Source organism: Platalea leucorodia (genome assembly GCF_965183815.1).
Source record: "Platalea leucorodia genome assembly, chromosome: 3".
NCBI classification, from domain to species: Eukaryota; Metazoa; Chordata; class Aves; order Pelecaniformes; family Threskiornithidae; genus Platalea; species Platalea leucorodia.
Window position 1 is genome coordinate 87,143,648 of NC_138825.1, and position 144,179 is coordinate 87,287,826.

At 43.7% G+C, this 144,179-nt stretch overlaps 3 protein-coding genes across 5 annotated transcripts; all 3 read left to right on the forward strand.

Annotated features, from left to right (window-relative positions):
* The first annotated feature begins 6,645 nt into the window (after positions 1-6,645).
* Positions 6,646-37,385, forward strand: UBE2J1 (ubiquitin conjugating enzyme E2 J1). 2 transcript variants are annotated; one of them, XM_082306152.1, is made up of 8 exons: positions 6,646-6,835; positions 18,271-18,344; positions 19,929-20,060; positions 20,698-20,782; positions 22,228-22,333; positions 24,655-24,784; positions 28,444-28,575; positions 35,540-37,384. In XM_082306152.1, exons 1-8 carry the CDS (start codon positions 6,805-6,807, stop codon positions 35,807-35,809), a joined length of 960 nt encoding a protein of 319 aa, XP_082162278.1. In that variant the 5' UTR covers positions 6,646-6,804; the 3' UTR covers positions 35,810-37,384. The 2 variants fall into 2 exon arrangements, with proteins under 2 accessions (XP_082162278.1, XP_082162279.1); XM_082306153.1 differs by lacking the exon at positions 6,646-6,835 and adding an exon at positions 16,143-16,319 and having other exon boundaries at positions 35,540-37,385.
* Positions 37,386-38,590: 1,205 nt separating this feature from the next.
* Positions 38,591-76,057, forward strand: LOC309587432 (gamma-aminobutyric acid receptor subunit rho-2-like; the record flags this gene model as incomplete). The annotated part of the gene is given in 10 exon segments (XM_082305585.1): positions 38,591-38,631; positions 38,633-38,767; positions 48,139-48,245; positions 59,155-59,222; positions 62,718-62,941; positions 66,970-67,052; positions 68,644-68,784; positions 69,029-69,181; positions 71,073-71,269; positions 75,749-76,057. Coding segments are annotated over 10 exon segments (1,458 nt in total).
* Positions 76,058-104,782: 28,725 nt separating this feature from the next.
* LOC309588004 (gamma-aminobutyric acid receptor subunit rho-1) lies at positions 104,783-138,163 on the forward strand (the record flags this gene model as incomplete). 2 transcript variants are annotated; one of them, XM_082306704.1, is made up of 10 exons in its annotated part: positions 104,783-104,904; positions 118,995-119,048; positions 120,812-120,918; positions 122,302-122,369; positions 126,087-126,310; positions 132,567-132,649; positions 133,869-134,009; positions 134,479-134,631; positions 136,847-137,043; positions 137,876-138,163. In XM_082306704.1, 10 exons carry the CDS (start codon positions 104,783-104,785, stop codon positions 138,161-138,163), a joined length of 1,437 nt encoding a protein of 478 aa, XP_082162830.1. The 2 variants fall into 2 exon arrangements, with proteins under 2 accessions (XP_082162830.1, XP_082162831.1); XM_082306705.1 differs by lacking the exon at positions 118,995-119,048.
* Between the last annotated feature and the right edge of the window lie 6,016 nt (positions 138,164-144,179).

A 144,179-nucleotide genomic window follows, 5' to 3' on the forward strand; every position in this document is an offset into this window, starting at 1 on the left:
GAAGTTCACTCCCTTCTTCTCTCCCCTCTTTATATTGCTACCATTAATAGTCCCCATAAAATCCAAGCTATAAATCTCTGATTTGAATAGTTACGACAACACCAGACTGCACAATTGTTTTCAGCTTTTGTTATACCTCTTTCAGAATAACAAAATTCCTCTGCAGCCTGCATCCCCTGCTAATCTGCACCCTTCAGGAGTCACTTTGCTAGACATCTTCCACCACCTGCAAAAAAACCCTGCAAGCAGATACACACAATTTAAAAGTGTAAAGTAATAATTCAGTGATTAATACAGGTGGCTATGACTAGCAAGCTACTAGACTAAGCATTAACATGCTCACTTCCCCCTGCAAGACACCAGGTGACTCTTCACTGGCCAATGTCACCAAACTGCCGTTTTCTGACTCTCCGCTTTTCCCTTCCAGCATTTTATACCTTTTCACATCAGTGTTTTTCTTCTGGACCTCATCTCAACCACCCTACCTCCATCTCTGGTTCTGCCTTTTCTTGCCTGGCTCTGCTGTGCAGCCCTTTCCCTGAGCATGCTGAACCAGGGCTACGGGGCTGGGCCCTACCAGGGCTGGGCTGTGGAGCCCAAGCAGCTGAAACTGCAGAGGGAGGTGACTTGCTAGCAGGCGGTGGAGATTGGGTTAATACAGTCGGCTGGAGCCCAGAGACCAATGCTGTTTACCAGAGGGTAGACGTGTTCGGTCAGCAGAGCCACCCTCTGGGCTCTCTTGACTGTTGTGATTAGGGGTTTAGTCCAGTTGCCCACATGGGTCCCTCATGTCATTGGAGCTGCTCTAGGCACTCTACCTGGCCTTCAGCTACTGCTTCATTCAGAATGGCACCAGTATCCCATATTATCCTTCCTCAGCACAGGAAGGATGTGGACCTGTTGGAGCGGGTCCAGAGGAGGGCCACAAAAATGATGAGAGGGCTGGAACACCTCTGCTGTGAGGAAAGGCTGAGAGAGCTGGGGTTGTTCAGCCTGGAGAAGAGAAGGCTACGGGGAGACCTTATTGCAGGCTTTCAATACTTAAAGGGGGCCTACAGGAAAGATGGGTACAGACTTTTTAGCAGGGCCAATAGCAATAGGACAAGGGGTAATGGTTTTAAACTAAAAGAGGGTAGTTGTAGATGTCCCTGCCAATTGCAAGGGGGGTGGACTAGATGACCTTTAAAGGTCCCTTCCATCCCAAAGCATTCTATGATTCTACCTTTCTGCTCCATATGGATGTCTGGCATACCTTAGGATACCTCGTATGGCATCAGATGCTTACGTGTGCGCAATTGAATCAAGCCCTAGATTTCCACTAACCATCTGAGAAACTCCTGGGTGTCCCAGATATCTACAGGGGGCTGGTGGAGGCGACTGATAACTCAATATATCTTGGTTAATGACACAGTGAGCTTTAATCATCCTTACGCTGGTTGTACAACACTTCTTAGGAGCTTTGAATTAAGAGCTCATAAATCCTTTATTCCCATTGCTGAGTCAGTAGGAGCTGTATGCAAGCAGTTGTGCGCAAGCAGGTACATGCAAGTTCACATTAGAGTCGTGAATAACATTTTTGGAATGGCTGGGGTGGAAAGACTGCTTGATGGCAGTCCAACAGATGTAATCCTGACTGCTTTCCCTCTGGCTGCTGTGTAATTATGAAGACAGATGCTCCCTTCCCAGAAGGAAGCTTATGGAAGTTAAAGTGAAGGGGCATGGGGAGCAACTCACATAAGGAAAAAGTGACAAAAAGAAAATCTGGGGCCTGAAGCCCTGAAGAGGGAGGATCATGAAAAACTGGCTGCATGAGTCAAAGGCTATGCCTGTCATTTTCTCCCTAAATAGTGGCACAGGAGCAAAATAATTTTTAATCGGAGTAGTTCACAACTGCTCTCCAACTATCTAGCTCTCTCTGCAATTTGCACGGTAAAGAATATGCACCAGAGAAAACTTCTGCCATTATCTGTAGTTACTAAAGATAGAGTAACTAGATCAGGGAAGTCCAGAGTCACGAACAGCTGTCACTGGGACAGCAGCTTCAGCTTTGACTTGGGCCTTTGCACATTTCTTCTGAACCAGGAAACCATCTGAACTATTACAACGATGATGCCGGAGGGGTGTGAGTCAAGTGACTGGTGTGACTCTTCCCATTCTTCAAGGGGGAAAAAAAAAAGGTGAAAAATATGTACCTTTATTTTGACTTCACGTAGTGTGGACTACGGCAAGATGTTCCACAAACTCTGCACTGATGGTCCAGATCAGGCACTCGCTCGCTTGGGCAATTACAGCAATCTGGTAGCTCCTTCCTTCATTCTCTTTCTTCCTCTTTACTTCCATTTCTGAAATAACGCTAATTAAAAGTCAGCTAGCAAAGCCATTTTGTGAGATGGTTGCTTTAGAACTAAGCTTGCCGAAAAGAGAGTAATCGCTTTCCTGAGAAGCACCATGCATCTGTGCAATTGCTACAGGGCATTGGTTACACAATGCTGCGCTTGTTTTTATCAGTGAGGAGGAGGTGCACTTGTTGAATCCAGATTTACCAGGTCTGAATTCACATAAAGGATTTTAAAAGCTGAGACTGTATTAGTCACCAATGAGCACAATAATGCTTTCTCTTCCAACTGAGTCATATCTGTTCCCACTGATAATATAGACAGATTAATATTAGATTCCTTAATTCCATTAGAGTTTAATTCTGCAGCCAACTGTCTGCATTGAAAGGCTAGCATTATAAATGAAGCAAACCGCTCTACATTTTGTGAATTGGTGAAAGCAGGGTGTGAATGCTTTGTACAAAGAACTATTGTATTTTCATAAGCTTTTATGAGCTCAGACCTCCTCTAGAATAAGTGATTTTTAGCTGAGTTTATGAGACAGCCTACAAAGCATACAAACGCCACTCTGAACTGATGTCAGGTAATCGCTTAACGTATAGTATACACCATCGAAATGTACCTTACCTCACACAATTCTGTGACCTGCACAGAGAAATAAATAATAGTTCAGTGTCACAATACCTAGATTAATTCCCTGAGATCTGCAAGCATATACACTGATGCATCAGACCCAAGTGCAAAAACGGAACCGCTGTGTCAGACAGGTGTCCTGCCTCCACGAGAAAGGAGAGGTTTCGGGAGTAACTCCCTCTTCTGGGGCTCCTGCTGGAGGCCTCTTGGCGTCCGTCCCCCCAACTCCGCCTGCTGAACTCTGCGATTCCCATTCCCGCCTGCTGAGCTCCCCTCTTGGCCCTTTAGCGTCAGTTCAACGTGAGTCTTACCGGTTAAAAATAAGAGGCTCTATCAACTGAAATGTTTGTAATGCTTGTAAACTGAGGGGAAAGGCGTGATACATTTGTATCAGATATAGAGCTATACCTGCATATGAAAATACCTACCTATAACTATCTATAAGATAGATGACTTAGCCTAATCCCCCTTTTTTCCCCTAATGGAGAAAACTAGGAGCTTTTAAAGCACGATTTGTTGGATTCACAGCTAACACCTATGCCAGGTAAGATGAACTCTGCTCTAGAAGCTCCTGGTTCGCTCCATTAGCTGTGAAGTGGTAATCAGCCTCGAAAAGTATCTCCATAGTCTGCAGTTGTCCAGGGGAATTCTGCCCGTCTCTTTACTCTGATTTGGCCTTTCTTTCACAGTAGAAATGGCTGCAATTGAAGAATTACGCATTTTATCAAACCTTATGATTGTCATTAATTTTGTAATATGCATTTTATCAGACCTGATGATCATCAATAATTTTGTAATATTTTTTGCAACAGAGGGGCCTATATGCTCCTTTGCTCTGCAGCTAGGTGGCTGTACCAGAATCTCTGTTTTCATCCGAAAGAAAAAAAAAATCAGTATGCCACAGCTGCAGAAAAGTACATAGAAACATGAGCAAAAACGTCTTATTGGAAACTAGAAATTAAAAAAACCCCTAGAAATTATTAGTTATTTTTGGGGGTCAAACTGAAGCCTTACTTCAATATAAAACATTTACTAAAGCCAAACAGTTTTTAATATTTTGAATTGTCAAAACCAGTTATTCTTGCTGTCCTGCAACCAACTTGGTGAAGTTGTACAAAATCTTTCTGCAGAGATTCAGTGTGGTGTTAAATAGCGAAATGTTTGTCGCAGCAGTGTTCAGGCAAACTTTCAGTTTCTATATGCTTCAGCTGAGCATGTTTATTTTTTTCACCAAGCTAGATCATATGACAGGATACACAAGCTACATGAAGTGCTGCCAGCATGTGGGATTTGACTGCAATTTTACTACTATATTTGGCATTTGGGTTTAAAAAACCACAACTTCTAGCACAAAATGGCTTCTCGGTGCAAAAGTCGAAACAAAAGGCAGATGAAAACACAAATCCAAAGGGCATTTTTGACCAGAGGCAGGAAGAGGAGGGAGGCTGCCACTCCGGACTGGCAACACTGACCATGCAAGAGCTCTGCAGTGCCCGATCCTCCTCTGCCCCGAGCAGCCGCTGACATGTGGGGCTGGGAATTAAGCTCCAGATTTCTACCCGTACGCTGACTACCTCACAGGAATCGGCGGTTTCACCTGGCAACATTCACCTCCTGCAGCTCTGACCTTTACTAATGCTCCTGAAAATGAAAGCAGTCTTGTACTGCTAGCTCTGCACAATTTCACGTGGTAATTACCCCAGCACCTAGCCAGGCCATGATGTAGCTTACTTAAACGGGGAAAATGTATATGTCCTATCAGTAAATTTCTGTTACTTAAAATTTAAGTTCTATTCAGCCTATTTTCAGTAGTGTTTGGTTGTCATGTAGTTACAGTGACTGTGTATTTCTTTTTTTAGCTAAAAGCCCAAGTTTCATGTGAACTGCAGGTGCTTCCTCCTCCAACTATATAAAATGACATTGTCGGTGCTGCCAGGGTCAAAGCCCAGAGCCCAGAAGAGAAAGCTGAACTCCACGTTATTCTTATCTAGTTCACAATAACTATGACTTCTCCATTCATGACATTATTCGCATTATAATACCATGTTTTGAATTACTTTCTATCAAAGTAGATCCCAGAACTCTGTATGTGAAAGTTGATTTCCAAAGGCAAAATACTGCTCTCCTACTTTGGGGAAGGGCAAGATTTAGTCACAGATGGTCCCAGAGCCCTTCTCCCACTGCACAGCAAGACGACTCTGGCAAATGAGGAAAGATGGGACATACCTGCTAAGAATGAGCAAAATAGTTTGTAAACATGACACCCAGTGCCTGCAGCTCGCCATCTCAAGCAATCAGATCAGCCGATGCTAACCAGAAATGCTGAGATGTGATAAAGAATTGTTGTCCATTAAATACACACTAGGGTGCTTTTGGTGTAAGAGAGAACCGCAAGGTCTGGCACCATCCCTTCCCTTGTGCTATAAATGTTACTCACTCTCTACATTATTTGTAGAGGTTTGTCCTGTAAAAAGGGAGATCGCTTTTCCCTTTTGAAAATTCAGCTACTTGTTAAGGTGGAGTAAAGTTGCTTTATTTATTTATTTATTGCTATTACCAAAACATCACTATGCAACAGAATAGGAAAGGGAAGAGCAACGCCTTGTTTTGCAATTCTGAAAATAGGAGGTGAAAAAAAGTATACCTACTCAACTGTTTCTGTTTACAATGTTTTCTATTGCTGTTCAATCAAAGAAGGAAAAAGGAAAATAACTAGGACATCAAAACATGAAAAAAATAGTTTTATAAAGATGATTAGGAGGAATATAAAAGCAACGTAGATGGAATTACGGACAATTCATGAGCTAGAAACAAGAAAAGCTCAGACATGTTTCTTATTTACAGCTTGTAGTGAATTAAAGGGAAACTGAGACTGCTGAGAATTCTGACCATTTTAATTTGTTATGTATTTCCGTAGCTATAAACTGTTACAAGTGCTATCCCAAGTGTACTGTGACTGTAACCTGGTGGCAGAGAAACCAAAATTGTAGATGCAAACAACAATTCCTCTGGCACTGTGGGATGGACAAGGGGATCAGCCCATCAAGTCAAGCTCTGGCTGGTAATTCTTGCCTAAACCAACAGTCCTTGGTGTATGACACCTTTTCAGTCTTTCATGATCCTGAAAACCAACAAACAAGATGCTGCTAAGTCTTAACAGTATGGTTAAGTGTTTCGGGCGGGGTGTTGGTGGGTCTGCGGGGTCCTGGAAGCCCCTGCTCTAAGCCCCCCGTTTTCAAACCGATCTGCCGGTGCCGTGGGGCCCGAGGCACACCACCTCAGAGACGAGACGGGGAGGCGGGGGGCATTTTCGCTATTGCAGCCACCACGGCAGAGCTGCGGCCCAGTGGCCGTAGCATCGCCTCCCACCCCGGCCGCGCCTGGAGTCGCGGTTCTGCTGTGGGGCCATCATCCATCGCGGCTGGAAACCGGCTGCTTCTTCCACGCCGCGACAGAGAAGGGCGGGCAGCTCGGGAATTTTGGCTTGTCCCACACAGCCCAGGGACGCTCACCCGCTGCCGTGCCCCGGCCGCCCGACCCGCGGCTGCGCGGCCTTCTCCGGGCCCGGCCCGGCCGGGGCGGGCCTGCCGAGGGCCACCCCGCGGCGCCAGGCGGCGGGGCGGGGACGGCGAGGCCGCGGGGGCGGTGCCGGCGCGGCAGGTGCCTCCCTCCGCGGTCACGGCGGGGCCGCCGCCGCCGCTGCCACGTCAGGGGAGTTTCCCGAGGCGGGCTGGGCCGGGCCGGGCCGGGCCCGGCCTTTCTCCTCCTCCTCCGCCCCCTGCCCCGGCCCCCGCTGCCGGAGACGCTGCGGAGGGAGCGAGCGGTGCCCACTGCCATGGAGGCCCGGTACAACCTCAAGAGCCCGGGTAGGCGGCGCGGCAGGGCCCGGCGGGCGGCAGGGAGGCGGCCGCCGGCCTCGCCTGCAGGCCGCGGCCGGGCGGGGGGCGGCGGGGCCGGGCGGGGGGTGCGCGGCCGTGCCTTGCGGCCTGCCCGGGCCGCTGCCTTCCGCGGCAGGCGGCCGGAGGGGCGGGTGTGCCCGCCCCGGGGCTGCCGCCGCTCGCGGAGGGCTCGGGGGCCGCTGCCGGAGCGCGGCGGCGGTGGCGGGGCCGGCAGTCGGCTCCCGGGGCGCGGCGGGACAGGTGCAGCGGGCGGGCCGGGCCGCGGCGGCGGTGGGGGGGAGGGAGGGGGGCCGCGGGCCGCGGCGGTGCCCGCGGGCGTGGGGCAGCTGCGCGCCGGGGCGGTGGCGGCGGCCGGGCGGAGGCGGGCGGCGGCGCTTCTGCTTCCCAGTGCGATGGCGTTGAAAACTCCCTCCGAGCTGTTACTCGGTTCGGAGCACCCCGGCTGCCGGGGGTGTGTGTGTGGGGGGGGGTGGGTGTGGGTGTGGGTGTGCGCCCAGGCTTTTTTGCTGGTTGGTGGAAGCGCACCTCTGAACTTCTTGTCAGGTGGCTGTGCCCTGTCCCCCTGGTGTCGCCTCCTTTCCAGGTAGGTGTCCGTCAGGGGACAGACTGCCAACGCTAGCTTAGTCTGTGCGGCGTGAGTTTGTTTTACAGAAGTGTTGCCGTACGCACTGTATTTATGTGTGTGTGTGTTCATGGGATTCCGTGTTAAAATTCATGCCTTGTAACTCCCAGACTTTCTTTTGGATCCTTGAAGTGAGAGGGATGCCTCAAGAGATGTGGGAGATGTCTTGAGAAATAGGGCTGGAAGGGAAGGCTTTGCTCCCTCGGAGGGGAACCTGAGGACAGGCTGGGTCCCCCCCATAGGCCATGTTGGAGCAGTGGCCTCTCGCCGGCCGTGCCGGCCTTCACCTCCTGCGAGCCGCACACGCAGCCGGAGGCCCATCGCGGCTGAAGCGAAACCTCTTCCACAGCTAGTGAGGGCTGGTTGGGTTTGTCTGTCGGTTGGTGTCCTCCCCCTGCTTTCCCCTAATCCGGTTTTGGGAAGTAGGTAGTACCAGCTTCATATTTTTGCGATGAATAGTGGCTTTATTCTTTAATCATGCTGTCCTATTACCAGCATGGGAGGTGGGGAGAAACTTAACATTATGATGACTTGTACCTTACAAATGGAAATGGCAGGCTTATTTACAAAACATGCCGCATGTGGATGACTTATCTATTGCTAAATTATGTCTCTTACCCTCACACCCACATTGCATACCTGAAAGATAAGAAGGATCACAAAGAAAGTGATGTACTCGTTATAGTTTAGAATATCGGGAAGGAAGACTTTTTTTTTCTTTAGGGAGATATGCTGGATATGTTGTGTATGTGAACTTACGAGGCCATGTGAACATGGTCACTAGTTATGGTTTGCCACGTCATTGGAAGTAGTGGTGGTGTGCTATATGATGTGCTTCTGGGATCTGGGTGGAGAGGGCAAATACTTGTGGTTTAATTTAGAAATGTTCTTCCCCTCTGCTGTTATTAGTCCCCCTTGTTTTCAAGGGAAAGTTATCTGTACTGGAATTGATTTTCAGCACCTGTGCTGTTCCATAGCAGAATGAACCTTGCTTGGCAAAGAGTCATACACTGGGTCAATATTGCTTCCTGAAATTAAACATGCTCTCTAGCATATTAATATATTAAATTATTTCTTTCCATATGGGTGCTGAAAGTCCACAAATGATTTAAATCACTATAATATGATTTAAATTGTGCATTTCAGCAGTCAATATGTGTGAAATCTTTCATTTAAAAAGATGGGCAAAAAGGTATTAGATAAATAAGAAAAAAATATGTAAAATAAATATAGTTTCTTCAGCGGTTGTTGTTCATTAAAACAAGTTGATTGTAGTCATGTATAGCTGTTGCATTAGTCTGGCACTTTTCTTACTAACCAGGTAGATAAGCATGTGCAATTATTTAATATTTTTGTGTATGTTTTACAAATTCATATCTTGTTACGGTTATATGTGCAGTGTAATGATGGTATCTTACACGTGCCGTTCAGCTGAAGGCTTAAGATGGAAATGTAGAGTGCTCTAATATTAAGGTGGTTTTAATTAATATAAATGCACTGACATACATAAAAACAAATCCACCATGTTTCTTGTTTCCAGTGGTTGTGTCATCTGTGGACTGAATGGATTATTTTGGTAACTGAGCCCTCTAAGGCTTTAGAACTAGTAGCTGTCCTCGTGCCTTGTTGTTCTGACTTGAATAGCGGAAAAACTGAGCTGCTAACCTTTAAGTCCTCATCAGCTTTAGGGGTTTGGAATGTGCTGTCTTGAGACAGAGTGAAGAAAATAATTGTTTTGTACCTGCACAAGAGGCTTCTCCTGTTGACGTGTGCTTTTGGACTTGAGCAAAAGTCTGTCTGCTCAGTAGTTTTAAAGAGAGCAAATACTACTTACAGTTTTAGTATAAGTTATTTTAATGATTGTAGTAGGCTTTATCTGAAATATCGTAGAGGAAAACGCATTCTAAATAGGAAAAATTTGTTAAAAGAAACCTGTGCTTTTATTGATCTTCCTTTTAAGCCAAATTGCGCTGTAGAGCTATCACAGGAGCTGAAGTTATTCTGTGATTATACATGGCTACATGGATCTCTCTTCTGTGAGTAGGTGTGCTAGACCAGATCGATGAATGAGGATCAGTTAGGCTCTCTAGTACCTTTCTTTTTTGTGCGCTTTCACATAGACCACATAAAGAGCAATATTGCTACATGGCTTTGTCCTGCTGCTAATTGCTGCTAGTCAATATATTCATCTTCTTCCTTATCCCAGTTTCTCCAGCTAATGTTAGCTCATCCCAAACATATCTAAAAGACGGTAATACTCCACAACGTGAAACAAATTGTTCCCCTGCACGCTGTGTCTCTGTCGATGCGACGCAGCGCAGCTGGTGCTCTGGCAGCTCTTGGTTTACCATCGGTACACGTCCTGGCCGCCGCAGGTCTGGGCTTGGTGAGGGTGGTGTGCTAAGCCGCTGCTGGCTCCTGTCGCTTACCCTCTATAAGGGTAAGGAGGTGTGGGGGGCATTCACCTGAAGCTGTCTCCTCACACCATCTGTGAATGTGATTTGTTGGTGGTTTTTTTTTTTTTATTTTTTCCCCAAAAGACCATTAATTTTGGAACAGAAGAAACTTCACACTCCACACTTCAGGCTTCTTTGTATTGCCTCAATAAGGCAAAGCCTTTTAAGCTGTTGCTTCATATTTTTATGTCTATTTGTGGCACTTATCAAAGGGCAAGCTATTTTCTGTCTTAGGATTTCAAAAAGGATTAGTCAATGTATATCAGCCTGCTACCATATGGCTGATAAACCTCTCCCATCAATATTAAAGCTCAGCTGACTAAAGCACAGACTTCATCCTCTTCATGCTTCAGGAACATCCCTATTTTCTGAAATTTATAAGACAGCTACTTGGAATAATCTCTTTACTTTTTTTCCCCAAGAGCTGTGACCCTTAGCCTGCTGCAAGATCAGACACCAAATCTTGTCGTCACTGTTTTTGTAGTGACAGTCTCCCTCTTTCATGTAGGATCTTACCAGTCTTCTGAGCGGGTATTAGCACAGACACACTTGAAGAATTATGAACAGCTACTTACAGTGACTTGCATAGAGCCCACAAACAGCAGTGCTTTTTTATTTTGTTTTGGGTGGGTTTTTTTGTTTGTTTTCAGAAGACCTCCTCATCTAGAACTTGACTAGTGAGGGCACTGGAGGACTGGGGAGAGCACATGGAGGGAGATGTGGTGCGCGTGTCCTGCGTTTGCCGTCCAGGGACGGTGCTTTTGGATCTTAGATGCGCAGGGAACATAACGTGCCGAGATTGTGATCCTCTTGGCTGTCACCTTCAATACATTTGCTGCTTTTCCTACAAACTATACTTCCCTCTCCGCTCCATACTTTTTACAAGTAAGGAATATTCCTTGCCAACAAGCATGCATCAGTTCTTTGTTAATAACAAACAGTTAATAGAAAGCAGCACAATACCTACTGGCTATTTAGTACCTTCCATGTATGAAATAAAGAGAATTTTTTTAAAAATAAAAAGTCGAATGGATGTTAAAAATTATTAAAGCTGAAGACATTGTTTGATCTTCGTGCGTTCAACAAGCACCTTATAATTGATGTTTTATCTCCCTTTGTGTTGACTGAATAGTTGTTTTGAATAGTAACTACAACGAGAGCCCTGTACTTCCTGCTGCTCTGAGGGAAGTGAGGACTAAAGGTTTGTTGTTTCTAAGGGTGAGAGGAAAGAGAGAATTGACTAATTGAAATTATTCTCTTTTTTATTTTGTTGGTTTTTTTTTTTTCACAATTGTCTGTACTTTATATAAGTAGAGGAGGCTTGTGGGTCTTGCTAAAGGATATATGTGAGGCTGTGAAGATGTAAAGCAGCTATTCAGGAGGCTTGTGGGTCTTGGCAAAGGATGTGTCTAAGACCCTGAAGATGTAAAGCAGTTGGCCTGCCTCTTGGCAACTGGTATTTCCTTTTGTCATTGTGGCAGAAGTCAAGGCAACTGTCAAGCTGAATTTTAAAATAAAAGCAATTTTGGTACCTATGGCTGCCCCAAACAGTTGTTAAGAGTTCTGCAATCGCACCTTTCAGTTTTGTAAGAACAATTATTTTGTCTTGTTATGCGAGATTAACGTAAAATGAAAACTTGACTAGTGGAGAACATCACAGAAGCAGTGAATGATGAGCGACTTCGTTGTCTCTATCTGCTTTTATTTAGACAGAGAAGTGTGCTTTCTCTAGTATGGAGAAATAGTGTTCCGCAGATTATGATGTTTAGACTAGTGTTGAAACTATAGTAGATTTCAGTAGAGGTGACTTTAAAATGGTGATGCTGTTCTCTTGAGACCAAAGTTTTAACTTTTCTTCATTTTGCCCATTCCTCTAGTACTGGAGGATGTAGATTTGATAAGGTGGTCACTGGCAGTATGGGAAGGATCATTAGGGTTATGGGTTGCTTCTACTGGTGGCTTTTTAGTTCCAGAAGACTGAAAAAAATCTGGAAATCTTTGCGTGGTCTGTTGCAAGTATGCCTGTTTCTACATACTTCTGTTGCTGAGTTGTCAGAGCAAAGATTTGTGTACTCCACTGTCCCATCATAGGTAGAGGCAGTAGGGAATGCTTCAGAAAACAGCTGTAAAGAAACAGAATATGTAGTATGTTCTCCTCATCAGTGGTTTAAGGACTTGCCCAACTGGAAGTTTCATCTGTCTTCCAGGGATTTTATTTTGGATGGATGCGACTGGGAAGTGTAGTTTTTTACAAAGAAAGATCAGGTATCTCGGCTCTAATGAAACTTTAAATGTGCTCTTGATTCAAAATTCAGTGACTATAAACTGCTATGCAAATTTTTGTGAAATGACATATGAAAATATATACAGGAACTCAATCTATTTAAAGACAGATGTGAACTCAGAAGGGTTAAGAAAGGTGGGGGCAAAATGAATAAACACAGGGAATGCAGAGGTAGAGGAGAACAGCATTAGTTATGTGGAGCTCACTTGAAAGTGTGGTAATGTGGGTTTATTTCTAGAGTAGATATCATTTGACACTCTATTCTGCAAAAGGATTGTAATTTATATTTCAGGGTACTTTTGTCTCAAGCCCCCTTTTCCCCCTTTGTTTTTAATTCACTAATGATCACATATCATTCAGAGGTTCTAAGCTGTCCAGGAAAATCACATCCACAATGGAGCAGGTGACACACAGTTACCTAGTGACACTGTGCAGGTCGCTGTGAACCTGTTAGGGTCTCTGTATGTTTAGATTTAATAAACCATTCTCTAGAGAGAACAACACTACTTAAAAAACATACCATTCTCCATATCAAAGAGTTGTTGTAAAAGTATTTCATAACTCTCCAGTCTGGTATGACTCTTCGCCTTAAATATGTTTTCTTGCGTGCTTTAGTGACCACGTCACTTAAAGTGATTTTTTTGACTTAAAATGTCAAAGCTTATTGAGTGTTGTCGTCTCACAAGAAATCCTATGTACTTTACACATAAATTTAATCCTGACTTTTTTTATTGCATGATCCAGTCTTTGTGCAGTTGAACAACTGACTGACTGTGATTCACCGTTAATTTTCCCCGTAGGTGAAATTTAAACTTAACCTTTAGTAAATGAGATTTTCTTTTGAATGTGAATACAGGCAGTTTGGGTGAATGGGTTGGCTGCTGCGGGGACTGGTGGTGGTGATGGTTCAGCAGGTGACACTGTGAGCTCTGAAGTCACTTGGTGGTTACAGCCACCATGGCTCAGTGGTAGGTATTGAGCGGATGAGGAAAAACCAAAGCCAGCTGGATTTAAAAAGACTTTCCCAAAATGTCATCCCTGACATACGCATCATTTAATTGAAAGGCTTTTATGCTTGTCTCAAATTGATCATGTGGTTTCTATTTTTTTATTTTTCTAATACTATTGTCTAATATTTTTTCCTAATTGTAGATAGTAACATTATTAATAGACAAACACGTAACAAAGATGACTGGTATTTTACTAATAGCTTAAGTGGGCTGAGTAGTTATAAAACCCTTCATCCCAGAGAAACTTTATAAGAGTTTTAGTAATTCATTGGAAAGCCTGGATTCGATAAGTAAATTGCATCCTTGCTTATGCTGTCTTGGTCAGCAGAGACATGGGAAAAAATCATTACTTCTTCTGTATTTCTCCTGAGTAGACCTCTAAATCTTATTTAAAATAAAGAAAAAATAAATAATAGCAGCCATTTAAAAAAAAAAAAAGTGGAAAGCATTTGCTGAAGCAGTAAAAGCTGTCAGGTTGTTTTATTCCTTTTTTTCCAGATCAGATAAGTCAACTTGAAAGATTAGGAGATCTCTAGCTTTATGCTAGCAGTTTTGAGTTCCTTTATTTGTTTATTGTGTCCTTTCTTTTTCAAACAGAAGTACTGAAAATTGGTAGAATGAAATGGTTGCTATCCGTTTAAGGAAGATATTGCCATGCACAACCCATATCACTTAAATATTAATTTGTTTCATTGATGATCCTGCCGTCATCCTTGTGTGCACAAAACGCTGTCTCTTCGTGTGATGAAGTACTAGGGGCTGAGCCTTGCTGAACTGAGACCTCACCATCCCCATGCTTCCTAACTTGGGTTTGATTGCAACGTCACCCACCTCACCTCTGCTACTCCCCTCGCCTGGGGCTGTTTCGCCTCTTGAGCTCTTGTACCTGAGTACCGTTGCCTTTTGTAGGCAAGTTGTAGTCGATCTTCAGGAAGCTTGTAATGGTGTTTGGGTTTGGGGGTTTTGAGTGTTGGAGGGAGTTGGAACTTCTATCAGATTTTCTGAACTTCCAGTGAGCAAAAGGTATGCAACTTTGTTATGCTGAAATAAATCCTGTTGCAATGTTGTGTGTTATGTTTACATTAATATAACCTTGGTCAGCTCATTTGATTGCCACAGGTACTGTTCACTGATAATGTAAAAGTGAATTAAAATTCTTCCTTATTAAATACAGAAGACTACTAACAAAACAAAGCTCTCAAAAGGCTAAATATAATTTCTTTAAGACTTTATTTTCACAATAACAGATTTTTAAAAAATAAGGCATAATATTTTACTAACAGAACACCACCAGTGTTCAAATCCCATCATCTCTTTAAGCAGTAATATTGACATTTATGAAGGCTGATCACTTGCATTTTGTGTGTACAGAAGGGTTTCTTGGGCCATGACATGCAGACTAGTCTAGCTGGGTGTGATAGCAGGAGTACTTGAATGTGACTTCAAGATATATCCAAGAGAACCAGTTGTGTTGAATAGAAATTTCAGGATACCTGAAGGTAAACATTAATAAGAAGTAGGATTTGATCAGGACACAGTTTTTGACAGAAATAAATCTACAAATCATACATGCGTACATTATACAAATTTTGCTCATTAATTGTGTTATTCCACCGCTGCTCAATCCTAAAGCAAGCTGGTGGCTTTAAATTTGATTCTCAGATTTTTAACCTCCACGTTTTGCTTTTCAGGAAAAATTCAGCAAGTTCGGTGTAATATAAGAGGCAGATTGTCAGGCCGAGCCTCTGGCCCATGGCACCTGCTCTTTCCTTTCCTCCCCAGAGTAGTGGAGAGCTCCTGTGCCTCCTGCCAGGACGAGAACTCTCCTTTGCCTCTCTGGAGTTAGCTCAGAAACTTAATTTCCTCAGTATTTAATTTCAGTGAACATTATGATAAATTGTTGCCGAGTGTACCTGTGAAAGCATGGTTGTTTTTCGTGCTGACAGTCATGCCACGTTAAAAAATATATTGATTGTTTTGTCTCTAAAACCTGTCCTCGACAAATTGAATGTCTTGATTTGAATTTTTTTTTTGGCTGAATTAGTGATACTTTTTGACTTTACTGACAGTTTGCAATTCTTTAATTTGAATGGGCCCAAACCGTTCTCATTTTTCAGAATTGCCATTGCCAAACGTTTACTCAGATGACTCAGTGTGATTTTAAGTGGGTTGAAATACCATATTTTGCATCAAAACTCCTTTTAATGAAGTTTGGATAAGAATGTCACGTACTTGTTGCAGGCAGAATTTGTGAATTACATTCGTTTCTTCCATTGCAGTTTTCCATAGCCAAAGGAGGGACTGTGTTCATGAATACTGCAGCTACACTTAAAGAAGAAACAATTTAATGCTTTCTTCACTGGATCACACATTCTCAGAATGAACCTTTATCAGTCCAGGCTGTTCTTTGCAGCCTGTCAGTTGGCATTTTTCAGCAATGCGGATATAGAACCACACAATGGTTTGGGTGGGGAGGGACCTTCAAAGATCACCTAGTCCAACCCCCCTGCCATGGGCAGGGACACCTTCCACTAGACCAGGTTGCTCAAAGCCCCATCCAACCTGGCCTTGAACGCTTCCAGGGATGGGGCATCCACAGCTTCTCTGGGCAACCTGTTCCAGTGCCTCACCACCCTCATAGTAAAGAATTTCTTCCTAATATCTAATCTAAACCTACCCTCTTTCAGTTTAAAACCATTGCCCCCTTGTCCTGGTACTACAGGCTGTGGTAAAAAATTATAAAAATTATATATAAAAAGCTAAATTATATATTTTGCTGTATTTCATGCTCCAAGAGTGGAATAATATTCCATATTCTTTCAGCATATTTTATGCTGGCTTCTTGATAATAAAGTAATGCTATGAAAAAAGACACAGTGTCACTGTTAATTAAATACAAAAATGTTAAACATGCTTTAAACTGCTTCTGTTTTAAATTCTACTTAACAGGAGCCCACCTCCTTGTTGTCCCCACCTGGCTGCTGTCTCGGTTACTTCTCAGTGCAAACCCTTGGTTTCTGTGTTTCTGCCTGCCAGCTGCTGGCACTCAGCACCCGGGGACATCTTTGGAGCTAAAGCGGTAAAAAGGCTGTTCCTTTTGGGACAAATCCAAAGTGCCAATGTGCACTGCCAAAGATCCTGCACCCAGTTTTAGGCTGGTAGGCTGAGTACAAACCTTTCTCTGAGTGTCGGTAGACTTTTGTAGAATGGTCTTGAATTTTTTTTTTTTTTCTCTAATAGTTAGCTTCCCCTCAGTTAACATGGGTAACGCATGTGATGCTGATATAGGGGGACTGTATTACTTCTCTGTCTCGGTCCCTCGTCTGGGAAATCTCAGTAACAGAGTTGTCTGCGGCTATTCTGTGTTTGTTAGGCTTCATTATATACGTTCTCAGTTTTCTCATGGTTACCCTTTTGCTTCTTGGGGTGTTCACTCCCAAATTGGCTCATCCTGGTGCATGCCACTCTTCTTCTGAAGGCAAACGTCCAAGCTTGTTGGCTGTGAAGCAGTGCTGGGTCTGAAGCCTTTTCTGGTCCAGGCTGGTTTTCTTATTATTCCTTGCTAATGAACTGGTAAACCTTAATGCAGATGAAAGAGACAAACTGTTTTTCAGTGGAGCCCGGACACTGCTGCCTGTGATGTGACTCTGCAGGGTGCTTAACTGACACCTCCCCCTGGCAGCAGCAGAATTGGGACAACTGGCAGCAGCAAATTTCCGCATGGTCTGTTTGCTTTTTGGGTTGTAAGAAGTGAAATTCTCCATCTTTGAGCTGTTGTTTGTAGCTGTCAAGAAGTGCGAAGGAGGAAGAGAACTTCTCACAGTAGATGGAAATCAAAATCCCTCTGCGGGAAGGTTAGAGTAGCTTCCCTCACAGCATCATGAAAGTGAGTAAAGCCTTGGAGTCCAAGCGTGCTACACAGCCTACAGTCAGCTGGTGATGCCAGGCTGCGTAAATCGAGGAACTACGGTTCGCTTTCACCATATCATGTGCTTACACTGTAAGGGAATTCGGGCAGTGTTCCTCCGTCTTTGTAGTTAACTACATGAGTGGGAGGGACATTCATGGTTTGAACTGGATGTGGAGGATGGATTTAAAGGATCCTGTCGCTATGTAGTTGCTTAAAGAGGTAACTGGTATGTGCACTTTTTCCAGTAAGTAGGAGGGAGTAAGAACTTTCTACCTAACCTTATTCATGAGGTGGCATCCTTGAATTTCTTGTCTGTCGTTCTTATGTTTAGTCTGCTCTTCAGTTTGTCCGACTTCTTTATTAGGCATCAATGCATGATGCACATGAGGGCACCTGGCAGGACAAGTGATGCAATACAATTTACTAAAGGGGAAGGAAAAAGGAGATGCAGAAAATACAGATGATGCTGGTGGTTCTGAAGTAGAAGACTGGAGAGGGTAACTAATGACTATCTTGAATACTCAGTAGTAGGTTCAAATTACAAAGGCCCTGGGTAGATTTTTCTGGCTGGGCATGTAAGTTTTCAAATCTAGTGTAAAACGTCATCTCCTCATACTACCGGTGTGTTGTTTTCTCTCAAATGTTATTGTGACCTCCTTTGGAATAACTAAGGGAGTAGTCATGTAATAGTCATGGGAAGTGTCAGGATAAAGCTTTTTCAGCAGTTGTTTAAAGATGCACATGATATCCTTTATGATAAAATATTGAGGTTATTTCACATCTTGCGTTTGAAGTCTGAAATTCCCTTAATGACACCTATGTTTTCCCTCATGTCTTTTATGCAATTAATAACGTAAAACTACTTTAGTCCCAGTGTTCAGTGTTGAGAAACTCTGTGACCATGCAACATATTTTTCATAACTTTGTACTTGTATAACTCATTTAAGATTTATTCAGCGTGTGTAATTTATATTGTGTCTTGGATTATTAACTCCAGTGAAGAAGCTGGGATGTGCTGAAAAAGATTAGTTAGCTGAAAGGAGCTCTTCAAGAAATGTGTGTTATTTTTGTGGGCAATGGTATTAACTTTTTTCTTTATTTTCATGTTATGCTTTTTCAGCTGTGAAACGTTTGATGAAAGAGGCTGCAGAACTGAAGGATCCTACAGATCATTATCATGCACAGCCTTTGGAGGTTTGTTTTTCTCTGTGTTTGCAGGAGCTTGTAATTAGACTGTGTTATATACTCTAAGTTCTCTGTATGCATATATATTTTAAATGTACATATTTAGATACTAACAGATGTTTTAAAATTGATTCAGTTCTTTTTTTCCTATGATGGAAATCAACAGCAGAATTCCACTTTAATGGTATTGTAGTTCCAGGTTGTTAGTGAAAGTACGTAGTATCGGTTTTACATTGCACCTGAGTAATTTTGTCACACCGGTATGTTTTATTCCCCCCTCCCGAGACTACGTAAATGCATTATGTTGAAGTTAAGCTTTTTACACCCAAACCTGACATCTGGCTCAGCTGCTGAGTTGCTCAACAAAACATTTAAGCCTAGGTGATCTATGAGGATTCACTATTTTGCATACAAAAAAACCTGTGAAAAACGTAAATGGATGCAGTTCTGGATGCGTTGTAAGAGAGAATGCTTAGATTCCACTTAAATAGTAGCTTCTTGAAGCTGTCTAAACACTCAGTTAAGTTTTTGGGCTGAGAGGACAGTGAAGTTCTGGTGGTTAGAAGCTTAAACAGAAGCCCCTTCTGATTTTGCTGGAATAATAAAAAAGGCAGTGTTCTGTGGTATTCAGTTTGGGGATTTGATGTAGCTGTTCACAGAAATGCAGGTTTAATTCATACTATTACTTGTAACTTAGATGAAGGTCTTATTTCTGGCTTAGAACAGCGACTTGCTGGGAAGAGAACAGTGGCAGGTGAAAGGGAATGCTGGAAATGTTGACAGTTACCTCCCATCCTTGAAAAAATTGTAACTAGGTGGGCAGTCACAGCCCTGTGATACCAGTGTTCAGCATTAGTTGAGAGATCTCGTTCGCTGACAGCAAGTCTCATTTGGACTCCTGTCCTAACAGTAGGAGTTGTTCTGCTTGTAAATATTCGGGAAGTTGTGGGCATCATGAGATCTGATACACAAAGCCAAACAGAGAACCCCAAAGAAATGGTGCTTAAAGAGAAGTTATTTATATGTCCAATGAAAATAATATTCCAAATTTCAAAGTCTACCTGTTGTGCAGTAAGGCACAGTAGCTGCTTCAGAATTGTTTATGGGGAAGCAAAAGAGGATAGGAATTCTCTGGGGTGTGAGTCAAGTCCCTGTGTTGACTTGGGCATGGAAGGGGCTTTGCAGAGGCTCTCATTAATGTTCTTTCTTGGGGTGGGTCTCCCCTTGGTTCTCCAGAAATTATTATTCACAGGGCAAAGACACAGTTTTCCCTTAGTTGACTCAATTTTCCATTTGCTAGGTAATAAAACTCTTGTCATAATTGATACAACTAGAGTGAAGAGCTTAAATAATGAATTTGAGGGTTTCAACAAAGCCATTGTGTAAGAAAACTTCCAGAAAGCTACAATATTTTATCCTTTTAACCAGAATCTTAGTACTGTGTTGGTTGACTTCTTAAAACTTCTGTGCGCTATTTCTTTAGCCTGTCCTTGTTAAAGAAAATGGTGTTTAGTTGTCTACTCTGACACACTCTTCTTTCTGTTTTTTTTTTTTTTTTTTTTTTTCCTTCTGTCTTTGGTGGGGGCATTTTAGGATAATCTTTTTGAATGGCACTTTACTGTTAGAGGCCCTCCAGATTCAGATTTCGATGGAGGGATTTATCACGGGCGAATAGTACTACCACCTGAATATCCCATGAAACCACCCAGCATTATTTTGCTGACGGTAAGCAAGTTTACTAGTTTTTCCTTTTTACACGATCAATTTAACCATAAGTGTCTGAGAGAGAAATTCTTGGCATTTAATGTAATGTTATTTTTGTAAGAAAGGTGGCATAGTACAGTTAATGCTGCCAATTTAAGACTGGAAGTCTTCCAAGGTGACTTTGGTATTCTGTAATTACATGAAGCTTTGCACCTAATAAATGGAAGTTTTCTCTAGGAGTAATCACACTGCTGATGCGATTGTCTAACCTTCTGTTCTCTCCATCGGCCCTCTTGGTCTCTGTTGGAGATGTTGGTCACGTGTAGGAAGGCAGACCTATGGTTTGGGGCAAAGGCCTACATTTTTGCATAGTTTCATAGAGCTATAGCTTTTCAGATTCTCTGCATGTGGTGTGTGGGTTACAGGAGCAACAGGCAAGCCATCATGCCACACTGTGATCAGTCTTCATGCATGAATAAAGGCAGATGTCAGGCTTCTTCAGAAAGCTGAATGCCAATTTCATAAGGTTGGCAGTGATATAATTATCAAGTATCATTTGCATATATGTTTGTTTGATGATGATTTTTACAACTTGTACCAAAAAAAAAAAGAGTTAACTTCCAGCATGTTTTATTATATCATCCTTCTTCCTTTGAAGGCCAATGGCAGGTTTGAAGTGGGGAAGAAAATCTGTTTAAGCATCTCAGGGCATCATCCTGAAACATGGCAGCCTTCATGGAGTAGTAAGTAACAATTATTTGGAAAGTGTTACCCCCATCAAGCAACTAGATCTTTAAACTGAAAAAAAAAAAAATCTCACAAAGAATGTTTATAGTGGAAAAGGAGACGGATTTTGAGGGACTAAAAGTATGGGAGAATTTGAGAAATGTAAAGTCATGAAAGAGCAACATAGGAGGATTTGGGAATGGTATTAAATAAATGCAGGGTGGAAGGGTTGAGAAACTGAGGGGTGGTGGTAAACTCCTATTTATTTGGATGCACAAGCATTAAGAATGATCAGACTACTTAGAATATTGTTTGGTTTTGTTGTTTGTTTTTTTTTTTTTTTAAATTGTTCTTATGAAAATACTTTAAGTCCTATTACTTTACCCCATTTTTGTATAATCACTAAAACCAGCTTGAATAATGATAGAGGGGATTGTGGTCAGCTTTTAATTCTGATGCTGTACTTCTGAACACTCAAGAGGGAAGACAACATGGTCTGAGTTTAGAAAAATTGAATGTTTTCTACCTTTTCTTTAACTTTCATTGTCACAGAAATTGAGAGTTGGCACAGTTCATCCAAGGCAATATTTCTGTCTTTATATAATTTTAGTTTTGCTGAGTACAATACATCAATTATTTCTTTGGATATCGGTTGCACTTTTAAAATATGTTGATAAGAGGGATAAAGGGAATTTTCTAGCAGACCACTCTTCAACTTTTGTAGTCTCTCATGTTTTTTTAAAGAGTAGAAACTACTGTCTTCCAAGTGTGAGGTGTAAATATCCTGTCTCTGTTTTGTGGTAATTATCTTCATGTGATATTTACCAAATCTGCTAGTAAAGTGTCTTGAATTCTTAAATTTCACGACTACGTAAAACAAAATTGAATGATAGATATTGTCAAAAGAGATGTTTTAGATGACAATTCTGTTATGAGCTGTTATTAGTATTTAAGTAAGCTCCTTCCCCAGCATGATGACATAAAAGGAACAAATTCTGTGGTACATTGCATAAAAGAAAACCACTGAGCTTGTGTGCACTAATTTGCAGAATTCGTGTTTAATAGAAAACACACACAAAAAGAAGAATGCCTTATGAATTCTCCTCTTCTCCCTGCCTTATATGTTAATTCTGCCTTACCTTTTCTTCTTCCGAACCCATTTTTAAAGTCTGGAACTCTAATCTTTATATTGATGCAACATTTTTGTGACAACTTTTCTTTTCTGTGTCGGCTGGTGGGAGAATAAGGCCTTACCTTTAATTTATAATGTGAAGTTTAAAAAATGAAGAAAGCCTTGCAATGTACCAAGAACAGCGGTGCTGCTTGTATGAAATTCAGACTACTCCTTTGAACAAAATGAAGTTTTGCAGGCAGAACTGCAACTTTCTATACTGAGTGTAAAGTGAGATGAAATAACAGTGGCTTCTGCAACCTTGTTTGTATCTCTGTTTTCCCGTTTCAGTAAGAACAGCTTTACTAGCCATTATTGGATTTATGCCAACCAAAGGTGAAGGAGCAATAGGATCTCTAGATTATACACCAGAAGAAAGAAGAGCTCTTGCAAAGAAGTAAGCACTAAGTTACTGTAGGTACATATATATGTACTCTCTTTTAGGGTAAGGTATTTAGTACAAAGTCACTTCAGTCTGTTCTCTTGCATTTATTCCAAATATAAAAAAAGTTCTATGCCTTATATATATTTTTTTTTTTTTTTTTTTCTCCTTGAACATTGTGCAAACTCGGAACTTACGGTCAAACAAAATAGTTTGCAAGGGCTGTGTTCCTTCCAGCATTGTGTGGTCAAATTAGAGGTTCATCTGAAATTGAGGCTTGGAGGTGTAATTAACATTGTGATACAGTGGCAATTGCAGTGTGGAAGGAAAATGAGTATGATGGAATTGATAGTAGGTGTAAGTGTGGGAGAAAACAATCAAAACAATGATGCATCATTTCCCTTAAGTAAATAATAATAATGAAGCAATGAAAAAAAATCTGAAGCAACTGCTTCTGAATGATTTTTAGGAAATAAACTTAAAATTAGATTTGTGACTATGATGAAATAATTAGCTTAGTGGACAAGGGGAAAGCAGTGGATGTTGTTTATCTTGACTTTAGCAAGGCTTCTGGCACTGTCTTCCTTATCATCCTCACAGAGAAATTCACGAAGTACAGCCTAGGTAAGTGGGGACAGTAAGGTAGATTAAGAACTGGCAGACCTGCCAGGCTCAAAGGATTGTGGTAAGCAGCACAAAGTCCAACTGCGGGCCGGTCGCTACTGGTGTACTCCAGAGGTCAATACTGGGGCTAGTGCTATTCAGTGTCATTAATGGCCTGGATGATGGGGCAGAGTGCCCCTGCAGCAGATTTGCAGACGATAACAAAACTGGGAGGAGTGGCTGATACACCAGAAGGTTGTGCTGCCATCCAGAAGAACCTCAACAGGCTGGAGGAGTCTCATCAACTTCAACAAAGAGAAGAGCAAAGTCCTGTCCCTGGGGAGGAATAACACCAGCCAACCAGCTGGAAAGGAGCTTGTCCTGGTGGACATCAAGCTGATCATGAGGCAGCAATGTGCTCTTGCAGCAAAGGCAGTGAATGGTATCCTGGGCTGCATTAGGAAGAGCATTGCCAGCAGGTCAGGGTACAAGAAAGATACAGGTTTACTGGAGTGAATCCAGTGCAGTGCCACAAAGGTGATGGAGGGGCTGGAACATGTTTCATACAAGGGGAGGCTAAGAGAGCTGGGAGTGTTCAGCCTGGAGAAGAGAAGGCTCGGGGGATCTTATCCATGTGTACAGATATCTGGAAGGTATAAAGAGGGCAGAGCCAGGCTCTTCTCAGTGGCATCCAGTGACAGGACAAGAGGCAGTGGGCACAAACTGAAACCCACAAAATTCAATCTGAATGCAAGCAACCCCTTTTTTACTGTGGCGATGGTCAAAGCACTAGCACAGGTTGCCCAGAGAGGTGGTGGAGTCTCTATCCTTGGAGGTATTAAAAATGTGACTGGAGACAGACCTGAGCAATGTGCTCTGCTTGACCCTGATTTGAGCAAGGAGACTGGACTAAATGATCTCTAGAGGTCCCTCCCAACCTCAACTTTTCTGTGATTATCCTTAAATGAAATCTTATACCTGTAGGGTTTTTTTGGTCTTTCTCCTTTCCCCATCTGGGGAGGAGAAGGTACTTCAAAGACCATATCCCTATCCTATAAGCAAAGTTACCCTATTCCAAATTGTAATAGTCCCTTATTTTGCAGGCAGATGTGAGCTTATTCTGCCTGTACTCTGAGCCAGTCAGAAGCTGCAACTTTCCTGTTAGTGTGGCACTGAGTCAAAGCTAATAAACACTGTTGAGAGGTAGGGCTTAGTGGGTTGGTCTTGATACTGTACTATCAAGGCCGTGTGGTTTCTCATTGGCTTGGAGAGCTGCCTGCGGTGTGCCCTATAGCCAAATTATGTGTGCAAAAGAGGAAAGGTAATGCTCTCGCAGAAGCTGAAACTCCTGGATTTGAGGTGCAAGCTCCTGGGTCCAATTTAATATTTGTAATAATAGTTAGATGTCTATAATTTACAATTTTAATTTGCTGCAGATATAAAGTAAGTTTTAAAATGGTAACAAATTATTAATAAATTATAGATAATAGCAATATGTAAGTCAGTTGTTAATATCTTCCTAAATGACATGAGAGAATATGTATTTGTAGTATAGATAACTCTCAACATATTTTATCAAGATAGCATGATTTGGGGCAGGGGGAAGTACTTTTAAGCTACTGGTCTTGATATCACTTCTCTTTCTGTGGATTGTTGTTCAAATAGTTTGTTTAAACAAGCACGCAAGAACATTATGAGAACATGCTATTCTGAGCTATGTCATTTGTGGCCAGGTCACAAGACTTCTGTTGTGAAATGTGTGGCACATCTATGAAGACAGCCCTCTTACCACTAACATCTGGAAGCGTGTCAAGCCAGGCGGCCAAGGAGGCTAAAGAACTTGCCAGACAAATTAGCTTCAAGGTGAAGTCACTGCTTAAACTTTTATCTTTGTTGTACAGAATTTAAAAAAAAAAAAAAAAAAATTGAAGAAAAGCTTGTAAATTGCAGAAATATTCATCATTTCATAACCCTTCATCAATCACTATATGGAAACCTGTTTTTTTAGGACAGTCTGAAAGAGAAAGATAGGAGTGGATCTCTGGCAATGTGCCAGTTAGTAAATTGTGCATCTCAAGCACTGATGAATTAGTTTTAATTTCAATGGTGAGCACTGTAGTAAGAGGAGCCTAACTGTGTTGCTTTTACTTCCATGTTTTCAGTCACTAATAACTTGATTAAATTTTCCAGATTTAGTCTTATCAGAAAAGTGTTAGGGAAGTTTGGGCAAAGCTAACATAAATTTTTTTTTTTTCCTTTGTGATTCCGTCCTCTCCCGCTCGCCCCCCCCCCCCCCCTTTGGCTTATGGAAGGAATAAAACACATTCCTACTGAAAAATGGTTACAAATTCTTCTGAACTACTCTGCAGCTAAAGATACTGAAAATTGAACTCTGGTACGGAAGTTGCTGTCACCCAAAAATGTGTTCTCTAGCTTGTGTTTCAGTGAAAGTAAAGTTTGTGTAGCCAAATACGTGCCTTAGAAAAATCGCATGTCTTGCATGCGCAGTGTTGTTTTTCACTGGGTTTTCCACTGAACTCTTAAATCGGCCACTACGGAAGACTGCTGTGCATGAGGGCAGGGAACTGCAGTGAAATATACTATGACAATGTGGCATTGGTGCAGAATACATCCTCACTAAGGTCAGTGATGCTAATATGTCCCCTTTTATCACCAGTGTTCTCCTAACACTGTCATAAAGACTACTTTTTGTGTGTGTGTGCCATGAGAGTAAAGATTGCCTCCTACTGAGCATTACTGCCAGTTTTGCAGGACCTGTGCATTCCTGTGCGATCTCACATCTAGACATGTTGACATGGTTGGGACTGTGTGTAATAACATTTATGATAAAAACATCTCAAAATATTTTACAAATATGAGGAGATACAGGGACAGAGTTTTAAAGCTGAGCTACTCGGAGAAGCAATGGACTGCCTGCTCCTGGCTTTTTTACAATATATAAGGGTTAAAAAGTGTAGGAGTAACTTTTACTTAAGAACTGCTAATCTTCGTCACAGAAATTCTAGAAATAGCAGAGTGTATATATATATATATATATATTTTTTTTTTTTAGAAAGAACTCAACTTACATTTCATACCTTTTATCAGTTTTAAAATGAAAGACTTAGGGTCATCAGTCTCTAAAGAATATTGGTGTGTTCTATGTATCTACATACTTAACTCCACCTTCTAAGAACAAGCACTCAGCAAGGGAAAAATGAACAAAAGCTTCCATTTTCTACAGCCTTTTATAATCCATTGTGGGGTTTTTACAAGGTAAATCAGTTCTGTCCTCTGGTTGTGCCTTCCCTCCCTTTCTCAAGTCAAATTTTGGGGATCGTTTGTTGTTTTTTTTCTTTTAAGCTTCCTGCTTCTCTGCTTTGCTTGACTTTAAGTGTTTGTTCAAGTGTTTTAGTACACTAATAGTATGAATTACTAACAGGGAATACAAAAGTTTTTAATAATTTGGATATATTCCATGTCAATTTGTGGGGTAAGATTTAACATCAGATTGCTGATTGAGCATATAATTTGAGAGCGCCTCTCTACTAGCAAACATACTAGCAATCTCTGCATTATCTTGATCCTTAAAGAAGAGATTTCTTAACTTTTTTTAGATGATCCTGGGATTATGAGAAATTATTTCATACCAGCCTTAAGCAAAATGGTAACTTTTAAAAAAACTCCATGTGTGGTATTGAGAAAGGAATATGAAATTCAGTAGAATTAATTGTCCACTCACCCTCATTATTACATTTAAATGTGTTGAGATTCTTTCCTTGATGTCTGTGTTCTCTCCAGCTTTTCTGGAAGCAGAGGTAAGGGCTGGAGAAAAGAGAGACTAGGTGATAAAGAAGATACTTCAGTTTTGGGAACGTTCAAGTGCTTTATTTTTTTTGAATGTTAGCATGACTTCAGTCTAGCATGCCAGACTTGGTACTTAGATAAACTAAAACAAATCAAATGTACATTTTGTAGTGTATGTGCTTTATAGAGATTAATAGCAAAGATGAAATGAGCTCTTCTTGGAAAAAGCACAAGTATGAAAAGCAGTGGTCACAGGTTCCAGGGAAGGAACTTACAACTGGATATGGGAAAGGAAAATTCACCTGGCGAGGAGTCAAATGCTGGAGCCAGAGAGGCTGTGGAATCTCCAGCTTTGGAAATGCTCAAAACTTGACTAACGTGACTCTACTTTGAGGAGAGAGTTGGACCGGCTGACATCTAGAGGTCTCTTCCAGCCTAAATTATTCATAATCCTGTGTTGCTTTGTTGCTGGTCCATATTTGAGTCATAACTTGTCCTATCTAATATTAAAGTTTATAATAGTCAAGTGCAAAAGGAAAGCAGTGTTGTCAGATTAGAAGTGTTTTTAAATCTTAAATTCATCTTCAGGTTGTTTCAGTGACACATTTTTTGGATTCTTCTGAGATAGTATACGTCAAGAAACAGGGAAGTTAATTTCCTCACACAAAGTAGTATCATGAAAGAATATTATTATCTTGTGATCTTACCAGCTTATCGCCATAACTGGTTGGTTTCTAATACACTGTATTTCTTACTACTACTACCACTACTTATATCTGCATTTGAAGACAGGTATTAGATTTGGAATTGTCATCTGTATAATAAATTGAGATCTGGATACATGACTTGGGAGGTGACTTGCTGATAAAAATTGATCTGGTCATGACTTTTTCTTCTAATATGTGTAAGTTTTAAAGTGTTTCAGTTCAGGACTATGATGCTACGTCCTTTTCCATTCCCAAGGGATTATTGCAGGCATATATCCTGTCTTAACAAGAGGTTTGTTCATGATCTTCTTTGTGTCACTACTGATTTCTTGTCTCAAATTTCCAAAAGCAAGAAACCTAAATTCTGGGAATTGAGGCTTATTAGTCATTTTATAAATGCATACAAAAGCAGTATTATAAGACCTGTATTTTTTCTTTTGCTCTGCTTGTGCTGAAATTTAAATACTGGCAACTGAAGTATGCATGCCTGACACAGTGTAGTGCCATGCATATATGCCCACTCTGGCTGTGAGGCAACTTTGGTATTAGAACCAGTATAGCCACATTAAATTAGCATTTACTGGAGGCTAGTTAGCTCTGCTGAGAAACAGGCTGTATTAGTTCACTTGTAACAACAGTAGTCAGCATTCACTTAAGGACATGAGAAACACAAGTTTTAAAAAATGGTGTTATTTCCAGCATAATGTTGTCCTGGATCTTCTAAAGAATTTTCTTTTTTGGTCTATACATCTCTGCGTTTTTTGAATGTTATACCTGTTGTTCCGTGCAAACAAACTTAAAATTGTTTTTTAAACTGATGTTTGCACATCTATAGTTTCGCTTCTAAAGAATGAGAATTTCTTAAAGCTGTTGGTGTGTAATTGAAATGCAGTTGGTGTGTTTGAAGTCTCATTCTCCAGACATTAAAATACACGTTCCAAAATAAGCCAAATCTTTTTGGAGCAATTTTGATCTTGTTTCTGAAGCATACATATGTACTCCTTGTAGGCAGAAGTCAATTCATCCAGGAAGCCTGATGCTGGACCCTCAAACACATCAGGATTGAACCACTCTGCCACTTCACGTGAGCCTCAGCAGGATGGTGCAGCTAGAGCATTCCAGGATCCAACAAGTGCAACGGTATGGTCTGTCTTTGAGCTTTATCAGTGCAAGTATAGGCATAGTCTGAACATGAAATCGGCACTATTAAGCTGATTGGAGGCTTCATGAAGAGTATGTAGTTCATACATTTCTTCTAGAACTTCTTCATACTTTTATATAAAATCTATGTGTAAACTTTAGCAAATTGTATGCTGAATCACTTTTAGAAATAGCAACCTCTTTGCTTTCCCTTCCTTAAAAACAAATAAATAATGTTCTTTTAGCAATTCTTGTTCCCCGTAGTTCCTTTAATGTATGGGTTAACAGTTCATTAAAATATTATCGTGTCTGAAGTACTACAATTTAGCATCTGCATAATATATCACGGGTTTTTGCAATAGACTTCTAAGCCAGAGGCAAAAAATGTTTTAGTGATAATTTGTAGCTTTTAAATATTAATTAAGGATATCTTCCTGTTTTTTATAACCTCTTAAGTAAATCTGACTAAAATATTCCTACCATTTAAAGTATGACACTTATGTTTTAATACTGCTAGGTGTAGGGCTTACATAATGGTTTCGGAAGTGACCGAGGCCTGGTGGTGGGCCAAGGCAGCTGCTGTTACGACCGTGGCAAATGCAATCTAAATTCACTGATAAATTGCAGGCAAATCCCAGCTAAGCTGTCTTTTTTAGAGAGGATGGGGATGCAGATCGTTTAAAAAAACTAAAACACGTCAAATAACGTCAGACCATCTGTTGCATGTTTGTAACATATTTTCAAGCTATGTAGAAATATAAACATGCTAATAGCATACTTTTTCCCCACAATAAGGATTTTTCCAGATTGTTCAGGATTTAATAAACCATTTTATTTTATTCTTCTTATTACAAATCCTGGCTTGTATAGTATAACTAGCCAAAATACCAAGGCATTGATAGCATTTTCTTGAGGAGAGAGACTGATTTTTTTTTTTTTTTTTTTTTTTTATTATTAATACCATTTCTGAGAAATTTGTTTTGTGGAAGAAAGAAATATGTAACAGGAAAAACTATTTTAAAGAATTTGAGCTTGCAATTTTTGTGTTCTTATTCATGTGAAAGTTAATAGAAATCTTCTCAAAGTAGGGGGCCGGAGGCCTTGATCTGCTAATAGGCATGAAAGAGTATCCATGCAAACCTCAGACCCTTTTTATTCAGGTGGGCTTCTTGCATGTGTAAAATCACTTTATTGGGTTAGTTCTTGTTGTGTAAAGACATAACTCTACCTTACTGAGTTGTAAGTGTTAGATGTAGGCAACGTCAAAACTAATTTTTTTTCCTTTCTTGGATAAAATGTTTACTACTTACTCTACAAATGTGTGTTAATTAAAAGCTATTGTAGAAAATTAGCTGTTGTGAACTTGAAATTTATGCCCTTTGAGAATAAGAAGGGCAGAGGTAGACCAAATGCTGAATCCTTGTATTAGCTTGCGTAATTCCTTCTGGTATAGTAGATACAATGTGTGTAACTGAAGTCATGGGACCTTATGTCCTGCTACGCAATACAGAGGACAAAAAAATAGCTGTAATCATGCAGGAAGAATGGAGTGTTACCTTTCTTCTGCTCTTGGAACAGTCATAACCAGTCTTCATTAAAAACATGATGGTAAATAGGTGCTAAAGCAAGGGCCTACCTGTAGGTGAAGAGGAGGGAATCTGTAGGCTATGTTGTACTGTGGGAAACCCAATCTACAGACTGCTTCATGGGTGAGTTTGTTCTTTCCAGCAACAATTGTCTATTCTTTGATTTTTACCTTTAAGCTGCTTGAAAGGACAGATATTTTTGCAATGAATTAATGGCAGGACAATTGTGAGTAGAGAGATGCCCTTCCTGGCGTAGGTTTAACTGAATTCTTGTGTGAAGAGCACACTGAAATGGGTCTCTGGCATAGCATTGCTTTGAATCCATTCAGCCTATTCCACACAGGGCCTTATTCCTGAAGAGAGAATTTCTCATTCAGTCACAAGAAAAGATATTTTGAATTGACTTTCCCTTCTGTCAGCTTTCACTTAGAAAAAGGAATATAGCCTCACTGACTAAAGAAGCACCAAGACTTACAGTATTTCAGTAAAGCATATTTTTTTAGATTTCAAAACTCAATTTGAAATAGTAATTTGTGTTTTAGTAATGGCAATTGTTATACTAAAAGCAATGCCATCATAGCGTGAACTGTCGTGTTATTCAGTACTTTAGTCTTACAGATTTTTGCCGGTGAAGGGACTTACTGTGTGATGAAATTGTTGCATGGGTGTGTTTGTCTATATTGTTGGAGAGGTGCACTCAGTCTTCTTGACTTTTGGGCTCTCGCTGCCTGACCTCATCTTCTAGGTCACTTCCCTCCCTCCGCACCTTCTCTTGCCATTTTGCCAGACCAGCAGCCAGTATCTTGATGCCACACTTAAAATTATTACAGTGTCCATTTTGGTCTGAGGCCTAAATACCTTCCCAGTGCAATGTTGAATATGTATTTCCTGAGTTCCTGCTGTTTAAAAAGCAGACAGAGGGATAGGGGTTGTCTCTCTAGTGCAGCACGTGGTGATGATGAAGATGACTTTGCGCTATGCTTTTCACCTAGTACTATGTACTTTTTGTCAAGACCTGCTCGTCGGTTGTTCCTATTCATGGCCCTGTTAGCAATGACTGAAGTGGGCAACACTAGTGCCGATGTTGCACGTTGGCTGTTAAAATTTTGTGCGCCTGTATTATTAGAGTATATTTATCAAGTATTTAAATGAATTATCTTTGAATGAAGAAAAAGGAGGGGAGGGGGATGATTCTCAGGCCAGTGATAGTTGCTTCCCAGGAGAAATTGTCATAACATTATCGAGGTTTGCAGGTGCAAGGCAATGAGTACAACAGCATGAGAACAATAAAAGGAACAATGCTGCCATGAAGGCTCTGGAAAATGCTGCCACAGCAGCTTGGATAAAAGGATACAGAGCTGCAAAGAACAGGCTTTAAGCATTATTAAGGCTAAAACAATAGGCTACCTAAAGCATTATGCAACATAGTACTTGTGCGGAGGCTGGAGCCAGTGCAGAAAACACCTCTGACTAGACGACTACTGACAATATATATACACTTTTTTTTATTAAATTTGTAGTAGCTGTTGATGTCTACTCAGGGCAAAGTAATGGTACATTACTGTTGTTTGAGCATTCAAGTTGCAAGCAAGGTACTGCTGGAAGTTGACTTGATAAAAGTAATTGCCCTTAGCACTAAGAAAATGAGATTCTTCCACGTCTGAGCAAACGAACATTTTTGAATGAATATATTGTAGATACTCAGGTTGGACTCAGGTCCAGATGAAGTCACCTAATGTGCCAGTGGTCACCTAAATGTTGGTGCCAAAACTCTCATCACAGTCCATGGGATGTCTGAACTCCTATCACGCCTGTAGCAACCTACCTTCAGTGTATTGCTGTGGAATGATGTCCCACCTCGGTGCTTATAGTTGATGAATAAAATTGATACTTGATAAGAATTATAAAGTGACTAGCTAAAAACTGTGGTTAGACTTTTTTTCTGATAACCTGGGAATATTTTAAACCTCAGTACACCTGTTATGAAACAATAGACTATAGTAGTGTCCTGCACTAATATACTGGCCAGATGAAACGGTGTAATGAGGAGTGATGAAATAAACAGTGTAACTGAAGTCAACTGATCTGGAACTGATGAGGGAGGTTTTTGTGAGAAAATGAGGCGATGTTCTGATATGTGAGATTTATAGAAGCCCTTATTTTTAATCATATGTTCTGAATGATGTATTGTTAAAAAGTGTTACCTTTTATCACTATTAAGTGGTGTCTTAAGTTTTGTAATACTACAGCAACAATTTTAGATGTCTTGGCAATCATGAGTAATTGGCCCGACTTTGATTCATTAAAAAATAGACATATTTCTTATTAGCCTTTAAGCCATGCTGTGTCAAACTTCAGCTGTTCTTCGGTTGAAAGTTATATGGACGAACAAGTATTTCAGTTATCCTTATGTCTCTTATTTCTGTATCTCTCTGAGATCATGAGTATAACTGAAAGAGGCTTCAGTAACCCAGAGTATTTATACAGTTCTGAGTTCCCAGAGTTTGCTATATTTTCTAGAACATGCCTTCCAAGATGATTATTTAATACTTCCAGCATTCTGACAAAAATTTTTAAAATTACAGCCTGGAGACATAAGTGATGCAGTGAATGCTACCGTTCTTCAGTAGACTGAACATAGTGTAAATTTCCGTACTTGCATTTTGTTATATGATGGAACTTTTTGTTGATTCTAATATATGTACACTTTACTAAATTAGCCTTATTTATCAAGCTCAGATGTCCTTGGAGCAAAGTTTTCTACCATTCCTAACACTTTCAGAAGCTTCAGAAATAATATGACACACAAAGTGCATATTCAATGACTGATTGAATCAGTCAAAGATCAGATGCTAAAGGTGGCTACAATGTAGCTCTTATTAAATATTCTTATTTTTAGTCTATTAGGCCCTCATCCCCAACATTTCCAATACGGTTTGGCAGAAAATGACTTAAAATTGGATGGAAATTGTTTCATGTTAGGTACAGCATTGGTCTAAAAATCTTCACATGTTTGCTTAAGGAGAATTTTAAAACTTGCTGTAAGTGAAGACAAGAAGATTGTGATTTTTTTTTAAATTTATAATACAGCCTGTCTGCCATTTTGGGGATTCTTAATAATTAAGTCTTCAAACAAAAAAATCTTTATCTAGATGTATATATTATTTCAGATACACTAGCATCTAGTCCCAAACTTATATCGGGTAATGATCACTCCTTTCTTATCTAACTTGCTTCTGCATGTCTGCTAATACTTGGTCATTGATTATGTTGGGAATTCCATGGCAGTGGGCTAGCTGAGCTTTGGGTGAAGCACTCGGTCTTCTGATGCCCTGATGCATCTGTATAATTTTATCAAAAAAAAAAAAAAGCCTGGCAATTGTCAGTGAGGTTTCTCTTGAATTACTGCTCCGTTCATGTCAGTGTATGGCACCTTGTCTCATTCAGAACAAGGTCTTTCTGTTTTATTTTTAAATTAAAAATTTGCAGCGTTAGGAAGAAACCCAGGTGTGTGACAGCTAGTGCCAGTTACTTTGGTAAGTATGAAGGATAAGGAATATTTCTAGACTTTTTTTCCCCCTTTTCTAAAAGCTACTTTAAGAAGAATAACACTTTGCCTGCTGAATTTGCAGTTCTTGCTTCCTGAATTCACTTCTCTCCCTCTTCTCTTCTGAAAGATGGGAGTGTAGATGAATCTAGGAACTTGATTTTCAAAGGCTCAGCTTCCCTAAGTCCCTATTTTCCTTGGCATGAGGAGCTTTCAAGTGGGTTCAGTATGAAGCAGAATGACTTTCTTCCGCAGTGTAGCAGAAATCGTGGCAAGCTGCTCGTCATGTTCTTGGCTGTCTCTGCTGATAAAATAAATCTTTTATAAACATTTTTCTTTGAAGCTACCCAAGCTGCTTGCTTGCTTAGGCAAGAAACCTATGTAAACAGGCAAGTTGTCAAATGTGGTGGAATCATTACATCAGTACTTCCTTGGTAATAATAAACAGTGGGAAATAGTAATGATGAGGAGGTAGGAAAGGAAGGCCTCTTCCCTGGGCTAGTTAAATCGCCAACTAGGTGAAAGTTTGGAGATTCTTCTCCTACATGCAGCATATGTGGCCAAAGAGTCACGGGACCAAGTAGTACTTACTCTCTTGTGGATCGTCAAACCTGATACACAGTTGACGACGTTCCCTGTCTGGCCGCGTGGAAAGGATATCTTTTGTGGATGTAGTAGCTGGACAAAACAGTGCTTAGTGTTACAGGTGTTGTGTCCATTAAAAGGCTTTTGCTTGGAAGCAAATATAAAATGTCCAGAATTCTAGTTCTACCTGCTGTAATGATAATGGATCTTCTAGAAGCTGGCTGGGGGGGGGGGGGGGGGGGAGCTAACTTTGGAAAACAGCTGCAGGTTGCTTTAAGTGGGAATACCTGCAAACTGTTCTGAGAAGTGAAAAGACGACTTCAAAAGAATAACTTTTTGTCCGAGCTGCTTTTTTTTAAACACTTCAGAACTTTGACAAAGTTCAATTTTAATTTCTAACAACTGTGCTGTGTCACTATTTTTAATATTAAAATGTTGGAAGTTTCAGCCTTTTAGTATTGCAAGCAGGGTTAGGCTGGTGGAATATCAAGAACCCATAGTTTCAATCTTACAAACTGAGTAATGATTTTCTTTAGAATAATACTTTCCTGAGCTGAACATCAGTTGCCAAGGTTTATTTTTTTTCTTACTATGTATAATGGTAGACTGACGTTTGGCCAGTAGAGGGCAATAGGTATGTGCGTGCGTCGGTACAATGCTCAATAATTTCTGCTGGAATCACTTGGGTGTTTTGTGTTCTGGGTTTTTGTTTTGTTTTTTCCAATGTTGGTGGTGGTGATGAGAACAGACTTTTGGACCCCGCTGTCCACAGGAAGCAGTACAGCATTGCTTAATTAGAGTTCTCGGGACTTCTCTGCTTCCTTTCTGCCCTCCCCAACTTGTTTCCCCCTCAATATAGGTGACGTTACAAATCCTGAGAGACTTGATTATCTGGATTATTAAAGATTTCTTGAACTGCAAAGAGTTAAGCAAATCCTAGACAAAGATATTTGAAATATCTTGATTTGGAGCAAATCTAGAATTCAAATATCATTTGACAGACTTTCTTCAGACTTTTCTTTTCTTGTCCTTAGAACTGCTAATTTGCGGCTTGAAATAGACTTCTCAAGATAGTGTATGGACAAAAATGATGGATATAACATTCTCATAACTACTAGTGACATGTATTATCAGGCTTTCAAGTATTAACAATTATCTGAAGAGAACATTTTTAGTCGTAATGATTTTATTCCTTGCTAATCTTATGCATTGTCTTCCCTCACAACTGTCCATGTTTCCTTTTTAGTCTGAAACTCAGAATAGCAGTGCAGCAGCCAGTCAAGAGCATACTCCGCCTGTGTCCACTAACACGTCCATGAGTCCACGGCAGCGCCGTGCTCAGCAGCAGAGTCAGAGACGGGCTCCATCTTCAACTGACTTTAACCGGGTACAGCAACCAAGAGTCAACATGAACCACACTGGATCAACTGTTCTGATTGTCCTTCTGACTTTTGCACTGGCAGCTCTTATATTTCGTAGAATATGTTTGGCCAATGAGTATATATTTGAGTTATAAGGTTGTTTCTGTTGTAACAGCAGTGGCTTGAATGCTTCATTGAACATTCTGTATTGGGTATGACATGAGAACTGTTTACAAAGGTTACTTTTTGTATTTACGCTTAAGTCCTTATGAATGTTAATGTACCTACAGATACATTACTTTTAAGAAAAGTGTTAATTGAATGCCCACTGGATACTTGGAGAAACAGTGCAGTGGAATAGTAACATTAAGGCATGTGGGAGGGGAGTCAATTTGAGTAATTTATCAACTAGAAAAAGACAATTTAAAAAAAGTGGTTGATTCAGTTTTTTATGGAACATATAAATGCCATTAATCACCCCATCTAAGTTAGTATAAGATTTGACACTGGAGAAGGAATTCTAAAATGAAACACTACTATGTGTTTGTGTCCAGTGAACTCTTAATTTAGAGAGGATACAGTTCTGTAACCACTTTTATTTACCGTGACACGTTTCTAGAGGGGGAACACATATGAATTGGTTGTGATGCTGCTTTGTGTGTGTGAAAGGGCGAGAGGAGTAAGGGAGGAAAGAAGGGGCCAGACAACTATTTGCATTGTTTTGATTTTTATGTTTTGGAAGAAAGACTGGATAATCTTTCGGAAGATTTGGATGTCCTCTTCTAATACTCTCAATTGTATATCTTGGGTTTTTTTTAAATTTTAAGATTATATAAAACATGTCTATTCTTGCAATAGTTATAAATATGTAATATAATTATTTACCCAGAGCTATTGTCTTTTAATTATACCAGAAATATACATAATGTGTTGAACTGAATGTTTCATATGTGGTTTTATTTACTAAAGAAAATTTAAACCTTGTTATACTTAAACTCTCATATAGATGAACATGCTTGAGAAAAATATTTATTAAAACCTTGGTAATAATAAAGAGTTTCAAGCCAGTCTTCAGTTATATTTCAAGTATCACATGGCCTTTTGTTTGGTTTTTTTGTTTCTTTTTTTTTCTTAAACCTCAAATCAGTATTAGACCCAGAGGCTTTCTGCATTATTAGTTTATCAAAAAAAAAAAAAAAAAAAAACTGGTAATATTGATGAATGCTGTGAGGTCACATATACAAGCAATAGACCTACAATTGTTAGGGTTTTGGGAGGTTTTGTCTGTGAATGTTTTAAGTATTGCAGTGAAGTAGAAGAAAGCAATTGGTGGGATAATTTTCCCCTTGTATTATTGATCAGATTTAAATGTATTCTAGCATGTTGATTTCAAAGACAATGAAATGTAGCTAACTTTCATTTTGTTGCTGTCAAACATGATAGCCCTGACTTAAGTGAGGTTCTCATCCTGTTTCTCAGCAAGTATTTATGAAGCTACCTACAGCTGTCCTAAATTTTGTTAAATATAAGTGTTTTGAAACATTAAAGTAGCTATAGCAACTTCTAAAATAAGGAAAGCCTGTTGTGTGTCTAAGGGGAATGTGGAAATAAAAAAAAACAACACCAGTTCTTTTTTAGCACTCTTGTGGATTGCTGATAATCTTGTTTGCAGGTACAATAGAACAAAGATCAAAAAATAGAAGTTCAGATAAATGTAGTTTATTCATCACTTGCATACACATTCTGCTGCAGAACAATTTGATGTCAGTATATTAATTGATGTGTTTTTACCAAATTTGTATATTTATTTCATTAGAAATTAAAAAAAAACAAAGCAAACCAAACCACAAAACCAAAAAAACCCCACACCAAAACCCCCCAAAACCTCTCCAGCTCCTGTGTTTTCCTAGTTGGTTTGTTGCTTGAAAACCTCTTCTATTCAAGTGTTGCAAACCTGGGCTCACAGAAGAGAGGTCTGCCCCAAAGGACGGTTTTGCTGGGTTTTGACCCGCTTGCTCCTCTGGAAGCTTTGCTCTTGAGTGCGCTTTTCTTCTCCTAGAGACTCACTGCTGTGCCAAGCAAACTTTTGCTCTCGTACCTGTGCCCCACACTGGTTATTAGTAAAGCAGTGAAGTCTTCTGCAAAGAAGCAGCCTGCATTGCCCTTCGAATGGGCTATGAGAAAATAAGCTTCAAATGGTTTCTGAAAGCAGCCTCTTCCTTGTGGTTAAAGGAACAGCCGCTTTGTAGCTTTTCATTTTTATTTCAAACTTTTTTTTTAATAAAATGCCTGATTGTGCAAATACCTATTTGAAAAAATAAGTATTAATGGTGACCTGATTTATGTAAAGAGTCTATTGCATGTATAGATACTTCGGGGGTTACTGTGTTTTAATTTTCCTTTAAAAGTTAACAGTAAATAAAATCATTTTCAGAGGAAATAGCTCATCTTTTATCTTCAACAGCATAAAGAGGCAGAGTAAATTGGAAAATAAAATCTCAACTGCCCTAAAACCATGAAAATATGTGCATTTTACAGTTCTATACATGTCTGAAACATGGCACAGGCGGTTTCCAGTCGAAAAAGATGCCGTGTGAAGGAATAGAAAATGTGGAAAGCCTAATGAGAGGGGACAGCCTGGTTTTACACAGTCTGGCAGAAGGATAGCACTGTCCTGAGATTAGGGGATTGAGCAAAAAGCCAGCAAGCAGAATTACAGGTTTTTATATAATGGCTTTAGTAAATATCCTTTAGGACCCAGTGGAAATGTTTGGTGAGGCAAACTTCGTGAGTAATGGCCAATCATTAAGCCGTGATGAGGGAAAAGCTTTGCCTGAGAAGCTCCTGAAAGCCTGTCGAAACCATCACGTCAGGAAAGCAGCGTTTCTACCACCGATCGCCGACGAACGCCCGACGCTGGAATTAGAGTGGATTCAATGTTTGAGCCCGGGGGGACTTGTGCTACAGGAGGTTACTGGCCCAACTCCTGTTTCCAGCAAGATGCCTTATTTTGCAAAACTCCTTTTATTAATCTTTTGCTTAGTTCTTCTTGTGGAAAGCAGAAAGCACAGGAGGAGGAGGTGGACGAGGCAGCTGGAGGTGCAGAGGGCAAGGTAAGGGTTTTTAAAACACGTAAGCTGCTCTTCCTGTAGTGTTATAAATACATTACTACGTAGACCTAAAAATCTGCCCCGTCAGTGTCTTTGTGTATATCGGACCTGCAAACAGCCTTATAGATCATGTTTTTTGAATAGTGTCTGATACTATATTCAGTTTTAACTGTAAATGGACATGTTTAGTGATAACTTAACTCTTAATGAGGCAGGTTTTGCAGATAAGCTGACCGCTTCAGCTTAGTAAAAATATTCTTAGCCCTATATGTGAATTACAGAGAGAATTCAGAGAAGTTGCAATTAAGAGATGTTCAAATCTGCATGTTGTTCCAGCACTGTTTCAAGAGCAGGTTATTTACCCTGCTTGCTGGAATGTCTGTGCTACTTACATTCACATGAAATTAGATGTTGTTTTCGAACCATTTGAGATGGGGGTGTTGGTTAGCATGTGTAGTATTAATTAATAACATATAAATCCCTGGAAGTTACCCAGAGGCTGTGAAATTAGTAATGTTTTTTGAAGAAATTTATGGAAACTTTGCAAAAATATATATTTTAAAGTCAAGTAAAGGCATAAGAAAGAGTTAAAGGTCTTAGTAAAGTTTATTAGATTTACTGTTGCTGAGATTTGACTGGAGGTTTACATTAGAAAAGATAATCTTCCAAACCTGTCAGACAGTCCAAAGTATGTTATCCTTTTTTGTAGTTATCTCATCCAGCGGCAATTATATCTTACAAGATTCTTCATTGTTCGAAAGGCTCAAAAATAAAATTGGGTTAATCCATCTTATCAAGTGGCTTCACTACGGCTGTAAACCTTCATCGTTCATTTTGTTGGGTTTTTTGGTTTAACAGTCAATGCCTTTATTCTATAGGGAGTGTCGTTACTTGAACGTTTTACAAAGTTGTGATATAATTGAAAGCAAAGAATGCCTAATATGCTCTCAGATTTATACCACTTATTGAAAAATACAGTAGCATATGCTTTTAGTGACATAAATGTTATAAGGCTGAAACAGCTGGGGCCTGAGCCTGAAATCCTAAAGCTAACTGAAGTTTTGCCACTGATTCCCACAGAATCTCCATTATTGAATGAGATCTTTCATTTAACTCTGACAATTTTTCCAAGTCTATGTTCTGGACAACACAGGGGATTCAACAGTAGCATTTTCTTGCAAACCATTCACGTGTAGTAGAGATCATCTACTTGGAAGTAACAAAATAGTATAAATCTTTCTTTCAAATGTGACTTTATCCAAAAGTGGTGCCATTCTCTGGGTTAATAAGTTGTTTGAATATTTTGTACTTTATTTAAACATTGCAAGAATAACTTAAAATTGCTACAGCGCCGTTGTTTTTGTGAAGTTGTGATGGAGTGGAAATCAAAGCACTGCTAAAATTATTTATATAGATCAATTTACTGTAAAGAATGACTGATAGTATTTGGTTTCCTGTGAAGTAATGCTTTTAATGAACAGTTTTCCAGCCAGGTAGAACCTGAGGAGCTATATGTCTTTTATATATATATATATATATATATATATATATATATATATATATATTTTTTTTTTTTTTTACATTTTCTATGCAAACAATGTACTTAATTGAAAGTATATAAAAGTAAGTATTAGGGGCTATTAAATGTGAATGACATTTTAAATACAGAGAATTCTGCAATATTGCGAAAAATAGTGTACGGAGCCATGACACTGATATCTTAAATTTCCAGTTACGCAGAAAAAATACAGTTGTCTCTAAACCAGCAATGAATGGTGGACTCTTCTAGTAAAAGGAAATTAAAACCAGCTCCTATGCTGGTTTTCTAATCATGTAAGAGAAATGAAAACTGTCCTTTAATAACTGTATCACGTTTTCTGCTTAGTGTTTCTCTTGCTGACTTACCATGAGAAATATAGTAAATGTACTTTACAGTAAACGTAATAGGCAAGAAAATTTATTCCTATGTTTGGGAATCTACATTTGACAAGTTTGATATTTTGTGTCCTTCAGGGTGATAGAGCAACCCGATCGAAGGATCTTTATGTTGATTTCAAGAAGCTAGCTTGGGTTGTGCAAGCGCAGAGGACCTTCAGCTCCGTCGTTCATTCCTTGAACGTTGCATGGCGGTTCCTGCCCGCGGGGCTCTGTGGGCCTGGGGTAACTGGGCCTGCAGGCACCAGGCAGCCGTCTGCCGGCCGCACGCAGAGAAGCTGTCCTGGGCCTTCGTGGGAGAGGAGCATGGTAAAGCCAGGTTAGGGCCGTGGAGGTAGGAACCCACATTAAGAAACGCCAGGGTAAGGGTTGCCTGTGCATCCTTGATTACTCCCCGTTTTACGTTAATGTTGAACTGTCATGCCTTATTTTTAATATGAGTGGTACCCCGCTCAGCGTGCTGAATGGAGAGCACTTGCAGAATTAGAAAATGGGTCGTGTTTCATTTTCTCTTACTCCTGCACCCCCCACCTCACTGGTAATGCAACTCTCCGACAAAACAGAGGTATGACTTAAAGAAGCAACCGCCTCTGTGCAGCATTGCCGTGGCCATTGCCTGGAGCCGCTTCACGTTACGCTCTGGAGAGCCTGGGCTTTGCGTAGGAAACTGGGGTGTGCTCGTTGAGTAGCAGCTCCTGGCTTTGTGCTTTGATGGTAGTTTTTTTTACATTTTCCAGGGATACATTTCCCTCTCTCTTATCTTACAAAACTGGCTGAAGGGATTCAGTGACACCTGTTTGTATGAAGCTGAACTTTTTTGCTGATGTACAAGCTGGTGAATGGTGCACGAAATCAAGAGCTCATAATTAACAGAAGATTTGTTGGTGAAAAAATTTTGCATTTCATTCTGTTTTAGAGAAATCAAGTAATAAATGAAGTGCAAAGTAAAACCTGTCAGAGTCACCTGACGGGGGATATTGGCTCCAGCATTACCTACATACCAGGGAATAAATTTCCAGAGAGGAGGTAAAGACTTTGGTGCTGAAGGAGATGGTGTAAGTGTGGAAAGGTGCAGGTGTGTGTGTCGGATGGGCTGTGTACCGCTGCCAGGGCACGTCAGACTTGCTATGTGTAGTACTGATTGCACAGTGCATGTCTATGTGTGCTTGTAGCTTCCTTGGAGCATCAGCATTACGGTAAGTGCCAAGCGAGTGCTGTTGGCATGTCCAGCACTGGATTGGAAACGGTTTGGGGTACTCTTCAGTAGCTCTGTGGTGGCTGCATCTCAGGAATCACAAACAAATGGCAGTAGTCCTCCTAGACTATCCATCTGGACAGAATTTCCCCACAGAAAAAGAGAAACTCTGAAAAAGTAGTGCTTTTGTTAATATTTATTGTTCTATAAAAATTGCTGATAATGCTTCTGGTAATGTTTATTGCTCTGCATAAATTGTTCTAGAAGAGAGGGCTCAGGAGACATTTGCCATCTTGATTGTGCCTGTGAATGCTGTGTTTCCAATGGCCTCTGCACCGGACAGACAGACACAGTCTGGCTCCGAGTCTGCTTATTCCTCTCTCCTAACAGTTGAGCAAAGCCGCATGCTTCAACCATCAGAAACACTGCACTTTTGAAATAGAAGGGGCTTTGAACTTCTGTCAGCTAAAGACTTTCTGCCAAGGTTTTTGGAAGTGGTCAGTGGTTTGGAGTATCTCATTAGAGATGTAATTTTCAGGACACGCTACATGCCAGCCTTAGGTTGGGACTCAAAGCAGAAGCAGACCGTCAGGGCACGGCAGCGCGAAACTCAGCACACAGACTGTCTTTCCAAACAGCAGTTTGCTGCAAGTAATCTGCTGATCCCTGCCGAAATGGCTGCTGCTGGCAGGCGTGCTCCCTCCGTTGCCTTGCCGGGCTGCATTTTTTGCCCCAACTTTCAACCAGGTGGAGCAGACAAGTCTTCTGGCCTCTGATACCTCCCAGCCCCTACTGATCCCCTCTGCTCTCTGGTGATTTCTCAGAAAATGCAATATTTCTAAGTGGCTTAATGGTTAAAATGTTGATAGCCATTTTTTTACAGGTGTGTTGCTTGCCTGGGGTTCAAGTCCAGGGCATTGCACAGCCTCTAGTTGTGCAAGGTTTGATGTCTCCTGAGATTTTTTTCACCAACACCGTGGCATCACAGCAGGGCCAAATAGCAATGTGAAACAAAAGCAGAGAGAGACATGCACACACACAAATGGCAACAGCGGATCTGAGAAGCAAACCTCATGCCTTATCTTGGCTGTGTGCTCCAGCTGTGGTTCATGTTTGCAGTTGTCACTTTTCTGCTGTTGCTAATGTTGCCCTCTCTGACTGGGCTGCAGCTGCGTAGCTGTCTGTGTAGGCTGTGAGATGTTTAGAGCCTCAAAGATGGTGAAGGGTTTAGAGGGGAAGCTGTATGAGGAGTGGCTGAAGTCACTTGGTCTGTTCAGCCTGGAGAAGAGGAGACTGAGGGGAGACCTCATCGGGGTCTACAGCTTCCTCACGAGCGAAGGAGGAGGGCAGGTGCTGATCTCTTCTCCCTGATGACCAATGATAGGACCCGAGGGAACGGCAGGAGGATATGCCACGGGAGGTTTAGGTGGGACATAAGGAAAAGGTTCTTCACCCAGAGGGTGGTGGAGCACTGGAACAAGCTCCCCCAGGAGGCAGTCATGGCGCCAAGCCTGACAACATTCAAGAAGCAATTGGACAATGCCCTCAGATGGGGTTGTCCTATGCAGGGACAGGAGTTGGACTCGATGATCCTTGTGGGTCCCTTCCAACTCAGGATATCCTATGATTCAACACGGCTTCCTCACCAGCCTGCGTGCATTCGGTGCTGTCTCTTCAACAGTCGTGCCTCTGGCCTCTTCAGCGGAACAGTGGCCTCTGGCTCCCTTGGCTACACCCGTTATCCCCCATATCTCCATCATTTGGCTCTTCGCAGCGTTCGCTGCCCAAGCAGCCTGCTTACACCGGAAAGCTGAACGTTATCGCAGTGCTGTACCTCTGCAATTAAACATGCTGGTTTATTTTTGCTACTGCTGACATGGGTGCCAGCTGCACTGATTTCACAGTGAGGAGGGCCTGTAATTGTTTTTTGTTTCTGCGAGCCAAAGATGATGTCTTAAGTGGCAGGGGGCATGGGGACAGCCAGGCAGGTTGGATAGTTCTGCCCTGAAATAGTGCAAATAAAAGGTCAAGTTTTTAGCCTTGCAAGGGAGTGCCTCTGCATAAAACCTCCCTGTGAATTTTGCCCTCTGCTTATGTTACTGTTGTTGGCTTTGGGCTGGATGGATGTAGGAAGAGGCAAGGAGCGCAGGGTTTGGGATACACTTGGTAAAAAACAGCTCCATTTATTGCTGTGAAGAACAAATCTATTCTGCGTTCATCTTTAATAAGCCAAAAATATGAACAACCATAGAACAGATTGGGTTTTTTTTCTGGTTAAAAACCATACTTTATAAATCCAAGCAAAAATGGAGGGACCTAAGCAATAGATGATAAGGCGTGTTGGGCACGTGACCATGAAATATTCCTAATGTGTACGATAACAGTGATTGTGCACATCCTTTGAGTTTGTGTCCATCATTTTCCAGAGTCTGATTTAGTTTTTTCTAGAAATCTGGCAAGGAAAGTCTCTTTCCTTTCCTTCCTGCTCCAGGCATAAAACCACAGATGAGTCGGTGTGGCGCATGTTACATCCCAGCTTGTCAGAAAGTTCTCGACCATATCTGATCCCATGTGATCCATGTACATTAATATTAAAGATACACATCTATGTGGGATACACTTGTAGCATAATGGAGATGATAATAAATTTGGAATGCTCATCTAGGAGCGAGTTAATTGTTATGGGAGTCATAAACTGTTTACTGTACCTTCTCTTTTTTTTCATTTATCCTCTAGGGGATCTTTTTGCAGTCATATGCTTTGTTAGTTAGAAAAACAGGAGGTTTTGTACCTTTCTTGGTGCTCGGTTTACGCAGTGTGCACCTCCTCCAGCTTGCTGTGGCTGCTACACAAAGTAAATGACACCTTCAACTAACACGTTTTGGGTTTTTTTCCCACAGAATATACTTAAGCGCGGTAAGATTTTCACTGAAACTGTAGAAACACTTTTCTGAGTCCCAATAGGAAACAGGATCATGGGAGCCAATGTCCCATGACCATGAGATACCATCTTGTGACCAAAGTCAATGCTGAATTCTCCAGAGGGAGGTACGGAAACCTCCCGGACCCTGGCTGCCAGCAGCTGCCCCGTGCTCGGGACGGAGATCACCTTTCCTTTCAGGCTCACCACTTAGCCATTGCCTTATGCCCTACAGCAATTTTATAAGTTCTTTATCTTGCTCTGGAAAGGTCTGAATGTCTGCATAGATGCCCGCTGCTTTTTTGAGTCCTGCTGAGCTGTTATCTGTGATTCCTCATGCCATCAAAATTTAATTTTCTTTGATATATTTGGCAATATAAAAAGGATCAATTTCATGCAATTGAGAACAATTCTGAATAAAAGTGACTGGAAAGGAAAATATAAAAAAGAATTTAGGGCAATAATGGAGAAGCTTTTACAGAAGCTCAGCGAGATACCTGTCCCCTTTTCTCGTCTGTAAACAGGAACACGTCCTCACAAAAGACAGTTTTATCAAACTCATCCCACTTGAGCGAAGTGTAAACAGCAATAAAATTATATATGAAAAACATGGCATAAAATAGAAAAGGAGATGGGTTGCTTTAAATGAATAGTGGTGAATTGCAGAGTGCATAAAGCTGAAAGAACCCCTGACAAATCTATAATCAGAAGTGCTAAAGACCATAAGTACATCAGGGAGGATTTATGAGATATTGGTGATCAGGTTGTCAGCAAAGGCGCCCGGTGGGCAGGAGTGCTCAGTGCATCCTTCAGCTCTGCAAAGGCACTGGCGGCTGTATTCACCTTTGCTGCAGATGGTGAGATGCTTCCTATGCCAAACAGCGGTGGGGGTGGCATGGGGTCCCTGCCGGAGAGGATCAGAAGACACCAGCATAGCTGATGCCACACACTGTTATAAAGAATGGGGTTTTTTTCAAACAAACTTGGTCTTGCTTTTGGATTAAATTGACAAAAATAGTTATTATGCATTTCAAAGGCTGCGTAGACTGCCTGTCATTAAAAATAGCTCTATACAAAATCTTTGTAAATGGATTAAATTGATTAAAAATGAAATGACAGACCTCTATCTGTAAATTCTGAATCTTCCGTCATGTACCTGAAGGATTGGGCATGAACTGATGGTTCAATGCTGGCTATTAAATGCAACCCCTGGCTCAGGCAGTTCCTGAAAACCTGTTTGCTTCCTAAGGCAGCGTCGGTGTCCCCCGCCAGCCCTCTGACGCCTCTCAGCCACAGGCTTGTTCTTAGCAACTCTCCTCTGTGCTGTTCGCTGTTTGATGATTTTTAAGTGAATTGATCAGAGCTTGGCGTTTCAGTCAGGCTGTGCCATCGATTTACAAGACGGCATTGTAATGCCGTCAGGGTTTTCCATACTATTTCCTCATACAGCATGCAATCCAAAGTTTTGTTGGATTTTTAACTTGATTTTTTTCCCCCGTTCTTTGAGTAGAGAGATTTGATTGATCATTCACTGGTACTTAGGCCTTTCCCTGATGGTTAAATTCACAGTAAAGTCCAGTCACAGACACAGTACGATCATTCTTCTCCACTGCCAGCTTTTCAGGAGCAGAGGCAATACTGCGGACCGTGAAGTGGAGCACTTTTAGTCAGCAGCCCTAACCTTTGCAAAGAAACACGACCTCCCCCTGCAGCAAGCAGCGAAAAGCTCAACTTTTGCCCCCGATCATTCCCATTAATGGCTGTGCTTGGGTTTATCCCCCTGCTTTTAGGTAACCATGAATGCAGCCGTGTTGGGAGGGTGGTTGCTGCAGCTGGCTCTTTTTTACAGCCAGCAGGGAGAGAGACGCTCCGATATCCCGATTTAAACAGGAGCCCAAAGTGAGGTGAGACGAGGGGGATCCAAATTTTCCTATGATGTAGCATGCACCTTTGAGCACAGGGCTTATGTTCTTTCAAAACATCCATTTAATACATTTTTTTAAATTCTGTTGCTTCTTTTTCACCTCCTTATTAAAGTAAGCAGGTTATCCATGTTAGCAGCAGCTATCAACGCCCCTTAGGTTTTATTGTTACTGAATTGAATGATCTGGTGGGAAACTTTTCTTCTGATTTGCAATTTATGCTCTGTTTGCTAATACTCATCATGATTTGTATTTTAATGACCCTGAAGCACATCCATGGCCCTTCCACAGCCACACTTACACGTGTGGTGATGGTTTTCTAAGCTCTGAATTTTTGATCGAGATTTTAAGCCTAATTCACCCTCATCTTTGTATCTATTAGAGTGGTCCCTTTATTTTTCCTCCAAACTTTTGTTCTTTACTGTCAGTAATATTTCTCCCACACAGGCAAATGAATCTAAACGCTTTTGCATAAAGTTCTTTCTAGTTATTCTTCTTCTTTTTGGTAAGTTGCTGACAAACAGCTAACTGCAGCAGTATTTCCAGCTTTGTCAGTTCTCATGACCAGAGAAAGGGGTTGAGGAATCTTAATGGTCCAAGTGCTCCTTCCTGCGCCGCTGGGGAATGCCAGGGAGGCTGATCTGGACGTTCTTCTGAGAGTCCACGCAGTATCTGTCTGTCTGCTGTTTAGTTACCCACTTATGCCATTTCAGTGACTTTCTAACACTTGTCTCAGGGGTTTGTTGTCATCCTTGTTCTATTGTTATGTGATCTCTCAAATAAAAAGTTAGGACTTTTTCCCCCTTAATATCCAGAAAAGTGAAGGATTGCAGATCTTGCTGATGTTTCTAGATAAACCCCCTCTTTTCCTGCTGCTGTGGAGGGAAATGGGTGATTTTGTCATTGTTAAAAGTCAAAAAGCAAAGCAAGCCCTCTGTCCACACAAACTGCTGGTACTCAGCTGATGCTTCTGGGGCAGATGATAGTCTCAGAATAGCGTATGACATTGAGTGACCGCCGTCAACAAGAGCTTTCTCATGATAACGTTGCCTTGATACCCAGCCAAGTCCTGGCTGGGTAGCATGTGGGGCAGAATCAGCTGCTTTTACTGCTGTGCTCTCGGCCCTGTGCCTCCCCGGTGTGCGGGCTGGAGAGAGCACCGTGTCCGTCTTGGAGCCGGCCGAGATGGCAGGGGTGTCCTCAGTGGGGGCCAGGTCTGAGTTAATGCTGCGGAGAGGCAGCATTGGGGCTGCCGCGCTGGCCTACGCCGTGGTGCTGGCAGCAACCCCGCTTCCCTCCGTGGGGCTGTGCCCACAAGGATGCCACTCCCGGGGCTCTGAAATCAGGCAGGCAGAAGTCGTTTGCAGAGACATCAGACCAATACTATTGCTGTTTTTTGCAGCCACATCTATAAGAAGAATCATGATGTGACCAAAACTTGGAAAGGAAAGACAGAGCAACTTCTCAGGGTTGATGACCATGACTTCACCATGCGGCCAGCTTTTGGAGGTGAGAATAAAATGGTTCTCTTGATTTCATGCTCATCTAACTAAGAGTCATCTAATTATCTTATTAATCTTGTAATTTAAAAAAAAAAGCCTCTGGCCAGATGCCCCAGTGTGAGGGGAAAGGACTTGGGTGGTTTCAGGAGATACTCAAGGCAATTCGGAGAGGCCTCATCCTCACCTCATAGTCCTCTGTACAGCTCCTACACACCTTCCTGTTGCTGAAGCTGGCTCTTTTTTTGGCTACTGTTCCCCAGCCTCAGGATGGACCCTCCTGGTAAGCATGTCACTGTTGAGAAGATGAACAAGCTGCAGGTTTTAATGTTCACTTGTAGATGTGAAGTTGCAATGACCTTTTCAGCTGATGTGATCAAATTGCAAAGTAAAGAACTCGTTAGGTGGATCACATCCTATCCTTGCTGGGAGAAAATGGAGTGGTTTTGTCCAGATAAAATCTTGTCTCCAACTCTCTAAAGCAACCAAAAGAGCAGGAGGGGAGGCCTCCATCACCTTCACTTCTGTCTTCTGTTATACCCAGTTACAGGAACATGCTTGCCTAGTCTTTCTAAGGTCACTACTGCAGAGGTACAAGCGTACTTGAATAAAAAATCTGCTGGTATACCAGCATGGATACCCCTCTTCTGATTAGATCAATAACCAAGCCCCTCCAGAGATAAGCACAGAGTTTTCTGCAGCTTTTGCTGAATGGCTAATACTGCATCCTTTGTCAGTCGGCCTTCTAGGACGAAGTGCAACATCTCCCTGTCCAGTGGGTCACAGGGGTATTTTGCATTTTGCACCTAGTCCATAGAACAGAGCTCCTCTGACCTGCCCGTTCCTGGCGCAGCTGGAAAGATGTTTCTCACCCTACAGTGCAGATGTGCTGATCTGACAGCACACTGCTGTCCCCGTGCTCACAACCCAGGCAACTGGGGTTGTTTAGCCTGGAGAAGAGGAGGCTGAGGGGAGACCTTATCGCTCTCTACAGCTACCTGAAAGGAGGTTGTAGCGAGGTGGGGGTCAGTCTCTTCTCCCAAGTAGCAAGCGATAGGACAAGAGGAAACAGCCTCAAGCTGCACCACGGCAGGTTTGGGTTGGATATTAGGAAAAATTTCTTCACCAAAAGGGCTGTCAAGCACTGGAACAGTCTGCCCAGGGAAGTGGTGGAGTCCCCATCCCTGGAGGTATTTAAAAGATGTGTAGACGAGATGTAGATGTGGACTTCAGAGTCCAAAATGTGTCATCACCAGTGTTCCCCAGTTTAGGTTTTGATGCCCAGTGTCACCACTGCACTGTATTTCTGTAAACAGACCAAATTTTTACTACTTTTATCAATGTCACAGAGCCCGTGAGGAACACCTCTGTGCACATTTCCCACCAAGCAGACACACATAGTTACATGGTTACTCTTCCAGTGCTAATGTAACTGCATTTTAATCTCCTCCTTGTCTTGTTTTGTTATGTTACCCCTCATCACAAGCATTAGGATACTGCTAAAGTTTAAAAACTTGGAGTACCATTTATAAAATTGAGAAATATCCTAACAGCCTTTGGTGAGAAGGTGACTTTTTGTAAAGGAAAAACATGGCGTTTCTGTAATTTTTGCTCAAAACCTCCTTAGGTTGCAGAGCTACCTGGAACAAAGGTGGGGTGTTAGGAAAGTTGCACTAAAGTTGCATATGATAAGGAACAAAACATAGCAACAACTTTGTTGAGGCTCCAGCCTTGGAAAGCATGATTCACAGGCATGGAGACAGTCTGGGTGCTACAGGTTCTTGCACAGCTGCAGAATTATGCAGTGTATTTTTAGTGACAGATGATAATCCTGATGGAAAAAAATATAAAGGAAAGAAAACAAAAGCCTGGTAAGAGGCGATCCTTCTATTTTCTTCTCTAATGTTATTCGTCAGGCAGTCACAGTGATTTGCTACACCCTGTGAGTCCTTCCAGTTTTTTGCTGCGGCAACGCCAGTCAAACTGATGTGGTCTGACCTCCGTAGGATAAAAAGGCTTTTGTACTGCTGAAGCGGTGTAGAGGAGTCCGTGGGATGCGTGTGATTGTAAGTGGCTGCTGGCCTAAGACCCTCTTTGCGGGCAGCCCAGGGACCACTGTCTAACGGAGAGTCCAGCCCCGTGGCATTGCATTGGGCCTGTGATGTTATGGTGCAGGCGGGAAAGGCAACTCATCTCTGGAAAACATAAATAACATCAGAAGGAGACTGTGAGTGACATTAGACTATAAAGAAACCCCATACCTTAAAAGTGATCGTTCCCAAGCTTGGTTGAGTAATGGGCAGCTGTTAACCTTCAACATTATTGGTGGACCAGTCTACAACTTCAGCGCTGAACTTTAAGCTAAAAAGGGGATGGGGTCTGCAGCTGCTTTTTGTGGCCACGGTGACTCTTTGTGGCCACGTGGCTTATCATGGCCAAGTGGCTTATTGTGGCCATGGTGACTCTTGTTGGTCTGCAGAGGACAGTCAGCAAGCTGCCAGCCCAGAACAGCTGTGACCATTGGACAGAGCAGGCTGGGGTTATGCAAAGTGAAACAGAAGAAAAGCATTAGAGAAAGGTGAAGGGGTTTTCAAGAAAAAGTATCTTGGTAAAGAGCAAGTGAGCAAGCAAATGTTGTGTAAGTTGTGTTATTAACAGCCCAATAAGCACGGTTGTCTTGTGTGCTCTCAGCCCATTAGAGGCAAGCTATTGGGCATGGTGGTAATGACAAAGATTTTTGCTTTGCTGATGCTCAAAGTAGCCTCCATAAGCTAAAATAGACTGCGTTTGTTATGACCCTTGGGCTGTTATTTCCATGTCAGTGACCTTGTTCCAGCTAGCAGATGTTCAGGTATTATTTACAAATATTAGTATTTAAAGATTATGTAAATGTTTGGTTTACTGCCTTCCTTAAACATCCATTTTAAGCATTTCATCTATGACATCTCGTATTTTACAGGGAGCCTGTGAATAAGCAGCTTTAGCTGATACTTAAAATAGCTGTATCTTTGCTGAGGGACAGCCTAATGCTGTACTTTTATTATATTTCTTCATAGCCTAATAGCCTAACGTCAGCTGGTCCTCGCTGCCCTTTCTTGGCAGTATTTTTGTCAGGACGGATGAATGGTGGGGTGAATGAAGCATCAGCAGTTCGCTTAGGATTTGTATCAAGGGCTGGAATAAAACTTGCTTCTCCCTCAATGGGATGTGAGCAAACGAAGGTCTCTGCAGTCATGTGGCAGCTGATGAGCATATCCTGGTGGTGACTGCCTGGTAGCTGCCCACACTGAAGAGGTCCCAGACATATATGCATACATTAAAAAAAAAAAAAAAAAAATATATACACACATACACGTACATGCAGGACCACTGAAGACTGTTTTGCAGCTTGCAGACATGGGATCCCTTATGGGCATCTGCGAGCCTCTCTGGGTGTGTGCAATATATCTGGCAGCAAAGAAGTCTCAAATTTGCTTGTTTCCTATGTAGATATTTTTGTCTCAGGGCCTACATCTGCCTCACTCCTTCAAAGACAGCTGAGAGGAAAGAGAGACTGTCTCAGAGAAAAATAATGAGCCTTTGAAATCACTGCCAAAGAGAAAAATTAAAGAGATGTTGCAAAGCTTTAGTCTCAGAGCTGGAGTGGAAAACTGACACCAGGCATTTTCACGGTAGCATGCTATTCCCTATCTTCCAAAGCCTCCTGCAGTGTTAAAAAATAAAACCCATGTTTGTGTCCAGTACCCATTTCTGACTGGAAACTGACTGGTCCTGTGTAGCTTTCATGGCTGCTCCTCAGTGAGTGGTTTTAGGTGCCAAGACACGCAGGGACGCGACAGGATTTAATGTTGGGCACCTTCTGAAGTCATTCCTGAACAGGACTCGTGGAAAACTCCTGGGTTTCCTAGAGGGGTTAGCCCCAGACCAGATGTCCCATTCAGCCTGGGACAGAGTTTAGTATTCAAACTGGAGTTTTTGCAAGGTGAAACAAGCCATAAAGTCTCGGTGTCAGAACCCACCCAAAATGGAGACTTGTTGTGTCCGTCTATTCTACTTGTGCAATCACGGAATGCAGATGCACGGTGGGCCTTCTCTAAAGGTATTCTGTGCGGCATCTTTTCTATATGCAGCACCTCAGTCCAATGTGTAATGGCTTTCATGGAAGAGCAGGTCACAAAACAGAGCAGCTCACTGCAGAGGAAAGAGAAATGAGGGAGCGCTCTCACTGCTGATTCCCAGGACACCAGGTTGTGAACTTGGTAAAGGAATAAAGACATAGAAAGCCACAAACACCTTGACAGGCTGGTCCCTGAGTATCTTTTTAATACCCAAGTTTGATTTGAGGCAAGGACACTGACATGCAGGAATTTCCAGAAATAAGATGTTGCTGACACAGTTTCAGAAGGTGGTACCTTTACAGGGAGAAGGTGCAAGGGTGCTCTCCTGTATCACCTGTCAATCCTACACAGAAATTGTGGGGCTAATGGATACCGTCCAATACAAGAGAGAAAGTAGAAGCACTCCTATCAGCCTTGGGTGGTGGTTCAGGTCACTTCAATCCTCTCTCAACATGCAAATATAAATATCTCCCTCAAAATGAAAAACTCCTATTTTCCATTTCCAATTTTTATATCATCAAAATTGCTAATGACTGTGCAAGTGTCTTGAGTTTGCTTGGAAGCTGCCACGTGCTGTCTGAGATGCAAGGGGAATACTTTATTGGTGTGTTCGTTTCTGTGTTGTAAGTGGAAGTCTGTGACTTTTATGAAGTTTTCTAAGAGTCCAGAGTTTGCTTTCTGGTTGTATCAGTCCTGCTGGATTAGGATTTCTGTTCTGCAAGATATTGCTGTGGACAGTGATGGAGATAATGGATGTTGACACGTTTGCTGTTTCTGGAAGAAATGCTTCAGTTGAAGGTTATACAATTTCTCTCCAGACCTTGATCTGTAAATACTTGAGGTCATGTTTAATTTGAATAATTCCATGAATTTGGCTGACACTTTTCAGAGACCCTAAAGTATGAGCTGAAAACCTTTGCTGGGCTGCAGTCTTTGAGCAAAGCAGCACTGCTTCGTCATCTCAGCCAAATCCACAGCTTTCACATGGATCCGTTTACCTTCCCATCCAACACTGAACCATCCTAGAGAGGAGCCTGAGCTTTGAGATTTCTCCAGTGTTACAGTATTCAGGTCTTTTCCTGCTTGTAATTCTCCAAGCTGATCCTTCTGTATTTCCTCTCTCTGAAGAAAAAAATTAATATTGATAAAATATTGTTTATGACAAGGAAAAGCTAGTTGATGAGGGTTTTTTTACATTTAATGTTATAATCTAAGTTACTTGTCCTCTGTCTACCTGTTCAGTGTGTCAGATACCTTCTCAGCTGTTCTTTTCCCTTCCTGTTCACACCTTCCTCATCCTCTGCTCCCCCTCAATAAAGAGGTTTTTTTTTCTCTGTTTGCTCCTCCCTAGTGACATTTGATGTGGAATTTGGCAAAGCATCTGGAGCCCCAGTGGTTTAACAGTTTAGTTTCCAGAGGGAGAGGATTAAAAAGCTAGCAGTTCCCAATTGACTCCAAGGATTAGTGAGACCAAAGATCTCTTGACATCTTTCTGTGACTGATCAGCAGCCATTTAATTCAATGGTACGTGCTGTAGCCCAGGTGACCTTTAAGGAAACCCAGGGTTTGTTTCTGTGGTTTAAGGAGGGCATTTCTTTACAGGGCTTCTGTTTTGCTTCAGACACTGCATGCATTTACAACGTTGCTTGCATCAAGTACCTCTGCAAAACTGCATCTTGGTAGAAGTTTTAAAGAGTGATGGGCCAAGTGAATAAACAATTATCATTATCAGTTTTGCTCATCACCTAGAGCAGGACTTGGTGATCATTTGATTCCTACCACTAGCTCCCAGGCAGCAACATTTGGGCTGGCCCCACTGGCCCGTCACCCACCCTTCCCTGCTCAGCCCAACCTCTTGTCCAAGCCTCCTCCAAAAAGTCTGGGTGTCTCAATGTGCCCTCATTCCCACTCGTGCGCTCTCTCATTGCCTCAGCCCCAGGTGCTGAATGAGGAGCAGGGAGAAGGGAAAAGCAGTGATTGCTCCTGATGGTTGTAGTAGGATTTTGCCCAAGAAAGGCAGGGTAAATATTATTTCCACTGATAAGTAAGTTTTACAGTCTCATCTTCATACTGTTTGTATTAAGAACTTCACATTTGAGTCCAGAGTCCAAATGATTTCTCTTTCTCTCTGTTATATGCACTGTTTTATCATCCCTCAAATTCATGATTAACTGCAGAAAAGAAAAAAAGTAAAAGCAGTTTCACTGATACACAAGACACCTAACCCAACCTCAGGCCTCTTAAGGACTTTCCAGACCATCCAGCTTTAAATTGAACACCCTTTATTTTGGCATTAATAAAGCTTCATGTCAGCTCCAGACTGAAGCTTAGACTTTGTCCTTGTAGTGAGGTAGCTGCTGGTTATCTGGGAGCCAAACTGAGCATTTGGTGCAGGAACATGAAAAAAGAAAAGAATATGGACATGGCATTTTATCTTCAAGAACAGATAGAGAAGGAATAGGAGAGAGGGACAAATACCAACTTGGCAGTGTTATTCTGTTTGTGGTTTTGGGGTTTTTGTTTGCTTTTTGTTGTTTTGTTGTTTTTTTTTTTTTTTTAATCTGTGATTAGTATTCAGACAAGTGTGGAAATTGCAGCAGTAAATAGACTTCGGATGGATTTTCATTTCCTGAATCAAAGCTAAATTAAGCATTCATATACAGAGAGTGTCTCTTGCAGTCTGGAAGTTGAGGGGGGCTGCCCAGCACGTGCTGGGCACGCAGCCCCTCGGCACCAGGGAGACCCAGTGGGAAGCACCACGGCCGACCGCTGCCTTCCTCTTCTGGCACAACCTGATTGCGCTGTGAAGCCATCCTGGCAGAGACCGCGTCTTCTCTGTTAGCACCGTGCTTACCACAACATGGCTGTTTGGAAGCACTGTGGGCGCTACTGTAATGTCAACAGCTGTGTGTGACAACAAATAATATTAATTACAAACGCTTTCTCTGGCAAGAGCCAGAGGCAGTGCTGAGGGCAGCCTTGTGTCTGCCTTGACCTGGGCTGTGTTGGACCATGGAGCCTTCCTGAAGTGACTTACTCTGAGCATTGAGCCGTGCTGTAGCAGAAGCCCAAGTTAAGTATCATCACAAACATGACTACACTGAAGAGCTATTAGGTATTTAAAGGCATTAAGGGAACAGATGATAAGTATTTCAATTATTGCTCAGGCTCTTATTGACCACCATGTATGACTTCACAAGGTATCTGAGGCAAGGAAAACTAACTGGCTACCAACAGGGCACTGCCTATCAGCAGGCTTGTGTTGTTTCTCTGTTGGCTATACGGCACATCAAAGTGCTTGTTATCACCACAGATACAGTGCTTTTTGCTACCTTGTTTAAAAAAAAAAACCAAAAAACAAAGCACATTTTACTGAGCAGGAAGAATGTCATATAGAAATTCTTTCTTTGGTGTTGTTTTTAAGTTTTGTTTACTCAATGTCCTAAATAATCATAGAGAGTAGAAGGAAGTGTGGCTGCAACCAAGGTATGAACTCATAGAGTGATTTCAGATTGGAAAGGACTGTGTTAAAGTACTGTATGTAAAACAGGCAGGGTATGTAGTGAGATGTAGCATCACTTATTAGGTCAACTGAAAGAACCAGAAGTAACAAATCACCTCCTTAAAAACAGCACTCTATAAGCTAATTTGCTTGGTAGACCTTATCATACTCCACAACTACTCAGCTGACGAGGATGAAGGGGAGCAGAATACACAGCCATTGCCACAATATTTCCACTCAATGAAGCCACCATTTCCTCTGGTCAAACAAGAAGATAATGCATTTGTGGGGTGACAGAAGGGCCATGTGCTAGTCACTGTCTGCAGGATGCTGGATTGCATGTTAGGAAGGACACATCTGCTTTGGACGTAAGCAATATCTCCTTCTGGGGCAAGGAGCCAGTCAAAAGAAAGGATGCATGGCAAGGGTGACAAGATATCTGTGATTTTGCTGTGGATTTGCCTCTCTTTGATGAGTTACGATGGTCTGAGAAGGAATCCACGGGCTGATGAATGGTTGCATCCTGTAGCCACAGCAGTAAGGACTGAGCACGTTTCCTGGCCTGGTAGGCAGGGACTGGCTCATGAGGAGCTGAGCTGGTGCCACCAAAAGCAGAGGCCTCTCTGACCTGCTGTGCTCCTCCCTGCCTGTCTCCTCTGGCCCCAGTGGCCAACTCGGCCACCTGACAGGTCTTTCCCTGGGCTGATTCAAGTCACTGATTTGGAAGAAAATAGTCCAATTGCTGCTGCTGCTGCTGCTGTTGGTTTTGGCTGGGTTAATTTTCTGTGGCTCAGTGAGATGAACAGTCTTATAGAAGGTCTCACCACAAAGTCTACTCGTCTATGCAACTTCACCCTTTGCTGAAAGTCATTCCCCGGGTAATTTGGGGAGGGGGCTGGGGACTATTCTCACCTGTTGAACAAGCACATCTGTGTTGTGAAGCCCTGTGTGCAAGAGGAAGAAAATCTTCGGCACCTCTCAGCCCCGCTGCTGGACGTGGTTGTGACAGCAGGTCTGCATTTCATCAGCGGTGCAGACTGGGGCTTTGTGGGTTTTCCCAGTTTTGGGGAATACCTGGGAGAAGAGGAACTGAACACCAACAGGGTGAGAATTTCCTTGGCCTCCAGTGATTCCTTATAATACATAAGCAACTGAAAGGGAGCAAGGTGGGCTCATGTCATTGGAGTGAAAAATCTTATCAAAGTCTCTGGGCTCCTGAGAAACATGCCAGTGCAGATTAATTGGAATTTATCCCCAAGTAAGTCTTCCTGCAAACACCCTTTGGCTTGAACAGACACCACCAAGACACCAATAGGAGCGAGCAAATGTTTGCTGGCATTTTTTTTAAGCATGAAGTGCACAGTTGTGTGTCTGAATGTGATATGTAGGTGTTTGTAAGCATCTAGGAGTCATCTAAAAGTGCTGGGTTAGCTGTGTTTCAGCTTCATTGATGGGGGCAACAGTCACTTAAATTGGAATTGGTGGTGTTGAGGAGCCTAGTCCTGCTCCACAGGGCTTGCTTGAGGGTGCCTGTATCCAGCACAGCTGCTGATGGACAGCGTGGGTGCAACAGGCGGGAGCCGTGCGTGCGGAAGGGGGACAGTGTCACCATCAGCACGCTCTGCTGTAATTTGGTGAGACTGGCTTATCAAAGCCCTAGCAAAATCTGTATCAGGGCCAGTCGCAATAATCAGTTTGTCTCATAGGCTTTGTGATTACTCTGTCCCTACCAAAGCTGGGTTGGCGCTTCTTTCTCCTCCAGCAGAGGCAAATGTAAGGCTGTGTTCAAAAGCCCTGAAGATGGGTGGGAGTCTGTGCAGGTACAGGAGCAGGACGGATGGCAGTGTGCAAAAGTGCTCTGCGTTCTCAAAACAGCAGTGCTGCTGTCTTGGTAGCCTTACAGTGTATTCAGAACTTGGATGTGGTCTTGAGGAAGATGCTACTGTAGCTAAATACATGCATGCAGCAGGCCCTGCTGTGCATGGCACTGCGCAAATACAGGTCTGGATCTACAAAGGGATTGTGGTGCCTCTTAAACACCATCCAGCTGCTAATCAGGTTCAAAATCTAGGTGCTAAAAATCTCTGCAAACCTTCATAGAGGCCACTATGATCCTTGGAAAATTCATTTCTGCTGGGCAAGTCCCAGACACATTTGCAGAGCTGCTACGTCCTTCACCACCACCCGTCTTGCTGACAGTGCCCAGGCTGGAGATATGCTCCAGACACACACATCGGCGTGAGCCCTGTGAGACCCACTGCCACGCACTGAGAGCTCAAGGTAACAGTGGATCCACCTGGACTGTTCCTCAGCAGTTCCTGCTGACCTGTCTTCATGGGTCACGCTTGGTGTGCACATCTCTGCAGGCATTTACCTCCTCAGTGCAGCAGAAAAGGGAAAAAGCTGTGTGAGGACACACTATGAGGAACTTCAGTAACCTGAGGAGGTCCTGGGCATTAATTACACAAAGAAAAAATATTTCACGATGAGGGTGGTGAAACACTGGAACGGGTTGCCCAGAGAGGTGGTAGATGCCCCATCCTTGAAAACATTCAAGGCCAGGCTGGATGGGGCTCTGAGCAACCTGATCTAGTTGTAGATGTCCCTGCCCATTGCAGGGGGGTTGGACTAGATGGCCTTTAAAGGTCCCTTCCATCCCAAAGCATTCTGTGATTCTATGATTCTATTCTAATGAGCAGCAGTCTACAGTGGAATTTTCATACAGGATTTCTAGTCATAGAGGAGTAAGCATTTGTTATGGGATGTTTTCTGCTTATTTACTCTTTGTGAATTCTCTGGTTGCTAATTTTAAAACTACTGTGGAAAACTATTAGCATCATCAATGAGTCACATGAATGAAAATGGTGATGGGCTCTTGAGAGTTTAATGTAGCTTGTCTTGCTGATAAGAAATGAGAAACCCACAAGGAAGAGCTCATTGCTTGCAGTTTCTTCTTCTCAGTCCCCTGTTCTTGGGGCCAAATTTGTTCATAAAGGCCTAAAATTTATAGTGAGATGGCTCAGCTTTTAAAAACATATGCAAATGGTTCATCCAAGCTCTGGATTAGCTGGGCAGCATCAACACTGCAGCGCATGCCAAGGGGAAGATAATTCAGTGTTTCAAAAGGGGCCTTACATGGTTATTCACTGACTCTTCCCCCAGCCCTCTCGTGAAGAATCATGGACAGGAAAGTATAACATAAGCTGAGAAATGTTTTGCATGCTACCTTATAGTGCTAATTAAATGCAGATGATATAAAAGAATAGTTATTTACATATCTAAATCTGATTCTCCTACAGGCCCTGCAATTCCTGTTGGGGTGGATGTGCAAGTTGAAAGCTTGGACAGTATTTCTGAGGTTGACATGGTACGTAATCCTCTTTTAAGCCTCAGTTATTCCTAGTCATAAAAAGTCCCTCCCACTTGAAACCTATGGATTTCAAATTATTGGTCAGAAGAAAGTAATGGCAGCATTTGGGAAATTCAAAGAGGCTGATACTCAGAACTAAAGACTTGATAAAACCAAGTGATCAAAGGCTTATCTCTGTATCTTCAGAAAAAGATTAAAAGTATGAAGGAAAAAGGGACCTTAAATGGGAGAATAATCAGTGCTATGAAGTATCTATCACAACCAAAACTATGAACAGCTGCATACAAAGGTTTGAAGGTATATGGTGAAGTTCACAGAAGCTGCACTTACTGCAAGAGGTTTCTTTCTTAGGGAACCATTGAGTCCATTTGTTTTAAATGCATGATTCTGGGAGGTGCATTAGAAAATTAAGTTGGCAATGTAAATGAGAAGGAGCTGCTCCTGCTTCTTCATCTCTGGGGGTTACCTCACGGAGGCCCATGAGTGGGAGCTGCCAGGGGGGCCTGAACTGCCTCTGCCAAAGTGGAATTTGGGGCAGGGAGGGGGAATACTCTTTCAGTCAATGATGATGCTGTTCAGGAAATTTGCACCAACTTTGATTGTGATTTAGTATCTTTATTTTTTTATTCATGACAAAAGAGGAAGAAATACACACATTTTTTAACCCTCAACAGGTTTCAAGGGGAAAGGAGTGTTCACAAGCATTTTCCTGTTTTTTTTTTTTTTTTTTTTTTAATGATAAGAAACAGAGTAAAAGCACTGGAAAGAGAAATGGAAAGGGGAACATAGAGGAAAAGAGGAAACTTCTTGATTCCTTCCTCCCTGTTTTTGGGCACCTTCTCTGGCCTAGGCAAAACATGAAGACTTAAAGGAAGAGCTTTTGGCTAATCAGTTTTTATTGCAGTGCAATTACATCTCATTAAAAGAAGGGAGCTTGCCTGCCTGGATATTGAAAGAGATGGTTTGGGGAGATGCGTGCAATGAAGCGTGTGGGAGGGAGCTTTCAGCGCAGAAATGGTCGTCGCAAGGAGGCTTGGGGCTCTAATATATCAAGATAATGTTGTAGCAGCAAAAAGACCTGATTAGTGCAAGTAAATAACTTGCAATACTTCCTGTCAGGAGCATCCAATTTCAAGAAAAATCTTGCCCATCAGAAAGTTTTGAGGGCAGCTCTATCTCCCTTTGCTGTAGACAGCTCTGCAGTCCTATTTTCCCGGCACAGGACAAGTACTTTCCACAGCAGTTGCCGATTTGTATTTGGGGTGGAAGAACAGTCTCCCAGGTCAGTCTGGGTTATGCTGGTTTGTTTTTCCAGCAGTTTGTCCCAGCGTGGGCGTTCATGGAGAGGAGAGCCAGCAGTAAGCTGTCTGCATGGCCAGGGGAGCTGGGCTGGCTGTGCCAGCACCAGGATGCCCTCCTTGGCTCCCCGCTGCAGGCAGGGCAGAGCTGCAGGCAGGGTCGAACTGCAGGCAGGACTTCTTTCAAAGTGCTCTGAAGGGTTAGTGGCCTTGGAAACTGGGTACCCTGGGTCAGGAAGCCTTTGCCTACTGCTGCTTCAACAGGCACCTGGTGCCCCAAAGAAGCACCAGAGTGAAGCTGGCTGCTGCTGTGTGCACTGGAGGGGGATGCTCTCAAGGCTGCCCGGAGCATGGCAGAAGTATGAAATGTGCTGCCAAAAGTGAGGCACTTGTGTATGCTCATTCGCTGTGCCTCCAGCAGGTACTATTGTTCTCTCAGTTCATTGTAAAACTTGTTTCTTAAGGGGTTTTCCTACTCATGAGTGGTGAAATAAACCCCTTTTCTCAGTTTGTAACTAGCGCGTGTGCTGGTCAGAAAGGAACAAGCTGTCGGTGATTGCAAACTGCCTCGTTTGACTCACGCCACGAGAAAATATCCAGAAGTTGGATTTTGTACTTAGAAGTTGTCATCAGCTGCCACTTGGGCTTGATGTTTGCAGCGCTTGGTGGCCAGTGCGTTGGCCATTGGAGGCCTGTTTGGAGAGAGAAGGGTGCTGAAGGCGAGAGAGGAGAGGGGTCCTGCCCGGTGGGAGGGGGAAAGGGCCACATCTGGGAAGCGGTGTGGCCCTTCCCGCGCTGTCCCCGCAGGCAGCCTCTGTGCCCCCGCTGTGGTGGCTGTAAGTCACGCTGGGGGTGCCTGGCTGATGCCACAGGGGTCCCTGTCCCCCTGCGCACCCATGCTGGAGCTGCCCAGAGGCATTCTGCAGCCGCAGCCCCAGGCTGCCTGGCCCTCCTCTTGCATCATGGCCAGCAGGCTGCCAGGGCTGGTGACCCTGAATAGCCAGGCTCATTTTTACCCCTTTTTTTTCCTTCTGGTGTAAACAGCATAGACTCCTAAGAAATCATCAGTTATGTCTCTTCCTTGCTTTCCATTTTCTCAGCTCTGGTCAAGCTGATATGTTTTCCTCGTCCAGCCCCTGGGCCTGGCTTCTCCAGCCAGATTGCAACCTAAGCTCTGCCGGTAGCAGCAGTCGCTGGAAGAGTTTATTTGGGACTGTAGCTGCGAGGGGAAGGTGGCCAGTGTCCAGTAGGGAACAGGAGCTGGCAGCATTCCTGGGGGGGAGCAGGGATGCAGGCTGGGACCAGTCTGCCAAGGTGGGGACCTGCAGGTGGGTGAGCAGAAGTGTCCCTCCAGCAGGGAGGTGTCTGGCCAGCTCTGCCCCGTGCAGGGCAGCAAGGTGAGGGCTGGCACTGGGACTTCTTTGATAAATTCCTGAAAAACCTATCGGCAATGCGAGACTGTTGCCAGGGCAGCCCTTTGAAATGGAGAGTCAGGTTAACCAATCCCAGCCTGCGTTGCTGCCTGCCTGGGCTTGGCAGCTGCGGCTCCCATAACCACTCGCTTAATTGGGAATATAAAGAAAACAAGTGTATTTGATCTCTCAGCATGAGAGAGTAGATTCAGCTCTGAAAGCAGCAGCTGTCAGGTTGGGATCAACAAGCAGATGTTTTCCTTTGTGTGACTGAAGCTCCTACCCCCTCAACGAGCTTTAAAGAGAGCTTTATTTATACACTTGTACAGTAGGAAAAACAGTTCCCTCATTTGGTCACTGTTTGCAACTATTTAGATCTTTTGAGGATAAATTGCTTAGTGTTTAGGCTGACCATTAAGCTAACTTTGAAAATTTTTCCTCTTGAACGTGCTATTGACACCATAGCCCTTCAAGATAATTTTGCCGGGACTGAAGAGTCATTTCTGCAGGGCAGTGCTTCTCTTGGGGCATATTTGTATCCCTTTTAGGACTGAACATTACTGAGTACTGTAATACATTGATTGGGAAGTTGTCTTTTGTTTTGGCTGAAATTATTTTGTCAGGAAAATCTATTCACAAAGAGCATTGGTCTAGGGAAGAAACAGGGGTTGAGAGGGGAGGGATTTCATCCACCTGGTAGGAGTGAGTTTTCTTTCTGATGTTTCCTAGGTGTAGAAAGCAACACTGACAGACCTCTCTGGTTTTCTTCCTTTTTCGTGAAGGATTTCACTATGACTCTGTACTTAAGGCACTACTGGAAGGATGAGCGTCTCTCATTTCCCAGCACCACAAACAAGAGCATGACCTTCGATGGCAGGCTGGTGAAGAAGATCTGGGTCCCCGACGTCTTCTTCGTGCACTCCAAAAGGTCCTTCATTCACGACACCACGACGGACAACATCATGCTGCGAGTGTTTCCCGACGGTCATGTCCTCTACAGCATGAGGTAACGGTGTTGCTCCTGAACACCCCCCAGGGCTTCACTGTCAATTTTGCTCCCAGCATGGCTTTGGTGACCACCAGGACTGCTACTGCCAACCCTCCTACTCCCACCACTGATGCAGAGCCCTGTTTCTAGCATGTCCAGTACAAGATGTTTCGCAGGAAGCTGCGAGATACCATGCTGTGGGCAATAACAGGATAATCTCCTCCCGGGGGAAGCATTCCCCTAATTCTTTGCAGTCAGAGAAGGGCTTAGGCAAGCGGGAATGTTCGTCCCGAGGTCAGTGTGTGATTAAACTGGAAGCTGCTGATATACCAGATGGTGACCTCTGTAATTATCCTATTTTCCTTCCTGTTTGCCTAGAAAAACTTTTTTTATTTGTTTGTTTGTTTTTTTGTTGGCATTTGCATGTTGATGTAAAGGTTTAAGTTTATTGAAACTGAAATGGCAGCATTAAAGACACCCTGTAGTCCCTGATTTTCTAGCAGGTTTGTTGGCTGGAAGAATCCTGAGGCACGTCTGTCATGACCTAAATAAAGGGTTACCCGGCCTGCGGGTGTACAGAGATCATGACTGTGGGTTTGCAGGATTCTGTAATGCACAAGGACATGGAGGTTTTATCCTCTACACTTCCCTACCTTATTAGAGATTCCAAAAATACCACAAAAATCACCACCAGCAAGTAAACTACCACAAAATCACCACTAGCAAGTATACCTATGATTAATAAAGTGAATATATATACATCATGCTATTACAAATTACTATCAGCAATCAATAATATAGCATCAATAAATCGCATACCAACAGCCAATAACAGTAATAACCAGGTAGATATACACTATTACGGGTTACTACAGACTTAACATCAGTGGAGCAACTCAACAACAATATAACGGCAGATATACTTATGATAGATTGCTTATATGGATGTATAATACTGGTATCAAGTGATACCATCATCAGGTGAACCAGACCATCCCACGGGTGGGAGGACAAACCGAAACAACCCCAAAAGTGGGCCCAGAGGGGGACCAATGAGACAACAGAGTCTCATCTCAGAGGTGCTCCACGTCACGGAGACTGGAGTCAGCCAGGCATCCCCAAAGAGAGTCCAAGAGCTGGTAGAAAGTTCATGCAGCAAATTCAGCCTGTTTAGGAACAGAAAAGTACATGCAGCATGGGAAGATCTCAGAGAGAGAGGCTCCATTTTGGATAAAAATTGAGTCCTCCTTATATCACAGAGACGTAAGAGGGTGTAGGACACCACCACTTTGAGCAGCCAATAGCTGCTGTTAATTTCTATTTTTCACCTGGAGTGGCCAATAGATGGTGATGATTTTTGTTCTTTCAGACCATTTTTTTTTTCCAGATTGTTTTCCACCTTTTCAGACAATAGGTTGCCATAACAGTCCCTTGCTTTTGTGCTTATTGGTGATATCTCAGGATGTCTCAGGTTCAGGTACCCAGCTTCACTTCAGAGAGGCTGGCTGCGCTTCTCAAGGATGCTGCAGCTTCCCAGGCTGGCAGGCCTTTCTCTGTCAGTATTTTTCAGCGGACATTTTCTTTTGCGCAGTAGTTTTCCCCTTCTAATGAGGCCACCTTTATAGCTGCTCACATCAGCATCCCAGCAGATTTAATTTCCTTCAGAAGAATGCAAAAAGAGATGCAGAGAAAAATACACTGCCAGAAGAGAAAAGCTTGAGAGCTCAGACAAAAGAACATTTCCCCAGGACAGAAGACATGCTCTCAGTGTACAGTGACCTTTGAATGTTTTGTAACACAAGGTTTTCTGTTCTAGGATCTTTCTGGAACTTATTCACATTATCTACGGTAAAATAATTTTCAAAAACAAGGAAAGGTTTTTTTATAAAGTTTGATTCAAGAGGCTATTTCTCCTTGAAGAATGAGCATAGTGGGCGATATTGTCCCAAGTAGAACAATATCTTACTGAACCAGAGGGGTCTAAAGTTCACTGGTTTCATAGTCCAAATATAATTCTACCAAATTTATTTAAAAAAACCCTGGACAAATTATTAAAACTACAAAGAAATGTGTGTGTGTGTGTGTGTAGGAAAGAGAGTATGCACCATATGGCCACTTCATTTTGCCTGGTCTTAATGATGAAAATCCCATCTTGACCAAGCAATTAGGAACACTTTGCCTGTTCTGAACCCATTTAATAAATCCATTTATTGCGTGAAAGGTCTGATTACTCACACCTTAACTAAGCACCTAAAGACATAGTCTATTTTATTAGAACTGTATGACGATGAAGATGCCACGCAGCAGGAGAAACAAGAAGGAGAAAGAAAAATGAAGGAGGGTAGATGTAGGCTTGGGCCAGCACCGAGGGGAGAAGAGCAGGAGGAGGGTAGGGACCTTCTCTACAGATTGTAACTGAATATCGGTTTCCATTGCTCATATCCTGTAGTTCTCGTGCGATGAAGCCAGCATCGCGTCACAAGTTAGCAGTGCTCGACAGCCAAAATAAAGCAACAAGTATTTTTAATGGAAAACATTAGCTCTGCTCAGGTCTGCTCGTTTGCCCATATGCAGAGTTTTTACTTTCAAAGTTTTCTGTGAGCTGTCAAGGAAGTGATGTGACTTTCTAATGTTACCCCATGAGAGAGAAGGATGTGAATAACCACGACTGACTGCACAAGAGTTAAATGGATAATTTGATTCATAAAATCCAAGGAGGACAAGAATCTGAGTGATATTTGGGCCTGGTGGTGTTTAGGACACTCAGAACATGATCCAGCTGCCCAAGCATGGGTGTCCAGCGGTGCTGGAAATCTCTCAGATGTCTTGAGATATATGCATGGGGTTGGCATTGGGCTTTAGTTGAGGAATATCTTGTTGACGAGCTGAGTTGCTGTGCTGCCCCTGACTAACAAACTGTTAATGACCACAGGTTGTGCCACAGTTTGGGTGATCCCGAGGAAAGAAATAGCACATTGTAATGAGACTGAGTTATGCAATGTTTAAATGCTACACACAACTATGGGAGGTCATTGCTACAGTATGCCTTCTGGAGCATATCCCCAAAAAGTTTCTTTAAGTTTAGCTCATATGGCAAAATTCTGCTCTAGTTTTATAGTCAAAATGAGCAGTGTGTGCTTTTCAGGGCTGATGAGTGTGTAGGTCAGAGCAGGATTTGGATCACAATCCCTTGAACAGAAGAAAAGTTCTTTATCAACATCTGCAATGAATGTAGAAAATGTCATGGCCAACATAAGTCGGCCTCTGAAATGATGATTCACATCTGATTTGCCCTTACTAAATCGGGAGCTCCACTGCAAATCTGTCCACAAGAGAAAGTTCAATGACCCGCTGCAAGACTTGTTACGTAATGTTGTGCACAACTGGACTCATTTAAAAACGGGAGCTGTGATTGCCGCTCTTTAGCTAAGACACAAACTTAACAGAGGCAAATCTCACTTGTGGAAAAATAGCTACACCCATTTTACACCCTCTGTCCCAGAAGTACACACCCCAGATTAAAAGAATTTGATCGAGGACTGAAAGAAACTGCTTTTGCCTTAATAATGTATATACTGGAGGAATTTTCTGGCTTGCAATAAGGATGGTCATGTTCCGCAGGCCCGGGTGATGATGGAGGGAACTGAGCAATGGGGAAAATGAGAAAACCTTAATTAAACTGGACATAAGGCAACCTTCAAATGTAAATGGTGAAATTGTTTTATTTTATAATTATTCACTATTGTCTTGTAGCGAAATAATTGGATATAAAACATGGTGGAAGTATCCATACTGACATTAGTATTACTGTAATGTCCAAGACAGTACTTAGTTCCCTGATAGGTACTGAAATTAGAGCTTCCTTTGGAGGGTCTGTGTATAATCCATCTCTCGGACTTGGAGAATTGGTAGGCATTTTCCTGGGGATTTTATGCTAACATTATGCATAATCGCTGGCTTTAAAGCTGCAGAATGATTTATCTGTGTTAACATTCTCCCTTCCTTGCTCCTCATAGAAACCAACCTTTCTCATTTTCGACTTCTAGGATCACAGTGACAGCAATGTGTAACATGGACTTCAGCCGCTTCCCCCTGGACTCTCAGACATGTTCTCTGGAGCTGGAAAGCTGTACGTTGCATCTGTGTTTCTAGCTAGATGTGCTCCATGGCTGGCTGCATGCACATAGACTGGACACATTTCAGATTACAGTCTATTTTAGAGCTCGAAAAAAAAGTTCACCAGAGTTACTGGGAGTCTTTCTATTGACTTACTGTGTTGTGTATCTAGCCCTTATGCTACAAGACAGGGGAATTTGCAAGGAGAGCATCCTTGTATGAATTTTAGCAGATGCACTTTCAAAAAACCCACCAACAGAAATATTCAACATGTACCTGTTCTCAGCAGCTTGCTGATGAGAAACCTGGGGGGGAAATTTTGCTCTGTTCATTGCTTCTTACAGGAAGGTGGTGCTTTCAAGTGTCACAGTGAAAAGTTGAGTATAATGATCATTAATTTTTTCCAAATTTCATCACCAATGTGGTTTATGTATTGATATAATCCTGATCCTGCAAACACTGTGACTTGGGCTCAGCTTCTTCGGGAAGGAGTTATTCTGCAGAGAAATTGATTTGAAAAGTAAGATTTTCACGGCTGTTCTGTAAACTTTCTCCACGGTGTGCCAAGACTAACATCTAATTCTTTTGAGGTCCTCCCAGCTATTTAACTGAAATTTTCCTCTACAGACAACAGAATCACACAATCATAGGGTAATTTAGATTGGGAGGAGAGTTTTAGGTTGGTCTTGAGGTCAGCTGCTCCAACACCTTGCTCAGAGCAGGGAGCTTTAGAGTGGGTTGCTCAGGGCTGTGTCCAGTTGGATTTTGAACATCTCCAAAGTTATGGTGGCTCCACAACATTTCTGTGCAACCTGTTGAAATGTCTGACAGCTTTCATCCTGAGAAAGTTTCCTTTTATCTGCTTGGAAAAAAATCCCTTGCTGCAGCTTGCATCCCTTTCCTCCTGTCCTTTCACTTTGCATCTCAGAGAAGAGTTTGAGAAAAGCCTGTCTCCATCTTCTGTATGACCCCCAGCAGGGCAGCAGCTGGACCCCACCACAGACTCCTCTTCATCCAGCTGAACAAACCCAGCTTCCCCAGCCTCTCATCTTACACCATGTGCTCCAGCCCCCTGGCCATCTTGATAACTCCTGTTTCATTCCCCATTCCTGCTACGTAGTGTGCTAAGTCTTTAAGTTTTTAATTTACAGTCTCCAAATATTTCTAGACTTTTGCTTCAAATCACACCTATCACTTTTGCTTTTATCACTCTAAGATAGTTTGAGATGTCTGTGTTTCCTCCTTCCTCTAAATTCAGGCGTTTTACCCATGACAATTTCCTGAGTTATTCTTTTCAGTCAGCAATTACTTGTCTATGATTTTTGCTATGTGATGCTCAGAAAAGTACCATTCTAGCTGTCATTTCATCAGTGTGGTGTAAAAAGAGCGTATGGTTCCCTGAATCAGCATCACCTGGATTTTTGTTGTTGTCATGGTATATCATATGGCAAGATCTTTTTAACTCGCCGTTGTTAGCAGACTTATTTGTGGCATTACTTCATGCCAAAGAAGCCTTTGAGTTTGTTAATTTTGTCTGGATCTATTAACTTTTGCTTTCCCTCCAAGCTAAAGTCACATCACATCGTATTTCTTCTTTCCCTAAGATGCTTACACTGATGAAGATCTGATGCTGTATTGGAAAAATGGGAATGAATCTTTGAAAACTGATGAAAAGATTTCTTTGTCTCAGTTTTTGATACAAAAATTCCACACTACATCAAGACTGGCTTTCTACAGTAGCACGGGTATGGCCTTTTCTGATTTAATGCAATTGCTAAAGCTAATGATGTATTAACTACCTGTGAGAGAGCTCTTGGGATTATATGTCACTGAAATGTAGTCTCCACGGTCTGAAAAATACATATTTTGAAAGATCAATTTCTCTTTTCACTACTCTTTAGAAATAAAAAATCAAAAGAAAGATCTTGTCTCTCTGTGCCTACCATCCAGGCTGTTCTCACTGATTCTGGCTTTCCTCCTCTCCCAAAGGTTGGTACAATCGCCTCTACATAAACTTCACTTTACGCCGACACATCTTCTTTTTCTTGCTCCAAACCTACTTCCCCGCCACCCTCATGGTCATGTTGTCCTGGGTGTCCTTCTGGATCGATCGCCGAGCCGTTCCTGCCAGAGTCTCTTTGGGTGAGAGCAATTGCAACCAGCCATGACTGCGTGAAAATCTTTGAACGTGAAAGATTTCACAGGAAAGGGAACCCGTTCATATTGATGGTTAAAGATATTGGGCAAGCAAATGTTTGTTTTGTCTGATGATTAATATAATGTACAACTTGCATTTTGTCTTAAGTCCTTCATTGTTAAGCAGTCCTCCTGATCTATACTTAGCTCAGGACAGAAAGGGCTGTGGTTTTAAAAATAAAGTTGGGCAGAGAAGAAAGTTTTCAGTATTTACGAGTCAACGAAGCAAGATTTTTCCGTGTTGTCCAGTCCTGCAGTTCTGAGATATGCAGTGCTGTCCTTGAGGGTAGAGTTTCACAGGAGTTTAGGCACCTCGAGGGAGTTAAAGGCTTCTGTTACAATTTTCATGAGTGCCTTTCATGAGCAGGATCCTGACACGTCCCCGCTGCCATAGTGGGTGTCCCAGCCCAGGTATGTGTCTTCCTAACCAGCCGGCACTGGTGCTTTAGCCAGTGGCTTTCTCAAGGCTGCCAGCGTGGCACATCTTCACAAAGTCAGGAAAGAAAGGCAGCAAGGGATCTAGTCCTGTCAGCACCTCCAGACTTCGGTGTCCCTCCGACACCAGCGTTTGCCTTTGGAAGGCAAAAATGTAATAGGAAAAAATCTCTGAATATTAATATGTAAGGCTTCCAATACTAAAAGCATAAAACCAGTACGTTAGCCCCACAAGTTTGTCTCGCTTAGAGAGTTATGTAGTGCAGCAAACATATGAAAAGAGGCAGCTGAGAGTCTACTCCACTGAAAGAAATGTGTTCAGTGGATAATATTAAAAAAAAAATTAGATCCTGATGAAAAGTGAACAACAGTAGCTGTGTTCACTGTTTTGAAATGGCTGAAGTAGCTATGAATGCTTTTCGGGGCTGTTGTCTTTATTTAAGTGGCTTTGGGAACTTGTAAATATTTTCCTCTCCATGACAATCCAAACAAAGTATATACTATTCGGCAGGATTTTACCTATATCTATCTAAATATATATACACACATACACGTGTATATATATACATATTAACACACATATGTATGTTTATAAACATAATCATAGAATCATAGAATAATTAAGGTTGGAAAAGACCCTTAAGATCATCAAGTCCAACCGTTAACCTAGCACTGCCAAGTCCACCACTAAACCATGTCCCTAAGCACCACGTCTACCTGTCTTTTAAATACCTCCAGGGATGGGGACTCAACCACTTCCCTGGGCAGCCTGTTCCAATGCCTGACTACCCTTTCGGTGAAGAAGTTTTATGTTTATAAACATACACACATCTATACACACAATACAATGGTTGTTTTTCAAAGCTTTTTGACTCCTACAGCCTGAACTGTAGACAAATATTCCTAGAGGTAAAAACATAAAGCCTTTCTTTTGCATCGTTTTATGCAAAGCATTTTATCATTATCGCATGTCCCTTTTAAGATCAGTGGCTTAGATTGAATCCTCTTTAGCTGTGACCAGAAGTCAACACTAGGTTGCTTTCTGGCAGCGCCTGTAAGACAGATTGGTACAGCTAGGAAACAGGAGTCCTTGTCATCACTGGTCTGAGCAGACCTGACTCCAGGCACTGTGTTAAAACCCTAGAGGTTAAGGAGGGAGTTAAATGCTGTTCCTAGCAAAATGATGGCTGCTCCGTTACTCCTCAAAACTAAACCCATCATGTGCACAGAAGTGCAGGCAGTGGAACAGTTCTGCATTGTGAGGAGAGTTACCTACCACAAATTTATTTCATATCTAACATCTTTCAGAGCATCACGTAGAGCATAATTTCTGTTTTTCTTGAGACAAAAGCCTTATGGACTGTGTCAGTCCGTAATATTTATTTCCCTTGGCTCTTTCCAGGGATAACCACTGTGCTGACCATGTCTACGATCATCACTGGGGTGAACGCCTCCATGCCTCGTGTTTCCTACATCAAAGCAGTGGACATTTACCTGTGGGTCAGTTTTGTGTTCGTCTTCCTCTCAGTGCTGGAGTACGCAGCGGTGAATTACCTGACTACGGTGCAAGAGCGGAAGGAGAGGAAACTCCGCGAGAGGGTAAGAAAAACTTTTATTTTGTTCATCCATTTATTCCTTTTTCTCTTACAGCTGATCTGGTCTTTATATTGACTGGTTTGTGTCTATAAATGGGAAAACACTGACATCCATGTGTGTATAATCGGATCTGTTTAGACCGCTCCACCTCGGGCTGGATTGCTAACACCAGGAAAACAGGAGTTGGTCTCATGGGTCTTCATCTAAACATCAGAGAAGAGGAGAGTGTGATCTGAACTGGGGAAGACTGCAACCTGGAACTGTGTGGGGATGACAGGAGGGGAAAGTATCAAATCTGGTACTTCACTGCAGCTGCCACAATTGCTATATTTTTAAGCTAAAGATGTTATTTGGAGCAAACTCATTTCCTTCCTCTCAAGTCGGCTTTACTCTTGAAACTGGATTCAATGGATGTAATAGTGGAGTTGTTTATAGCCAAGTTTAGTGGAGCATGTAGCCAAGTTTATGGTTGTACTTTTTAATGTGCTATGAAAGATCTTGTCCTGCATCCTTGGATTTTTTCAAGACCTGACCAGATACAGCCCTGAGCAGCCTGGCCCTGCTGTGAGCAGGAGATAGGACTAGAGACCCCCTGAGGTCCCATCCAACCTGAATTACCCTAGACCTGTGAGCCCTTCTTCTTTGTAATTAAACAAAGCACCATCACCTTTTGAACACTAAGGCTTGGGATGAAATTTTTCAGTCCCTATACACCCAGAACATCACCATGTTTTACAGCTTCTTTCTTCCTATTAGGAACTCCCCACATTAGTTCACAGGTAACATTGGTCACCTACTGCCTTTGACTCATGGAGAAATTTCATAGACTCATAGAATCATTAAGGTTGGAAAAGACCCTTAAGATCATCGAGTCCAACCGTTAACCTAGCACTGCCAAGTCCACCACTAAACCATGTCCTCGAGCACCACATCTACCCATCTTTTAAATACCTCCAGGGATGGAGACTCAACCATTTCCCTGGGCAGCCTGTTCCAATGCCTGACCACCCTTTCGGTGAAGAAGTTTTTCCTAATATCCAACCTAAACCTCCTCTGGCTTGGCTTGGGGCCGTTTCCTCTCGTCCTATCCCTTGTTACTAGGGAGAAGAGACCGACCCCCACCTCACTACAACCTCCTGTCAGGTAGTTGTAGAGAGCAATAAGGTCTCCCCTCAGCCTCCTCTTCTCCAAACTAAGCAAACCCAGCTCCCTCAGCCGCTCCTCAGAAGACTTGTGCTCCAGACCCTTCACGAGCTTCGTTGCCCTTCTTTGGACACGCTCCAGCACCTCGATGTCCTTCTTGTAGTGAGGGGCCCAAAACTGAACACAGGACTCGAGGTGCGGCCTCACCAGTGCCAAGTACAGGGGCACTGTCACCTCCCTGGTCCTGCTGGCCACACTGTTTCTGATACAAGCCAGGATGCTGTTGGCCCTCTTGGCCACCTGAGCACACTGCTGGCTCATGTTCAGGAGGCTGTCAACCAACACCTCCAGGTCCTTTTCTGCCAGGCAGCTCTCCAGCCACTCCTCCCCCAGCCTGTAGCGTTGCATGGGGTTGTTGTGACCGAAGTGATTTGTATCAGCCTTTCAAAAATGCCAATGCAGACATCTTTCATATGATTTGACCATGACATTTCCCTCTCTGAACTACTCCGTTGGTTTTTCATGTCCTTCTCTTCCCCTTGCACTTCTTCCTATGACTTTCTTGAAGTACAGAATAGACGACCTATCAGCCCAGTACCTTTCCTAGTTGACATGTCATAAAAAATTTAGTTAGATACATTTTGAAAAGTGATTGGAATAAATTCAACAGACTCCTGTGACAAAATTTTATCTCTCTCCAAGGTCTTCTCAACAATAGTGTGATTCTGGAAAGCTACTTGAACAGGTCCTGTTTACCTGTTTTACCTTGATTTATCTATGCCCCCGTCCTAGTCCCCACCCAGGGCCCAGCACTTCTCTGCAACACCAGGTAGAGATGCTCTGTGCAAGCACAGCAAGTCAAGTGTGTCTTACTTGCTGTGCATGAGCAGTGGTCTGTGGCCTTTTAGCCAGCCCTGCTCAAACTTCAATGTCCAAAGAAGACAGCGTCTTGACAGTACACAAGAAATAACAAAAATCACCCTTGCTAGGCTCGACTTGCCTAGAATAAAACTGTATTTTTTTAAAAGTCAAACCCCCCTCTCCTTTGTCTGTAACTGTATTGGAGGGATGAAATGAACTTGAGAGGGTTTGTTACTGTTCTGCTAAGTCTTCAGGAATGTTTTCCCATGTCCAGTGATGGCATAGCTTGTTATTTATATCACAAATCCACCCTTTATTGAGTCTGGTGCATTGAATTCTATATTCAGCAAATGCCTTTTTACTACACAAGGTAAAATATTCTATCCAGTCTTCAGCATGTGACAATATTAATCCTCAGTGGTGGTAATGGGAACAGAGATAATAGGCAGTGTTATTTGAGGGGACTGTGGCAAAATGTAGGTGAGTGCTTTTGAAGAAGCAGAAGAGACATTCCTCATTGTAAATGTAGATCTTGTCAGCCAATGCTGCTCCCCTATGAAAGACCCAAAAAATCCTAATATGAATATGTTAGGCTGCCCAGAGAAGAGATCTATGTTATACCTACATTAAGAAATTAAGTGTGCCTGGGACCAAGACTGATGGGCACGAAGTATCTAAAACTAAACCTTCTTTCCCTCAAAATCAGAGTGGTTGCTGTGAACTGCCTGTGGCAAATGGTCTGTGGCCCATGCTTGTTCCCAAACTGTACTTGGGAACTTTTTGGTGCTTGTTGGCCTGGACAAAATTCAGGCCAGAGACATTTCTGACACTCCAATAGTATTGTCAGCTGAGGTCCTGTGCCCAGGGAGGCTCTTTGGCAGTGTTTAATTTATTAGTGTAGACATAAACTAAAATTGCTGTAGGGTGAAATTAGGTAGCATACTTCTGCACCTACGTGCCTATGTGAAGATGGGTGTGATTTAAGACTCGGTGGAGGCGGGTTTCTAGTATGTTAAGCTCCCTTATCCATAGGGGTGAGTGTCATCACACGTACATGAAGCCATGGGAATTGTAATTTGACTTGAGGACTAAGAGTAAATCTGCATAATTTCTTTCTCTGCTGGGTCCTGAAGCAATTAGCTTATTGCCGTTAACTGCTTTCCCTTCCACCCACCCACCATCTCCCGGACCTGATGTCAGTTGATGATAAAGAGCCTGATGTAATTATTCCCTGTGGTTTTTTGGTGTTTGTTTTTTTTTTTTTTTTTTGAGGTACACCTGCATAGTATAAAATAAGTCTTAAAACCCAACTGATGTTCAGCTGCACCCATGGAATGTTCCAAAAAATTCCTGGAGTGATGGATCTAAGAAGTAGAGCAAATGGGCTACAAACTTGTCATGTTTTTCTGCACACAATCTGCTGATACCAAATAATTTGGTTATGACTAGAACACAGTAAATTCTTAAGTTGATTTTCAGGCTTTCAGTAAGCAATATGTGATCTGTTGGCTAAATAATTTGAAGAAAAACCCTGGAGTGCATTTTTCCAGTGTTATCCTGAATATTACGTATTCCGGTATATATACATTTATATACATATATATATATGTATATATTCAGAATATATAAATTTCTGTGTATATATACTTAATTATTTTAGCTGAACTTATCCTTGAAAACATGTCCTTGGAAAACCCACACATCATTGTTGGTGGAGGAGGGAACTGGAGGCAAAATATTATTGAGTAAGGAAAGCAGTCTGTGGGGAATCAGAGGCAGAAAGGAGGTTTTGAATTCCATTTTCATTGCATACAAATATATAATCCATATTGCTGGGACATAAACCCTGCAGATTTTAAACAGTAGAAGACAGTATTTGCTATTCAAAATTCTACCTGTATTCATTGGGTTTTTTAGACCTGTGGGATGCATGCTGGTGCTGCTGAAGTCAATGCAAGTTTTGACATTAACTTCAACAGAGTTGGGATTTTGCGTTAGGCTTTTAACTGGTCCTCTCCTTGGTTTAAAATCAGATTTACAAAGCAAACGTGTATTTGTGAAACCAGAACCTGGCCCTTTTTTTTCCATAACATGTACTGGATAAGCCGTTTCCACAGATAAAACTGCAGCTTGTCCTTGAATATTTGTAAACACAAAAACTGCAAAATAAGGAATCTCAGGACAGCAAGACTGAACAGAGCTAGCTAAGAAAACCTTTTGGTTAGTTTTTACGTCAGCTAAAACATTTTTCTAATCTTTTCTGAAGCTTCTTGTCCAAGCAGTGTAGCTAAACCAGGCCTCTTCCTTTTGGAACACAAGCAAAAAAAAGTGACTTTTTTGTTCAAAGAGAAACTTATAGTATCTCAACTAAAATTTCAAGCTCAGCTGTTTACAATCTGTCTTTTAATAGAAAGGCATCATTTCTGTTGCTAATGTGTTCTTCCAGTGTTCAGCTATATTTCTTGTTTATGTTCCTAGTTTCCATGTACATGTGGAATACCTCATTCGAAAACTATGATGCTGGATGGAAACTACAGTGAATCTGATGCCAACAGCCTGGCAGGATATACAAGAAACCAGATGGTCCCAGAGGAAGAAAAACAAGAAAAGATGGTTGTGCACTTAGCTATGAGCAATGAATCTAATTCATCAAGGAAGAGAGGCCTGAAGGGCCATGTGGGCTTGCGCATCATCCAGAACACTCATGCAATTGATAAATACTCAAGATTAATATTTCCAGGCACCTATATATTTTTTAATTTGATATATTGGTCTGTCTTTAGCTAAGCATGCTGGCACAGCAGTGACTGAAGCAGAAGGCATTTGCAAAACTCTCTTTTGTTGGTTCTTTTTCAGTCTAATCTGGATGCAAAGCCAGAAAACTGATTATTTAATGCTTCTTTGGAGGGTAAAGGGGAAGACACATCCTCCAGTGGGCAACTCCATGCACAGGCATCATGGAGGAACCTGCTGTGCTGGTTGTTTTCCAACCCACACCCCAGCTCCCGTTTGCTTTATGACACATGTCGTTTCTCACACTTGAAAATATGTGCTCACCATTCATTTGGGGCTGGCCACGCCAGTGGTGCCTGCTGTGCAGTGGGCAACCAGAGACAGTGCTCACATGGGCTGTCAGGGATTAGACCAAGGCAACTTGCAAGGCGAGGTCTGGACAGTGCATCTGCTGTAAGGGAACTGAATGAGGCCTTTCCTTTTCAAAATCTCTGCTTTTCAGCAAATCTTTTTATTTTTCTTTGGCATATGAACATCATATTTCTTTCCATTGGTTTATGAAGAAGACCTCCTTTTAGGGTCCAAATTCTGCTTTCTCTGGATAGGACCTTCATCAATACCATTAAGACAGTTGACTGGCCAGGATCAACAGGGTTGGTTACAGAGTGCAGGTGGTACGTTTGAGTCAGTGGTCATTTTTTTTCCAGATTAGAAGTAAGGAGTGATGATGAAGCAGAGCAAAGAAGCCCACAGACTCACAAAAGATGGCTCCCAGGGTACATGGGTAATGAAAACAGGGAGGTTTAGGCATGTGTTCTCCATATAACTTGAGCACTGCACATGATATGTAGCACCTGCCCTCTAAAATGAGAGGGGAAGCTGATGTGTAGCAGGTACAGCCAGCACAGGGTGAATGGGCAGTGTCTCTGGGACCATCACTTTCTCTCTCCAGAAGCAGAAAGCAGCGTTGAGGGCAGCACTGGTGGCTTTCAAGGATTTTCCTCACCCCTGTGAGGAAACTGTATATCCCAACGTGCCTCTCCCAATCAACACATTCCCCTTCTGTTCAGGCATTTTGGATCAAGAGGGAGAAGTGTCTGCCAGAACCTCTCTCTGAAGAAACATAGGCATGTCAGAGGTTAAATGGCCAAGAACAATATTGTGGGATTCAGTGAAACCCTGTCTGGCCTCTGGCTCTGAGGTCGATGTAAGTCAGTCCTTTGAAGCTGCTGGAGAGCATCATAACAAGCTTCTGTGCTTGGCATTTCATTTTTCATCCCGTGATATCTCCCTTTCTTTTGCTAACAACGTTGACAGCAAAACCCAAATGTGGAGACATGATAGCAACAAGACACCGATGTCCAGGTTTGTGTGCTCCTTATTTTTAGAAAACACCATGACTTTTTTGCTGTCGTGGACATTATGTTCATCAAAACATTTGGTTACCAAGCTGAAACTCAGCAGGGTGGGCAGAGCCTGAAGCGTGAAGACGCAGGACTGAGGTTAGAAGCTGACTCAGTGACAAGATTAAGTTATACATCTGACTGGGGTTGGGCCATGAAGATTCAGATAAATCACATGAATAAAGGAAAAGCAAACAAAAATACTAATAAAACCGTAACTGTTTGTTGGAGCTTGAAATTTCCTGTAGCATTAATTCTTATGTCCTATATCTCAAGGGATGTAGAAGATGGCAGGGAATTGTCAACTCCAGGCTGTCAACAATACCCAGGTTTTCCCTTGTGCCTCAAATATTACTGCCTAAGTCACACTGATGGTTGCACTGAATTACTGGCAACGAAACTGATGAGAGAAACTAAAATTAACAGCTGTGTTCCACTTTCATCAGCCATGTTAATAACTGACATGAACGGAATTCTGTCTGGTCATAAATGTAAGAAAATACAGCCCTGAAATGGCTGGCAAGAGGAGGAGCCATGCAAGGACAGTATCTGAAAGGAAGGGTTGCCCGTACCCCAGCCTGCCACTTCTCTCCCGAGCCACCACACATCGCTCTTCTTGGAGCTGAAACCTGGATACTTCTAATATCGACAGGTGAAGATCACTACAATAAAGATGCAAAAAATATTAAAGAAATAGCCCACTCATCTTTTGAGAGGTTAAAGCCTGGACATAACTGTGCATTCTTCAGCACTAGCAGTTTTGAGTGTAAACCAGGAACCAACGCCGTGGCTGGCAGCAGAACCACGCAGCAAAGGGACCTTTGCTGGGGGAAGGCCGCAGAACCGCACCATGAAGTCACCCGTGCGGGGAGTGAGAAACTCGGTTCCTGGGCCCTCCGTTTTACCAGTCTTTCTGCATTACCCACGGCACGTGCCATTTAACCTCTCAGTGCCTCGTCTCCTCCACCTGGAAAGTGGGGAGCAATAACATTTACCTACCTCATGAGGTGCCAAGGGGCTTAACTTGCTTAACTAGCACATCTGGGGCGACGGTTATGATTTCTGAGCAGGTCACCCAGTGGGAATCCAAAGGTTTTTGTCTTAGGTACCAGTGAGTTCTTTAAATGTGTCCTCTGAATCCATCCAGCTGGAAGAAAGCGACTATCTGCCCCTCCTTATAATGATATTAAGCCAGATAACTCCCCCACATTATAATGATATTAAACCAGAGATAAATGTAGCCCAACAGCCAAAAAATGAGCACTGCCAATGAATAATGCTTCCTGGCATATGAAAAAAAAGAACTCCTCGTGCTTCACTTTGCCATTTGTTTTTATTACATCTCCTGTTCCCTTAAAAGTTATGTGGCGACAAAGACAGCCCTTTAGATCCGATCATCTTTGTACTAGCGCTGCCTGTAGTTTAAATGCTAGCTAATAAACATCTTTTGGAGAGGCTACCTTACTGTTATTTTATATGCAAGTGTACATAACTGATAGAGATTGATGTCTGTTTCTACTAGACACAATTACACAGCCTATAAAACCATCAAGGAGGTTATTTTTCCATTAAAGGAAAAAAAAAATCTCTATCTTAGGCACCACTTACACTTATTATTCATTAAAACAATGAGTGAAAAGTACAGATGCAAATAAAACCAAGACATCTCCTTCAGGCAGCATATGAATTGTATTTTTCTGCTTATTAAGAGGAGAGCAGCCAGGCATGAAGCTAGAACAAATATTTGAAGTGTGGTATTGAGAATGTATTTCAACTTTCATCTCCCCTGGATTACAAGAGACTCCATGAGCACTGTCTAACTTCCAGTTGCAAGACCCAACCAATGTTTTGAGAAATAGTGCCTGAAGTTAGGCTCTGAATTCTGTTTGATGGATATGACCCAATTCTGTGAAGCACTGGGCATCTGGACAATTAACCTACCAAAGGACAGGATTTTCAGAAGTGCACAAGTTGATTTGGGCGAATGAAGCCCATTGATGAATACGCCTTCTCTGAATAACCTGGTCCAATTGCAAAGAGAGAAAACGTCGGCCCTGCTCATTCTGCGTCTGGCTCCATTGTACTTTTACTTACTTCTAACCAAATCATGTCTTTGAAAGGAAGTATCTCTCTATATAGATATGTACATATATGTATAATGTATATGCAGGTAGTATATAAGAAAGGAAGACACTGGGACATGTACCTATGTTAAATAGTGTACATATGTGAAATTGTAATATATTGTATGTAAATTACCATTTATTATGCCCAGAAAACTTACCATGTTGAATTGAAACAAGGCTCTTATTGCCAGCCAAGGGCCAAGAAATGAGGTATTGGCAAAAATCATGGGTTCTCTCACATTTTCCTTCTGAAAAGGGAAGTGTCGAGAAGTTTGCAAGAATGGCTGATGCTAAACTGGTTGTACAATGGGTACAATCCACTGTGCTGATCGCTGTAATCAAACCTGGTAATAAAATAACAGATGGAAAGGGTGCAAAGGAGTCCATTTCATGGTGCGAACTTTAAAAAGTGATTTTAATCTGTTTGGAGATCTGTTATTTATAAGCTAATGCTCAGGGGTAAAGGATTTCAATAAACACCTTATTTGTAATTGATTTTAAATAAAAAGCATCTCAAAAGGTGGAAGAAATGTAGTGGAAGCATGCAAGTACTTTGAAGTATGCAAAGCTCCTTGGGAAAACTGAGCCGTTAATTACAGCTATAAGCTACAGAGACCTTTTGTGAAAACTGCAGCCCACAACTGAGGAAATTTTAATAATTATTTTACATTTAAGGGCACATTTTCAAAAGCCCAAATGGCAGGTATATATCTCAATCTCCATTTGACTATAAATGAGAACTTGTCATTTAATTCCTCCTTTGTGCCTTTGAAAAGATTGTCTCCACACTTACCAATGGAAGATAAAACCGCTCTGAGGTCCCGGCTGCCCAGTTTCAGCTATTATCCCTAATGCAGACAATGGGACTAAAGTAAACGTGGACGGACGAGGCTGATACCCAGACCACTGAATAATGACTATTGTCTGTCAAATTTCCACAATGGAGAGATTACAGCAAGGTACAGTCTAACTAAGGGAGATACTGCCCTGCTGAAATTTAAAGAATAGAAAAATGTATTTAAAAAACAGCAAGACTTTAGCGCTAGTAAAATTAAAATATAATCCAGTCTCACACTAAGCTGATTAGTTCCTTTGCAAAAATGACATTTGAGATAATGTATCAGGGTCATTACTTTCCTGGTCAGAGGAATTACCATTTCAGACGAAGCAAGAAGGGTGGGGAGGGAAATTGTGCATGAGCAGGGGGCAAGACGCCGCTTTTGGGCTATGGCTCTTGCAGCAGTGCAGGGACGACTGCCAGGCTGAGCAGAGCCCGCTGTGGAGGTGAGGATCGGAGGACCCAGCTTTCCCAAGGCACTGGGTACCTGGGGATCACATGTCACCATGTAGCACCCCTTGATTTGGGCAAGAAAAAGCTATCCTCTGCCAGAAGTGGTGGGATTCCCACCAGCCGTGGAGCAGTCATGAGGGGTGGTGCCGTGCAGGTGATATAGCCATTTTGGCTAGAGGTTTGGGTTCAGTTCTGGCCACATGTGTCATTAGCTCGTCCTTAGCCAGGGAGCCACGTGTCTGTGGCAGCCCGGGCCAGAGAAACACCTGGCAGAGGCCCCTCCACACCAACACAAAGAGATATGCATAGCCCCAGGTGTCCCCCACCTCCCAGCTTGTCCTGCCAGCACCGGAGAGTTGGGGGCTACATCAGCGGCATGGCACGAAAGGTGTCCCACAAACCTCCCTTTGCAAGGGATCCAGGAACCAGGACATCCCTGCATTTCTTGCTCCTCAGAGCAAGCAGCAAAGCCCTTAGCGGATAATTTGATGCTTGATTTTTAAGATTTCCTGCCTTTGAGAAAATGCATAAGAGCCATCTTGGCCAGTTGTCCAAATCGGACTTCTCCCACAAGTCCTTTAGGGGTCTCTGAATGTGGATATGCACACTTGCAAGCATAGAAATAAGCTTAGGAAAAGTGCCTGGCAACTCAATCCGTGCAAAATGCATATAAATGATGTGAAAAAAAAAAAAAAAAAGATTTTACTGCTCTACTTGTCACGCAGATTTATAGAAGAAAATTGTGTGTTTAGCTTAGAGGGAATTCAGAGAGGGAAATGAAAGGACAAGTTAATTGTAATGACAGTTTGAATTACTTGAACAAATATATTTTGGGAAATGGGACAGAACATTAGAGCTGTAAAGCTCTCTAGCCTCCTGGCTCTTTCCATTTTATCTGGATTTTTATTAGGGTCCAAATTCACTTCAACCATGAAATTTTAAACCTTTTTTATTAAGGTGCATAATGACCACATTTTTATAGGTATGGTTGGGAGGAGACCTTCAGTGCTGCACACAGATTGTAATTGCAGCAGCCTCCAAGTAAAAATACTGCTCTTTTTTTCATCTAGAGTTTTAGGAGAGCTGCCATTCCACAAAACAGGAAAAGCAGAGTTATTCAGCCATTAGACAGGAAGACAAGACACCCTCCAAGGAGATGGACAAGGAAAAGACCATATCATTTGCACCAGATGGTAGCCTTGGCATCTAATGCACATTGCTAGGTGCTCAGGTGCGGTGCTGAGCAGGACTTTGTAGGACTATGTGGGGAGGAAAGGAAACTCCTGCTTGGGCCAGATGTGGAGAGGCTAGCCATCTTGGATGGCCATCACCCTAACCATCACCCCCAGCCATGATGGTGACACAGATGCAAACTGCCACCCCGAGGAAGGTGGCAAAGGATGTTTCCTCAGGGCTCGGTCCCATGTACAGTGCCTCCATGAGACCCTTTCTTTGCAAGGTCAGTGTCCGCCTGCCCCAAACAGCTCTGATCTGGCCCCACGATGGCACACTGAAGGAACTGTGTCTCTTCCTGTGGGGCTGGGGCCTCTCCATGCGTGTTTTGTCCACGAGAGGTCGGTGCCCTGGTCTGCAGGTGTGGTGCCTGTTTGCAGGATTTTCGTGTCAGATTTCTGCCACATCAGACCTCCCTTCCACCCCAGTGGTGGCCCAGAAGAGGAGGAGGAGCCCTTGCTTCAAAAGGCTGGTTTGTTTGGAGAGGGGCTGGCGTACGGCACAGAAAGCAGAGAAAAGGATTGAAATGGGAGGCCCTGCTGATTACCTGGGGTCAAATGGTCTGTCCCAGGCTCTTGGGCACTCTGTGCCCTAAATGACAGAGGACATGAAAACTGTGCAACCCAATTTTGAACTGAGCTGCTAAATGGAAATGGCACTTGCTGAGCTGCCAAGAGCCCTCACCGCCACTCACACAGAGTAAGGCTGGGCTGGGAGCTCTGTGGGTGTCGTTCTTTACCTCACTAACACGCACAGGAATGCCTGGTGTCCAGCAGTGATGCTGCCTGGTGGTGATGCTGCCTGGTGGAGATGGTACCCAGCAGTGATGCTGCCCAGGAGCAATGCTGCCCAGCAGCTTGCCCTTCTCCAAGCTCAGGCTCCCACAGAGGGGCTCTCCCCATCTCCTGCCCACCCTCATGCAGGCCCAGCCATGCAGTGCTTAGCAGGACATGGCTTCCTTAAAAAAGAGAAAAAAGTAGGGAAAGGGAAAGAGGCAAGAAGAGGAAAAAAGTAAAAGTCCCCCCGCAAATGAAAGTATGTATTTTTGTGACTGTGCCAAAGGCAGTATTTTGCCAAGCCATTAGCTGCTTCTCACTTCTCCAGCTTTTCCTTAATCATGGCTGTAATGTTTGTGCTTTCTCTTCCTTAGTCCTCTGGCAGCTGACGTAAACATTACAGCATGTCAACATTCTTCCCACGTCTCAGCTGGTGACAAAAGCCATGAAAATGAGTGACTAACAGCTCCAGTGCAAACCACCTTTGTGCTGATGCTCTGCCAAGGGAAGAAACCACCGAGGCTGTTTTACAAGTACAAACTCTGTCTGTAAGATTGTTTTCCTTACAGTGTGAATCAAATAAACCAATTAGTTGAAGCAGTTTAATTGGGAGGAGGTAAAACAGCCTGGTACAAATTAAAAAAAAAAAATCTGTTTGATTTCACAGAGGAGGAAGCAGCCTCAGAAAGAGGTCTGAGGCTTATCCTTACTTCAGGTATCAAGCAAAGTGGTGCAGATGCACGGCATGCAGCCGTGAGAGGCCTGGCCTGGCCAGGTGGCAGGTACAGGTCCAGGAGGCAGCCCGCAGGAGGACCCACCAGTGCACCCAGGACTGGAGCAGCCACCCAGGAAGCACTTTAGATCCAGAGTTTCATTCCTCAGTCTTTCCATCCTGTGCTGCTGGGTGGCCACCTCAGCCTTAAAATGCTCACAGTTTCTTCCAGGCACGTCCATTCCCAGTAAGGAGGCTGCCCCGAAGCCTCATGGTTGCTCCAAGGCATACCCCTGGTCCCTAGCTCAGCCTGTATGGAGCTGAATGCCTTGATGTTCATTTCTCATGAGCCTTCAGGCTCACCCACCCGGCTGGCTGTCAAGTTCTGCTCAGCACTGTTGTGTTAAGCTGCCCCTGGTGCCATTTCCCAGCTGCCTCCCTGAACATGGACGTGCCTCAACACCTTGAGCACCTTGCCCATATCCCAGCCCAGCCTCCCTGCTTTCTGCTGTCATTAGAGCAGGTGATGGACTCGAAGACTTCGCACACACTTGCTGCCAAGCAGACACCCCTCCAGCCATCTTCTGGTGTCTACCCTGATCCTCGTTTCTGCTCCCCAGGAGACTGCGAGAGGAGAAAAGGAATCAGAAACAAGCTGATGGCAGCCATAGAAGAGGGAAAGAGGCTGAAAAATGTTTCTCAAGGGGTGGGAAGGCGGGAGAGGGTGAAGCTGCTGAGCTTGGTCCCTGGGTGCTTGGACAGAGCGCGCACACGTGGCACAAAGGCTCAGTGTGTGCCAGGTCTCCGGCACAGCGCAGTGAGGCTCAGCCCAGCTCCCGCACCGACACCGTGCTGGCCAAGGAATGGTAGACCTGGGGCACGTCCCCAGCACCCGCACAAGGCCGCCATGCCGCACGCTGCCACAGCAGTCAGGCGACACAGGCCTGGTGGGGCCGCGGGGAGGCCAGCCAGCCTGCTCCCGTGCCCGAAGGCAGCATCGACTGCACTTAAATAATTTCTGACAGATGCTCATGCAGTCTGCTCTTAAAAATCTGCAATCCCACAGCCTCCCCAGGCAGTTTATACCAGTGGTTAACCAGTCTTAAAATTAGAAAGTGTTTACTGGTAGCCAGGTTGAATCTCCTTTGCTGTAACTTGGGTCTGTGACGCCTTGTGCTACCTGCAGTGGATATGAAGGGAAGTTTATGATATACCTAAGTTTGTGCAGATATCTGTCAGGTTTTCCCTGCTCTTCACTGCTTTGGACTAGGTGACCTCCACTCTGTGTGTGACCCTCCTCAAAAAAAAGAAAAAGCCTCACAGCAGCCTTACCGCAGCCAAACCGTATGAGCCCTGCTCACCCCCATCATTTCCTTCTGTGGAAGAAGCAGCATGGTTTGAGGTTTGATAATTTTTTTTTTTTTTGCGCGTATGTTTTTCAGCTATTTCATTAAATGTCTCATTATGCTGCAGAGAGGTGATAACTCATCCATGAACAGGCACCCCATCTTTTCCATAACACCTGCCAAGATTACCTGGCAGCCCAGAAGTGACTAGTTTTGAACATTAACAAAAATTCTACCAGACAGAATAAACGCCTCTCCTGACTTAATCATCAATAAATTCACACATTCCATAGATGCACAGAAGTGCTTTTCCATGCCTTCTGCATCACTGCAAACTTTGGTTCCTGTCATGGTGGCAAACAATGCCCCCAGTATAATCCAAAGCAGGACTTTCACAGGATGGGTCTCTTTTATTAGCATGATGCTCCAGCGGGGAGGCTCTGATGAGCTGAGGCCATGTCCCGCAGCCGGGCAGCGGAGAGGCAGGAGGAAGGCTGAGCCCCTGCCCTGCCCGGCTGCCCTCGCTCCCCGGCACCAGCACACGCGTGGGCGGGCAGGCAGAAAGCTGGGCCCTGTGCTGCCTGGGATATGGATAAGTGCATTTTCATATTACATCTAATGTAATAAGTCAGTTAAATGCCCCTAGTCCAGGGAGGGCAGCATGTTAATAAATGGTCGTTACCAGCAGTTGACAGTTGGTTAGCATAGATTAATTCCTAATGAAGAAAAAACTCTTTATGTAATGTAATGCTTCTGGCCGGGGATCAAGGGTTGCAATCATCCACCCACAGCAGACCTTTAAATCCGGCTTTGTTCCACTGAGGGAAAAATAGACCAAAAAAAAAAAATCTGCTGTTTTTTAAAGGTTATGATTCAGCCAGCGTCACTCGGATCCTAATTCCAGGAGCGCTGAGCTTGTTTCCTAAAGGGTACAATATGTTGCACCATAGCCTGGTGATGCAGATGTGGCGGAGGAGGCTGTGTGAGGCGGGAGGGGGGCATCGCGTGGACCCTGCGCCCCCGGGATGCAGGAGATGGTCTTGTGCAGCCCTGGGCACGCCAGGGCTCTCGCATCTAGTGAGATGATGCCGGCTCCCTGGCCATGGCCACAGATGCTTGGGGCTGGCTGGTGGGTGTCAGGGCATGCTGGAGTCACCCCAGGAAGGTGCAAGGAGCAGGGGTGCAGCTGTATTGGGCTGTGCTTGCATGTGGGACCAGGGTAGCCAGCCCTCACCTTCCAGCAGCCATAAGGAAACAGGCTGTGAAAAGCAGGAGGTCAAATGCAGCTTAAGCAGCAGAGGTTTTGGCAGGGGACCACACAGCCGCCAGGATCCTGCTGACCGGTGTCGTGGTGGATGCACACATGCAGGCTTTCACCCCTGCAGCCATCAGGAGGATCCTGTGACCTTTATTTCTGCTTGCAAGAGAGCAATGCATTTCACACTGACTCACTCACTTTCCTCTCCCTCCCTCAAGACATTCCTTGAGATGAGGCTTTAGGAGCTGGCTCCTGGGCTCCTCTGCAGGTGACACCATCTCTCCAGGCTGTGCCAGTGTCACCTTTGCAAGGGGGGACTTACAGAGGCACCTGCACCCACCCCAGCAGAAGGTCTGAGATATTCTCACAAAGCCATGAGATCAAAAGCAAAACTCACCAGAAAGCCAAATCCACTGGAACATCCATAAATAGTGTCAATAATTACTCTACCGGTGAAGAAGAGAAATCGCTATGGTTATCATGTGACCTAAAGATGCAGGTATAATAAAACTGATTCACATACAGGAAAGTGATTTGTACTTGTGAGGACTGTTTTTTTACTATATTTAGTTTTACTCATGATCTCAGAGGAATCTTCCTACTGATTTACTGATGACCTCACAGGAAAAATTTGGAAGGAATTTTACAATTATGGCTTAAAGCAAGAATTATTCCATTTTACTTGACCATTTTATATTTTACAGTATATTGACTTACACAAAATAAATGCACATGAAGTAGGAAAAGCCCCACAAGCTGTGACATGTGATTAGGAAAAGACAAATGAGACTCGCATCTCCTGAGCAGTGTGGGTCCTCAGCAGATAAAATGGGTTCTCTCAGGTGTTGAGGTTTTCTTTCGTCTGCTTTCCATTTCACCTTGCTTTTCCACAGTGATGCCAAGCTGCAGAAAGCAGATTAAATCTGTAAGAAGTGTGAGAACAAAGTAAGTTCTGCGCAGGCAAAGGACTTCAAACAGGGAGAAAGGCTGGCAGCCGAGATACTGTCATAGGCAGAGGCTTCAAAAGAGACGCAGCAGGTGATTAACTTTGCAACTAATCGGTGCAGCCGGAGCAAGGTACGCAGGCTGCGTGAGCAAGGCTGAACTCTGCAAATTTCTATTTAAGTGATTTCTTAGAGTTTTTGCCCTTTATGTACACTCGTGTTAAGGGCACCTGGAAGAGCACTGTGCTTGTGTCTGGGAGCACAACGTTTCCCTAAGGGCTTCCCATCTCATCCGGGTCCGGGGATGGGAAGTCAGAGGGACCGATGCTGAGGGATCCTGCTGCCAATGCAACAGCCTGGCCAGCAGCACCCCCAAACGACTCCGTGGCTTAAACTAGCCACTGTGGCAGATGAGAGGGGTGAAAAAAAACACCATGGGGCTGTTGCCTAGGCTAACACTGCCCAGGGAAGACAACTCCAGAAGTCCCTGACCACCAAAAGGCTGTCAGCTGATGGTACCTGGGTGTGCAAAGGAGGCTTCCCGCAAGTTGCCATGCAAGCAAGGGGGGTTGGGTACTGATGCGAACAGAGAAAATGGTCACCACCCCATCTCTGAGCCTTTTTCACGTATTGTTTTTTACCAGTAAAGTCCATGAGCAGTTTTATGCTTCTCAGCACCAAGCAAAATCCAACTTCTTTTTACTCATGGGCAACTCTGCATGTGCTGTAATGGAAATTACAGGCCATATTTATAAACAATAGAAAATTTAGTGACACCAATACAAAGTGAACAATGAGATGAAACCATTTGATTATTGACATCAGAGATGAAACAACCCCATTAGATCATCTTAGTCATCTCTCAGAAATGCTGGATGCTTTCTAATACTTTGTCTGGGCTATGAAAGAAGTTACTGTTAAAGGAATGCCAGCCTGGAGACTGTTAATGGTTTTTTTGGCTCTGGCACACTGAACAACATCTTTAATGCCAAAATGGAGAGATGAGCTCTTCCAAGGAGCTGCAGAAACCACATGCAAAAAGCATGTACAAATTAATAACAACTATTTTTTTATTTGTTCCAGCACCAGAGAAAGACAAAAAAGAACAGACAATGTTTTGCAGAAATCCCAATATGTTCTTGGGCTTTGGGGCTTTAAAAGAATCAAGTCTTAAAAAACAGTTCACCAACATTTTCTGTCTTAAAACGTGTTGTTTTAGGAATCTTTGCTTTGTAGTTTTTCTGGGTTTATTTAATTTCCTTGCTCACTCTTACTATTAAAAGAAGCTAGGTAAATGAAGCGAACAAAAGGAAAAAGTTTGAAAAGCTTGCAGAAATATTTTAATGGAGAGGGGAAGATGATTCTGTTGCGTGGTTTTTTTCTCTCTCTCTCTCTCTCTTTTTTTTTTTTTTTTTTTTTTAAAGTGTTGGAGAAGCAGCATTCTCAGGGCTCAGTTCTGGGTAGTAGCGTAGGACACCATGTGCTGACCGGTGATGACAATGTCTTTGTGCTGGGGCCTTGCAGGCACATGGGGCAGTTCTTCCATATCTCCCTGCTCTGCACAGGGCTCCCACATATTTCTCTACAGCTCGCTCTTTTCTCTGCCAGAAATATAGTGATCTTACCTGGGGCCCACTGTAGACAGGGGAAAGCAGGTTTGTCCCATAGAGAGTCTCCTCCTATGCATGGAAGTCTTCAGTGCAATGGCCAAAAAGAAACATCTCCTTCCTCTGACACCATGCACACAGAGGAGTGGGGTACCGCCATAAAGGAGCACTCACTCACAGCAGTGGATATGCTCAGTAATCCCATGAGACACCCCAAGTCTCTTGGTCACACTTTGAAAGAGCCCATGTTCAGAAAAACCACGCAGTTCCATTTTCTACAGTGATTGCAGGTTTATAATCCATGGACGAGTATAATCATGTCGTATTTCCATTTTTGATCATGGAAAAACAACTTTCTTTTCCTGTTAAAATCAAAACTTAAGTCTGATCTTAGAATATTCTTTCTTCTGCAAAGGGCACGTTGTTTTCCCAGACATGTCATGCTTTATCTCTTCAGCACAAAACTCAGCCATTGTGTTCCTACATACCATGGGCTGAATTTCCAGAGGAGATTTCTGCTTTTCCTGGACTGTTTCTGGGCTGACATCAGCACGCTGTGCTGCAAAGCCATAAACTTGCAACTACACATGCCCACATTCTGCTTTTTGGGTCCTTGCCCAGAGCTTCTCAAACCACTGTCTCCCCTTCTAGTAGCTCTGCTCTGGATTTCTCTCTGAAATAACTACATTATTTTCCTTTAAAGATAAACCATTCAAATGCTGTTAGTATCAAGCCTCTGATAACAAATTCACTCTTGCCAGAGAGGGAGGGGAAAGGATTTGGCCTAAGAAATCAGAGCCTGTTTTCAAGTTCAGTGAAACTGCCGTTCAAACAAAAGCCATAAACAAACCCACTAATGCCAGGCAGCTTTCCATAATTAGAGTGATATCTTTTGAAAAGGGAGGGAGAAGAAAGGATAAATATATTTTATTTTGGGTTTTTTTGCATCTTTGGGTGACTTTTACCACCTGCAGGAGCTGCTCAGCTGGCTCCCCTGAAGTCTCTGGTTATCCACGCATTAGGGTGGCTGTGGACTGTAGCAACCTGGATTTTTTCATGCTTCCCCCACCCTGGGCAGGTTTATGGGCTGTGAAGGACCTCCCCAATGCTTTCCCTTCCCCAGAGGGTACCAGGAAGGTGTCATTTCCTTCCAGATAAAAATACACATCTGCTCACGGTCTCTTTTTCATGCTGGGGTAAACTCCCCTGATACACCAAACTGCACGAGCGAGACCCTCAAAAGCCACACATATACTAAAGAAGAGTCTCCTGGTTATCGTGTCTTTTTTTTTTTTTCCCTGAAAAAATGATTCTTCCCCTTAGGAAGAGTTTTTTGTATTGCTTTTATGCCTCCTTCCCTTTCTACTCCTGCCACGGCTTGCTCAGGGTGAGCAACATACAAAAACCCCCTTCACCTCCTCCACCCACCCTGGCCCCTGGGCAATGGTGCTGGGGCAGCACGGTGTGGCCATCCCTGCCAGGCCCCCATCCGCTGGGAACCCCCTTGCCAGGCAGCCGGGAAAAGTAGCTGTGGAGCTCCTTGTCTCCAGCAGGTGGGAGCCTGCCTGCACTGCTGCTGCCTGTCTGCCTGGCACTGCTGCCTGCCTGCACTGCTGCCCGCACCATTTCCCCTGCTGCTGCCAGCCTGCACCGCTGCCCACACTCCTGCCTGCACCACTGCCCACACTCCTGCCTGCACCACTGCTTGCACTGCTGCCCACTTACCTGCTTGCTTGCCTGCACTGCTGCCTGCTCACCTACAAACTACCCGCACTGTTTACTGCCTGCCCACAACACTGCCTGCACTGCTGCCTGCCTGCACCACTGCTTGCCTGCCTGCATGACTGCCTCCACCACAGTCCCCACCACTGCCTACCTGCCTGCCCCATTGCCCCCACTGCTTCCCGTGCCACTGCCTGCACCACTGCCCACATTGCACTCCGAGAGGCAGAGAGCCACCCTGGGTCAGTGTCGCTTCCCAGTGCAGCTGCCTGTTGCAGAGCTTGAGACCCTGGCAAGGAAAAAGTACCGAGCTGGTATTCCAGGTGGAAAAGCGCAAGAAAAAGGGTGTGAACAATAACAAAAATTCCCCCTTTCTTTTCCTTATCCTCTACGTCCCTGCACCCCAACGGAAATAAAAATTGCAAATGATCCTGTTCCCCTAGGTGCAATTACAGGAGCAGCCACAGACTTCAGTGCTGGGTGTAAGGCCCCCCTCCCATGCCATCTCATCCCCAGGGGTCCCCAAGGCCGGTCCCAGGTGGGACACAAGCAAATGGCACTGGCAGCAGAAGCGGGTCAGCCACGATGCAGACACGTGTCCTGGGGGACGGATGACGGCTCGGGGCTGCGCTGTCCTGCTGCTGCTGCTGCAGCTTCTGCATACCTTGGCTTGAATATGCAATGAAATGAGAGCAAGAGGTTGAATTAGGAAGGTAAGGTGCTGGCTGTGAGAGGGTAAAGAGGAAAAACGTGCAGGAAGAGGACAGATGGGCAGAAAGCAATGATGTCAGGACCGAAAATGGTCATAGCAAAAACTGTATTCATTATGTTTGTGCTTTTGTCCAGGCTTTCCTCTTTTATGGGTGTATCTAATATGTTTTAAACTCTACCACTCTGCTAGTGTGCTTGCAAGGAAGTGTGCATCCAATTTTCTCTATTTTATCTGGAAATAGAGCCATGTGAGATAAACACTGCCTCTTCTGTCTGTTCCCCTTCAGTGAGCTGCTGAGACCTTTCTGATGGACCTTTTGTGCCCCGGTCCCCCCCGGCGCTGCACCTCGTGCTTGCCTGTACACTTCAGTGGCTCTTTTCAATGGCGTCTGCACGTGACCACTTTAGTGGGACGTGCACGGATTCATATAACTGGCATTGACCTCATTTGGAAGGGAAAAGAAGAAACAATGGTGAAACCATGGTGAAACCACATGGGGAAGTTTAAAAAATAAAAGGACTGGCTTTTTCTGTAAGGCAGCTCACCTCCCACATTGCAGCCGCAACGCTGTACCCCTTCCTTTTCAACATCTGGCACTCTGTTTTTCCTGTGCAGCTTCTGCTCACGGCGGGTCAAGGCCTCTCTGACCTTGCTGAGCTGGATGTCCCCTGCTTAATCACCGCTCCCAGGTCAGTGCAGGAAGCACTGCTTCATCTAGTGACGGTGACAGCACGTTCAGGAGGCTTTTATGTTTTCTGGGAGGCACAGACCTTCTTCTCAATGATGCTCGGCAAAAGGCAAGTGGCAATAGTCACAAGCTGCAGCAAGGTACAAGGATAAAGCTGCTCAGAGAGGCTGTGGAAACTTCACCCTTGGAGGTATCCAAAATTCAACTGTACAGGGCTCTGAAAAGCCTGGTCTAAGTTGGATCTCTCAGGTTTAAGATGAGAAAATACCATCAAGACCTTTTTAGTAGATTGTACAAGAAAACAAGCCTGTTCCTCACTGTATGCTCATCAGAAAAGAAATGCAAATGTCAAGACTTCCTCTTAAGGCTTAGTTCATGCTTGTATAAAGATTCAAATATTCTTGCAAACCAAAGGGAGAAATTAAAACCATGGCATGGCATAAATACATCAGCTCTAGACAGTGGTTGTGTTAATAAAAAGGCTGGCTCCCAAACAATTTCTTGCAATAGCAAGAAACCAGATACCAAGGCTGATGGTCTCACATCCAAGCCCCATTGCTTTATGACTTTGATGTGAAATGAGCCTATCGATAAGTTCAATAAAGTCTCAAGAGATCAATGATAATTTGTGCTGCAAAATGAACATCAAAACGACACTAATAAAAATTATAAATGATATGAAGACCAAAATTAATAAAAGCTCTGTTCCAAATACAAATCTGTGATGCCACTAAGACTTGACAGTTGATAGCTGCTTCTGGCCATGCAGTCTGGGAAATGACAGGATTAAAAGTCGTGACTTGGTACCTCTGCTGAATCCCTGAGAAAACTCAGCAGTCTCCTCCATAGAGGTAACATTAGGAGGAGAAGAGGTTAAGCTGGGCAAAGGGGCACCTCCTAACTGTGAGCAAGCTGCCCAACACCAGAAGGCCCACCCTGATGGAGCACCCGTAAGGGATGGATAGCACCGTGCACATCACCCTTACCTAGAGACACCCCACCATAAGTGGAAACAGACCCTGCCATCCAGCCCTAGGGCTTTGCCACACAGTGTGTCATCAAATCCCTCCAGCCATTTGCACCATTTTGAGGTCCACTGAGAGCCCAGATGAGTTTCATTATGCAGCCATCCTCTTCTACTAAGAGTGTGTGACATCAGGCAAAGATCTGCTGCTGCTGAAAGTTGTGTACCTGGGGAACCTGCACAAGGTTTGGACTGTCAGATACACCGCTCCTAAGTGCTGATGGGCACATCAGTTGTAAGTGTCTGAGGAGAGAGGTCTGAGTGTGTTGGTCAAGCAGAGGATCCCTACATTTAATAGGGATGTGAATTGCTCTCCCTTAGTAACAGGGCATTGGAAAAATTAGATACTAAAGAGATTATTAATGATGCTCTAGCAGGTGACTTCTTTGGTAAAGGCAGAAAATATTATCACCAGGCGTAGCGTATTTGGTAAGACCTTATTTTTAATATTTTGTGCAATTCTGGTTACCTATGTTGAAGAAATATGCATGTGAACAGGTGCAGGTGTAGGGAAGGACTCCTAGGATGGTTAGGGAAATAGAGAGGCTGTCTTACAAGAAGAGAACTAAAGAGCTTGTCTTGTTGAGCCTTGCAAAATCACGGTTGTGAAGGCATATGATTGCAGTCTGTGGACACTTCTGGAAGGATAAACACCAGACAAGGAGATTGATGTCAAAGGGTAAACCAATACAGGTTCAAATAAATAGAACTGAATAATGAAAAACTGGAAACTAGAAGATTTCTAACTATCAATCAGTAATGTTGAGGACTTGAGTTACCCACCAAGAAGTGAGGCCAGAGAAGCTACAGTGTTACAAGACGGGGCTTGATGAGTTTATGGAGATGAGTTTGTAGGTTTTGGACATCCATTTGCTTGGTTTCTTTACAAGGGTCGTGCAAGAAAGGCTGGTGGTAAGGGAAGCAGATGGTTGTAATTTGTCTGGATCACATGGATTGAAGACACATATTTTAGTATTGAGCCAGTCACCTTCAAAGGCTGGGACACTGCCACACTTGCTTTTCTTCATACATTTTACTTGAGTGAGAGCAAGGGCAGGGGGGCTTTGGTTTTGTCTTCTGATAGTGCAGCAGAGATTAGTGACAGATGGAAGCAGGACACTGAGCACTGAGGTCTCCTCTTCAGACTTGTCCTAGGAAAGCTTTTAGGTATCATCTGCTTGATGTGTTTTTTGTGTGTGCTCAGGATTAGCCTGACCACCAGTTCTGTAATCTGAAAGGAAGTTTTCCCTTGGGTCAGGCTGGCAGAACAACTTGTTGGTTTCTTTGGGTGTTTTTTTTTTTGTTTCCCTCTGTGACATGAGCCACTTCCAAGAATGGTCTGTGCTGACACCTGAGGAACCCCCTCAACCTGCAGAGGGACAAGCAGGATGCTCTAATGTTCAAGAAGCTCTACAGACATACTAGGCTTGTTCATTTGCCAGTGACAGTGATTTCTATGCTACATAATCATCTGTTGATTCCTGTACACTTGCAGTCTCTTGCTGCAAAACAAGACCTCTTATTAGTATTTTATTTCAGTTAAATATTCCAATCAGGCTTATGTTCTACTAATTACAGTCTTCTGTCTTCCCATATTACACCATATGGTAGTTGCAGACAAGGGACAGAGCTAAACTACTGGTGGAGATACACAAAGTGCTTCACCGTGGATTCAGCCCACTATTTGTATAAAGATATTAACAACAGCAGTAGGACAAACTGAGCAAATGAGTGTTTTGCTAAACTGAGATCTTGGGAGACAATAAAGCAGGCAATTGTTTCAGTTAGAACAAAATTTTTAAAAAGAGTGCAAATCCAAGCTGTATCCAGTACAAGAATTTTTGAGAGGGAATTCATTGGTTGAGAAAATGGTCTAAAGTAACTCTAGTTCACCTATGTAAATCTGGAGGACACAGCAATCGAACACCAGTGGGGTTATACTTATTGGCAACAGGCTAAAGGGACACACAGTGGGGAAAGTCTGCTGTGGCATTTCTGTTTCATCACAGATCTGAAGACCTAGAAGGGCTGCAGGCCATTTGAGATCCAGAGGCGGTAAACAGTACCAGCTGTGCTGGTGAAAGGGTGTCAGACAAGTTTATCTGCGATAACCCATCTAGCAGCTTTTAGAAGTTGGCCACTGAAATCAGAATTGCATGTTACAGATTTGTGGCTCCTGTTTGCTGTCCTCTTCTTGGTGTGTTTCTGTGCAGTTCATAGTACCTTTTCAGTTTGTTTTTTATTGCTGCTTTGAGGCATCAGTGTTATAGTGATGAAGATCAGTAGCAGAGGAAAAGGAGCCAACCAATAATTTTCCAAATGACCATGTATAATTCACAGAGCTTCAGTACATCCAAATGTCAGACTAACATCATTTCAGCACAGAAATTAAAGGAATATTGTTGTTGGAGCTGCCCCAATCTGCAGTCATGTTCCAATGTTAGTGCAAAACCATGAAATCTCTCAGAATTGACAGAGCTGGAGATGCTGCAGCGTATTCACAGAGGAAAATAAAAGCTTCTGGATTGCTTTGTGCCAAAAATAAGAGGTTTCAGTGATTCCAGTGAGGGAAAACATGTAGGGAGCCATTGGGACAGGCTGTCCATGGGCATTCAACATACCAGGCTCCATCAGAATAAAACAAGAATAGAAAGGTGGGACTTGCTGACATTAATGACATCATTGACTCTGCACACTTAGAAAAATACTCTCACAAGCCCATGAGGAGGATCCCACGGCACAGCTCTCTGTATGCCAGCCAGCTGCACCGGGCTGCCATCCTCAACAGCGAGACAGCCTCTGCTGGAAGGCAATGCACTCGACTGACTTAGAGAGCTACCTCCTGATAAAATGCACTGTTTCCTAGAAACACTTCCCCAGCAGCCCCTGATGGCTGGCTCGGATGTAGCTGTCCATGCTGCAGGTAAGGAATTTGAGCGGGCGAGCGCCGGTCTCCTTACACGCTGGGAGGTGCGGAGTGCTTCGGACACAGCCCAGGGGCTGCCAGTAGAGTACGTAGCTTGAAAATGCTTCTCTCAGTTGTCCTGTTCATGTGTTCATCTCTGAATAAACCCAAAATAAGCTATACATATGCCCAGTTTTTGATTGAAAAGGTTAAAAGTGATGCTGAAGCCATATTTGAAACGTGTGAGTCCTGTGAGCGATGGCCAGGCAGATCATTTGTGGCTGGCTGGTGGGTCCACCAGATGGCCACCCATGGAAGTGGGTGGTTCCAAGAAGCAGCTTACTGAAAACCACTGTGTACCTCAGAGTACATCTACCAAGGGAGAATATTGTGATATTTGTTTGTCTTTATTTTGAAAAATACAAATTGTTATAATCTATTATTTAAGAGCCTCTTTTTGACCAATAAGTATGGAAAATCTAGCTGTTATAACATATTGCCCTCTGAAGTTAATTATCACTGCCAAATTCAGCAAAGGTTGTCAGATTCAAACAAATTTGTCTTTCACTGTTAGAATTTGCCATGTTAGCTGGTGCCAATAATTGACGGTTCTGAGCCTGGCTCATTGACTGTTTGATCATCTAATCAGCTCTTCCTTATGGCACTGGCTATTGGACTTCCCCAGATTTATCCTTGTCTGAGAACTAGCCCATATCCTTCAGAAAATCATACTATCTTCCGTTAAAAAATACACTTGTAGAGAAACAAAGTTCGTTGTTACTGTTAAGAAAATAAAAATGAATTTGTTACTATTTCAAATTTGTCTTCTGTGGTCTTCCAGCCACTGGATCTTGTAACAGATTTAATAAAGCTATTTTAATAAATCTTTAGCTTGCTGGATAGAGGAGAACCCTTGCTTTCAAGATGCAGACAGTCTGCATCATCACGTAAAGAGGTAATATAACCTTCATACTCTTACAATATTCCCTTTTTTAAACACAAAAGCTAGCAAATTTTGGCCACTTTTTTTGTATGGGAAGGTACTGTTCAGCTACTTTTCCAAGAAAATTCTCCGTTGATGTCCAGAATTTCTCCTCCTTATCCTAAAATTGTGACCCACATTTTTGACTGTTAGATGGATAGTTTTGCAGTAAGCTGTAGTCAAATGACACTAACAGTTTCTGGCGCTTTCCCTATGATATTCCGTTTACTCCTTGTCAGTGATCCTTCGGTTTTTCTGATCGACGTCATGCCACTGCAGGCTTGTTCAGGAAGCAGTCCGTGTTTTATTCTTGCTTATTGACAAGAACGGAACAGGATAAAGAACCAGTCTCTTTGGGGAGATAATTGCATTGCCTGGTGAAGATTTGCGATTTACAGTCATATGCAATATGGGGGTTTTGTCTAGTTTTAAAAGATTTTCCTTATTTTATCTTGATACTGTATTGTTGCAGTTCCTTAATCAAAATGCCATGTGGTGCAACGTTAAATGCCTTACAGAAGCACATTGCATAGCTTCATTTCCTCCAACAAACACATTTTAAATTAATCAAAAAAGGATTAGCTTAGAAAGATCTATTTTTCTTTAAAGCCATGCTAATTGACATTAATCAAATTACCCTCTAACTCTTTATTTATTGAGTGTCATATCAGCCATTCCAATATTTTGCCTGGGATCAGTGTCAGGATGAGGGCTGTAATTACTTCAGTTGTTCATTTAATCCCCTCTGAATATTGGCAGAACAACTCTTTTATTAAGCACTTCTGCCTTCTCTGAATTGCTGTTGACGGTTCTGTAGCTGTTATTCATACCTGCTTTTGCCTCGAGGTGGCCCTGTTGGAGTCTTGGCGTTTGTGTATAAGAATTTCTGACTCATCACCCTTCTTTTTTCTTCCATTTTGTTGCTGTCTTTTGAAATGCATTTTGAATTATCTCTTGGTGGACAGGCAGGGGCCCTTAGCCTATTACTGAGGAAATTCCCCATGGGGGTGATGCAGTGGGCTGTGAGAACAGCAGAGGAAACCGGGAAACCCTTTTTAGCTAGGGTTCTGTGTGTAAGAAATGTACTTATTGCAAAAAAGGGGAATGGTGCGGGCTGGATAGGAGGGCTGAGGACCAGAATCTGGTAGTCAGAGTGAAATTAGTCCCTATCCAGGATGTGCAAAGCATAATTTCAATCCAGTCTGAATGCTTTCATACCTTTTAGTTCTGGATCTTCCAACAGAGCTAAACTCACACCTTTTAAGGGAGCACTCCCTCCTGGTAAATCAGTGTACTGTGTGCTCTGTGGATTAGGACATATGGGGACTGTCAGGGGAATCCTTAACACCCGTAGCATCCCGTATCTGCCTCCTCTAGTATATCTGCTAGTAGCAGCCAAAAATAATTTCTAATGGGCTGCACTGGGCACTAGTGTGCATATTTCAATATTTTAATTCAGCCCTCTTAAACTGCTAAAAGTAAAGTATCTTTCTAAAAGTGTCTTTTTATCTTTTATTTATCTTTTACTTTTTAAAGCATCTTTTTCCAGTTTTAACAGCAGAACCTCCATGCAAAAAGGTCTGGTGCCCCACGGCCGAGTACACACAAAGCCGCCTAATCCAGCTAATGCAGCGCTGGGAAATTGCAGAACGGGCTGAAACAAAAGGACACAGCTCAGCACGCAACACACATAATCTCTCAGACAGAGTGTAAGGCCGCGTAAAGACACTTGTGAACTCAACTAAGTCTCCATGGGCACAACGACACATCGTGTGGGGAGAAAAGGAGCATTCGGTGGACAAAGACATCCCTGAGGAAAGAGCTCTAATGAAACCAGCGTGGTATTAAAGATTTGCCTCGCTGTGGTGCTGTAGCATTGTTATTCATTTCAGCAGTGAGAAACAGCAGCCGAATGCATTAGTCCTGAAGCACTGCAATTCACTCAAGCGCGTTGTTCGCTGTAGCCTTTCAGGTTTCTGCCCAGTGCAGGCTTGGCCTGTTTCCCTTGCCTTTCATACAGTGCACAATCCATTTAGGGATTTATAGCGGCTTAGAGGCACATGTACAGTGCCTTGCCTCTATCTGATTTTTATTCTGTGATAAGAAGGCTTGGGGTCATGGGTTCATTGGCACATGTCTCCTCCCTGCCATTCATATTGCATGGAAATCTAATTATTAATTAGTGTTTAGGATTTCTTGAGGTCCACTAATGTCCGCATCACTACCTGGAGAAGCCCCAGAGTTTTCCACAAAGAGTATGTGAACGTGCTCTGGTGTGATGCAAGAGAGAGCAGAGAAGAGCAGGGCCATAAAGACAAATATGATAATAAAACACAAAAGCTATTTGCAGTGAAATCCATAGCCAGTATCAAGTGGCGTGATTCCCATCCTGGTGCACACTTACGCCAGCTCATACGTTGATCTTTAACACTGAAAAGTAAACTCTTCCTGTTCGGACATCCCCCCCGCTCCACTCTTGCCAACAGCTCCTGGTCTCTGCTCCCCACAAAGGTAGTGTATTTGCCCGTTGTGCCTTTCTGCGTGGGCTTCTTTAGTTTTAATCACCTCAGTGTAAATACATGTATTCACGCTGCTCTCATCCTCTCAAATTCCTGAAGAGTTTGATTTCAAGTTGTGCAAAGAGCAGAGCTGCAAGTGTTGGGTTTGCGTGGCAAGGTTTTGGTAGCGGGGGCTACAGGGGCAACTTCTGCGAGAAACTGCTTAGAAGCTTCCCCTGTGTCCAGTAGAGCCAGCGCCAGCCGGCTCCAAGGCGGACCCACTGCTGGCCAAGGCCAAGCCAGTCAGTGACGGTGGTAGTGCCTCTCGGATAACATGTTTAAGAAGGGAGAAAAAACCCCACCTGCACAACTGCCTGGAGAGAGGAGCGAGAATATGTGAGAGGAACAGCCCTGCAGACCCCAAGGTCAGTGAAGAAGGAGGGGGAGGAGGTGCTCCAGGCACCAGAGCAGAGATTCCCCTGCAGCCCCTGGTGAAGACCATGGTGAGGCAGGCTGTCCCCCTGCAGCCCATGGAGGTTAATGGTGGAGCAGACCCCACGCTGGAGCAGGTGGATGCCTGAAGGAGGCTGTGACCCCGTGGGAAGCCCACGCTGGAGCAGGCTCCTGGCAGGACCTGTGGACCTGTGGAGAGAGGAGCCCACACTGAAGCAGGTTTGCTGGCAGGGCTTGTGACCCTGCAGGGGACTCGCGCTGGAGCAGTCTGTTCCTGAAGGACTGCACCCCACGGAAGGGACCCACGCTGGAGCAGCTCATGAAAAACTGCAGCCCGTGGGAAGGATTCACATTGGAGAAGCTCATGAAGGACTGTCTACCGTGGGAGGGATCCCACACTGGAGCAGGGGAAGAGTGTGAGGAGTCCTCCCCCTGAGGAGGAAGGAGCAGCAGAGACAACGTGTGATGAACTGACCCCAATCCCCCTTCCCCATCCCCCTGCGGGGAAGGAGGTAGGGAACTTCAGAGTGAAGTTAAGCCCAGGAAGAAGGGAGGGGTGGGGGAAGGTGTTTTAAGATTTACTTTTTATTTCTCATTACCCTGCTCTGATTTGATTGGCAATAAATTAAATTAATTTTCCCAAGTGGAGTCTGTTTTACTCATGACAGTAATTGGTGAATGATCTCTCCCTGTCCTTATCTCAACCCATGAGCCTTTCGTTATATTTTCTCTCCCCTGTCCAGCTGAGCAGGGGGAGTGACAGAGCGGCTTTGGTGGGCACCTGGCGTCCAGCCAGGGTCAACCCACCACAGCTATGAATGGCCACCAGCTCTGTTGCCACCACCATAGTGAAACTCAGTGGATATGCCACTTATCCCCAGGCTGTTCCAATTCTATTCATCATCTGTAGTAATGTCCTCCTTGGAGATGGCCCTGTATGCAACAAACATGAAGAATCCAGCTAACATATTTCACCTCACACAGAACAAGCGTGCATCTTCTGTGAACGTCCCAAAGGACAGCAGTGTACTTCTTAAAAAGGGACACAAGTAATGGATTCAGAAACCCCACTAACTTCATATTAAGCCCGATTTTTGAAGTTTCCGACAATACCCATGAGTGAAGGCACTAAAGAAGTAAAAAACTCTACTCTGACAGTGTGCCCTGGAGACACGGATTGCCATTTCTGAAAGAAACAGAGCTGCACAGGGGAAATAACTTTCCAGAAATCAAACAACATCCTATCAATTACACAGGTACCCTTGTGCTCCTCCAGCTACTGCAAACATAAATCACAACAGAGATACAGTGACACATTCATCCACGTTTGCATTAAAACCTTTTAGATAAAGGCAGACACCCGTTAGGAAGAGGTTAGGAAATGCAAATGCTATGGGCTCTTTTATGTGTGGCTGCTGCATGGTGTATACTGCCTATTACTGCACCATTGGAAGCTTTGGATAATTAATTAAACAAGAGAAGGCCTGGTTCATGATTTGACTGGAGTTACCATTGTGGCAGACACTTACACTGCATTGTGCCTTGCCCTCTTGGGCACTGAAAGTGCTCCTGGTTTCCTATGGTGGATGGTGGCTTATGTGACTGTTCTCCAGACTGGATTTCTGCTCCTGACAAGGTCAGCATCTCAGTACACAGCTGACCTAAGGACAAAAAAACTCTCAATATTTTTCTTCTGTCTATGCTCTCATTTTGGAGATACAGGGGTTATAAACAGAATTGGCAAATAGTTGACTTTTCTGTGGTAAATGGAAAAAGCGTATCTTTGCTTGGCTCAAAACTTGTTTATTTTATGAAACTTGTCTATTATAATGTTATGGTTGGGTCAAATGGAATTAAATGTTTACTTTTGTGACATTCCTTATCATCTTTTGTTAATGAAAACCCAGGAAATACAGGAGTAGAGTCCGAGGCAGGCTAGGAAACCTGCATGTAGATGGCCTCAGTAACTAAGTAAAAGCCCAAGGTCTCATTGAACCCTGAGGAACAAAGTGACTGAAGTGATAAAGCCCTGAAGCAGGGAAAGCAGTGCCAGCTGGTGGGTGCTGAGTGGGCCGCTGAGCTGAGCAGGAGCTGGAGGTGGCACGGTGTCCTAAGACAGAGTTAGCTATACCTGTCTTAATGACTTCTAATGATGGCAATTGCAAACTCTTCCCATGTAATCTACTTCAGTGCTTCACTGTCCTTATTGTTAGAAAATTTTCCTAGTATCTAACCTCATTTGTCCCTTACTAATCTTGCAGCCCATTACTTTTTGTTCTGTATACCATGGCCATTTGGAACAGAATATTTTTCTCTCTGAAGTAACTGTTACATACATAAAGACGTACACTGTGCTATTTCTACCCTTGTCAAGCCTTCTCTTTGGGTTAAGCACCCAGCTGGTTCACAGTTTCCTTGCAGATCATTTGCAAATCTTGCTACTTTCTTGCATGTTGGTAGTGAGTCACGGATAACCATAGAATGCTTTGGGATGGAAGGGACCTTTAGAGGTCATCTAGTCCAACCCCCCTGCAATGGGCAGGGACATCTTCAACTAGATCAGGTTGCTCAGAGCCCCATCCAGCCTGGCCTTGAATGTTTTCAGGGATGGGGCACCTACCACCTCTCTGGGCAACCCCTTCCAGTGTTTCACCACCCTCATTGTGAACAATTTTTCCCTTGTGTTCAGTGTAAATCTACGCTCTTTTAGTTTAAAACCATTACCCCTTGTCCTATCGCTACTGGCCCTGCTAAAAAGTCTGTCCCCATCTTTCTTATAAGCCCCCTTTAAGTACTGAAAGGCTGCAATAAGGTCTCCCCGCAGCCTTCTCTTCTCCAGGCTGAACAACCCCAGCTCTCTCAGCCTTTCCTCACAGCAGAGGCGCTCCAGCCCTCTCATCATTTTTGTGGCCCTCCTCTGGACCCGCTCCAACACGTCCATATCCTTCCTGTGCTGAACTGCCTTTGGAGTACAGCAAGATAAACCAAGCTAAAAGTAGCAACATTTTGCATCAATCCTACCAATATGTCATCAAGATCATGGTTCCCTGTCTTGGTTATGAGAATGTCATGTGAGGTGGTGTTGCAAGCTTATCTAAATCTACTGCTTCTCCCCAAGCTATGAAGCCTGTTGGCCTGTTGGGGAAAGAAATTAAGTTTGTTCAACAAGTTTGGTCTTGATGAGTGCATGTCTGTCCATCATCCGTCATTTCTTCTGGGAGTTTAGAGGTTGTCTGACAATTTGTTCCAAGGTTTTTCTTTGAATTGCTCATATTTGAACTTTTCTATGAACAACAATGCAAAAAAGAGGAATTGAACACATTTTTTTGCCCTCTCTATAGCTTCTTTTAGTAAATTCCTTCTGTTAGTGAGAAGACAAATGTTTCCCTCCTCTCATGTGTACCAAGGGGCCTCCAGTTTTTCCAAGGCAGCTAAGTGAAATCAGAGTTATCCATTGCTTGTCAATCCCCATTGCTCATCAATCCCCATTGCTCCTCTGGTGCCTAAACAAGGGACTAACATTTTTTAAAACTGTGTATGAAGTAACAAAAATGCATTTCAAATAGAAGAAAAAGTTCCTTTGATGAAAGATGTCATAAAACTCTATTGCAAAGACTGAGAAGAGTATATCTAATATCACCACAGGTGAAAAGAACAGTTGTTAAGGTACTTTTTATCTTCCTTGAGAAGGATATGTGAATCGGTGGAAACTGAATGCAGGTAATATTCAAAGATAAGATGGGTACAACTTCTTTGAACAGCAACAGCGATTATCCATTGCAACAAACTGCTGGTGACTGATTGCCCATCTCTTGAAGCCTGCGTGACTCTCTGTAGGACATGTTTTAGCCCAGCAAATCATTGAATTGAATTGTGGTTGACGGAATGAAATTTCAGTGGCTTTTGATGTGTTGTTCCTGTGGATCCCGAGGCAGTGTAAATGCTCACTGAAGTCAGTCAAGCCACGGCAGCTTAGGCCAGGTAGAGATCTGCTCCCCAGGGTTTTTAGAAAGGGCTTTCATGACAAGAGATGGGTGACTTGACAAACTGCTCTAAAATAGAAATCCATGGGTAACAGGCAGAGGATGAAGAGCCTTGTCAGCAAAGGGACGGGACAAGGCTCGTGGTGTCTGCAGAGCACGGGGCAATATCTCCATGATAAGGCACAAGTGGGGCCAGAGCCATAAAGCCTTGGGGGGGAGGCACAGAGGAGAAGGAGAGTAAACACGGAGCTGTCGGTTATGCAGGGAGGGCGTGAGCTCCAAAGAGATGGGCAATGTGGCTGGCTCGACTACATATTTCTGCTCATGCTATTTTACTTTCTTTAGCACCAATTTTGTCAGCCACATGATATCCAGCACACCAGCCCCCCGAGCTCTCCTGCAGCTTCGGGAGGATCCCTCCAAGCAGATCTCCCCCATGCTGTCCTCCTCCCCTTCCTCTGCACACTGGGATACCTTCCAGAGACCCTGCTCAGCAGAGCGGTGAGGTACGTGGCACAGGTCCTGAAAGCACCGACCACTCCAGCCACAGTACCACCGTATGGTAAAGCAATTTAGAAAACCACACAGAATCAAAATACTGTTTGCAGAGCTAAATGGAAACAAGTTTTTGCTGGAAACTGATGCATGTTTATTAACACTTTTCAATCTATTGCAATGCCTGTAACAAAAATCACTGCTACACAGATAAGTCTGGTGATTAAAGAATGACTAATGACACCTGCCTGACCAGCTGCACTACTTTGGTTAACCAGGTGGAAATATGTGTGTGCCATATCCCACAGGTACTTGAAAAGGGTTCAATTTAAACCAATTAATAAAATAGCCTGTTTGGACAAAAAATAATTGTTCTCTGAGAATACGTGAATTCAACACTGCTAGAAAATCCCTGCCATCTGACGTAGAAGGATTTATAGGTTTAGTGGAAATTGCTTTCCCCACTGTCCAGATTAAATACTGCAGGATGATTTTTTGTATGAGTAAACATCCTTCCAATAACAATCAGACCGATAATGTTTTAAAAAGAGGAACAGGATCTACATTTTGGTTTTCTTCTTCTTGTATGGACTATTTCTGGATACAGAACCCTCAGGTAACATGTTGACTGTCCATAAAATGCATTTTAGCATCTTCCTCCTGTTGTGGGGATGGGTTTTATCCACTGAATGCAGAGCCCACCGACAAGGAAAAGAAATACATGAGGTATACAAAAAAGGCAGGTGAGTCTCATTTTTTTACATTCAAATAGCTACAGTTTGGACAAATGCAATGTTTCAGGTGAAGATATAATGACTAACAGATAATTAGAGTTTGCATTTGCAGATTATGCTCTCTCAGACAAAAATATTTTCTGTTGCTGTTTTTGCCAATGAATAACTTTTAATGCATTTTCTACAGTGAAAATCATTGCTCTCCCCCCAAAATGGGTTTATGAGGTATCTCAGAGTTTGAAAGGGTACAAAAAAAGAAGCATTTGTTTGTATTTATTGTGGTTAAAATGTGGCAGAGTATTTACATGAAAATGGAGAGGAAATTTAGGTCCGTGAGGATTGTTGCGTTTACTGAAGATTAGATTGACTTGAGATCTCAAATGAAAACATTCAGAATTTATGTTATTATTTCCATACAATTTGTTTTATAGAGCTTTTGAAAGGAAAAAATTAAAGTCTCTCTGTAAAATTCAAGGGTACGGTCAGTTATCAGAGGAAACAGAAAGAGCACTCAATGTATTGAATTAAGATATTACAAATTATTTGAAAGACTGTCTATTCTTCTCTCTCTCTCACACACACACGAGAAGACTGTGTGACATTTTTCTTCCACTATCCTGTAGACAGCCATTTTAGGAAGTTTTAAGTTGAGGAAGGTTTTTCACTACAACTGAATTCTGATTATTTATATTCTATTTGGGGAATATTTGGAACTTTGTATGAGGATTTTTATACTCAGGCACAAAACAAGGTACATCTGGAGGAAAAATCCTTTGGTTTTTTATTTTTTGAGAATATAGTCGGCACATTTAGTTTTCTGTTCAAACGTTGTGTACTTCTGCTTGCGACAGACTGAACCTATGTTGCTTCTGCTTTGCTATAGTCACTGTTGTTCTGTAGTGACTCTGTATCACCATCAATACCGTAAAGTGTACGGGGATGGAAATGCAGGAATGCCACAGTCCTGAGGAATTCAAACCACTCCTGTTAGCCTTCAGGAAAAATGACTGAAAGGTGGAAGGGATGAAAAGCGCAGTGCCTTTTTGTTTTCCTGTAGCCCCTTGTAACAACTCAGGGCTACATTACAGAGTGACTGCAGTGTCCTGGTTGGCACTTGGGGGTCCATGAGCCATTCTATACATAGGAAATAGCTTTAGCAGCGATGCCACTTTCGTGGAGGCATAACTGGCAAAATGGATGCAGTGGCTCTGTTCATGATGAGCCTCCAAGGGATGTGTAACCAGAGAGAGTATGGATGCAAGACAGCCACGAAGCCTCTGTTTTCATTGAGGCTTCATGACAGTGGCAGCGGAGGCAATATGCTGGCTGTGGCAAAATAAAGGGGTGAGAAGCAAGGTACCACCACCAGGATTTGAGCTGAAAAGCGTCCAGCAGAGAGGAATGTGTACACACGGTCATGTTCTTGTTTAGCATCTTTAACAAAAAACTCCCACCGCACCAAACGCTTAACAGTGTCAGTGCAATTAAGTGACGATATAACAAATCACAGCAGCAGAGTGCTAAAAATAGGTGAAAATGGAAAAGAAATACTTATTCAATTCAAGTAGGAACTGCCTCATCACCCATGCTTTGTATATATGGTGTAATTCTGCCAGGACAAGCCCATCAGAAAGCCCCGAGGTGTCATGGGTCTGAAAAGCTGGGTCCACTGCCCTCCCAGCACGCCCACGTTGGCCTGGGAGGTCATTTCTGGCCTATTTCTGCCTCAGCTGAGCAGTACTGATGCTGAGGAGGGCTGATGAGGGGAGAGGAGCTACACTGGCATGTGGCCGTAGGGTTGTCCATCAGCAGTGTGGTGCCAGTACAAGTGCTCACTTTCCCCTGTGATGGGATAGGCCACAAGAGAGCAGTGATTTTAACAGCCTTGTAATTTGTAAGGTAAAAAAGAATGATTATGGTCATCCATCTGATTTCCTGCTAAGCACAAACCACAAAGCCTTCTGTATGAATTGTACACCCAATCCCTAATTTATGATAATTACCTTCAGTGTCAAATAAACTCAGAATATGATCATAAGTATTTTTTACCTTTGGCTTCCATCCATTTACTCCTGTGCTATGCTAGCTTGTCTATTCTCCATCCAGGTACTTGCAGGTGGATGAAGCTCCCTCTTCATCTCCACTTAGACATATTCAGAAAATTGAGCTTTTTATATTTCTCACTGTAGGATGATTCCCAAACCTTGACTCAGTCATTTGCTTGTTTTCCTCTGTCCCTTCACTGCTTTTGCAGGGTTGACATCAGGACTCGGTGCAGTATTTGTACGGTCCTCATGTAGGTGCTGTATACAGAGTTACTCCTGTTGACCTCCTGGGATTGTGGTCATGGTCTCCATCGCAGCCCCACAGTGGGAGATCGTGCTTGCCCAACATGAGCGAGCATCTGTGTATGGCAGAACACCTTGTCTTAGAGGTACAGCCAGTCCTCTTTGCACTCACATGTAGTTCCCTGTACATTAAGATGCTGATCAAATGAGACAGTTTTGAAGTAGGCACGGTTCATTTGCACTTCAGTCAAAGTCAAGGCCTTTTTCCATCACAGAATTAGATCCTGGAAGAAAAACAGAACAAGAGGGGATGCTATTTAACATCAGAAAAACCTTGCAGTGAAGATTGCTCCTGGACATTTTGTTATTGACTCCGTTTCCCCTCCCTTCAAGACTCAGCCCTGAATATCCATTATGCAGAAGGAGTTACAGCAATTGACTTTGTTACTCCTCTCTGAGCACTGTTATCTCTTGCTCCATAAGGCTTATGATAAGGACCAGGATGGAAACCCATCCCTTCACTGCAGCCCTTGCCTTCTGAAGAGACTCATATACCTCACTGGAGGTTGATGGGGGAAATCTATTCGGAATGGAAAAGGCTGGCTCCACACCACCACAGGATGCTCAGGGTGGCTTAATTTGCACCCACGGCCTCCTTAGCCTCCAGAAGTGCTTTAGGGGCACAAGACCATCCGCTTGCCGTACTGCCAGGGCTCAGCGCCAGCCACCGGTGTTGGCAGGCAGCGCAGGCACCTGCTGTAGAGACCTGCCACCTTGGGTGTGCTGCCAGCATCCTGCTGTCCCTGACAGACGTGTCCAGCTTTGCCCCTGATTCTCATGGTGCAGCTGATGGAGGAAACACACAGGGTTGTAGCTTGTTTCTTTGGATGATGCCATTCTGCAAGTGTTACTTTCTTCCAAGGAGACTCATTTGCTCTGAACTCTGTTTTCAAATAAAAACTCATTTGCTCTGCAGTTTTCAGCCCCAGAGCTTATCCTTTCACCTGTCCATACCCAGCTGGTCCCACGGCCTTTGCACTCCTCCTGATATGGTGAATGGGGGACCACAGGGTCAGACACATTCTCTGTCACAATTTTGCGCACTGTAGGTACCCCAAGGTAGCCAATCTCTCATGAGACAGAACAACCTGGAAGAAAGGTGAGCAGACAGGCGAGGTTTTCCCCACAAGAATGCATGCGTGCAGCATGGTCCTTTGGGGACTGGGTTTGCATGACAGGAATTTTGCAAAAGGTCCCAAATAATTCCTGAAATAAAGCTGATGAGGCTTTGGGACACAGTGCAGAGTGTGACAAAAAATAAGTATAGGTCAAAGTATGCATATAGTCACAATGAGAGCAGCAAAGCAGATGGCATTATTGCATGGGACTTATTACAGAGCCCTCCAATATTGTAATTCACTGTAAAAATGTCTGTGTGCCAGTCAAAGACTCAACTACTCATTTTTGCTAATCTCCAGGACAAATCACCTCAAAGGAATTTCACTTACAAGAGCAGCACTATAAAAATAAAACCTTTCTCACCGTGCAGACCTCTTTGCAGTTTGCAGTCAGCCGTGCGCAAATCCTGCAGCGTTTGCAAAGCTTTTTACTCCTGCTAAATCCACAGTGCCAAAACTCCGACAGGAAGGAGCTGAGATCCGGAGCACCGGCAAGAGGGCTGCCTGCTGCTTTCCCAACTGCTCAGGCTCTTGGAAAGCCACCAGGCTGCACGGGAGTCACTAGAAGGGTACCGAGGGTCACTAAGGGTCACAACATCGTTATGCCAACAAAAGGGCCACAGCCTGTGTTGCTAATTAGACTTGCAGAATCTGCTAGAGAGGATGAGCAACAGAAAAAGAACTGGCCTGGAGCTGAGCCCAGGTTGTTCTGCCAGAGCTAACTGCTGGGAAAAAAAATCTCTTTTAACGCTAAAATCTCCCTGGACAGCATTATAACCACCTTTCAGACAAACAGCTCTCAGCAGAAAAGATTTCACTGTACAAGATTTAAGGATCACGTTTGTTTAATCTTAGCTAAGAGACCCTCTTCATGTTTTCAGTCATGTCCCTACCATTCCCTGGCTGTGTTATAATCATTTTGCCTCACTCTGGTCTCCAAATAGCAACTCATATTCCGCTCCTCTAGAGCTCCCTGTCCATGTTTCTATCAGTAAGAGCTATCTTTTACAGCAGTTGAATCACATCCTCTACAATAAGCCCTGGGCTTGTTATCACAAGGTCTCTTTCATGGCCAAAGCTCTTTCTCTTTATGACATTTTCAGATGTTATTACAATTAGTGACACTCTTCTTAAGTGATGGGAGCCATCCTGCATCATTATGGCTATGGTTCCTTCCTGGTCCTTTCTCAGAGGCTCAGCATCATACTGAACATTCACAACATTAAAGTTACCTTCCCTTGCTTTTGTTGAATATGGATAGGACTTCTGTGTTGTGAGCTCCTCCGTACCCCAGTCACATCGTGCACAAGCTCTCTGCACTCTGTAAATCACACATGGCTATCCTGGTACCCTCACTGAAGCTGCCTTCTACATGTAGGGCAGCTCCTACCTTCTTGCCCTCCAAATGCTTTATCTGGCCTTATAAATTCATCCCTAACAGGATTTCTTCCTTTACCTTCCAGCAATCCTTAAGCTGTTCTCCTGTCCTAGAGTTTTGCTCTTGTATCTTATCTTCAGGATTGATCCTGAAAGCATTTATTTGCATGAACAAAGCTTACTAATGCAAGCTGTCTTTAGATCAGATCTTCAGAGTGCACGATAAGCCCATAAAATGCCCGTTGAAAGCATTGCCTATAGGAGCATATTATCAACAGTGAGCCAGATCCAGTGGAGCGCTGAGCACCCACAGCTCCCAAGGCACTGCTTTCTAAGATCAGCAGTTTGTGTTATGCCTTGACACCATAGGCACCAGCAGTGCTGGGTATCAGGAGAGCAATAAGAAGCCCAGAGTGGTCTTCAGGCCAATGCAACTGGAGTCTCTCCATCTCCCCTGTTGGTAACTTGCCTTTCCCTTTCCTCCTTTCCCCTCCATCTCCTTCACTCCTTTTCTTTCCCCCATTCAAGGTTCCTCCTCTTCTCCAATTTGCTCTTTCTCTTTCTTGTCCCAGACTTTCTCTGCCCTCTGCTTCATCTGCCTCATTTATTTGAACATAGACACAGCCGTTTCCCCTGTCACACAGTTCTGCCAGATTTTCTCCAGTTGCTTTTAACTCTATATTATTCTGTAACTTTTCTCTCCTCTGGCAGCTGTTGCTGCTGCCTGTCTTACCGCTTCTTCCACTTGCCAAAAATCCTTTTCTTCTGTCCAACAGTGCTCATCTTCTTTATCTTGTTATACATTAATTTATTTTTCATTATTGCTTTGCTATTTCTCTCATTTTTCCTTTCCACCCCTGTTGTTCTTTCAAGTAACTTCAATCCTGCATGACAACTTTTCTTGGAAGTCTTGTGTTTTTTTCTCACAACCCAGCCAAATATGTCCTCTTTCCACTTATCATTGCAAATGACGATGCCTTGAAAATAATATTTTCTCCTTTCATCATTATCACTAGCCTCCTTTTATCCTTTCTAAAACTTATTTTGGGTCTACACTTCACATAGCTTGCTATCTTTATTCAGGTGATTCATGGCAGAACATTGTCTCTACTGGTACTTCTGTAGCTATGTTCATACACCCATGTACTGTGCCACTTCACTGTGCCACTGATGAGAACATCTCCAGTCAATGTTGCCACCATGTAACTTGCTCAGCATCAGCAGCTTCATATTGTCTTCTAGCCCACCATTACTCCAATGTGTTTTATGAGCTGGTGTGAGAAGACATAACAGACTCTAAAAACCTATCATCTGTAGCTCAGCAAAAGAAACCCCAAACAACCCCAAAGATACTGCAAGGCAGTTTCCTCCCTCCTGAATGCATATAAGTGGTTTGGTTTCGTGATTCAGGGGTTGGATTCACACCTGAAATGCTCCTGCTGGTCTTTCTTCTATAAACTGCCCAGTCACCTTTCAAACTCACTTGTGTTTTCAGCATTCGCAGCTTTCAGTGAGAGCGAATTTCACAGTGTGATGACGTGCCGCGTTTATGCACTTCCTTTCAAATTTCTTCTCCTTCTTATATGTTGTGAAAAGTCTGGAGCAACAAATTCCTGTTCACCTTCAACATGCCACTCCTGATTTTGTATCATTGCACCCTATCACTCAGCTGTTGTCTTCCTTCCCAGCTGGAAAGCCCTGCTCAGGCTGCCTGGAAGCCCTCTCCACCTCTGAGCTTGCTCTCTCCTCTTGCTCTGCTCTGTTTTTTCCGACTATGGGCATTGGATATCCGAGATGTGGGCATGCCTTGGTGTTACTAATAGCATTGAAATGCTTTCTGTTTTGTTTCCTTCTCCATTCCCAATAACACCCAACCTCCTGTTTGGTTTTTTGAGCACTGTGGAGCATTAAACTGATTTTTACGAAGAAATAGCCACAATGACACTGAGACCTCCTTCCTAAGCAGTAACAGGTGATTTGGAGGCCATCAATGTCTTAACATTTTTTAATGTTAAAATACAAAATACAAACCAATGTACACTATTCTGAATTTACTAACACTGAATTTCTGTTGTCATTTTATCTGAAGTCACTTGACATCATGAGATCCTGCTGTAATTCTCCACTCCCAGTTCTGATTTTGACTACCTGGAACGGTTACATATCCTCAGTAAACATTGTTGCCAGTAATTATTCTTTTCTCCCAAATAATTTATACATTTATTGAACAACAGAGATCCTATCATAGGTTCCCATGAGACTATACTGAAAACCTTTCTTCACAGTGAAAACTCTCCGTTATTCCTTTTGTTTCTTATTTTGCAACCGTTCCCATGAAGGAAACTTCCCTCTTTCTGACCAGCTGGTTTCTTTACAAGCCTCTGGAAAGGACTTGTCAGCACCTTTTTGGAAATTGAGGTACACTCTGTCATCCTGATCACGCTCATTTACAAGGTCATTAACTTTTTAGAGAAGTGTATCATACTTATAGCGCATAACATCCCTCAAGAAAAGTGATACTGTCTCTCGCTCTTCTTCAATATATACTATATTTACCTGGTGTCTGTCATTGGTGGTTTTTACTATGGCTGTAGCTAATTGTCTGTAGCTTCTCAGATTCCAATTGGAGCTCTTTTTCCAAAGAAGTGGAAAATTATCACCTTCTACTCCTGTGACACAAAGGACAATTTAAATGCTGGTTCAACAGTTTCTTACTTGCCTTACTTCTGGGTGAAAGCCTGGCGACTTGTTACTGTTGAGTCCATTTACTTTAAATCTGTCTCTGGTCCTGTGCCAATATGAATATTTCTTAACATCGGTCCAACAGCAGAATTGTTACAATTCTGTATTTTTTGTAGTGCAAACAAATTCCTTAGTTGTTGATGTTTTTAACTGCCCTTATAAAGCCAGAGTTCTTTCATTGCTGTAAATAAGGAATTAAGGCAAGTGTAGTATTGATAATTAGCTAGTTATTCCCCATTCTGCATTTGTACAATTATTTTTCTGTACTCCATGCAGTTCTTTCTTTGTATTCTCTTTTACTGAAATTCATCTTATTGACATCACAGCATTTCTCCAATGTGCTGATGCTGCTTTGAATTCTGATCCTAGACCACAAATTGTCTGTTTCTCTTTCAAGCCTGATGTCATGCACGAGTTTTATAGTTGTCATCTGCATTATTATTGAAAATATTGACTAGTAGTTTCCAGGATGAAATCTGTGGGATGTCATTTAATGTCTCTTGACAGCAAAGTAATGGCAGTTATTCTAACCATGGTCTTTCAACCATGCTCAAAGTCAGTTTCATCTCAACCATATTTCCCTAGTTTAGTAATGAAATATTAAAAACCTCATTCAAATCTACTTTTCCTCCTGCTTACACTAAGGCAGCCAGTTACACTGTCAGAAAGGATATTAGACTGCTTTGACGTCAATTATTGCAAAGATTCACATTGAGTGATCTTTATAATCTCGTTATCCCTGGGGGGCAGACAAACGGATCACGAGTTTGTCCCAGTTTCTTTCCAAACGTCAAAAGTCCAACATCCTTCTTTTGTCTCCTGTTTAAAACTAGGTTTTGTGTCCTGACCCTCTCTCAGAGTATCACCCGTCTGTGAGGAGTCCTTGGAGCTACCTGTTTACGGCTCAGCTGGGACTCCCAGTGCTCCCGGGGAAGTGCCATCAGCCTCTATTGACTTAAATACCTCTAATTTATCTAAATATTCCTTAATGTGCCCTTCTCTGATCTGCACTGTTCTGACATCTGCTTACAAGTCAACTTTTCTTCGAAGACTGGGGCAGACATGAAACCTTTCAGCATGTTCTGCATTGCCCCATTAGTTGCTCCCCTTCCCTTCACCCATTTCTCTTTTTCACTTAGCTGGGCCCCGGCAGCGTGCCTGCCTCTTCCTCAGCTGGCAAGACTGACCTCAGTCACATTCCTTCCACTCCCTCCAACCCTTCCTTTCAACCTGTATAACACAAAACCCAACAAACGCGCACCCACTGGATGCAATTTCTGCCACATAGGGGCACTTTCATTTTTGCAACATTGTGCCAAGACCTCAGGTGGAACGATATTTCTGTGAATAATCAATATGTGTAGGTTTGTTTCACTTTTTTGCTTTTGCCAGTGTTTATGTCCGGGCACAGAACAAAAGAAGTGCAAAATTTGAAGGATGTATATATGTCTCCTGCCTCTGCGTATTTTGCATTCTGAGATTCATCTATGTTAATACTGGATTAAAATGGGGTTCTCAGTGAATTTTCTGTATCACTCAAAAATAAGGTGGTAGAACAGCTCCGAATCCCACTGTTTCCCAGATTTTGTGATGTGAACATTGAAAATGTAGCACTTTTTCCCCACTTCTTTTCATAGATTTAACCACCTATAATAGCAATGGGTCATCTTTCTTCACCATCTTTAAACCTACTGGTCATAAGGACACATGACCCAAAATAATTACAAGCAAAGAAGGGCTTGCCAAATGCCGAGATAAAATAAATTTCGTGATTAATTTTCCTCAGTTTATAGTGGCTTGTTTACAGCTCACAACTTTGCAACTCTCCCAATTTGAGTACTAATTAGTGGGTTTCAATCCTACATTATCCCTGGGAATTAGTATGTTACACAGAGGATCGTGTCTCCTGCAGTGCATGTCGCTGGGTAAGAGCAGCTTCCTCCTGTTGCAACTTTGCTCTCTCCTCTCTCAGGTGCTGGGTAGTTTTTCTCCCTGTTCAGCTACCTCACTTTTCCTCCTCCCGCAAAGCACTTCTCTGGGCTCTGGACTACTGCTCAGTCTTCACCCAGACCTGCTGCACCACCTGTCCACCAGCATCTCCTGCTTGCTAAGAAGGTCTTCCCAATTCATTTTCAAGTTAAAAGCATGTTATAGGGGAATTTTCTGTGAACTCCCTGCCCCCAAACCTCTTTCCTTCCTTTGGGACACAGCCTGGAAGGTTCTTTATCCCAGTGAAGTTCATGTACCTCCAGGGGCTTGGCAGCATCTCTGTCCCACACCACTCTGCGGTGAGGGGACACCCCTACTCATGCAGGACTGTCCGGGGTGCCCGTGCCCCAGGAGTCATCCCACACAATGATGAAGCACTGTTTGAGCCTGATGGCTCCTCTCTGCTCCTTCTGATGTCTTCCCCTCTGGCCTTACCCGGTGTTTCCTCTCGCTCCCCATCTCTGCCTATCCAGCCTCTTTTCTCCTCAGTCTCAACCAATGCATAGGCTCTGTTGCAGATCCAAGCTCTCTTTGCCTCTGCCCCACTTTCTCTCTGCAGAAACCTTCTGTATGTTTGTGCGTACAATCCCCAGACCCTTTCTGCCTCCACCCCATTCCCCGACCCAGCACCCCCCACCTGGTTTCTGCCTTTAACATGATGTTGATGTGGTATGAACCCAAGTCACTAACTGGTCATAAAACAGAGGGAGAAACAAAACCTAGTCAAATATTTAGGCATAAGTCTTTAATAAGACCTTTAGACTTCTCACAGCTCTTTAGTTGTACCAATACCCCTTTACCATTCCCGAGTCCTCCCCGCCAAGGCTTTGTCCCCTGCAGGGAACTGGGATGCCTCCACTGCTCTCGCCTGGTCCTTCTGCCTTGGGCAGCATTTTGTCAGGGCCTTGCTCAGCCATAATTTTACAGGCAGACCAAGGAGAACATGGCTCCTGCCATTTCCCTGCCCAGCATGACACGAAGGCTGTGCAGCATAGTGGGTGCAGGACGGGAGGCACCGCACAAGCTGCCCACCAGTGTCCACTCAGGGACGAGGAGCCCAGAGCCGAGTGCCATGGCACGGCTGGCAGGGATGAGAGAGTTTTCATCACTTTCATTACTACCCAATTAAAAGTCTGAAATGAAATAATAAAAGTCCTGCTGAAAACTGGCTCAGCAAGCTCCACACCCTCCCTTGCCTTGCGTCAGTGGTAGGAGAGGCTGTCGATCAGATGCACGCAGCACAGCGTGAGCTGCAGAGCTTGTATCTGGAAAAATTAAGTGCGTGGCAGTTTCAGAGGGTAGCAGAGAGAGTCCACACTCTCTGCACCGGAGAAGGGGTAGAGGCATCACCCAGGCATGAGATAAGCAGAGAGAAATGGGCACCCTGGGTGTCTCTGCCCCAGCCGCCAGCTGCCAGGCTTTCTGGGGTGGCAGGCACCTCTGCTCAGGGTAGGAGGTTTGGGGTCAGTTGTAGCCACAGCCCCTGGCCAAAATGTTGCTGATGACGCAAGTGACTGGAGGGAGAGAGATTATGCCACTGCCACATCTCAACAATATTTCCTGAGACAGGATCTCTTCTGACATCTCTTCTCTGATCTGCCATCCTCTTTGCAGACCTAAGAATACTATGAGGGATGGAGAGAACAGACTGTCCTAGAATTTAATGAAATCTGATAATAATAATGTTAGTTTTAGCCCAGTCTGCCAAACCCACCAGCACCGTTCCTCAAGGATGTCACCCCTTGAACTCAGGAAAGACCGTGTGAATCTGGCTCCATTACTTCAGCAACTTACTTTCACTTTTCTCTTGAGGAAAATACATCAGATCTTTCTTTTTCCTGAAGAACTGAAACTGTGTCTTGATTTAATTGTTCAGGGAAGAAATGTTCCCAGATCCTAATGAGATTATCCTATTAAGAGTGTAAAATAGGTCATTGTCTACTACAGGTGTATTGCCTCCTGTAGAGAAAAAGGATTATGATTTATAGGTGGGAATGTATGCTGCATAAGTAATTACAAACTAAAATTCTAAGATGGATAGTGACTTCTCTCACATTCGCTGTGGTTGCTTCCAAAAGCTCTTATTTTAGAGATGAAGAATACTGTGGGTTTTCTGGTGCACACTGCAAGCGTGGAATAAACTGTGAATAAATGCCACTCTGCTCCAGTTGTTGCTTTTTCATAAAGCGTCTCGGTGAGCTTCTTGAGCCATGAAATGCCTTTTGGCACTGTAACGGTTAGGAGATAAATATTGGCATTAGGGAAAAAAAAAGAAGGTTGTTCATTATTCAGTGTATTTTACCGCAGGAGTTATCGGTTAGTTTTAAAGACAGCCTGTCACCCCAGCGAAGGCAGGAGCCACGCTGTCACACTGCGTGGCCGGGGTGGCAAACAGTTGCGCTGAGCAATCTGTGAGCAACATCTGGACCGACACCCCTGAGTGCGGCTGTCTGCTGCAAACGCTCAGGGGCAGCAGATGTGCGAGGGGAAGCTGAGGCGGCTTGCCATTGATGCACAGCCCGAACGGGCGGGCTAATGGGGTCCCGTGATGCAGCTGCCATTGATCACTTAGCCAGCAGAGCACTGCCCAGGAACCGGACTAGAAAAGCTATTTATTGAGTAGAAAGAAATGGGGCTTCAAATTGCAGTAACTGGGGAATGATTGGCAACAGGTAAAACTGTTTTGCTGCCACAGGAGGAGGCAGAAAAGTGGGGGAGGCTCAGTAACCTCAGAGGTGTGACAGGGGGAATGAGAGAGGCAAAAAGAAGTGAAGGAGCTGAAGCAAAGCACAAACGAACACGGTCCCCTGCGGTAGATGGAGCATGGGGGACATTTTATGCTGGTTTGTGATAAAGAAAGAAAGTTTAGTTTAGAGGCAGCGGAGAATCACCTGGAAGAAATAAGAGGAATCACCCAGGATTGCTGGGTGCAGAGGACAGGGAGGATTCGGCCACGAATCCTTGATGGCCATGCCTTGAAGGCTCCCTCGACAGGCAGGATAGGGCCAGGGCCAACACGAAACATTAGGTAAGTTCTACAAAGAGAAATGAAAATTAGAAATTGCAGGAACATGGCCTGCTTCATCCCTGTTTGAATACCAGCATTATTCCTGAACAGCCGAGAGTTCACTAGGGCACTTTAAAGTCATGTAAGTAGGTCAGCTTGTCGCCAGAATCTGCTTATCCCCAAAACACATAAAATTACTTCCTGATGGCCAGCAGATGAGAAGCAGGCAGCAGCGAGACACATCAGTGGCAGCCCAAGGGCATATCGACAAGGCAGAAGACTCCAAAAAGTGTATTTTGAATTTGCAAGTGCATTTTGCTGCATGATGCCCAGGTCTAAGCAGTGCCAAAGAAGCTGCTCCTTGCAATAGCACTGGTACTGCATAACCCAAGGCTCCCCCGAGCAGCGGTCTGACTGTGGGCTTATTCCCACCCCTCCTCTGGGAAGCACAGAGCAGATTCCCAAAAAAAACCAATCCTACTTGGCCAATGCTTCACTTCAGGGTGAGTTGGTGATACAGCCCAGCATGCCCACCCCTAGCCTGGGCAATGCAGAGGTGGTCTGCTTCACTGTGGCAGCAGAAAGATGAATTTTCCTCCAATGCTATCGTCTTTCAGAGAGTTCCCAGTCCAGGGAAAAACCTTCCTGCAAGGCCTGGGGTTCGGCTACCACTCACCAGAGGGACGATGGTGCTCGGGTGGTGACACTCATTTTTACAAAAGGAGTTTTGCCACTGTAAATCTCTACAGAGGGATTTGAAATGTATGCTAATGGGCAAAAAGTCTCATTAGTAGAGTGGATTAGAGTTAGCGTTTATTACAGAGAGAAGCTAATTTTTTTAACTTTTAATTAAAGATGAGTTAGAACTGTTAAATGTTTAAAATGTTACTTTTGCTCAAGCTAGCACTTACATTGCTAAAAGCAATATACTTTCCTTTAATGATGAAGTAAAATATTGGCCAAACACCTGAGAGAAGCCTTCTTGAAAGCTGGCTAGGAGACGGTATGAAACCAGAAACAAATATTTCCACAGTTTTTAACATTTTTTTTCCCCTGGAATACTTTGAAAAGATTTTCTTCTAATGAAAATACCCAACTGCCTCTGGTGAGTAAATGTAATGGCTGTGCTCCTTGCCGGCAGAGGCCCTTGGGCAGCCTGGCTCTCTCCAGAGCCCCTGATGGCGCTGGCCATGGCTGCGGGAGGAGGGAGGCGAGCCGCCTGCCTGGGTCCTTTGCCAGGCAGTCAAAACCAGGGGTGCCCCGCTTTACAAAAATCATCACTCCCCTCCTTTTGCCCTGTCCCAGCTGCAAGCTGCCATCACCCCCCCTGCCATGCCCAGCCCGACTCCAGCCTTCCGTAAAAAGGTAAAAAAAAAGGTAAGAGCCATTTCACACATGTGACAGAAGGTAACGCTGCGGGGATCCGGTCCTTCCCATTGCGCTTCCCTCCCAATGTCCTCACCCACCCGCCCGTGACCGCCTGTCTCATCTCTCCCTTTTTCTGTCGTTTCCCTGCAGCCGGCCGCAGCGTCAGAGACGGGAGACCCATGGCGAGGCGCACAAACAAGGCAGGTAGGCGAAACCCTCTGGTGGCTACTGCTGGCCCAGCCCCACTGGCCACATCCCCGTGGCCAGGCTGAGGCTGTGGCAGGGGAAGGGGACACCACTCGAGCATGGCAGTCGTATTTAGGTAGGAGTCATGCCATCAGCAGGATCCAGCGGGCCCCAGAGGAAGGCACGTTGCCTGACACCCTCATGGAGGTGAGGTGTGATACCGTGGCCATTTGCCACAGCCCCTTGGGCTTCGCATTGTGCTGCTGCACGGTTTGTGCCACCTGTGCTGTGTGAGCGGGCGCCTTCCCTCTGAGCATCCCTTCTGCAGAAGTGAACCCCCTCCACGGGCTCTCCATCACACTCCATCATCCTTCCCTCTGCCACTGCCAGGGAGAAAGCGCCTTTCTGAGTGCGGTCAAGCCTGCTCACAAATGTTGAGGGTTTTGCCAGTGACCTGCTAATATCGCTCCCCTGTCTCAGCCGGGTATAAACCTTCCCCGATGCACGCTCACAATGCCACAGGTCTTTCAGAAGCTGAATTAAATCTAAAGCAGAAACAGGGGCCACCTTTTAAAATGCCTGAGGGATAATTCATGACTAGAAGAACTCACTGATGGAGGTAGACAACTCACCACTCCTAGAAATTATTAAGCTGAGACTGAGCACCTTTCTAAGATACTCCATAGTCCAGATAAAGGTCTGGGTTTGAAAGAGGAGTCACTGAGAACACCTCTGGTCCCTGTTAGGAGACTGTTGTATTGGCTTCTCGTGGCACAACCGCCCACGAGTCTGTGACAAGTACAGCATGGCTTAAGCAGTCTCATTTAGGAGGAGCTTTATCTCAGGAACATATCCCCCATCAAGTTTCCTTGTTGTCCTGTTTTCCTTTAATCTATTTCTGACTTGTCTTGTGTATATTCAGACAAGTGCCTCTCTGAGCATGCCATCTTTTCTCAAACCAAGAACCAGCAAGACCTTTCCTCCTGTTTTTGAGCCCTCCTGCCACCCGAGTGGCTGGCATGCAGCTGGCTCTGAGGGCAGCAAGCCTTCACCTACATGGTGGAGCAACCGAGGAGCTGCTGCCACCACCACCCCAGCCAAAGCACTGGGGCACCGAACAGCTTTTTGCACCTTGGATGTGGAGGACGAGCAGAGCATCCTCTGCCCAGTGTTTGGTGCAGCTCCAACAGCTGCTGGAATGACCCTCCCAGGCTCTCTAATGCTCAGAGACCTCCCAGGTCTTTAATGCTCCTTTTTATCCTCGTTAGAAATCTGGGGCAGGAGCTAATCATTTTATCCCAAGTCAGGGGATGGCCTGCCTCCTGGCCTGGTTCCCAGCCTGTCTCCATTTTGTTCCTGGGCAACAGCCAGTAGCTTATTTGATATATTGTTTCCCTAATTCCTGGTCTCGCGCCCTGTCATAACTCAATGTCAGAAATGCCTCCCCCCCATTTCCATTTCCCCACTTATCCACACGCACTATTCCTCCAGCCCACACTTTCGAGTGATTGCCTCCAAACTGTGCTATAAGCAGAGAGAATTTTACAGGGACAAAATGTCACCACACAAACATTTCCTCAGTGCCAGAATTATCACAGGTGCCTAAGCTGTATACCGAGGGCAGGTATAATTTTTTTAATGACACACTGCCAACCGCTGCAAGCAATCGCATGGTTATGGTCTAAGAGGTGAATGTTGTAAGGGGTAACGGAGCGAAGCGGGGGCATGATTCTCACAGGCCCTGCTCAGGGCTCATGGCTGTGCTCCTCTCTTCCTGGTAGCCCAATCCTAAAACGAAGCCCCGACATCACCAAATCTCCCCTGACGAAGTCAGAGCAGCTGCTGCGAATAGATGACCATGACTTCAGCATGAGACCAGGTTTTGGAGGTATGAAACGTGCATATTTGTCACTGTTCCTGTTCTCCACTGTCACTTCTTTATACTGTAACACATATTCAGGCGAACAGGCAGATTGACAAGCAGAGCCTTTTCTGTCTCTAATTTTTGTTATTTTATTTTGTGAATTCATGACATGCTCGGGGGGACAGGGGTGCAGTGAAATAGCCTTGCTTGGAAGAGCAAATAGCATAGTGAAAGGCATGAAAATGTGATTACAGGCAATATAATATTCCTAGTATTCAGTGACACTTTCTTCTGATAAAAATCTGAAAATACACTTATGTTTATTCCCAGATGGTGGGGAAATTCTAAGATTTCATCTTACTATGGCAATGTGTATGCATAATCAAATCACGTATCACGCTTACTGACCTGGCTATTTCATTTATAACCCAAAAGAAAATATTTTGACTGCCGTGTGTTAATGCTTGCTCACAGTTTTGTGGCTGTGTGCTAGAGCAACCTAAGCTTTCAGGGAAATGGATGAAGGAGAACACGTTTCCTTTCAGCCCATCGGATTAGAGAATGTTGTAATTTATCTACCCTTTCTGGCTGACAGATGGTCATTCAAATCCAGGATACCATTATATACTCTGATGGAAGAAGATTTTATTGCTAAATGCTCAATATACCAAATACCAGCATGTTCAATTAATTTAAAAAGGTTTCAGTTTCATAGCAGTCTGCTAATGTGAGCATTATTTGTCTTGACAGATCTCCTGTACTGTAATTGCCAGAGGTATACGAGGGGCTAGTCAAAGCCTGGAGGAGGGAAAAAAGATCGAAATCCCTATTACGTGGGGTCACAGTCGGACCCTTCCCCTCGGGAGCCCCAGGCTCCGTGGCACATGCCTGTGTCCTGCAACACATCCTTTCCCGTCACCCTGTCTTTTCCACAGCTGAGCATTGAGCGATGTGAAAGCCAAATACACGGAGTAGCTCTCAGAGATGTTATTAGCCTGAGAGGGGAGCAGAAATGAGAGAAAAATTTGGAGTAACTCTCCCACATTCCCTGAGCTACGCTGTCACTGCTTTCCATGCGAATGGGTGCTCTGCCGGGCATCCATCTTGCAAGCCCTGGACCCAAGAGCTTGAGCTAAAAGCAATTAAAATTGCTTTTAAATTTTGAAGGGATGCGTGTAGGATGACACAATAAAAAGAGAAAGTCAGTAATAGGTCAGTGTCATTGCTGATTTTGATTGTTATTAGGAGATTTTTGTTATTAATTCCGATCGCTTCCACTTTTCGTTGGTTTATGGTTGTTTCTATTTCAGACTGAGCATCTATTTTTATCTCTAAGATATGAAAGCCAGAGGGTTACTTTGTCACACCAGGTTTATACTTTGTCGATTTTTAATTTTTCTCCCCCAGGCCCTGCAATTCCTGTTGGGGTGGATGTCCAAGTTGAAAGCCTGGACAGCATTTCCGAGGTGGACATGGTAAGAGTCACAGAAGGGCTAAGGTCAGATAGGACCTCTGGAGACCATCTAGCCCAAACCCCTGCTGAGAGCAGGGCTGGCTAGAGCAGGCTGCCCGGAGCCATGTCTGTGGGGTTTGCATACCTCCAAGGACGGAGACTGCACGGCCTCCAGGAAGCAGATTCGGGTTTGATCTGAATCTGCCGACAATTACTTCTATTGATCTCACGCTACCATTTCATCTCCCTTGAAGCAGAAGGAAGAAATCTGACATTTTCTTTTCTCTAGGACAAAATGATACAGCACTGCTAAAACTGCTCCAAATGGATTTGGGTTTTTACATTTTCTTAAGAAGTGTTAGCATGTTTAAAAGCTCTGAGGAGACCAATTAATGCCTTTAGTTTTACGGCACTTTGATACACTGCAGACATGGTCTCGCTTTGGCCATGCTCTGGGGCAGTTAGGGGCCACTAGCTCCCAACCAGAAGCCATGTAGCCATCCTGAGAGCAACACTAGTTCAGACTGGTAAGTCCTGCTCTCGACAGAGCAGCCAGAAGGAGCTCAGAGGCGAGAAGTTTCTCCAGACCCTGCCTTTGGCACATTAGCGGTTGCATCACGCCTGCTGCATGCTGGGGACCGGTGTAAGGCTCTGTTGGTCCTTCCCGAGTCTTCATGCTGATGCTGAAGTAGGATTTCAGGGCACACAGGACTGATGCTGGTGCTCTGCACAGGCTAAATTCCTTACTGAGTCTCTGTCCTTTGTCTCCTACCATACAATTACTCATGTGAAAACAGACAGTTTTCAAATGCTCTTGAAGTGGTATGGATTTTGGTCTTGATAATTTCTGCTGGAGGGACTTTTTTCATCACAAAACACTGCCAGAAGTAACGTATGATTTCTGCAGGACATTTTCAATGGGAAGATTTTACAGGCATATATGACATGGAACAACAGCACATGCAGGAGAGCGGGACCACAGAAGGGGAACAGGAGATGGCCCTGCATGTACATCAAAAGACCTACACCAATTTTATTCACCCTTTCAAAACCCAGAGTTTTTCAGACCTACCCTGTCAGAGCATCCCCAGTCTTTAAGCAGCTCAGCTTTTGCTTTGGAAAAAAAAAAATCACACCCCAATACAGAATACTTTTCAAAATGTTTTGCTGTTACAATGAATGTATCAAACAGCTCTGAAGCTTTCACAAAAAAAACCAACTTCTCTGTGCTCCTAATTAACAACGGCCACAGGATTCAAGAGCCCATGTGCGACCTCCTCCCATGAGCAAGCTAGCACGGTTACGTGGCAGCACGCTGGTGTTTGGCAGCTGCCCCCATTGCACGCTACCCCTGCAAGTGCACGCGGAGGCCGTGTGCTCCATGGGCAGCTGGGCTCCTCTCACTGCAGCGATTTCAGCTTTTGAATGGACTGGGATATCTACAGTCAAATGACCAGTCGCAGGGTGCAGCAGGGTTGCAAAGCCAGGGTGCATCAGGGTGCACGTTCGCCCCAGCCCCGGGGAGCCCTCCAGCTGCCCCCCCCCCCCCCCCATCTCCGGTGCTCTTGGCACCCTGACTGCCAGCTGGGGGGACTCTGAGCTTTTGCCTCTCCGGGGGTGATCCCAGCCCTTCTGGTTCAGGGGAAAGCTTGTGAAGGTGGCCAGGGAGCCTCTGAAAGGCTTCAGGACTTGAAGGCAAAGGCAAAGATCTTAAGTTCCAGGATTTTAAAAAACCCCTGCAGCTCATTTTTTAAGCAAGCATGATGATTTTGAGGGACTTCCCCTGTTTTTTTAATATTGCCCCTGCTCCTTGTGTAACATCGTGCTGCAACACCCAGCAACATAGGGAAAATATTGTATGGCCTCCGGTAAAAAAAAAAAAAAAATCAGGGTCAGTTTTGGCTGTTTGCAAAGTAATGATGGAGAAGACTTTATATTGTCAGAATCAATTCTTTTCACTCATGCAGCTTTAAAGAAAAAGGCCATGGTGCTTTGCAAGATGATTGCTTGCTTTTTAAATGAAGAGACGTCACTGACAGAGATCTTCACTCTGTCCTACATTTAAGCTTGAGGAGTTAGATACAGCAATCTTTCCTTTTCTCCTGCTTTCTGACTATTTGCAAGAAAGTGGTAAAATAATAGAGGACGCTATAAAACTTTGTTAGAGTGTCACAAATCAGATTCTTGTTGTGCAATTGATTTAAAAATATATAAATATCTATTACGGGCCACTGACCCTGAAATTAACAGAGCTTTTGCAGGATGTGCAGGGCAGCTGTTTCATCTGGAGGAAAGATGGGAAGAAGGAAAAACCAGATTGTTACCCAGAATTGAAAATTCATTTGCAAAGATAATGAGAAGCTAATAGTGTCTCTGAGAAATGGACCAGAAGAAGAGGGAGATGTTATACGGCTGTTGCTTGGGGGATTTTCAGATGATGCATATAAAATATTGTGATTCCTAGTTTAATAGCCCAAACCTAGTGTTAATAAATAATTTCTGATGAAAGTTGACAATACTTGATCTTTCCACAGCAACCATAAATGTAACTTTATGCAAAAAAGCAAGGCATTGACTTCTCTCTGAAGAACAAACATCTGTCAATTCATTACTGTTTAAAGAACACATTAACACATAGGAGTCAATGTACAGGTTTCCCAGAACTATATCTCCTTTAAATTTGAATACAGGGAAAAGGTGTTAAAAATCGCTATAGAATAGATCAAGCAAAAAAAGAAATTACATGGTCAGTGGCTTTGGGAGCTTCAGCTGGATGTGGTATAAAGAATTTCGAAGAATTATATTGGCCTTTACTGTAAAAATAGCATAGGCTGCAACTAACAAATCACTTCTACTGAAAAAAGACTACGGAAACCCCCATATTCCAAAATGCTTGGAAAGTGCTGTGGAGAAAAAAAATCCAAATGTCAAATAATTTCAAAAAACCACTCCAAATCCACCTGATTTCCTCTACTCCAGACACCAGGGCAGACTGGGCAGTCTTAGAACTTCCCTGAGTCTGTGGGCAATATATTACATTACACTGGAAGATACTATGCTTATAAACACTTGTGGTTGAGCTTATCTTCAGACACGTGAAGGGTTCCTTTGAAATAAGGAAAAAAGCAAACCCAAGTGTACATGCCTCCGGTGTCAGACTCCAAATACAACAGAGCTCAAAGAGAAGGAGCATGCCTTGGATGTAAGAGTACAATATTTGGGGAGAAAGAGCAAAAAAAAAAACCCATTTTGGTCAAATACTGAGTCAAAAACATTTCAGTGGCTGTGCTGGAGGAAGAGCTCCCACTGCAGCATCTCCTCTGGCTGCCCGGGGGAAGACAGTTGCTGGAGCAGCACGGAGGACAGTATGGACAACAAATGTTGCTTCACTGTTGGCTCCAGAAATGCAGCTTCGTAGGGTTGGGGGATTAAGTGGTCGGCGGCACTCTCCACCTACCACTGCCTTCTGCCTTTTGGTCCCTGGAGGGGTTGCAGACATCAAAACACAATGTTTGCATTTCAGAGGTGGATTCACCAGCTGGATGGGATCTGACTTCTGAACCCAGTAAGTTGGTCTCACCTGAGGAATAAATAAGCTGCAGCCAGTTGTGTCCCCTGCAGCACAGGGAGTGGATGTGCCTTCAGGAATGGTGCTTTTACAGCCTGTGGTTTCTCCCAGGGAGAAGTCACTGCTATGCCGACAAGGCATTAAGTTGTGACAGAAGCCTGTTTGTTGCAGGACTTCACCATGACGCTTTATCTGAGGCACTACTGGAAAGACGAGAGGCTGTCCTTCCCCAGCACCAACAACCAAAGCATGACCTTCGATGGCAGGCTGGTGAAGAAGATCTGGGTCCCCGACATGTTCTTTGTCCACTCCAAGCGTTCCTTCATCCACGACACCACCACAGACAACGTCATGCTGCGGGTCCAGCCAGATGGGAAGGTACTTTATAGCCTCAGGTAAAGCTGCTTTCAGTCAATGTGAGCTATTAGTGGAGTGAGAGAGAAAGTGGTTTAGTTGATTCCTGTATTGTGTTTTTGCATGACTTCATACTGAAAAAAACATAAAAATGAATGAATGTGCTGACTATCCACTGACGTCTGAGTCCCTGTGCAATTTCATTAAGTGCCTATCGCAGGAAGCCAATTTCTATGCCAAAGTTGCTGGTTCCACCAGCGTCCCTTTGCCTTGTGTGCATGGTTAACCCTTGCTCCTGCTGTCGGGAAGCTGCGGCCAGACGCGGCAGTCCCTCAGAGCAGTTCACTGGGGGCCAGCGGGCTGTGATCCCCATGGGGCACTGCAGAAGAGGCAAAGCACTATCTCAGGAAGAGGGCAATATCTAATAATAAACAGAGGTTCAGAGCAGCTCTAGTTATTCAGTTCACAAAAAAGTCTCTGGGCCTCACGAATGTCCAATTTCTATTCGTAAGGTAATTATGAAGAAGTATAAATTATACTGAGCACAACTTTAGCTTTATGATAAGCAACGAGACATACTAAGCATCCTTCAGCACATGAAGCAACAAGCTTCAGAGCAAGGGTATGTAGCTCCTGGTGACTCACACGTATGCCTAGAGCAACCCAAACACTTGACTTCGACTCTTTGTGCTTTTTGTGCACTATCTATTTCATGTGAAATGCATGAAAGCTCCTTGAAGAGGGGGTGAAATCCATGTGGCAGCAAAGACACAAAGGTTATAGATGTGTTAGAAACCACGGAAGTGCCTGAGAATGGTCACATAGGAATTACGGCTTCTCCCCACAAAAAGGTGGTGGGATCAATAGCCCAACTGAAGTGCATCTACACCGATGCATGCAGCATGGGCAACAAACAGGAGGAGCTGGAAGCCATTGTGCAGCTGGAAAACTATGGCATAGTTGACATCATGGAAACATGGTGGGATGACTCGCACAAATGGAATGCTGCAATGGTTGGCTATAAACTCTTCAGAAGAGATAGGCAAGGATTGAGAGGCGGTGGGGTAGCCCTGTATGTTAGGCTACCCTTTTTTTTTGATTGTTTTGATTGTCTAGAGCTTAATGATGGTGATGATAGGCTTGAGTGTTCATGGGTAAGAACCAGGGGGGAGGTCAACAAGGCAGATATCATGGTGGGAGTCTAGTATAGAGCACCCAACCAGGATGAAGTGGCAGAAAAAATATTCTCTAAGCAGCTGGGAGAAATCTCACAATCGCTAGCCCTTGGTCTCGTGGGGGACTTCAAATTACCAGGTGTCTGCTGGAAATACAATACAGCAGAGAGGAAACAGTCTAGGGGGTTCCTGAAGTATGTCGAAGATATATCTTCCTGACACACACAGCGGGTGAGGGAGCCAACTAGGGAAGGCGCCCTGCTGGACCTCTTGTTTGTGAACAGAGAAGGCCTGGTGGGTGATGTGATGGCTGGAAGCTGTCTTGGGCATAGTGATCATGAAATGATAGAGTTTTCAATTCTTGGAGAAGTAAGAAAGGGGATCAGCGGAACTGCTGCCTTGGAATTCCAGAGGACAGACTTTGACCTGTTTAGGAGCCTGGTTGACAGGGTCCTTTGGGAGGCAGTCCTGAAGGGCAAAGGAGTCCAGGGAGGCTGGACATTCCTCAAGAAGGAAATCTTAAAGGCGCAGGAGCAGGGCGTCCCCATGTGCTGAAAGACGAGCCAGCAGCGGGGGAGAAGACCGGCCTGGCTGAACAGAGCTTTGGCTCGAACTCGGAAATAAAAGGAGAGTTTATGGCCTTTGGAAGAAAGGGCAGGCAACTCAGGAGGACTACGAGGATGTCATGAGGTTATGCAGGGAGAGGATTAGAAGGGCCAAAGCCCAACTAGATCTTAGTCTGGCTACATCTGTAAAAGACAATAAAAATGTTTCTATAAATACATTAGCAACAAAAGGAGAGCTAAGGAGAATCTCCATCCTTTATTGGATGTAGGGGGAAACACAGTGACAAAAGATGAGGAAAAGGCTGGGGTACTTAATGCCTTCTTTGCCTTGGTCTTTAATAGCCAGACCAGTTGTTCTTGAGGTACCCAGCCCCCTGAGCTGGAAGGCAGGGACGGGGGCCAGAATGAAGCCCCCATAATCCAAGGGGAAATGGTTAGTGACCTGCTACACCACTTGGACACGCACAAGTCTATGGGGCCAGATGGGATCCACCCAAGGGTCCTGAGGCAGCTGGTGGAGGTGTTCACCAAGACACTTTCCAGTATCTATCAGCAGTCCTGGCTAACAGGGGAGTTCCCAGTGGACTGGAAGTTAGCAAATGTGACGCCTCCTCTATAGAAAAGGCCGGAAGGAGGATCCAGGGAACTACAGGCCTGTCAACCTGACCTCGGTGCTGGAGAAGGTTATGGAGCAGATCATCCTGACTGCCATCACACAGCACGTATGGGACAACCAGGGGATCAGGCCCCGTCAGCATGGGTTTATGAAAGGCAGGTCCTGCTTGACTGACCTGATCTCCTTCTATGACAAGGTGACCCACTCAGTGGATGAGGGGAAGGCTGTGGATGTTGTCTACCTGGACTCTAGTAAAGCCTTTGACACTGTTTCCTACAGCATTCTCCTGGAGAAACTGGGGGCTCATGGCTTGGGCAGGTGTATGCGTCGCTAGGTAAAAAACTGGCTGGATGGCTGAGCCCAAAGAGTTGTGGTGAATGGAATTAAATCCAGTCAGTGGCTGGTCACAAGTGGTGTTCCCCAGGGCTCAGTATTGGGGTCAGTTCTCTTTAATATCTTTATCAATCATCTGGATGAGGGGATTGAGTGCACCCTCAGTAAGTTTGCAAATGGCACCAAGTTGGCTGGGAGTGTTGATCTGCTGGAGGGTAGGAAGGTCCTACAGAGGGATCTGGACAGGCTGGGTCGATGGGCCAGGGCCAGCTGTATGAGGTTCAACAAGGCTCAGTGCTGGGTCCTGCACTTGGGTCACAACAACCCCATGCAACACTACAGGCTGGGGGAGGAGCGGCTGGAGAGCTGCCTGGTGGAAAAGGACCTGGGTGTGCTGGTCGACAGCCACCTGAACATGAACCAGCAGTGTGCTCAGGTGGCCAAGAAGGCCAACAGCATCCTGGCTTGTATCAGGAATAGTGTGGCCAGCAGGACCAGGGAAGTGACAGTGCCCCTGTATTCGGCACTGGTGAGGCCGCACCTTGAATACTGTGTTCAGTTTTGGGCCCCTCACCACAAGAAGGACATGGAGGTGCTGGAGCGTGTCCAGAGGAGGGCAACGAGGCTGGTGAAGGGTCTAGAGCACAAGTCTTATGAGGAGCGGCTGAGGGAGCTGGGGTTGTTTAGCCTGGAGAAGAGGAGTCTGAGGGGAGATCTTACCGCTCTCTACAACTACTTGAAAGGAGGTTGTAGCGAGGTGGGGGTCGGTCTTTTCTCCCAAGCAGCAAGTGACAGGACAAGAGGAAATGTCCTCAGGTTGTGCCAGGGGAGGTTTAGGTTGGATGTTAGGAGAAACTTGTTCACTGAAAGGGTAGTCAGGCACTGGACCAGGCTGCCCAGGGAAGTGGTTGAGTCCCCATCCCTGGAGGTATTTAAAAGCTGGGTAGACGTGGTGCTTAGGGACATGGTTTAGTGGTGGATTTGGCAGTGCTAGGTTAACGGTTGGACTCAATGGTCTTAAAGGTCTTTTCAACCTAAACAATTCCATGATTCTATGATGCTGTGGGAACAAGTGAGAATTTTGTCCTCTAGTTTGAGTAGTGATGTTAACCCTGACTTTCTCCCTTATTTTCCAACTGGTGGATCAGCTTTACTTGCTCCAGACTAACACAGGTGTGTGTGCAGGTGTCAGAAGCAAGGAGGTGATTGAAAAACAGTACAGGATCCCATAGACTGTTCTTAGGGTTTCCTCTGACGTCCTCCTCCTCAACACAAACACTTCATGGGAAACAGGCTGGGCAGGCTCAGCCTGTGAAACTTCGTGGGGTCTTAGGTGTCAATGAGACACTGAGCCCCTCAGTCCAACCCACATGGAGACCCTATCGGGAATGTGCAGCAGCAGACACCAGGTGCCTGGGGATGTCCATAACTGCAAGCAGAGGCACCCCTGAGCTGTTGGTGTTGGGGAGCTGTGAAATGTGAGGCAAGGGGTGGGGTGGTGGGCTCAGGGTTGCTTCTTACAGCTTAGACACCTACTTTCCTTGAATATTGCTGACCATAAATCTGAAGATTATTAAACGAGGATTTTTTTCTTTCTACTTGTTACTTTCATGCTTGGAGATGCTAAGTGAGGGCATCTGTCAATCTCCAAAAGAAACTAAAATCAGTGCTTCTGTTTTTCTTGGCTGCAGCTCCATCCAGTTAGAAAAGAAGTATTGCCAAAATGATCCATAAAAACCATTGGACAGGAAATTGCTGTAAAACATTCTGATGCAAGAATGTCGACATCACCTCCACAGCAATGAAATAGCAAAATATGTGATAAATAAACAAAGCATCAGATGGTAGATAACGTAGTCTGAAGGACAAAAAAGAGGGAAAATCTGACTGACAGGAGGTCAGTAGCAGCAAGATGCATAGATTTAACTTTAACTAATGATAAGGTTGCAGAATACATTGCTTGGGAAGGCTGTGGAGGTCCTTAAGGGCATGTTAGACAGTAACCTTAGGAGTGGCAGAGGCAGAGCTAAGCCTGCCATGAGGTGTTTTATGATTTTTATGAAAGGAAGGCAAGAAAAGCAATTCTTGATTCCCTGTGGGGTATCAGTTTGACACAAATTTTCTAGTTCTCTGATATTTTTATCTTACTGTTCACTGGAATTCATAGCCTGAACAGTGTTTGCCTTCTCATTATTAAAGCTTTTTCTTCACTCTGCATCTTAGACAAGGTTCAGGTGTTCCTTAGGCCTTTGCAAAGTTTGCTCAGGTCCTTAGTGCAATAAAAAAAGGACAATAAAATGACATAAATTTCAGCTATAGCATGCATGCCTATATATTCTTTCATTTAGCTGCATGATACCAATCATCTGCATTGCAAGCATTTATGGTTGTCTAAAGAAGATGGGAACAGAAGAATATCAAACTACTCAGATCCTGCCATGCAGAGTCTTGTGCTTAAACAATTGTCCTGCACAAAATGGTGGTGAACATCTTGAATAGCAAATTGACAGAGTTTTATTATTTTATTCAGTGGCGACTGCAGGTTGGAGTGCTTTATGAATGGTGGGGGAGTATGAATACTGATCTCCCCTTAAGAGCAAACAGGTCTTTACTGCCCGCCTGCCTTTGCTGAATGCCTTTGCCTGTAGACTATATTTTTTCCTCAGTGTCTGCCTTTTTCAAGGTTCTTTACCAGACTTTGTCTTGTCTTGGAAACCACCGTAGACCTCACTGGCAACCTAAACAACAAATCTGAGCCAAGCACTTTCACTCAAGGACTAAATGCAGTTAGAAAAGCAACATCAGTGGGAACCCACACATGCAAAAGGACTACTAACATAAGGGACTGTCATTATGTGACAGATGTCTGTCTACCATTAACCCTGCTATAATTCATTAATTCTTTCCCCGTTATGATTTATACTTCTGCTTTCATTTACTTCCCTAGAGTTCAAGCCAGTTGAGTCAAGATTTATGGATGCTTCCAGCGCAAACACAAAATTACGCTATTAAAAATGAGATAATCACACTATAGCAAGACCAGAGCTTTTGATTGATGGGGCAGAGCATTCCAGCGGTCTCTCTTGCATACCAGCTCCAGCCCGGACTCGAGGCACTGCCTGTGCCCTCTGGTGATTGATACCCAGGTGTGATCACCAGGTTCTCGTTCAGCCTCTGGAAATTCGCAATGTGTGGAGAAAACTACCTGCATCCCTCATGGCACTAGGATGGCTTTGATAAATGTAAATTATTTTCTCATACAAAGCATCCGTTGAAAGCACAGATCGCTGCAGAAAGATGTTTGCTGATAGTAAAAGAGGAAGAAGTGCCCTCTCTGCCCTTTCCCATTTTCTGCTCCAGTATTTTTGTCATCTAGTAGCAATTTGTAATGGCCTAACTTTCTAGTCATCTTTTCTAACACTAGTTTGCTGAGAAGAAATGGCTTTAACTAAAGTGGAATGGCATTAGCTGAATGGAAGGTATTTATTGTCAGTGGACTGTTTCTGGCCAGATAGTTACTTAATAAAAAAAACAAACTCACAGCTATACTATTTTTCAGTCACATAAGAAGACAAATTTTTAATGGAATGTTTTTTATTATTCCTAGAGTTACGGTAACGGCAATGTGCAACATGGATTTTAGTCGCTTTCCCCTGGACACACAGACGTGTTCCCTGGAGATTGAAAGCTGTAAGTAAAGCAGAGGTGCAGGGAAGCCGAGGGCCACACACCATGGGCACCCAAACTGTATTTAATTATATCAATAATTATACCAATAATTAAACTGCTGCTGCATTAATGGGAGCTCTAACCAAAGTCAGCAGGTTTCAATGCTAAGAAGAACTCCCTGCCCATATTTTTTCACTGGAATTAGACGGTGTTTGCAACAATGCAGTGTTTTTAAACACCTGCTGTGAGCACTGTCGTGCCAGCGTCCCCAAAAGCCAGCCAGGCTGCCCCACTGCCACCCCATCCCCAGAGGACCTGGGCCACTTGTCTGCAGGTCAGCAGTCTCGAGCAGCCCCCGCTTGCCCAGTGGTGCCCTCAAACACATAAATAAATGGCCCTACGCCCTTCACGTGCACCATCTGCTCATCCGTGGTGTAGAAACCATGACAGGGCAGTGACATTAATCACCTTCCTCTTACGTTTCTTACACTTGTTTGAGATAAACCCAGCTTATACCCACATGTAGCTCCTTTGTCCCAGGTATGACGCACATACGAATCAGCTAGATTTCATACAGCAACATTTTAAACTTTTATCTCTTTAGGAGTTCTTTTTCTTCTCCTTCTTAAGCTTGCAATAAGAAATTATAATCTTAATTCTGTTTTAATACATTTATGTGTGATTTTTTTCTCTCTGTCTGGGAACAGCTGCTACTAAACCTACCTGAAAGGATCAACATTACTATATTTCCACATGTATTACAGAAACAAGACCTCTAATGTTCATGTGTGCATCACAGGCAGAAAGTTTACCCAAGAGTTTTTCCTCCTGCATGCCTCAGTCCATTGATAGATTGCTCCTCCTTTTACCCCAAGCAGGCTCTTTCCTCAAAGTCTCCTTTCCTTTGCTTCTGATTTTAGGACATTGATAAGGGCCAGTTTTTCAACTTCTGGTGTGGTGGGTTACCTGACGCATGGATTATGCGTGCGAAATTATGATTAGAGAAACAAAAGGGTTTACAAAACGCACCATGCATCGGGACTGAGGGCTGTGACAATGAGCTAATCCATTCCTTGCTACCGTCATACCCACCATCATCGTGGCTCTCAGCTGGGTGGTGGCATTTGGCCTTTTCAGCCGGGAGCTCCCAGGTAGCCTGGAAGGTGTGTGGGCACACCCTGGGCTGTGGGCGCAATAGCTGGCTCGGTGCATTGCACCAAGGTTTGCTCTGCTCCCATAGATGCCTACACTGAAGATGACCTCATGCTCTACTGGAAGAATGGGAACGACTCCCTAAAAACAGATGAGAGGATATCGCTGTCCCAGTTCCTCATCCAGGAGTTTCACACCACCACAAAGCTCGCCTTTTACAGCAGCACAGGTGGGTACCAGAGTGCCTGCCAGCGGGTGGGCTGAGGGAAGAAGGGGAGCAAACCGTCACTCTCGACCTTGGCCATGGACAAGTGTCCATTGGGAGGTCTCCCTGTGGCCCATCAGACCTGCCCCTCTTCCATGTTGAGGCTGCTGTCCCTGACACAGCTTTCCATCTTGATGCTTCTGTAGTCCGGAAAGGCAATCCCTCTTCAAGATCACACCAAGCCTTAACATGAAATAAACTCTCCAGGTGCACAGGTTATATTATCTTCTCTGGAAGATGTGGTCCTGAAAGACGTTTTGACTTTGATAGTTGGTTCAGTAAGGAGTCTTTTCTGTAAACTGCAATAATCTGTGGTTATTAACTGTGTTTTTCTAAAAGCAAATGAGGCACTATTCCCCTGACACAACATTACCTTCTCTGAAGGTAGCTGATGTTGGTGTGACTTCTCTTTTTCCTTCTCTCTGTTATACAGGGTGGTACAATCGCCTCTACATAAACTTCACTTTACGCCGACACATCTTCTTCTTCTTGCTCCAAACCTACTTCCCCGCCACTCTCATGGTCATGTTGTCCTGGGTGTCCTTCTGGATCGATCGCCGAGCCGTTCCTGCCAGAGTCCCTTTAGGTAAACACAATCTTCTTGTCAGCAGACCTAAGAGACAATTGCTGCAACTGTGGCCTTGACCACCAAGACAAAATCCCCTGTGCTATGCACTGCCCCTGTGTCATGGTTTAAGCCCAGCCAGCAACTCAGCACCACACAGCCGCTCGCTCACTCCCCCCTGGTGGGACGGGGGAGAGAATCGGAAGAGTAAAAGTGAGAAAACTCATGGGTTGAGATGAAGACAGTTTAATAGGTACAGCAAAAGCCGCGCGCACAAGCAAAGCAAAGCAAGGAATTAATTCGCTACTTCCCATCGGCAGGCAGGTGTTCAGCCATCCCCAGGAAAGCAGGGCTCCATCACGCATAACGGTTACTTGGGAAGACAAACGCCATCACTCCGAACGTCCCCCCCTTCCTTCTTCTTCCCCCAGCTTATATACTGAGCATGATGTCATATGGTATGGAATAGCCCTTTGGTCAGTTGGGGTCAGCTGTCCCAGCTGTGCTCCCTCCCAGCTTCTTATGCACCTGGCAGAGCACAAGAAGCTAAAAAGTCCTTGACTAGTGTAAACTCTACTCAGCAAGAACCAAAACATCAGTGCGTTATCGACATTATTCTCATCCTAAATCCAAAACACAGCACTCTACCAGCTACCAAGAAGAAAATTAACTCTATCCCAGCTGAAACCAGGACACCCTGCATTGCCTTGTGGCATGGAAATCAGCTATGCCACACGTGTGTCCCTCGTGCAGGGGACTGGCCATGGTACAAACTCTCCATCTTCCCTGCAGTGCCAAGTGAATTGCCTTCCCTGCTTGCACAAGCGCTAGCTGCATGCGGTGCAAATCAGGGAGCAAATGTCCTGCTCTGCTTTTATTGAGTTAACAGACATCGCACAGAAAGAGCCAAAGTGTCAGTATCCTTCAGAGACTTCAGTGAGCGAGAAGGTGAAAATCAATATTAGCAGCCCTGACAAAATTTCAGTTTATTGAGTTTTGCTAGAGGAGGGAAGGTGGAGGAAACACAGTCAGCTGAGCTGCGTTATTCAACTTATTAAATGAGTTTACAGTGCAGTGTGAGGGATTCAGCTTCTCCTTCTGCATCATCCTTCAGACAGAAGAAGCCATATGCCAGAGGAGTCACCAGGCGAGCAGAACTATGCTACGGACATAAATCTTCTAAAGCAGATGCTTTGCCCTTAGCAAAGTGCTGTTTGTATTTTTGCAGACTTTGAGCCCAAGCTTGTTTCTGCTTATTCCAGGCAAAACTCCTCAGGATTTTATTTATTGTTAAAATTACATTCCTCAGTGGAGAAGATGTATACAGGCATAGCAGAGATAGCAATGGGGCAGTTATCCATGTCTGTGTTCAGAAACAGCATCCATTGCCTTGAGACATCATTGAAAGGAGCATAAGGGTTTGGGCCATGGCTTTTTGAGAGGTGTAGGCACTGCCTTTAGCAGTACTTTTTAGTGCTTACACACTCCTGTGAACTCAGTCCTTTGTGCTTATATACATCATTTCAACTTTCAAAGGGATCATTAATGTAACTAAGCCCTGAAATAAGAGGGTCACAGACACCTTCCCTCAGAGCTCAGATAACTCTGAACTGCAGGGGCTCCTGCCCTTGCTGATGTACTCATGGTGCTCATCCACGGCGTAACGTGGGGCAGCTTTGCCCTCTGGGGCCCCATTAGTCCCTGCTCTTGCTCCAGGGAAGGCACAGACCAGGCTTGGGAGCTGGGTGGTGACTTCCCACGAAGCAGGACTTCTCAGGAGCAGACAGAAAGCACAGACTTGGGGAACCTGGTGGAAGCAGGAGCAGCAGCAGACGAGCTTCGCTTGTGCCTGTGCTGCAGAGGGGGTGAACGCGAAGCTGAGCTACTTGTACACCCACCCTGGGGACTGTCTTGAGCCTGGAGATGGGGCGCAGCCAGCGCAGGGTCAAAGCGCTGCTGCCTGCCGTGGGATGGGAGGCTGGTGGCATGATGGGGAACCAGGCTAGCAACACCCTCAGACCAGAACTAGAGCTGTTCTCACCAAAAGGACAGAACAACCCCAGTAAGAAATCAGGGCTGCCCGGACCCTCCTCGGGCAGTGAAACCCACCACTCAAATGTGAAAAAAAATACCGCAAGACAAATTCAAATGTCAGGAAATAGTAATGACAGCTGTATTTGTGACGAAGGGTCTGGGCTGAAAGTGCTTTACGGGCTCTCTGCTGGTGTATTCCCAGGGATAACCACTGTGCTGACCATGTCCACGATCATCACTGGGGTGAACGCCTCCATGCCCCGCGTTTCCTACATCAAAGCAGTGGACATTTACCTGTGGGTCAGTTTTGTGTTCGTCTTCCTCTCGGTGCTGGAGTACGCGGCAGTGAATTACCTGACTACGGTGCAAGAGCGGAAGGAGAGGAAACTGCGGGACAAGGTGAGGTTTTCTATCTCTAATGCAGCTTTACGCCCCCGGGAAAAGATGTGGCAAATGTCTGGAAATATTCAAAAGTTTGCAACTACAGCGTGCTGCTCCCAGCTGCCTGGGGAGAACGCAGGGCATGCAGAAAGACACGAGCAGTGAGGCGTTCCTGGTTATAAAGATTTGCTACAGACAACCCACACCTGAACTCACTGCTCTTTCTTCAGAGTCTGAGGGCACTCGTCCCTCCATGTGCAGCCCTCCACTGCCTGTATAAACGGGACAGGGTTTAGGATTTTACCTTTAAATACTGTTCTATGCGGAAGATCCAAGCCTGTGAATAGCACCAGATGGATACTGTGTTTTGGGTTCCAGATCACGGGGCAGATTTCCCCCACCTTTCTCCAGGCACAGTCTAAACTTACACACAGTGGTCCAAACTTCCCCCTTCTGCCTTCCTTACATCAAATTATAACCTAAGCTCTTTATTTCAAATGGGGCAAGCCTGATACGTGCCTCCTGCAGATTCCCTCTGCCCTCTTCTCCGATTTTCTCAGCTTCAAGGTACAGGTCCAACCTTTATTTACATCCTGATACGTGTGCTTAAGCCAAATGAGCTTCTTCACAGACAACCCCACTCTCTCCCTGACTACGCTGTGTCTTGCAGACACAAAATTGAAGAAGCAAAAAGCTGCTGCCCAGCTCCATCCTCTCGTTCTCCCTTTTGTGTCCCAGCAGCCTGAATTCCCCAGGCTTGTCCCCTTCTCTGCTTTTGTAAGGAGAAGAGGGATGTCTGTGTACATCTGGACACAACTCAAACCCATCCTGCGCTTACCTGTGTCCACAGCTTCCCTGTGCGTGCAGCCTACCTCAGCCTCGGCCCATGATGATGGACGGCAGCTACAACGACGGGGATGTGAACGAACTGGGGCACTACGTGTCCGACAACGGAGATAAACAAGACCGAATGATGGTGCAGCTGGCGCTGGGGTCTGAGAGGGGCTCAGGCAGGAGGAAAAACCAGCGATACGTCAGCATGCGGATCGACACTCATGCCATCGACAAGTACTCCAGGATAATATTCCCTGGTGCATACATTCTATTCAATTTGATATATTGGTCCATTTTTTCATAAATATACATAACTTCTGTAGTCACAGAGCATTGTGACATTAAATGAAAGTACCGTCTCATAGGCTAACAGAAAGAAAATGGAGAATTGCTTTAATTGGAAGGAAGATTGATATTTTTTCAGGATTTTTTTTTTATTAGATGCAACTCATCTGTGGCATAAATAATTGTGCAAGTTTCACATTTCAGCAAAATATAGGATATACAATCTAAAATTTTATACTTATTTAAAACTGTGCTATATGTTCCTTCTTGTGCCTCACAGGCCACTGTAAACTATTTTAACAAGTGACTATAATTGCCAGTTGCTTATATATGGTGCATCCTCTTTGTGCCCCTGAGATCCTAATTCTCTAAGTACCTGAGTGCATGCATACACCTCTCAACTCAGCAGACTTATCACGTTCAATACTAATAAATACAAAGAATATGCAAATACTTGCACGTTTGCAGGATGAGGTCAGAAATGGTCATTACAAACACAAAATAGCCCGTACCAGGAAACACTTTGGCAAGGTTATTGCTGGCTAAAGCTTGCTTACACTGCTAAATGCACGCCGCCCTAGCAGTACTGCACTGTCAGGTCCATGTAGGAATACTTTCAGATTTGTGCTTTATCATGATCATATTTAAAACAAAGAAGCTGGTTTGACTACCTTTTTAAAATATGACTTGCAATGTACACTTACCAAGGAATGAACAAAAGCTGGACTTTCTGCAATGCTAACCAAATCCTCTGGGAAACACAGGAGCTCTCCTTGGATCTGCGTGTTCGGGTCCGTGGGAGTTTTGCTCTTGAATTTCCTGGGAGAGAGCACAGGTTTCTCTACAAAATGATCCAGTGAAAGACAATCAGGTGTCTACAAAAAGACTAAAACTACTATAGGAGAAGCCAGATAGTCTGGGCATTACTGGTTTGCAGCCTGAGAACCTGTTGCAGCTTGTAACTTCTTGTCCCTGCTAAAACCACTGGTAATCGCACTCGCTTCCAGGAAGAGCCTAGTCCATCCATTTTCAGTAAAAACATAATAGAACGGTGCTCAATAGGTGACAAAGCAGTTGTAAGGACTTTATATCTGAGTTACTAAAGACACCATGCCAAAAATTCTGGAATGAAGTAAAAAGGAGCTTCTACCATGAGACAGCAGCTCCATTGCAGACCCGGGTACATCTAACCGACTCTGCTTTCACGCTGCATCCATCCCCCTGGCACCTGCAGCTCCCCGTGCCCTTGGAGCAGGCTCAGCACCTTCCAGGGCAGGAGCAAGGAGACACAGCTGGAGCTGGGGGCACTCGGCATTGACTTAAGTCTCAACTCTCCATCGCAGTTTCTGCAGAGCAGCCAGCCAGCGTAAACACTCCATAGGGAAAAGGCAAAACCTGTAATGCAGAAGTGATGAAATATTTCAGGAAAACAAGAATCGGTGGAATGGAATCAGGGGCCTTTACAGTAAGAGGGGACCAAAGGTGTCTCAGAAAGTGAGGTCATGCAGCTGGTCTGCTGCCGTGTGCTATCCACCTACATCCACAAAGCCAACTGAGGGTTTGGATTAACAGGACTTTAAACACATGCATGATTTTGCACACAATTACACAATTCCTTGTTCCCTGCACAGCAGATGCTGTTGTCTTTTACAGGTGTAGCTGCTCTGAGAATCAGACCAAAGCAGTCGTGTCTCCAAAATGGAAGTGAATCTTCTTACATGAAATCTGCCCTGGACTGACTGATGTGCCACTCTATGCATTAGGCTCGTGACACAGACATCGCGGTTGTTTGGACACTGCTGGTTGTTGCTTTAATTTCCTATGTAAATAAATGTCGTGTAAACATACTCAGCATTTCTTACAACTGCTAAAATCATGACCTGTAAAACTACCTACGCTCATCTTGCAGTTACAGCCTACACTCTGTAGGTAAGGCAATGAAATCACAAAAGCTAAAATCATTAAAAGACACACCCATCCATAAAACAGTTTTACTACTCATTTCTACATAGCTTTTTTTTCACATACACATACTCTCTTAGCTTCGTTTTACCAAGTTTCCTTCATATCGTGTTATTCTCCAGTGAGTTTTTTTCAAGAGATTAAAAAATACATATTTTCTTAAACCATAAACATTTCAGTGAGGTGAAGGTAGAAAGGTCACTCTGGCAAAAGCGGATGAAAGGCCGGCCACCAGGCTTGGCCACCCTACCTTATTCCCACGGCACCTTCCCCCACAAATAGCTCCAAGATTTCTTGGGCACTACTTGCACAGGAATGTATTTAGATCCTCAGCACTGTAAGAACCCATGTCTTTCTACAATTATAAGAATAGCACGAACAGGAGTGCCAGATCTTATAGTAAGCTCTCCAGCTTCATAAGAAGCCGAATGCTACGTAGTTTGCTGCAGTACTGTACATTCCCTTACAGACTCATTGATCTCATACGGCTTACATTCTTTGGCATCTGACCAGTGTATTAAGGGAGATTTTGAAGATACAAATGGGAGCTGGACTTTTGAATTCCCTGGCTTTTTTCGGTGGGAGACTGGTTTCTAACTTCCCATGTGATTTTGAAAGTTTCCCTTCCAGCACGTCCTCCAAAACAGATTCCCCAACCTCCATGTTTGGATTTACATTGTTAATTTACTTGTGTTTTATTTGGAAAACTCTAGTGCCTTTTCAGTCTTATATAAATGTGTATATAGATGTATTCTATAAGTACAGGATATGTCATATACAGCCAGTGTTTGCTATCAACAACTGTACTCATTAAACGTATTTACATACACAGTTTTTTGGCTTTTAACCTTCCAATGTACGGGTTTTGTACCCGACCGTTAACACTCTGTTCCTTTCCATTTCCACAATAAACCAGAGTGACTTGTTTGGTTTCGTTTATTTCTAGAAACACTCATAATCACAGTAAAACTTCACATTTGTACAGCATTGTTTGTTTTCTACCTTCAAAAGAATCATCTCCATGAGTTTGTACCTTTTCGCTCAGGACCCGATCCAATCAAATACCAAATGTCCTTAAATCCTGTGACACTGGTAGGGCTGGAGAGCCCTGGGACTTCACAGGCAGAGCTCTGATAACAAACTCAAAATCACAGAGAAGATGACATTAAGCTTTCCACCCCAGACAGCATAAGTTACAGTCCTCGTCCTTCTTCCTTAGGGTGATACTTTGCAATATAATTCAGACCAGTTGCTTGGAGGTTAACCCAAAGCCCAGCCTGGGATGATGCTGTTTTTAGAAGCTGAAGTGTCTTGGCAGGTCTGAGTGGATTACGGATAGACACAAGTTGTGCCTGTGAGCATGTCTAGATTAAGAGCTCTGGAGACTGAAGCCTTTAATAGTCTTTAAGGATGCTGATAATTACTGCTAGGGTGAAGCAGCAAGAAGGTAAACTTCAGTCAGGAACAGAATAGTGAGAAGGCATGAAGAAAGATCAATGATCTCTCTTCTTCCCCAGCGAAAGGATATTCTCACAATAATCAAATCATTAGACATCTCTTTTTCTACATGTTGCACGCCTGAGCAAGCGATTCTCTCTGTACAAAACAGATCCAAATTCCCTGCAAGCCCTGATGAGCAAGTAGAAATCCCTGAGACTCCCCTCTCCCGCGCCTGCTCGCGTGGCAGCGTAGTATTTGATGGAGCACTGGAGAGGCAGCAATGAGAAATGAAAAGCAATGAGCCCACCGGTACCACAAGGGGACACAACTAGCTCGGTGGCCCTACAACGCGTGAGGGCCCTCCAGACGCTGAAAGAAATCCGTGAAAGCTGAACAAATTGTAGGGTATGAAGCATGCTTTGGTCTCCAAGACTGAAAGCATATGTCACAGGAAAACTAAGGAGAATTACAACTCCTGATGAAATTCCTAAGTACTCATTCAAGCAGTTGTTACGAAACGGGACTCCATCACTGTAATTCTGATGAACACGCACTACATTTGTGTGCTTTTATCCTTCCATGGGGTCTTGAGAAGCTAAGAAGAGGTGAGCCAGTATGATGTTTGCCAGTTATCTTTGAGACTACACAGCTGAGAAGGTAACTTGGTGTAAGTACTCCAGAACAACCATGAATGACAGCATGACAGTGCCAGCGCTTATGGCTGTTAAGACTATCCACAACCCCATGGACTTCATTCTTTCCTAGGACTGAGGCATTTGGCTTCTTACTGCTTTTAAATAAGGAAGTTCAGATGCAGTTGTGGTTGAGAAAAATCCTTGATGAGTCTGTCAGCTACTTTTGGCTTCCATTAGTGCCTGAAGGAAGCTAAACCAGCAGCAATCTTACCCAACTTTGGCTTAGCAGAAGCAGATAATTTGGGTAAGAGCTCTCAGGAGGGATACACTTTTGTATCCTCCATAAAACCACCAAAATCTTGCATGGCAGTTATGGAACAGCGGCACAGAGCCACACTGCAACCTTGCCAGGCTGGAGAATGGAGGTGAGGTGATTGCACTAATAAAAAAACAAAACCAACGCAAGACATGGATGCCAGAAGCAGTCAGCCAGCCAGGCTGGCGGACAAAGGCTCTGGGGAGGGCTGCTACATTCAGGACCAGGAAATAGTAAACCTTAGGGGAAAAATAGGAAATCATGTAGACTGAGTGAATTTTTTCTTTAAAATTACTTAATCCCAAATACTTTTCTTTAAATAAAAATCTGCTTTAAAGAATGCTGTTAGAAAGTTACGAGAAGACCACTTTTAATCAATAGTAGACCAAGACTTATTTCAACAGCTCATGCGTTATGACTCTTATTCACAGCAGCAGTCTCGCTCTCTGTGACTGCAGTGAAATCAGGTACAGAGCACTCGGGCAACGGGAACCACATGATTACAGAAATACGAGTTACAAGAACATAAAGCTGCTCCCCATTTGCTGTTTGAAGAAAGGCTGCTGAACCCTTCCACACCAGGTAGTTTAGGTCACAAGTTACAAGTTCAAATCTTTTTTCAAATCTTCAAGTCTTTTCATAAAAAGAAATCCATTGCATTTTTTAAATTTTTGTTTTAAACCAGGCATATCTTTCACTCAATTTCTAGGACAGGTATTAAATAAGGGAACACTATAGCTTTGTAGGCTGGCAAAGTCTAAGTTCTTCACAAGGTCTGGACATAATCACCTCATCCTTAAACAGCTGTGATCCACTATCAGCTGTTCAGAATAATTTCAGCAATTATAGTTTACTACCTACACATTTTGATTTATTGCTAAAAGTGCCATTCTTGACAAATATTCCAATATTCTTAAATTACAAACAGCTTAGGGAAGACTGTAGTTAGGGTAACTTAAAAAAACATGCCAGATATTTTCATATAGATGTGATTTATGAGCACAAATTACTGAAAATCAAAGCAAGTTTTATTCCCACAGGCAATAAATTTCTCTCATATATAGTATCATTGTGATAGTAAAATCCTAACATTAAATCCCAAACTGCTTTAGTTCTGGACCTTAAGAATGAACGTTCCGAGACACAAATCAGAATTAACTTGCCCAGGGAAGCTGAAAAGTCTCTGTCTTTGGAGGCTTCCAGGATTCAGCAAATGAAGGCAAGCTCCCCTGATCTAGCATTGGTAGTAATCCCACTTCAAGCTGGAGGCTGGAGCAGGTTTAGCCTAACAGAGATCCTCCAGAAAGCCCTCCCAAGCACCATTCCTATTATTCTATGAATTCTAACATGTTTTAATAGTTAAACCAGCCCTAAGATTTTATAAAGACTACCATTAAATATTGTATTTGAATAGCATTAACCCTCATAAAAAAATTGCTCACTATGGCAGACCAAAACGGAAAGCTTAAAACACCCTCACTCTTATACAATCATACCAAACTAGGGAAAAAAAGATCAAACACGCTATTCAAATGAAGTCATGCAGCACCCCAATATTAATCAAAGGACAGGAAAATTCAGTCACAATTAAATTGCTTTATTGATATAAACTCATCTTCAATCAGTACTTCAGTTTCATTTTAATTCCAGCAATGATTACAACAAAATTAAGACATGCTTTT

Coding starts and splice junctions, on each gene's coding strand:
- UBE2J1 (XM_082306152.1), top strand. CDS start 6,805: ATGGAGGCCCGGTACAACCTCAAGAGCCCGG. Junction 6,836..18,270: donor GTACAACCTCAAGAGCCCGG/GTAGGCGGCGCG, acceptor ATGCTTTTTCAG/CTGTGAAACGTTTGATGAAA. Junction 18,345..19,928: donor ATCATGCACAGCCTTTGGAG/GTTTGTTTTTCT, acceptor GGGGCATTTTAG/GATAATCTTTTTGAATGGCA.